Here is a 144,179-nt window from a genome sequence, read left to right as displayed (position 1 = left end):
GGTCTGGAGTAGAGAGGCGCATTTTGGGAGCCGCCTTCGGCATGGCGTTCGTAGCTGAGGCACGGGAGCACGTGGTCTCCGCGGGGTGTGTCTGTGTGGGTGTGTGCACGCGCATGCAGCAAGGAGAGAGCCAGGGCAAGGAGGGAAGCAGTGAGAGACCCAGACGCAGTCGAAAGCATAGGGTCTTTCAGAGGAAGAGGAGTCAGGGTGTAGCAGGAGGGGAAACTCCAAAAGAGTGGATGTCCCAGAAAGTGTGGAAGGTGAGCTCCAAGAAGAGATGACAGGCAGGGACTCCCATCCAGCCAGTGGCCCCCCAGAGCAGCCCAGCCTCTCCCATCAGTCCCCAAGTCCCAGCGCCTGCCTCTCTCATCCAAGCACCCCCCTTCCCTATAGAACCCAGGGAAGGACAAGAACTCCCTGGGCCATGCTTGGGGACCCTGCGGGAGGGGGGTGAGCAGGAAGGACATCAGGTGACCAAGAGGAGGAAGACACACCTCCCAGGTCAAAGTCCCAAGCTTTAGAGCAAAACAAGTTGTTCCGGAAAAGGGGGGTGTGGGTGGACACTTGGCTTTGAGGCTGGTCCTTTCTCTCTAGGTGTCCTCATCCAGCTGAGGGGAGGGGGGGTCATCTCCCCAGCTATATGGACACAGCCCTGGGTCCCCATGGTAACAAGTTGGAGCCCCTGCTGGTCTGGCTTGGGTCCAAGATCTGGACTCAGGCCTCAGCAGCCCCAGAGGGCTGGACCCCGTGTCCTCATCTCTGAGCCACTGTTCCATCAACGCTCAGTTCCTCCCTCCTGTTCCCAGCCCAGCTCTGCCACCCCGTGTCATCAGGCCCCCTTATGCCCTCCACACAGCAAGGTCTTGTGTGATTACCCTTCAGAAAAGCCAAAGTGGGCCTCACTGCTTCTAGGTAGGGGTCCCCTTTCTCCGCACCCCATCCAGACTGCCATTCCACTTGTTGCCAGCAGGTGGCAGAGTCTAGCCCCGATCCCAGACTAGTTGGGGAGGGGATAGAGGGGAGCCAGTTTGCAGCGGAAGGTTCTGCAACTTCCTCTCTCCAGCGCCCCACTTCCGACCCCTTGCAGGGGTAGTTTGAAGGAAGGGAGGGTGGACGCTGACAACTAAACAGTCAGTGATGCTGTGAACAGCGCACCTGGCATGCTCAGGGCTATGCTCTAGGGAAGCACTACAGCTAAATCGTTAGGGATGGCGTCCTGGCGGGGCTGATGCTAGGAAAAGTTTAGCTGAATTGTTGGAACTAGCAGAGAGACAGCTTGGGGGAAGGCATCCAGGCAGAGAGCTCAGCCTGAGGAAAAGCACGGAGGCACGTTCTCGTTGGGGCTTAGAGCACAGAAGTAAAATGTTTTTAATTCGTTCTTATATTTCATCTTGCTAATGTCTTTGCTGCAAGCCCAAGAGCTCCTGGAGACCTTGTTTTATTTATTCAAACAGATCCTACTTAAACCCCTTCAGGGCTGCCAGCTACTCTTCAGATGATACGCAGTCTTCTTAGCATCGGCTTGAAGACCCCACCACCTGCCCTTACCCTCCTCTCCAGCTTCATCTGGCCCCAGGGCCTTTGTCACTTCCTAACAGCAGCCAAGCTCTCTCCTGCATCAGGGCCTCCTCCACAATTGCTCTTCCCCTCTGTTTGCCTGGCGGATTCTAACCACTCCTCTAAGTCTTGCATTAGGTGTCACTTTCTCCAAAGGGCTTTCTTTGATCTCCCTTCTCCCCCATCTGAAGTCACTCCTTCTATGAGTCCCCTGCTCATCTCTTCACAGCTGTTATCACAAATTGCAATGACATGTTGATATGTGTGTTTACTCATTTAGTCTCTGTCTCCCTGGAGAGAAGGCATCGTGTCCATTTCAGCCCCAGCACACTAGTACTGAGCACACACGCAACAAATGTAAGTTTCAGTATATCCAGCGCCTACCTCTGGCCTGGCAGAGAGCAGCTCAGAGAATGCTTGTTGAATGAGTAAGGTATTTTAGCTCTAGTCAGGACCTTATCTTTCTCTGTCCTCTAGCTGTGGGCACAGAGCATGGATCTGCTTCATCCCTGGGTGAGAGGAGACAGGGTCACGGCTGTTCAGAGAAGCTGGACCTGGCCAGCCCGGGATGAGCATAAGTTCCCATCCCTAGAGGTGCACAAGCCAAGGCTGGGAAGCAGGTCCCCCAGTGGGGGCAACTACAGAAGGGGTTCTGGCCCTTCCATCTCTGGAAGCCTGTGATTCTGTGACTCTGTTAAAAGACTATGGTAGATTTTTGTATTTTAATCAGGTTCTGAGGAAGTGGGCTGGTTAGGGGTGAGTCTCTCTCCTCTCAGACTCAGCATTTGGTTCCCCCAGCTCACTTCACTTAGCACTCCCTCCACAAGAGCCCATGGGCAGTACTCGATTCACGAACTTGCATGGGAAAAACATTACATCTGTATCTCACTAACCTCTAACTGAAATTCACCATATTCTGCCATTGGGAATGAAGGCATCAAACCACAGTCCCTCTGCGACCTTCTCCTGTCACCATAAAATTGTTGCAGATATCTGGATGGATTATTTCTGCTCATCAGTATGGAAATATAACAGTCATTGGGACTAGACTTCCACTAGGTCTTATCATAAAGTACATATAGTTACTATATTGCAAACTTGTATTTTTAATATTTTAATAACTGTATTTCAATGTAATTGGTTTCCTGGCAATGCCACGCATTTTATTTTATGCATTTTAGAACATTACTGGGCTTTCCTGGTGGCTCAGTGGTTAAGAATCCACCTGCCAGGGACTTCCGTGGTGGCACAGTGGTTAAGACTCCGCCTGCCAATGCTGGGGATACAGGTTCGAGCCCTGGTCCGGGAGGATCCCACATGCCACGGAGCAACTAGGCTCGTGCACCACAACTACTGAGCCTGAGTGCCACAACTACTGAGCCCACATGCTTGGAGCCCGTGCTGCACAACAAGAGAGGCCACCATAGTGAGAGGCCCACGCACCACAACGAGGAGTGGCCCCTGCTCGCCACAGCTAGTGAAAGCCCGCGTACAGCAACAAAGACCCAACGCAACCAAAATTAAATAAATAAATTTATTTAAAAAAAAAGAATCCGCCTGCCAATGCAGGGGACACGGGTTCGAGCCCTGATCCAGGAAGATCCCACATGCTGCGGAGCAACTAAGCCCGTGCATCACAACTACTGAACCTGCGCTCTAGAGCCTGCGAGCCACAACTACTGAAGCCCACATGCCACAACTACTGAAGCCCGTGCACCTAGAGCCCATGCTCCACAAGAGAAGCCATTGCAATGAGAAGCCCGTGCACCACAACGAAGTGTAGCCCCCGCTCACCGCAACTAGAGAAAGCCCGTGCCCAGCAACGAAGACCCAACGCAGGCAAAAATAAATAAATAATTAAATAAATAAAATCTCAAAACTAAATAAATAAAATCTATTCAAAACTAACTAAATAAAAGCATTACTCTGAGAAGGGGTCCATAGACCGCCCAAGGTTTCCATGGCACAAAGAGTTAGGAAGTCCTGACACAGGGAGCCTGGGGCAGGTCTGCTCAAAGCAAAGCCACACGATCTCAAGGTCAGACCTGAAGAAAGATTGGCACTTTCTGGACAGAGGCTTTCTGGGGCTCAGAGCTGGGGGCTACAGTTAGATTGCCCATAGAGGGCCCCAGTGCCCCGGGGGGCTGGAAGGAGCAGAAAGCAGAAAGGAATGTACTGGCTGGACTCCTGGGTCCTAGGCGACCCCACTGGGCTGGTGAGATTTAGGGCCAGGACCCCCTAGTGGGGGAAGATCAATCACCTCCTGCTGCCCACTCACTGTGCCAAGAAACTAAAGGGCTGGCCCTGGGCCAGGAGCCCAGCCTGCCAGCAGAGGTCCCAAGACCAAATTTTTGCCCAGTGGTTCCAGCACAGCCCTGCTCCCCTGCCCCAGGCTGTAGGTCAGCAGTGGAACCACATGGTGGGTGTGGTTTCTAGAATCACGGTCTCTCCTGGCTTAAAGGCTCCTCCTGAGTAGCGTGATCTTGCCCCTCATTTTTCAGCTGGGGAAATTGTGACCCAGGAAGAGACAGTCACTAACTGGAGGTCAGACTGTAAGTTATCAATAGTAGGCAAGACAGGGCTAAACCCCAAGCATCCCTATGTCTAGCCCAGTCCCACTGTGAAGCACCTACTTGTTGGTCAGTTTCCCAAACAGCAATCGGCTTGCTTTCATTCATTCACTCAGCACACATGTACTGTCTCCCATGGGACTGGAGACACAGTAGTGAACAAGGTAGAGCTTCCATTATACTATTATCTAATTACCGTCGCACCTAATATTTCAAAGGAGATGGAAGGGCATGAAGAGTATATAAATGGGTATGCCCTCTAGTTTACGAAATCAAGAAAAGGTAGTATTAAGTCTAAAATTCACTTCTTCATTCATTCCGCAAATGTTTACTGAATGCCTTCTGTGGACCAGGCACTCTTCGAGACGCCAGGGATACAGCAGTGAACAAAACAAAGTCCCTGCCCTCACAGAGCTTATATTCTAGAGATGTTAGCCAGGAAGCAAACAAATAAACAGATAAAATAGGTCACATGGCAGTAGGGGAAAGGCCAGATGGGATCAGGAAGATGGGGTCCTGGCAGGGAGGGGTGTGCTGCTTTACACAGACACTTCAGGGAAGGCTCCTCTAGAGGTGACATTTGAGGAGAGCTGAAAGTGGGGAAACAAGGTATTCAGCTGTCAGAGAGGAGAGGATTGCAGGCAAGGAGAGCAAATAGCACGTACAAAGGCCCTGGGAAGGAGCACGGAGGGAGGTGTCCTTGTGGCTGAGGGAAGTGAGCACAGGGACAGGGCAGGAGAGGAGGGTTGAAAGGCTGCAAGAGGCCACTCCTCTGGGGCCTGTGGGTGCCAGAAGGACTTCAGCTTTTAGTCAGACTGAGACGAGAAGCTCTTCGAGGACTCTGAGCACAGAAGACGTGATCTGGCTGCTGTGTTGAGAAAAGGCCATGGGAGCAAGAGGACCAGAAGCAGGGAGGCCAGTTAGGAGGCTACTGAACTCTCCAGGCAAGAGGTGCCAGTGGCTTAGGTCAAGGGCAGCCACGAGCTGGGGATAACGCGATCTGAATCTAGGCGTCTTTTGAGGGTAAAGCGACATGACTTGGAATGTGAGGGAAAGAGGATGGCATCAAGGTTTTGAGTCTGCTCAGCGCGCTGGGCTGCGATGGGGAAGGTTCAGGAACACCGGCCATTCTTGCTCAGAAGGGGCAGGATTTGCGAGTTTGGTTTGGAGACGGGTACGTGCATCTGGAGTTAAGAGGCAAGGTCCAGGCTGGACATGTACATTTGGGAGATGTGGGGCAGCGATGTCAGGCTCCCCTGGGTCCCAGCGAGAGAAGATCTGAAGTGCTGGGCTTGGGCAGTGGTAGGGAGGAGCCCTTCCAGGCTGGGTAAAAGCCTATGGAAAGGAGCCCCAGCAGGAGGAACTGATGGGGGATGGGCTTGGCCGGAGAGCAGAGGGTGGTTGGGAAAGGGGTCTTGAGGGCCTTGCAGGACCTGTTTTACAGAGGATACTGAGCCATTATGGGGTTTTAGGCGAGGAAGTGCCATAGGCAGTCTTGCATTTGAGCAAGATCTCTCCAACCACAGCTTGAAGAATGGGTTAGATAAGGCAGGAAGCTGTAAGCAGGCTGTGTATGGGGGTAGGGGAGTAGGGGGGCGGGAATCCAGGAGAGAGATGGTGTGGCAAGGCTTAGAGCAGTGCGTGGAGAAAAGTGGGAGGATCAAAGATCAATTGAAGGGGTACAACTGGCAGGCTGCGGTGACCGCATGGATGCAGGGAGGAAGGGCCTCCAAAGAGAAGAGTCAAGGCGGCACCCGTGTCCCCACCTTGGACAATGCTTGGATGTTGGTGCTGGTTTTTAAACCGGAGAATACTGGAAGAGCAGCAGTTTAGGAGTGAGGAGAGAGCATGTGTTCCTTCATTTAACAAAACACTCAAAGTGTCTGTTCTGTGCCAAGCACTGTTCTAGGCACTACAGCTACGCAGCCCTGCCCTGGGGGAACCCACGCGTTAGTGGATAAGACAAGCGAGGAGCAGTGAAGCATGTCCGGGCTCCTAGTGCGGACGGGCTGAGTTCGCAGGGCCTGGGGGACATCTCAGGGTGCAGCTAGGGGTGTCGGTCTGGCGTTCCTGAGAGACATCTGAGCTGGAATTAGAGGTTTAGAATTTAGCAGCTCGTGAGTGGTGGCTGAGGCCTTAGGCAGTGATGACATGGCCATGATAGGGAAGGATGAGACATCAGGCTGGGACCCAGCCTTAAGAAATGCCCTAATTAATATGGGGACGCGTGCGTGCATATGGCTGATTCGCTTTGCTGTGCAACAGAAACTAACACGATATCGTGAAGCAATTATACTCCAATAAAGAACTAGTAAACAAACTAACTAATTAATTAATTAATTTTTAAAAAAAGAAAGAAATGCCCTACTTAAATGGATGGAGCGTGGGTCTCCACCTGAACTGAAGGGAAGATAAGCCGCACATACGGCCTTTATACCCGTACGATCTACAAGCATCAGGCATGCCTCACATTTCAGGGCCTTTGGAGTCATGTAACTGATCTTATTTCATCCTAGCTAAAACTGTTTTCTTCCCTTGTTACTAATTTTGCCATTGGTCTATTAAATATTTGGAGAAGCTGAGCTCTCAGCCTGAAAAGGAGCAGCCTCAGAGGGCTGTGTCTCCAGATCAGAGAGCGAAATTGTGCTCTGTGCCCTCTGAGCGCCGAGCTGGGGATGATGAGAGGAGTCACACAGAGGCTGGGTTTGGTTCAGTGAGAGGAAGGCTTGTCTAACAGAGCTGTCTAGTGATAGCAGAGATGACTCTGAAAGGTGCTCAGCTCCCCGTCACTAGAGGTGTGCAAGCAGGAGCTGTGAGCTTGCAGGGGGGAGGTAGAGCACAGCAAGGGGCAGGGGAGGGATGAATAGACTCAATGCCTAGTCCCTGGGGACCAGGAAGTGTGAGCTGAGGGTCAAGGCTATCACCCACCAGTAGTTGTGTGATCTGAACAAGGCTCTTCATTTCTCTGAGCCTTCGTCTCCCAGCAGTGCTGCCCAGATTGGTTGGAGGGTAATGCATCTGAATACCTTGTAGCTTTAGATACTTGATCAATGTTAGGAGCCCCCAGATCTGAACAAGGTGTCAAGTGTTTGAGCTGTACTGCTCTGTCCCAAGCCGCTCCTTTTTCAGAACGGAGGCACCAGCAGGGTGGAGAGGGGTACATTCTGCTGGCCACATATTCACCACCTCTAACTCGGTCTAGAAGGAACCACACCCAAACCATCGGGCCACTTCACGCTTGGAGCTTTTATCTGAAAGGTCAGACTTTGACCTTCAATATGAAAATAACTTTCAAAGGCTGCACGCAAAAGTTAAACAAAATGCAATTGCAATTTCACAGTTGGGAAAAGAAAAACATGGGGGTTTTTTTTGGGGGGGATGCGGTTTAAGGGAGGAAATACATGAAAACATTCATTGGTGACCTGGGCTGAGTTTGTGTTTGTTTGTTTGTTTGTTTTTTAATATTTTTTTTATTTATTTAATTTGGTTGCACCGGGTCTTGTTTGTGGCAGGCGGGCTCCTTAGTTGTGGCATGAAAACTCTTAGTTGCGGCATGCATGTGGGATCTAGTTCCCCGACCAGGGATCAAACCCAGGGCCCTGCATTGGGAGCTTGCAGTTTAACCACTGTACCACCAGGGAAGTCCCTCTCTTCCTGTTCCTTCCAGATTTTCTATAATAAGGAATGTTTGTTTGGGGTGGAGGGTAGGGGGCAGTGGCGAGAGATCTTGTAGTTTAAAAATAAAATAAAATGTGCATTAAAAAGGCAAAATCAAGTTACTTTTCCAGATTTTTACTGATGCCCTTAAATAGCCCAAAAGTTAACCCAGAGTCTTTCTTTGCCATCCCTGGCCAGGCAGGGCCACTAGAGTTCTGTGGAAGAGCCCAGTCCGTATGGCTAACTGGAGGCTTCCCCCACCATACTCTTCTACAGGGGCCGCTCAGGTGCCAGGACACACACAGGAAGCACCTGGGTCCTGCCATCCAGCTCAGTCCATGGTGACAGAGAGGCATGTCCCATCAGTGATGCTGCCACTTCTGGAAGGAATGCTTACTGTGGGCCAGGGCTCTGTACCAGGCGCCTCAGATCCATTGCTCATCTAATCCTCACAACAGTATGAGGGGAGTGCTATATCTCCATTTTACTGACAAGAACACTGAGGTTCAGAGAAGTTAAACTCGTTAAGTAAATGGATCCAGAACTTGAATCCACATCTATTTGATTCTAAAGCTCTTAAGCATACATTACAATGCCTCCTCACATAAACAAGACAAAACCAAACAATACTAAAAAGCAATGAGTTCTGTGAAGAAGGTATACAATTAGAACCCCAAAGAAGGAGCCATTAAACACCCCTGGGAAAAGGAAGAATCAGGGAAGACTTCCAAGAAGAGGTGACATTTGACTTGGGCTTTGAAAGATGAATAGGAATTTACCAGAATGGCATAGCACACAACCAGACAGAATGGATGTTCAGTAGATATTAATTTAATCAACTAATAGAGATTTTAACTGAATTTACAGATGAAATAACATGATGTCTGGGATTTGATTCATAATAATCCTTTTCAAGGACAGGGAGTGTGGGGAGGGATGAAGGTATAAATGAGAGAAGATTACCCATGTGGACAATTGTTGAAGTTGGTGATGGATTCCTGTCATTTATTATATGATCCTCTCTATTTTCATGTATATTTGAAAATGCCCACAATAAAATGATGGTAATGATCCATTTGTGCCCACTCACCCCAAGGATCTGATGAAATAACTCAGTAAACATTTACTGAGCACCTGTGTACCCCCCACACACACTGGGCCTGACGGAGGCACCAGTGACACACTGTCCCAGCAATGACCAGCTCACAAACAAATAGGGAGATGAGGCCAGGATTCAAACATGGGCAGATGGCAGGCAGCACCCAGATCTGGTTCAAGGGTCTCTGTGAGTTCAGAAATAGGAGAGACCCCGGTCCGGGGCGGGGCGGGGGGTGGACCAGCAGATGCAGCCTCAGATAAAGTTTAACACACAGAAGTGTTACTGGTGGTGGGAGTCTACAGAGAGGGCATCTCGGGTTTATACAAAGGCTTAGAGGAGGGAAAGTAAGGATGGATGTGGAACACTTGGGGAGCTCAACAGGCCCTTAAGAGAGTTTGGAGGAGAGAGAATGGGGCCACATTTTTCGCTCAGCTCTTAAACTAGCCTATTTTTTAGGATACTCCCTGGAAAACACAGCGGGGGGCGGGCACAGGACCATACTTGCTCCCCCTTCCCTCCCCAAAACTCTGTCCACACCCCCAGAGCACGGGGAGCCATCAAAGTGAGTGACAGCAGGCTAATCACGGCCACTTGGGTGTGAGGAGGGTCCCTTGTCTCTCTCTGAGGACCCCAGCATGGACAAGTGCGAGACAAAAGCGGTGCCTCCCCCTCCTCGCCTGCCACTGCCTTCATTAGCATCAGACAGAAAGCCTGCCAGCCAGGCTCCCCGCTTAGCCGCAGCCAGGCAACTGGACCGGCAGCCCAGCTTTGGCCGAGCCCCAACCGAGCAGATGTGAACCCTGAAGGGGCCTGTGGCCAACCCTGGCCCCCCTCCTCAAAATATAACCAAGCCAGGCGATCCCCACCCGGCTCTGCCCACCCCATAAGCCTCTCCTTGCATTGCCCCACCGAACCTGCTGCGGCCGCCAAAAAGCCAAAGGGAGTCCAGTAAGCGTATGATCCCTGAATGACAACTCCTAGGGCGATGGAACCTGAGGATCGTAGAGACATCAACATCTACCTGTCATTAGACTCATGGAGTCGAATCTTAGCTCAGTTCAGGGTCATCACAGCATGTCGCCCCTTGTTTGGACCGCTGCTCTAGAATGCGTCATTGCTCAACAACAGAATTGCAGCCTCAGGACCTAGAGTCTTGAGCATGGAAGGCAGGTAGCAGGCATCATAGCTGCGAGGTCCCAGGAGGTCCTGGGAGAGATTGCCTGGGGGCTTGGGGCTGGGAGTGCCAGTGTCTGTCTGGATCCCACCTATTCAGGGGTAGTGGGGAAGGGGCGTGAGAGTGATGAGGAAGCCTGATAGCCCATTGAAGGCGGCAGCTCGCGGGGGACTGATGGAGAAGGGGCGGAGCGCTGAGAGAAGGAACTGGGGCTGCCGGTGTGGGAACGGCCAGAGGGCAGAAGGCCTGGCCCCCGCCCCCCGCCCCCCGCCGAGATCCCACAGAGCCTGGGACCCGGGAGCACCACAGGTCCCAGGCTGCTGGGGGTGAGCTGGGGAGGGCTGAGGACCCTGGGCTCCCGGGTCTCAGCTGGCTGGGCTGTCACCAGACATGGGGTGGGAAAAGGTTTTCTACCCTGGTCCCGTAACTCCACTGGGTCTCAGAAACGTAAGGGTCTTGCAGGGGGCAGGGGGTGGTGGCAGTTATGGGATAAGAAGGGGGTGGGGGCCTATTGGGGGAGGGGGTGTTATCTTCAGATCACCATCTGCAGAACTGAGGCTGAGTCAGGAGAGATTGTGTCTCCCCCATAACAGGGACTCACAAAATAACATAAAACAAAACCTCCCCCCAACAATGTATGGGGGGCAGCCCTCCTCTGATGGCTCCTCTGAGTAGGCTTACACTAATAGCCAGGGACTGGGTGGTGCCCCTCTCAGTAATCCCGGCAGTATTCAGGGGCTCATCTGCATTGGGGTGAGGGAACAGGTTCCCCAAACAGCCCGGATCAGAATCCCAGCTGGGCTTCTCTCTCAGCCACTCGACCTTGGCCAAGTCGCTTAACCTCTCTGACCTCGGAATTTCCTCATCTGGGGAATGGCAGTGACTGTCCCCTCACACCGGGTTCTTGGGAGGAGTCAGTGAGACGGCAGAGCTGAAAGCACAGCCCTTCGGTATAAACTGCAGACACTGAGCACAGGTGAGGCTAACCTTGGTGACCAACATCTTCTTCCCAAGCTCCCCAGGTCTGGGGCCAGGGGACCCTTGGCCTCGCTCTACCAAAACCGGCTCTTCCCTGAGGGGATGGTAGTTTAACAGGTCTACATCAAGGTTAATTCAAATTAAACAAAATTAAAAATTCAGTTACGCACAAGCCACATTTCAAGTGCCGGAGAGCTGCAACGCTCTGATCGAGAGGCCTCCATACTGGACAGGGCAGATAGAACGTGCTCATCACCACGGAGTTCTGTTGGACCGCACTGGCCTAAGGGGCTGAGGCAGCTCCAGGTTGCGGGTCAGGACAGCTGGGTTCTAGCTCCAGCTTAGCTCCTAGTTCATGCTGAGTTTAGACATTCCCCTTGCCTCTCGGAGCCTCAGTTTCCCCGTATGGCGGCCTATCCCACACTCTGTGCAAGGCAGAGCAGAGTCAGTGCTTGATGAGGACCTCTTGGTTGACCCTATCGGCCCGCTGCCTTGGATCAGGCCCACGTGGAAACAGGCGGTGGGTGAAGCCCTGCTCATGGATGCTGAGGGAACCACCTGCCCACCCACAGGCTCTGGCAACTCCAGAAAACACCCTGGAGTCCCGAGCTTGTCAGGCCAGGCTCCCTGAGTCTCAGCGTCTCAGGCAGGCCAGCAAAGCCAGAGCCAGGAGGCAGGCCATGCAGAGGGCCAGTGTGTATCTCTCCGTGGGCTTACACAGGCCTGAGTCAAGCCTGAAGACCCCAAACTCATCCCTCCCAACGCAGAGAGAGGCCCAGGCAGGCAGGGCCTTGGACAGCAGGCGGCCTCAGGGGCTGGTCCAAAGGGGAGGGGAGGGGAGGCACGGAGAGCGGAGAGTCAGAACCTCGCTATCAGCACTGCCCGTCCTCCCCACTTCCTCTCTTCGAACGGATCACATCCTGTTATTGTGTGGACAGAGAAGGCCAGGAGCTGGGGAGGGAGGCAGGGCTCGGACCAAGTGAGTGGGGAGAGAAAGGAGGAGCCAGAGGGAATGTCCTGGTGGGCATGGATAGCTCCAGCAGCCCAGCCCCGCCCCAGGTGGCTTGGACAAGAGTAGGGCCTCCAGGACGGAGGACCAGCATCCCTGGAGCAGCTTGCCTCTGCCATTGAGAGAAGATGCTGGGGCTCAGGACAGGCTGTGCGAACCTGCAGAGGCACCTAGAAGAATGGAAATGACACCGTCTCTAGGAAGCCTTCCCCAGCCTCCTCCCAGGCGCCTTCAATTCAGCAAACATTTACTCTGGGCCTCCACTGCCAGAGCCAGGTCTCCCACACCCACTGGGCCTCTCTCTCACAGCACTTGCCTCCAGGGTTGTCATGCTCTGGACCTCTTCCCCTACATCTCACTTCCACCCAGCCTGCAAGCCCCCTGAGGACAGGGACAAGGAAGATCCCTTGCTGGCTCCCCAGCCTTGCCCAGCATGGGGCAGGTCCAGAGGAATTCCTGCTGCTGTGAATGATCAATGTCCCCACTTCCCCTCTGTCCTCTTTCTCTCTTCTGCCATTCCAAATACAGCCCTATCCCAAACCCATTTCCAGCGAGAGTAATGGTTCTTTCTACAAGACACAAGCACTTACATATATTACTGAAGTCCCATGACAGTCCTGTAAGATACGTGTTAATAACTTCATTTAACAGATGAGGAAACTGAGACTAAGAGAGATTAAGTGATTTACCTAAAGTCACACAGCAGGCACAAGAAGCGGCAGCCCTGGAACTTAACCCCAAAGGCCAGGCTCTTTCTGTGGCCCTGCTGCCTTTCCTGCTCAGTCCCATTCCTGTCCTGGCCTCTCCCTCCCTGAGCTGACACCACATCAGCTGTCCTCACTGCCCGCGAGCCTGTCCTCAAGCCGAGCCTGTAGCTATCGGCAAGCTCTCCAGCGCCCACACTGATTGCTCATGGTCCTGGGCAGATTGCTGGACACACCGAGCTGCTATCTGCCCCCAGCCTAGCACAGGCCCACCTGCTCTAAAAGCACTAACTACCTGTTGGCCATTTCTTCTTCCTCTCCTGAGGGGCCCTGAGCACTGGCTCTGGATCAGACCTGAATTCAAATCCTGTGTAACCTTGGTGAAGCGCATACCCTCTCTGGGCCTCATTTCCTCCTCTGGACGATAGAGAGGGTGCCTGGGTGATCTTGACTGACTCCTGTCCTTACAGTCATGATGGCTGAGCCTCTACTGCTGGACACTGTGCCCAGCACCAGGGCCCGTCCCCAGCAGTCTGGTCACACAGCCAGAGGGGGAGAGCTGGTTGCTGGGGAACACTTCGTTGTTTTGCAAGCTGGGGAAAGGGGAGTGGGCAGCATGGGGAGGTAAGGCTGCTATGAGCAGACCAGATCATCAGCCTCCTGACCTTCATTATACCCACCTCACCCCAACCCGGATCCAGTATGAGAAGCAGGCTGGGGGGCCCGACCCAAGAAAATACATACCCCACCTTCCTATCCACCAACCAAAGCAGCCCAAGGTCCTCTACCAGCCCAAAGGGGCAGAGCTGTCCGTCTGCCCCTGACCAGCCCAGGACCACGGTTTTAGGCGGAGGGCATCTTTGCAGTAATGACCCAGCCTCCCACCCATCCATCCCTCTACCCTTTCATTCCACACTGGCCTCAACACCGAGCTGAGAGATTCCATGCAGGGGAACCTCTTCATTCAGCAAATGTTGAAAGGGCCCCATACCGGGTCTGACACAGGGCGCTGGAGGCGAACAGACAAATCAGGCACGGCCTCACCTTCAAGGAGCTCGTGTTTTAGTGGGAAAGCAGATAAGTGGACAAGCAGACAGAGAGCGAAGGAAGGCCTGTGGGGACACAAAGGAGGCAGCTGACCCCAGTGAGTCAGGACAGTCTCCTGATGCTGAAGGCAACTTACCTAGATGAAAGGAGGGTGGGAACAGACGATGGATAGAAACCAAAAGTGCAAAAACTGGACAGTTAAAAAAAATAGTAGCAGGAGCAGAAAGGCTAGTGAAATACGAGCAGAGAGAACGAAGGGTGGAGTGGTGAGAAATGAGGCTGGAGAGACCATTTGGGCGAGGCCCGTGGCCGCCCCTCCCCACCACAGGCACAGCCTGGGGGGGTGGGGGAGGGGTGGGGCAGGAGGCCCGGCCATGCCCCGATTGCCACTGTCCAAGGGATGTGTGGCCCTGGGAAGATTCCTCTCCTCTCTGGCCTCAGTCTCCCCATCTGGAGATGGGGCACCAGCCAGCCTGGGCAGTCGATGGCCTCGTAGTCTCTGCCTGATGGCCACAGAGCTGATGGGCTCTTCCTGAGCTCTCTGGACATGGACTGCCTCGCTCTCTCCTGAGAAAGGTCCTCCTGGAAATGGGTGCTCCTCCCTTCCGATTCTGTGTCCGCGACAGTCAGACTGTTGCCTCCACCCCTCCCCTGCTGCTGTTCTCACCAATGCCACCAGCGACTTCCCCGTTGCCAGATCCAGCCAGCACTCTCAGACCTTTTCTTGCTTGCCCTCTCGGCTGCCTTGGGCTTGGCTAACCACTTCCCCAAACACCCTTTGGCCTTAGCCTCTGACACCCCACACTCACACGCTGCCAGTAGTTCTCCTGCTCCTCTGACCACCCTGCCCTGTCTCTCTCTCATGTCCCTTCACCATGCTGCTCCCACCACCAGCGCCAAGACCTGCAACCCACTCCCCCTGGTGTCCCCATCCCATGACTGAGTTTCACCATCTCTCTGCCCAGGGACCTCCTTGCTCTGGGCTGGCGAGAGGCACACTTGGCGTCTTTCAGAAGCCGAGGAGCTTCCCTACAGGCCAGAGCAGTGTCCCCATGCCCTGTTGTGCCTTTGCCCTTCTAGCAACGGTCGGAAGCACCCCCGGAAAAGGGGCGGCCAAGATCAGAGCCTGGCAGGATGAGCAAGGCTCACCCCAAAAGAGCCAAAGTTATCTGTGGGCCCCTTGAGCTCCCCCCTTGGCACATCTTCTTCCCTTAATACTAACCACCTTCTAACCTACTATACAATCAACATACTCATATGGCTGTGTGTGTCTGTGGGTTACCGTCTCCCTCCTAGAATTTAAGCGACACAGAAATAGGGATCTTGGTTTTCTTCACTGCTAGATCCTAGTAACCTAGAACAATACCTGGCCCAATAGGGGCTCAATAAATATTTGCTAAATGGACAAAAGAAAGAAGGATTGGTACTTCGTTGGAAGTGCCTACCTGACCTACTGAGGCTCCCGAAGATCCAACAGTCTGCATGCAGAGGCCTCACCGGCATCCACAGTCCCTGCCTCCAAACGGCGGCTCTCTGCCTGAGCCTCCACTCACTGCTCCCAAAGCCTCAGCCTCTGTCGCTGAGCCCCACGTAAGACCCGCACCCCCAATCCTCAAGAGCAGCCTCCATTGAGTCACTGGGGAGCCTGGGACCATTCTCCGGTGAGAACTTAATCTGTCCTGAACCTATGATAAAAGCCACTGCCCCAGCCACGGAGCTGAACCCGACACGCAGAGAAGACTCTCTGGCCCGAGGCACCGTGCCCGAAGTGTGCGTGCACAGCACTGAGAAGAGGCCCCCTCTGTCAGGCCTGGCAGAGGGAAAAGAACAGAAACCCTAAGGGGGGAGCCTCAGGGTAGAAGGTGGGAGCCCACCCCGGGAGAACCCATTTCAGGGGAGACAGGTTTGTGCCACGCCTTTCCTTTAATGTCCCAGCTCTCAGTCCTAGGGGTGCAACATGCAAGCACAGAGTCTAGGCCCCTTTGTAAAGCTTTTATTTAGAAATCTTCCCAATATATCCTTATATATATACACACATCATCACCACATGGGTTTTGTCGCTAAAGAGTCACACGCCCACAGTGTTGGCCTCTGGGCTGTACAAAGGTCAAGGTACCTGGAGCGGTTACTCCTCTTCTGCAGAAAAATGCAGAGACCAACGCAATGCATCACATACAGTACAACATTGACGGAAAGTGCTGGGCCCGCCCGCAGGAACGATGCGCTATGTACATGGGCTGGGGGGCAAGCCTTCGGCGGGGGCCACGTACCATTGACATCACAAGTACGACACGACCACCCCCAAAGGCCGAGACAGTTGTCGGCTGACTACCGATGCTGTGCCCTTTGTTTTGCTTTCAGAAAAGGATAAAGGTTGTACCATCTTGTCGTTTGCCACTACAAATAAAAGAAAACGAATTTGTCTTAAAAGACGTGATTCCCTCCAGTCATTAACAATCATCTTTGTCCTCCTCATGTTTTTTTACATTTTTTCCTTTTTGTACAGATATTATTCTTGGATGGAGAATGTTCATGGGTGAAGAGGAGGCAGAGGAAGGAGAAGAGTATGGTGGGGGCAGGTGCTGGAAAGGAAAGTGAAAATTATGGATCTTTTCTAGTACTTAACAAAGACACGAAGCTTTGCCCACCCCTACCCAGGCCTGTCTCGGGTAGCTGTAGTACTTTTTACATATTCTGCCTCTGTTCCCATCTCTCTTTTCTAGTCTCCCTCCTGTGCCTTGCTTTGGAATGAGACTGAAATGAGGTCAATCTGGAGAGATAAGGATAACCTAGATAACTCAGGATAAAGTGGTTTAGAACCTAAATTACCCAAATGCTATGCAGACAGGCAGACTGGCCCACTGCCTAGGTCCCGGACTCAGGGTGGGAAACCCCACTGCAGGAATGATAGTGGGGGACAGAGTTCTGTACGGTCTCAAAATGCTTCTACTTTCACGATTCCATTCAGTCCACACCACAGCCCTAGGAGACAGGCCAAGCTAGCGTATTTATGAGAAATTGACTTTCAGAGAGAGAACTTTTCCAGGTCACACTGCAAGTCTGAGAGAAGAGGAAGCCAGTAGCTGGAGTTCCTCAAAGAATGTGTGATCCATCTCCTAAAACCCATCCACCTATGCTCACTGTGGCCACTTTTCACTCCCAGGTCAAATTAACCCACCGGAAGCAAACACAGCCTTAGGACCTAGAACAGGTGCTCCATCTTTAGACAGATGGGATTTTTCACAGGAGCTTCCAAGTATCAGAAAGGAACGAATCCTAATGTTCATCAAAATATGATTGGGGGGGTGCGCTGAAATGGGACAGAGAGAGTGCTACAAGGGTTAACCATGTTGCTCCCACCCCCACAAACTGGACCTCTCCTCTCACAACTTAAAAGGAAGGGGAGGAGAGCAGGGATCATTCCCCATGGGCATGTGGCTGTCCCCAAGGTCCTGCCATGGTGAAGGCGAGCCACTAGGCTGGAGCCCATAAGGTGTGAGGGCCTTTCCTGACAGCCGCAGCGATGGTTCCTCCACGTTTGCTATGGACGGGGCAAAGTCAGAGCATTGTTTCCCCTGTGACCTCAAAGGCAGAGCCTGGTCAGAGCCAGCTGGGGTGACTTGAGGGCACAATGACAGGTATGTAGGACTCGTGTGCAGTTTGTTCCAGGGGCTTGGGATGTGGGTCACAGGCAGGCGTCGCCTTAAGGAAACCATGTCCCACCATCTGGATCGACACGGGAGATCAATGAGGGGGCAGCAGTCCACTCTACAAAAGGATTCTCCACTTTACCAAGGGACTCGTGGCAGTATTTCTTTAAAAGGTGAAGATAAGGATTTGATTTACAAAAATATCATGTACAGCTTCTGGAGGGGAGCACTCCTACTGCGTCACGCCAGCCTCCCATACACACCCTGGATGACCAAAATTTGTGCGCTCAGGGATGCCGAAGGTTCTGCTAAGTGAATGTCAATGTGTTTGGGTCTCCGCCAGGGCCTGGACTCTCACTGGGCTCCCCAGGCCCTAGAAGTGGGGCTAGATCCTGGGTCATATCAAGACCTAGAGATCCCACAAATACCTGAAGTCAAGCAAAATCCCAAATACCAGGAATTCATAGGACAGAGTTTGTTGTCGATTCAGTTTCAGGACACAGACCAGATCATCAGCAAACAGACATCCTGCAGCAGGGAGGCCCCTCTGAGGAGCTAGGAGAACGCGAGATGGGGCCACACGTCTACTCTCAGCACCGACACACACCGATCAGCACATTGGCATCTGCTCCCTGCATGAACAGCGACGTGTCGCTGAGGACGCAGGCAGGTAGCTCTGAGGCACCACCACGATTTGAAGCCCACTTGCCCCAGATAGCTCTTGCTCAATTTCACTCTCATCATTTCTCCTTTGTCTGCCTTCGAACAAAGCTCACAGGGCACGCTCACAGCCGCAGACTCAGTCCCCACAGCCACAAGGACGAGGAAGGCAAGTCTCAGTGGGGAGAAAGCAGAGCTTCGATCCCCAGGGCAAGGAGTAAGGGCTTCTGGGTTTCTGACCCTCTGGCCCAGCTAGTCGAGAGCAGGCTGTCCACTGGCTGTCTTCTTCAGCCAGGCCCTGAAGAAGGCACCTCGAGGCTTGTGACTCTCTGCAGCACTGGCAAGCTGGACGGACCAACAGGGGCCTGGGTGAAGATGGGGCTCAAGAAATGGGCAGCTATTGGGTACCTGTATATGTGGACAGCGTGGCCACAAAAGCCACCCCAGCGAGCTTGGGAGGGGCTAAAGGCGAGGCAGAGGCTGCCGGACACAGGAGAGAGCTGACAACCCCAGGTCTCGGCCAAGACAGGGCTCCATTGCGCCAGGCCAAAAGCAACGCCACTCCAGCCTCTTACTTGAGAAGTCTTAGGGATATGGAAAAGGGGGAAGACCGTGCCATCTTCATAAAAAGTACCTACGACTTTGCTCCATTTTTCTGTTCTCCTACTGAGGCAGGAAACAGGAAAGCCAGCCCCAGAGGCAGCTGGGACTTCCCACAGCTCAGACATCAAGGAAAGCTCATCAAAAGTCCATGCCCTGCTTCAGAGCTGCCCAATCCTCACCCCACCTGCCCTAAAGCCCGTGGTGCCCGTGGCCTGAGGGCACCCTCCCGGCTGGTCCTGGGTGGCCCCAGACCCATCACCGAGGGCCGGCTCCATCCGCGGCGGGTAGCATGGCAGGATGGAGGCTGCGGGCCATGTGCTTGGGTGCCGGCTCTTCCGTGTAGCTGTCCGGGCTGGCTGCCCCGTCCAGGGAGCTGCCACAGCTGGAGTTCGGGGACAGCACGTCCTGCAGGAGGTCATCTGGAGGTGCAGCGCCCCCTCCGCCACCACCCCCTCCACCAGCCCCCACCGCAGGGTCCTTGCCAGGTTTGGCCCGCTGGCTGCCCTCCTCCTCCTGGTCATTGAGCAGCTTGGCCAGGAAGTTGATGTACTTCATGGCCAGGCGGAGGATCTCATTCTTGCTGAGCTTCTTGTCTGGGGGATGCGTGGGGATCAGCTTGCGGAGCTCAGCGAAGGCCCCGTTTACATTCTGCTGCCGCCATCGCTCCCGGCTGTTGGTGAAGATGCGCCGCACGACTTTGGTGTGGGGACCTGGAGGTAGGAGGACAAGGGTTAGGACAGTGGGCCGGGGATGCCCCAGGGCGTCTTCCCCCAAGGGGAAGCGGAGAAGCCATTCACCTGGAAACTTGGGAAACCTAGAATGCCCTCTTTCCTTTTACTCAGAAAACTCTTTACTTGTCCTTCAAAACCCTGTTTATCTGTTTCCTCCTCTCTGAGAACTGCCCTCAACCCCTCCAGACAGATCTAACCAACCACCATGGCCCTATAATCCTGTAATCTCCATCACTCTCGATCATCACTGTATGTTTCTATGCTTGTCCCCCTCTCTGAGCTGTGAGACATTTGAGGACAGGAACCATATATTATTCATTCATTCACTTGTGCTAAGAGGCCATATGGCACTAGTTAGAAAGATTAAACTCTGGAGCCAGACGTTCCAGGTTCAACTCCTGACTATTACTCCCTAGATAGTAACTCTGGGCAAATTACCTGAACTCTCTGTGCCTCATCACCTGTACAGTGGAGATAACACTAGTAACTCAAGTCATAAGATTGTCTTGTGAATCTAACAACTAATACAGTTAAAGTACTTAAGATAATACCTGGCTCTGACGAAACATTCAATAAATGTTAGCTATTATTATCCATTCATCAGTTATTTCCTGACAACCGGCACCGTGCTCGGCATTGAGGAATAAAGGTGCACAGAGTCCCTGCCCGCGTGGAGCTTGCATGTTAACGGGGATGACAGATGATGGACAATCAGCAAACAAACACCAAACGGGAAGCTGAATGGAAACGGAAGATGGAAAGGAGAGGCCATGTTTACCGGAGGTGGCTGGGGACAGCCTTTTGGAGGAGGTGACATCTATAAGGGAAGAACTTAAGGCCGAAGAAGAGCCAGCCAGACACAGGAAGGGAAGTTGGAAGGGCATGTGCACATGCCCTGAGCTGGAAAATGGCTGAAGCCAGCCCGGAGAGATTAGTGTGGGTAAGATCAGAGTAGCCTGAGTCCAGATCCCATAGGGCCCTGCGGTAAGATGTAGGGATTTTATTCTAAGGGTGATGGAAGCACAGAGTAGGTAGGAGCTCAATAAATATTTGCTGGCCAACTGATCATGCTGGCAGGTACGGAATGGAGGAGAGAGCAGAGAGTGGTGGGGAAATGACTTACACTGCAGGCTCTCTCCCCCAGGAGAGGAGTGGAGAGACAGCCACGCACAGGCATGGCCTGAGGCTCTAGGCAGGCGTTGGAGGGCTGCCTCCGCCTCCCCGTGTCTGCAGTGCACTGATCACAGACTAGAACAGTATTCACTAGCGCTCATGTACTGAGACTTGCAGAGCAGGGGCAGACACCAGTGTGCATGTATCGAGCATCTACGGTATACAAAGCACTGCACTAAATGTCCAAGCGTGACCTGGGATTCCCAAAGCCAGGAAAGGCAGAGGAGCGCCCCACTAGTGCTCCCAGGCTCCTGGGCTGAGGCGGCCGCTTCCTTCCACAACCCTGAGGCACAGAGCCAGCTCCTGGCAGTCCTCAGGAAGCTCTGAGCACTGAAGGAACTGCCAGTACTGGGATGGTTGCTTGCCCTCTTCTGATGACCCTGGAACCGGATCTCAGAACGTGGAAAGCTGGGTAGGAGAGAAGACATCACCTAAGACCCATTGCTCATTTCACAGCTAGGGAGACGGCGGCCAGGACGGAGGCAGACCTTGCCTCTGCAACCCAGCTCATCCGCGCCGACACTTCCCGCTTAATCATCTCTTACCCATACACACACCAGTCTTACACACACACAGACACACACACACCATGTTTCCCCCAGGGAGAATCACTCATCCTCTGCCCACAGTGCCTCAGAAGCTATCTTTCCAAACCCCAGCAGGCCCCAGCCCAGCTGACGCTTTGCCAAAGGCCAGACCCAGGCTGGGAAAAACACAGCACACCTGCTGGGCAGTCCTACCCTGGGCGCCTCAGAGGAAATAACTTGCTGTTCTCCGGCCTCCAGGACAGACAGAGGGGAGCCCCTCAGCTGTGCCACCAGGAGGACCACTGCTCTGTGGCTGAAGCTGGCTGATCTTGAGGGAGCTCCTAGGTGGGGAGAGAGGCATTATGGCCGCTGTCACAACTAGAGCTACACAGACTCCAGAAGCCGTGCCTACCCCAAGCCAGGCCCTAAAAGCACTTTACCCCACTGCGCTCCTTCAACAACCTGTGAGGAAGCTATTATTCTCCCTACGTTACAAATGAGAAAACGGAGGCCCAGAAAAGTTCAGCAACAGGAATGCACGTTGAGTCCTGGCTTTAGACCTTGTGTTAGCTCCATTTTTATGGACTCTTTTTGGTTAAATCTCTGATTTCAAAATCCTGTGGGCATATCCTGCACCCCTCCACCCTTCCCTTCACCTCCATTTCTGTCTGTTCCTCTCTGGTCCTTTCCAGAGAACCACCCACCTCTCCACACCTTCCTCTTTCCTGAGTCTGTACCTCCCTCCATGTCCTCTGTCTCACGCTGGCAGGGCACAGAGTAGGTGTTTGGTATATATTGGCATCATTCATGGGTAATCGCCTCTCTACACTCCTGCACTCCCCCCAAACCCTCACCCCTTGCCCCTTCCTCTGTGCCTGATTTCTGTCGTCTCTGACCTTCGTAGAAAATGCCTCTTCCCTGGGGAACTTCAGGGCTGGTCTTGCCTACTTCCTGTTTGGTACACCCACCTCCTGTCTCTAACCTAGCAGCACTGACACTCCAACACCCTTCCCTCCCGGCCCTACACCCCTGTGCCCCAGGCTGGCTGGGTCTCTTGAGATCTGTTCCTTATCCAGATGCTAGCTTGCCTCCTCTCCAGAACACCACAGTGGGATCCCCTCCAGAAGCCCCAGCTCAATATACATCCCTCCCACCAGCAACTTGCAGAAATCCCAGTCTGGCTCCAAGGCCACTGGTGTGCACCAGGAGCTCCAGGAAGTCCCTCGGCTCTGAAGAGCCTGCTCTCCTGCCCCCTGGTGCTGGGCCCCTTCTACTACATCTAGTCAACCCTGGGAAGAGGGAGGGGATCCTCCAAATTTCCCACTCATCCAACTCCTTCCCCCAAGTTCGGGGCCAAAGACTACTCAGGTAGTTCACATTAAAAATGCTGAGGCCTTTGGGGTTGGGGGGAGGGAGGGAGCAGGGTAGAATCTATGATGTCAGGAAGGGAACTCCGAGTCTCAGCTCAGAGTATGGAAAAGGGGACAAGAGGGCCCCACTCTGCAGGGACCTGGGACAAGACCCTTAAAGGTGCAATTCCAGGCAGGGAGAAGACTTCAGATTCCAAAGAGGACTTGGGAGGAGATACAGAGAATCCCTGGAGGTTGGTGCTTAGAAACACTGTGTGTTTCTGCTCTCCCGGGGGATCCTTACCAACTGTAGGAATGGAGCTAGAGTGGGGACTACAATTGGCCGTGGAGGTTTGGGCTAAGCGCCACAGTGTGTCCTCACTCCCATGCACTCTCTTCCCAGGACCGTGGTAAACCCCCAGCCCCACCCATGGCCTCCCCTAGTCCCAGGTCAATAGGGCGAGGACTTCAACAGCTTCTCTTGGCTCCAAGAAAGCTGCCCATCTATGTGAGACACCTAGGGAGAAGTCCCCGATGATCCCTCCTTCAGGGTTCTAACACCTTGAGGGGGTGAGTACACAAGTGGGGCGGGGGGGGGGGGTTGACTCACCATCGGTAATCTCCATCTCATAAGGGGAGGGTCTCCTCTTCACTCGGTTGTTGGTGGCAAACATAGGGAACGCATCTGGCTCCCCAAAGAACCCACTGTGGGAGGGAGCAGGCAGATCACAAGATCACATGTGGGTGGAGGGGAGAGAGGGGCCCCATACAGATCCTCCCCGCATGTTCTTGAGCCCCCGCCCCAAAAAAACAAGGGCAACCCTGGTCCCTTCACATCGGAACTGGGGATAGAAGAAGCATGAAACACACACACACACACACACACACATACACACACACACACACACACACACAACACCCCCAGCCTCTCTCTGTGGTGAGACAAACAAGGGGAGGGTGGTCACACACCCCTACACACACACACTCAGACACACACAAACACACATACACAGAATTAATGGTGAACACAGGAAGCAAACACAAAAATGAACATACACCCCCCACATACAAGCACACAATCCATAGGCACCTCCACTCCCAAACAGGTGCTCACACAGGCAGACACGGCCTTCACACCTGGCAGTGTGCAATTCCTGCACCACATAAGGGCACCCTGTCCCTTACCCCCAACTTCACCCCACCTTCACGCCAGCTCCATGGGACCCAAGGACAGACAACAGACAGGAAACCCTGACTCAGCCCCACTGACATGCCCCCCCCATTACCCACTCGACTCTCCGTAGCTTCTTCCTCCAGTGTCCCACAGACTCACCGACTGCCCCCCACTGTCTCTCCCTGCCTCATCTTCCTGTCCCCACCCCAACCGTGTCTCCTGCTCTCCACCACCTCAGTGGCCCCAGCAGGGAAATGGATACCCTCACACCAAAGGGAGCACAGGTCCTGGCCAGAGATCGCAGCTAGGGGCAGAGGAGCTCAGGAGAGGAGAGAGGGATCTATTCCCCAGGCGGGCCCTGGCAGGGAGTTTCAGAGGAGGGAGCCCTCTTGCAAGCACCCTCAGATGCACATCTCTTACCTGTCCACCGAGGGCTGCAGCTTCCAGAAGAATTTCACAGCGGAGCGCATTCAGACACATTCCTTCCTGGTACTCACACTCAGACTCCTCCTGTCCACCCCACCACCACCACCAGGCAGCGCCCCGCGCTTCTGCTCACAGCCAGCCGCATGCCGGTACTCCCCCTCTTCGGCTTCCAAGCTCCCAGCACGCCGCGTTAACAAGACACCTGCACACCGCCCCCCGCGTGCGCACACATACACACACACACTAGCAGAGGGCTCGTTCCTCACTTGCACGGGGGCTCCAGCCAAGACTTTTCCAACCCCGGGTGTAAAACGTCCCCCTCTCCCCCTCTCTTCGTGCGCTCAGCCGCACTGCCCCGCCGGGAGGAGGGCAGCCGGATCCCGACGTGCGGAAGAGGAGCCCCGGCGCCCACGCCTCCTGCCCACCCGCCCCTCCCGCCGGCCCTGACCTGCCGAGAGAAGCCAGCGGCTGGCTGAGGCTGTAGAGCAGCGCGCGGCCGGGGGCGGCGGGGGCCGCCAGCGCGGGCGGGCTCAACTGCACCATGCGGCCGTCGCCGGGCAGCTCTGCGGGGGCCGAGGCGGGCGCGGGCCCAGGAGGTCTGCACAGCTCGGTGGTGGGTACCCGATGGCGCGCTTCGGCAGCCGCCGCGTCGCGGCCCTTTAAGTCTCGCGCGGCGCCGCCCCCACCGGCGGGGCCGCCCCCCGGGCCGCCGCCGCGCGCGCCCAGCTCGATGACCGGGGGCTCCGCCGGGGCCGCGCGGCTCGTCTCCTTGGCGACGCCGTTCAGCAGGACCAGGTGCGGGGGGGGCCATGCGGGCCTCGGCCGCGTCCCGTCCGTCTAGCGGGGGGTCACTGCGTGCCGCCTCGCTCGGCGGCCGCTCCGTCATCCTGCGGGCAGACAGACAAGCGGACACCCGCTCTGACCACCGCCCCCAGCCCATCCACGTGGGGTGGAATCGGAGCGGGGGGTGCGGGAGGGGGTAAAAGGCAGAGAGAAACTCACGCACCGAAACGTGAGAAGAGACGGACAAACCTAGCGCCACGTGGACACACACCCGCCCGCAGTGCTGGGGCAGGAGGGAAAGGGGGCCTCTGGTTTGGGAGAAGAGAAGAGGGTGCCCGGGAGACAGAGACTGAGGGCCAAAAGGACAGAGGTGGAGAAGGACGACAAAGACATTGGAAGAAAAGGAATACAACCAGCGAAAGAAAAACAGAGGCGGGGGGGGGGGGGGGGAGGAGGAAGGAAATGTAGAAAGAGGCGAGAAAGAAATATCACCCCGTGCCCCTTCTCAGGCCGCAAGGGAAGAGGAGGGAACAAATCCCCGACCGTGTTCTTCCCGCCCCCCTTTTGGTTTTGGCGGGGAACCTGTCGCGCGGAGGTGGGGTGCTTTTCGAACCTCCCTTGCCTTTCAGCAATACCTGCCCCCAGCCTACCACCACACACATACACCCAGAAACCTGGTGGGGGTGTGTGTGCAAGAGGGATCAGAGCTGGCAGAGAATTATCCGGAGGAGCCAGCTCTCCCTTTCAACACATATTCACCCCTGCGGGGGCGGCGTCCGTCTACACTCCGCAAATCCAACTGTATTCTGTGTAGCCGCCAGAAACCCCAGTGGCCCTTTACTTTTACTCCTCCCGGGACTGGAGATGGGACATAAGGAAGGGAAGAAGATGATCCCGGCCATGCCTCCCCGCACACTATATATACCCGCTTCTGCTCAGCTGAACTCAAAAGTGAGGTGGGGTCTTGAAGGGAAGCCTGCCTGAGGCAGTGTGAAGCCCCGACGTTCAAAGGGTGCTCCTGAGGCCACTGGGGTCTGGACTCCCATCCAGGAGTGTGGGGCGAAGGGGTGTCATGATGGCTGCTGAACTCCTCCAGCACTCCCCCATCCCCCTCTCCTACCTCGGTGTTGTCCTCTGGGAAATGGGAGGTGTACCTCATATATGCATTTAAAAGCACTGTGCAAATGCTCAAGTAAACATTATTATAGACTGGGAGACTGGGCCGGCAAGGAGACTACCTTGCCCAGGGTCACACTCGCCTGTTTGCCACAGAGCAGGACTCGAACTCCAGTCTCTGTCTTTGTTATCCTCCCATATACACCCTCTCATATATCCTGCCCGCCCCCCTCCAGCCAAGGACAGTCCTCTCCTCCTCAACCATACTCCTGGGTGACTGCAGGCAGAGGCTCCACTCCCCACTACCGCTCCCCCCAGTTCTTCCAAAACCCGCCACACACACACACCCCACCCCCGCCAAGAATGAAAACAGAAAAACTATGAGACTCTGGGTCCAGAGTGGGGAAATGCTTGTGAGTTTTAATAAAACAATAAAAATATAATCAACTCAACAGGCTTCATAAGATGTTCAAAATAAGATTTCTGCCGTTGGAATTATATAATTGGCGTATTTTGTAGCAGAAAACAAATACACAAAAATCCAACTCAGCACCAAGCAGAGTCCATCTGATCATTCCTGGCAGCCATTCTGCCCCTGCACCACTCTGGACTGGAGTCGGCCTGGGAACCATCCTCCCACCCCAGAAGAGAGACCCGACCTTCTGAAACCTCCTCAGGAGCTCAGCTCAATGGCCACCGGACACACAGCTGATGGAGAATCACCATTCAGATTAAGCTCCTGCCCTAGCTCTGCCAGCCCCATGGGCAGCACCCCAAAATGACAAAATTCCCCCAGACCTGGTGCACCCTGGCTGCAAAGGCAGTAGGTCTACAACACTTCATTGGAAACGAGTTTATGTTCATGGTGGAAACAATAGGTCTGTCTGTATCCACAGAATGGGACCGACCGTCAAGACACTGCGGCCACTAGAAACGCACCAGAGGTATACCACTGGAGACTTCCTGGCTCCCCTGCAACAGTGAAACGCATTAGAAATATACCGTCCTCTGGCAAAGCGTACAAGCCCCAAGGAGCTGGCTCCCTACCTTACTGTCCCCAGGCACCGTTGTGCACCCAGTGACACGTGCTTAAGTCCCAGCTCCTAACCGAGTGACAAAGCGTTCACTCAGCAATTGGCAGAATGAGCTCAAGCTCTCCATATGACACATTTGTACCTTCTGATTAATTCCGAGACTCTGAGTAGGAGCAGATCCCAGAGGGGCAGGGGGAGCACGTATCTCAGATGAGCTGACTCTGGCCCCAAATGCCCTCTCCAGATGCCTATAAATATCTATATCTCTGAGCCCCCCCCCAAAACCTATGATTGGTCCTCAGGGGTCTGTGGTCAACCTCTCCCCGCCCCTCCCAGGACCTCAGGAAAACCCTGCCGGTTCATCTGCAACCAGGATCACCCAGGCCAGAGGGCCAGGCTCTCGAGGAAGCTGCCAGAGAACTCACAAGCACTTTCGGTGGTCGGTGACTAAATCCCATCACTTGGCTTTGGTTAAGATTATTAAAAGGAAAGCCTGAGTGATGTTTATTTATTTTTATTAGGGAAAATGAAGAAGGGGGTGAGAAGGTTTCAGATTTCGAACCGAACAGCACTAGACTACTGGACCATTACAACTCCTCTTTGTGCAACCAAGACCCAGCTCGAAGCCCCCTACACCGGCTCATCTCCTGCAGCCAGACAGCCAGCCGCATAACTTCCATGTGTGTCTGAACACGACAGGGGAACCCGAGAGCTCCTGGGGGACAGGCACCTGGTCTCCGGCAGCTCCCAATTCCCAGCAAGGAAAATTTCTTATGTGAAAACAGCCTCCGCCATGCCCCGGCTAGAGCCGCCGCCTTAAACACAGCCTCTGTTCCCTGATACTGCATCCACACCCGCATGACCCACTGGGGGAGCCCCAAGCCTGCACGCAAACCAAAATCACCCATGAACAGAACCACTTTCCCGCTGCTACTGGAGTGGAGGGGTGTTTGAACGCAGCCCCACCCTAGGCCTTAGGCCCCAGCCTGGGCCCACCCGAGTTGGGACTGCGTTAGCCAGGATGGCTGCGGCCTTCTTCCTGCCAGAGCCCCGGGAGCACACAGCCTGCGCTATCCGGATATAGCCGCCCCAAAGTTATGAGCCCTGTGAAACGTCCACGGAACCAGGACAGAGGGGGACCTTGGGTGAGGGGGGACTAAACCCAACTAGCGGTTTTCAGCCAGGGCCAGGAAACGGCCCTGCTGGAAGCCACAGTGGCACAGAGGCCACAGTCAGTGGCAGAGTCAGATCCCGGATTCCCAGCTCTGGGTTTGTCCTCCCCTCCTCCTCCCCAATCTGAAACTGGACTGTCCTCTGTCCCAAGCTTTCCCCACCTCAGGTCAGATCCCAAGGCCTTCCTGGGGACTGTTTCCACCAGTACTATTCCCCCAAAAACTCACCTGGGGCATATTTAGAGAGAGCGGCCCCTCTGCATAGGATCTCCACTGCTCCTCCGGCGGGAGAGGGGCAGGAGCCGAGGTCCAGGTTGTGGAAGGGGTCTTTGCTTTCCCCCTCTCTCACTGAGAGACCGGCAGTTAGGCCGCGGTGCGGTCCTGGGCGGTCTGCCGCGCCCAAAGCGAGTTTCCAGGAAAGATGGGGGTGGAGAGAAAGAGGGAGGGCGAGAGGGAGGGAGAGAGAGAAATGGGGGTCAATGGCTGGGAATTACCTCATGTCCTCGCCAACCCGCCCCGGGAATCGCCAGCAGCTTTCCGCCCCCAACCTGCAGGTGTTTGAAGCCTCCCCCCGCACCCCCATAAAAAAGAACCCTACACCTGACCAATCAGGAATAACTATCTAGTCCAACAACAACAACCCAGCCGCAGACTGCCCGGAACATTATCGGACCCTCCAACCGGGATGTCTGGTTCAGTGTGGCCATTTGTTTTCTAAGCAGACTCGTCTACGCCGTTGGCTCGGGAACCGAAGTCAGGCCGGAGCTGTGGCCACAGCGCGGAGTCGTCCGCAGCCTGGCATGGGTGGGTAGGGGGATGTGTGTCCGAAAAGGGGAATCCAATCTTCAGACCCTGGTCGGTGGGACAGAACCTCTGAGGACCCCATTCTCTCCATGACTCTCACCTGCCCACCTCCAACCCAAAGCGAAACCAGAACCCAATTCCAAAGGCTACTTTCCCGAAGAGATACAGTCTGAACGGCGCAGATCCCAGAGAAAGGGGTGGGTGGGGGGATATCTGATGTATCCCAGTCCCGTTTTTTCTTCCTACAGATTAAGGGGGGGCGGGAAGAAGAGGGAGAGGAGGAAAAGAAAGAAAGGAAAAGAAAAGAAAGGGAAAAAGAAAGGAAAGGACCTCGCCTTTCCCTCAACAATCCCTACACAAGCTTTTCGATTTATCGGTGTTCAGATCGTCAGAGAAGGGGAGAATTTTAGTAATTCTTTTCAGCAATAAACAAGGAAAGGACGGAGGGTAAAAATAAATCCAGTACTGCTTCCCAGGGTGTAGCGGTAGTGAAATTTAGTTCACCTTTTTTTCCCTCCCTCCGGAAGGTTTGTTTAATTTGTTTTGCCTAAATTGTCCAGTTTATGGTCACACATCGAAGTCTTGGATTAATTGCTAAGGCCACCTCCTTTTTGCCCCGGCTTTAGTGGAAATACAGTAATAATTATTCCCTGCGGTTTCAGTCCAATGCAGGAGATTTTCTTTCTCCTCTTCTAATCCAAATGAGGGGGGAGGTGTGGGAACAAGAAGGAATCCAGTCACGCCCGGTGTCTGAGGTCGGGTTTAATTTCTGCTTTAGGACGGAGTCTCTGTGTTCGTCCCTCTCTCCATTTTCTCTCTCTACCACAAACCCAGCAGTTTAAAAAGCAGCGCTGGTGGGAGGAAACCCGCGCTGCTTTGTTATCGCCCCGAAGAAGCTAAAAGGGACACGCCGCTTCGCTCCTGGACGATTATTTTAATTAAAATACGATGATGATGGTGGTGGTGGTGGTGGTGATGACATTAGCAACCACAGTAACTGGCAAAACAAAATCCTTTCTTTCGGAGCTAGGGCAGCACTGACCCCGTCCCTCCATGAAGCCCGGTCCCGGTCATCGATGTGACGGGTACCTGACCCACGCGGGAATGTCGCTCACCCGGGGAGGGGGTAGAAAAATGTTCCTTGGAGATGATCCCGAAGGTCCCCACCCGAGGCGCGAGGCCTGGAGAATGCGCCCATTGTCTTTTCCGGGCCTCTCCCGCAGACCCCGGCGGCCGTACCCGCGAAACTGACCAGAAATGGACGAAGCCTGAATGCGGCGAGAACCGAAGCCGGCGGCTACCGGCCTGAAGGCGCTGGCCTCCGCGAGCGCTGCTCAGCTTCCAGCCTGGAAGAGCCTCCCACTCACTAACAACCCCTCCAACACCGAGGCACAGAGTGGCCTCTGGGCTGCTCATCCAAGCCAACACTGGCTTCCGAATACATCATAATTTGGAATAAAACGTGAAATCCCTCTCCCCGCCCCCATGCCGCCTCCTCAACTTGCGCATCCATCTCTCGCTCGCTCGCCCTCCCCTCCACCCCCCCAGCGATTTACAAACGCACTTCCAAAGGACACCAGCACACAGGCACACAACCCGGTGCGGACAGGGCCACACGCGGTCCAGCTCCATAGAAGGGAAGCGAAGTAAGCACAACCCAACACTGCCCCACAAGCCGACTCGGTCAGGCCCAAACATCGTCCAGCACGACACAACGAAATCGATCAAACGCAATCGCTCAGGGACGCACAACCCAACGTAGTCAGGCTCACACACGCCCGACACAACAACGAGACCATACAAACACAATCGCAAAGGCCAAGCAACCCAACACACATGTCGAGAAGGCAAACGAGCATAATTATATACAACGATGAAAACGCAGAAGGGCCTCGGAGAACTCAAATCTACACCCTAAAGAGGGCAAACACCATCACACTTGGACACACAACCTATCGCCTAGAAGACCACACTCAGAAGAAGTCAACACTGCCCACAGCTCACACACTCCCTCTCACAATCCCACCGCATGCACACAACCACTAAGGAGAAATGAAAACCAACCACCGCCTCGCGCATTTCTGTATATTGCGTAAGGAAAAGGGGAAGGAAGGAAGAGAGTCTCCGAGGCGGGAGGGGCGGCGGCGGCGAGCTCAAGGGCGTCGGTGGAAAATGCCCCCCATCGAAAGAAACCGAGGGAAAAGGAGCGAAACCTCTTCTGCGAGCGGGCAAAAGAGGGAGGAACTGGATGGGGATTCCGTGGGAGGTTGCAGGTTGCCTGCACCTAGAAAAAGGCCAGAATGCTCACGTTTTGCCGCTAAGGGGGTACGCGTGTGGCCATTTTGAGGCCTGGTCCTTAGTGCCGAGCCCTCCCCCAGACCCCCCCCCCTCCAGTCCCCCGCTTCCGCGCCGCGGCGCGCCCGGCTCCTCCACCGCCGCGCTCTAATCCCGCTCACGTTCTAGGCCTCGTTAGCATGGGCCGAGGCGCGCGGGGGCCGTGTGTGCCGCGGAGATAAGGCACTGCCGCGGGTCCGCTCGCCCCCGATAAGCGCCTCGGCCATTACGGGCCAAATGATTCATTTTAATTTGGCAATTTCACCGGAGGGAGTGGGGACTGGTTGCGCGGCTCTGGGACCGTCTCCGTAATGCACCACGGAGAGAGTTGGGCGGGCGCTCTGTCTAGGACCCGCCGGGTCCAGCCTCATTACTGATCCCGAGGCCTCTCGGGAACCCGGGCTCCCCACAACCTCAGTCCCTCGGCCTTCCAGACACATTTCTCCAACGACTCGCACCCCAGCAAGACCACAACACCAAAACGATCACATCCAACCCTTCCTTCCCTGACATTCATTCATACCAGTGTCCTGGATACTCGGATTTCAATGGGCAGTTGAATACTGGATACTCTTATCCCAGAAAGCTTCCCAGTTCCCCCCGACTCTCACCCGCTTCAACCCTGGCTCTTTTCTGTTCTAAAATGGAGCCTGCTTGCCTGAATGTTGGGACTGAGGTCACACCCAAGAGGCTCTATGGGGGCAGAACTGGTGTCAACGAAGAGTTTAAAATATCCATTATACCGAGTTTCAGGCTGAGCCCAGAGCTGGGAAACATCCCTCCCCTCATAATTTAACATTTTAATCTCGATACTGAAGCAGTCTTCTGAGCAGGGTACAAATATTAACTCATTTAGTTCTCATAAACAGTCCTAAGAGGTTGGTGCAATTATTCAGTTTACAGATGAGGAAACTGAGGCAGAGTGAAAGTAACTTCCCCAGTGTCACGTATCTAGTGAGTGGTAGAACCTGGGTTTGACGGAAATCTGGCACCAGAGTCCTCTTGAGCCCAGCTAGAGCCTAGGCTTGGAGGAGGGATCTGGGCTCAACTCACTGCAGGAGCTGAGATCTGTACTGTGTCCTAGAAATCTGGGTTCAGTGAGGGGCAGGCAATGGGCTCAGCCCATGGAGGGTATCTGGGTTCATTCTTTTAGGGTGGAGTCCCAAAGTCACTTAGGGACTTCCCTGGTGGAACAGTGGTTAAGAATCCGCCTGCCAATGCAGAGGACACGGGTTCGATCCCTGGTCTGGGAAGATCCCACATGCCACGGAGCAACTAAGCCCGTGCGCCACAACTACTGAGCCTGTGCTCTAGAGCCGGCGAGCCACGACTACTGAAGCCCACGTGCCTAGAGCCCATGCTCCGCAACAAGACAGGCCACTGCAAGGAGAAGCCCGTGCTGCTCGCCACAACTAGAGAAAGCCCCCGCACAGCAACAAAGACCCAACGCAGCCAAAACTAAATAAGTAAATAAATAGAAGTCACTTAGTTTCAAACCTCAGTTTCACCTCAGAGAGCTGTTATGAGGATTATATAAGATGATCTTTAAAAGGTGGTGAGGGCAATAATCTGTGGAAACTTACCAGCCTGGAGCCCAGCATGACATCATGTGCACTTGCACACAGGAGTTCTGGTCTATCCTTATAGGGAAGGAAATTAGGTCATGAGGAGATGTGACTTGACCAAAGCTTACAGTGACCTAGCGGAAAAGCCAAGACCCAAACTCAGTTATCCAGTTCCCAGTCCACAGCTCTACCCAACATGCCAGGCTGCTTTGCCCTTCTAGCATCTCCGGTTTTGAGCTCCTTCTGGCGCCTGAGAATTCACAGGCTGAGTGCCAGTAGAGGACTGAGCCCAGAGTGTGGCTGCAGTCTGAGTCTGGCCCCTCCTTGGCCACCAGGCAACTCTCCGTGAAGATACAGTTAATCCAGTGCAGCCTGTTCCCTCTGTTCCTGTCATGCTCTCTGGCGGAAGTCAGGATGCCATGTGGATACAGGTAACTTTTACAGAATCCCATGGGAGAAGGGCTACCCATGTCCTGAGGAAAAGAGTCTAATTCCTGGACTTGCCACAAGGCCTCCCCTGGCCCAGCCACACCAACTGCTCAGCAGGGACTCAGGGGACCGACCTCTGTGGTTTGCTCAGCCCCATCTCATACTCTCTCCCCGCGGCTCTAGCCACACATCACCCACTGCTATCAAATTCAACTCACCCTCCATTATGTGTCAGCCTCTGCTTTACCGCACCCTCTCCTCTCACATCCATCCTTCAAGACTCAGTCTTTCTGCTCCATCCTTCTTGAAGCCTCTCTGCAACGGGGGTTGGTTTTCATCTCTCCCTCCCCTGGTCCCTGTTGTCTTTGCTTGGTTGCATCACTAAATATAATTCTGAATTCAAAGCCCAGTGCTGCCACCCTTGGGCTGTGGCACCACTGGGCCAGTCATTTCACATCTTTGAGCCCCTCCAAAAAAAGGAGAGCCCATCCAGGGAATGCTTCTCTGAAAACTGATGCCTGGACTGAGATCGGAGAGTGGGTTCTGAGGGTAGGTAGAGGAGTGAGCATTGGGAACCTTCCAGGTAAGCCAAGGGCTGGAACCGAAGGGCTTGATGTTCATGAAAGGCATAGAGAAGAGTCCAGTACTGGCTGGAGCAAGGCTGTGGACAATTCAAAGAATTTGGAGGGGGGCACCATTTTGTTCATTAGGTTAGAGGGGGTGCGTAATGTCCTATAAAAGATCAGCTTTGCGTTTCTAGAAAGCTCTTTGGCTGCACGGTGGAGAAGGGGTATGTGGGGGAGCGTGGACTAGGGTGTCGCCAGGAGAGATGGCAAGAGGCAGATGCAGATGACATGTATTTAGGATACAAAATCGGGTTTATAAGAATTGGGTTTGAGGGATGAGGGGGAAGGAGAAATCCAGGAACCCTCTGGGTTTCTGGCTGTATTTGCCTAGATGGGAGTGTTATTCCAGGTGATGGGGGCTTGGAAGCCAAGGGAAACGGAGAGGGATTCTGCATTTGGTTTTAAATTTCTTGAGTTTAGGTGCCTTCGAGGCACCTACAGGCTGTTGGACAAGCAAGGCTTTTGTCAGCCCTGCCTAGCGGGGAGAGAGAGAGACGCGAGGGGAGGTGATGTTCCCCATCCCCCTCTATTCTCGAAGCTCCAGATTCTGACAGTCTGGCAGCCATCCTGACCTGTCCCCCAACTCCCTGCCTGGGGTTGGGGGCTCGTGACGTCTACACCCTCCCCCCTTTCCCCGTTTCCGACGGTCGATGGAAAAACGGAAACTGCGCGTTGAGCCGAGAGCCGCCCGAAATAGCGTCTGGTGCCTGTCGATCAGCGCGCTGTCCGAGTGTCCGGGAGCGAGTGACGCTGCCCACGGCCCCGCCAGGAAATGCCACCCCTCCTCCGCCTGCCCCAAGCAGGGGCCTCGGACGGGCAGGAAACCCGGAGCTCCTGGGCTGGGGATGTCGAGGGGGAGGGGACGTGGGGACCCAGACTTGTGCGTCCGGAGTCTGGTCCTGGAGGGAGCAGCCTGGAGAGAACAGCCTAGCCCGGCTCTGGGGCTTTGGGCCTGAGGGCGTCGTCGCCACTCTCCGACCTGTCCCCTACCCCCACCAAAGGCCGGATTCTCCCCCAGATTCGAGGCTTTAAATTTTTTTCAAGTGTTTTCTGCCTACCCTGTCTCTGCGTCCTAGGCAATCTCTGAGCTTTCTCCCCAGAGCTTGTCCCCTGGAGGGATGCAGTGTGTGTGCACCGCTGTGGTCAGCCAGGTTTGTTTTCAGTACACGTATATGGTGGTACTATGTGCCAGGTGCTGTCCTAAACACCTCATAAATATCAATTTCAGTTAATCCTCACAACAACCCAGTGACTAGGGACTACCGTTACCTCCATTATTGTAGGTAGCCAGTTGAGGCACAGAGAAGTTGAGCAACTTGCAGAGAACGCCCAGCTGGTAGGTGGTGGGGTCAGACTGCACACCTAGGGCAGCAGAATTACAATAGTCAGGCAGTCCTGAGTTCCCACCCTGCTCCCCAACTTGCCTGCTGTATGTTTCCAGGAAAGTTACTTAATCTCTGAGTTTCACTTTCCTCATCTCTACAAGGGAGTTGATAATTGTCTATACATCATACTGTTCTTAGGATTATTTTTAACAGTAAAAACTCTGATTTGAGATGTCATTGTTTCCCCCTTCTACCTCCATATGACCACTGTCTCCATTACTTGCCCTGGAAGAACCTCGCCTCCTCAGTAAGCACATCTGAGCCCAGAATTCCAAGCTTGAGATGTGAGGAGAGTCATCTCTGTGCTGCCAAACCCAGCGCTGCCATCACAATGCTCAGGGATGGAAAGGACTTCACTCTAATTCAGTTGTTCTCAAAGGGGACCATCACCATCACCTGGGAACTTGTTAGAAAAGCAAATTCTCGGGCCTCACCCCAAGCCTGCTAAATCAGAAACTCTGGGAGTGAGGCCCAGAAATCTGTGTTCCAACAGGACAACCAGGTGATTTCTGATGAGCACAAAACTGTGAGAACCACTGCTCTGGTTTACAACCCTCGTGTCGCAAAGACCAATGTAAAAGAATTGAATGTATTTAGAAAGCACTGTGCTTCCCAATGTTTTGAAGCCATTTCCCTTTCCCTAACCCATGCTTCGTACAGGAGCATCCAGAAGACCAGAGCTGCTCCCCAGACTTATAGAGCCGATAGTACCTAAGTGGGTCTGTCCTCACAAGGCGAGAACCCCACACAGCTCTGCCATAAATGATTTTGCTCCCAGAACTGTCAGAAAAGGACAGAAGAACATGTGTGCAGCCACCAGCCCTCTGGCCAGCAAATAGCTGTTACTGGTCACCCAGATGGGGCCCTGGCCCTTGTGTAATGTAAATACTTGTGGGTGGGATCAATGAGGGGGACTATATGTGCTGAGCACCTGCTGTGTGTGCCTGCGTTGCTCCTCTATCTGCCTCTGTTGGTTACTTCATCCTCCACAATAACCCTGCTGGGCTGCTAATGTGACCCCAACTTAAGAGGTGAGGAAACAACTTACCCAAGGTGATTCAGCCAGTCACACCCATGTCAGCTTGGACCCAAAGACCTTTCCATTCCTGCTGGCTATAAGGAAATATTTGCTACATTGGGAGAACTACTTAAAAATCTTGTGGTATGTCCTGGTTTAAATCCCTTGTGACCCTAAAGAAGATAAACAAATAGCCAAAATGTCATGGGAAGATGTGCAAACTTGCATTTGGGAAATGCAAATTAAAACTACAATGAGATACCATGATACATTCACTAAAATGGTTAAAATTTAAAAGGCTGACAATCCCAAGTACTGGTGAGGATGTGGAGCAACTGGAATTCTCAGACGTTGTTGAAGGGAGTGCAGAAATGACTCAACCACTTTGGTGGGTCTTTAGCAGTTCCTTATAGACATGCAGTTGACTTGGGAGAATTGAAAAACATATCCACAGGACCTCTTGTACATAAATCTTCATAGCAGCCTTATGCATAATAGCTAAAATCTGGAAACAATCCAAATGCCCAGCAACAGGTGAATGGATAAACTGTGGTACATTCATGCAATAGAATACCACACAGCAATGAAAAAAGAACCAAACTACGATACATGCAAGCATATGGAATCTCAAAAACATTATGCTCGGTGAACGAGGCCAGACACAAAAGAGCGTGTTAGTGTCTGATTCCACCTATAGGGAACTCCGGAAAAGGCAAAGCTAATCTATAATATGACAGAGCTCAGATCGGGGTGGTGGTAGAGGGAAGATGGCAGCAAAATGCACAAGGGAACTTTCTGGGTAATGAACATATTCTATATCCTGATTGTGGTGGTGATTATATGAGTGTATGCATGTCAAAACTCAACAAACTGTACACTCAAACTGGATGTGTTTTATTGTACATAAATCATGCCTCAATAAAGTCATTTATAAACCTTTTTTTGTGGCCCAGTTTCAATCGTATCTTGTCCAAGGGAGCCTTCCCTGGTCAATCCTGCGTGGATATTTCCTCTTACCTCTTGCTCTTCTGATGAGCATCCCCCTGAACCCTCCACTACAGTCCAACTCGTGCTGCTCAGGGCCAGCACAGCAGGCATTCGTACGTATCTGGGGACACGAGAGGAACTAAATGAATGGTGTTTAGAAAAGTGACAGAGACATCTGCCAGGAAGTAGTGTCATTCCCTCTGACCCTCAGTTTCCTCATCTGTAATAGGGAATGTAAGGGGTGAGGGGACCACAGGATCCCTCTCTCCCTTTTATCTCTTATCATTTCTTTCACTCTGCCTCTCATCTCTGCCACCTCTATCTCAAGCTTGCGCTCTCTGTCTCTGTCTCTGTTTCTCTCCCTGGGTCTGCTCTTTTTCCTGCCTCTGGTCCTCACTCTCTGTCTCTGTCTTAATCTACTTCTCATCTTTGCCTCCTTCCTCTTTTTTCGGTCTCTGCTCCGACTCTCACTGAGAACTCCAGTTCCCCCACAGGTACCCGTACCAACAGACATCTCGGTTCCCTTGTCATATTTCTAACAAGTCAGACCAGACAGAGAGTTATAAGCTGGTCTGTCAGTTGTTCTGGGCCAGGGTGAGGGGGTGGGTGATGGAAAGGAAGGTGGAAAGGGAAGGGGAGAGTTTATAAAGTCACCATTTAAAGAGACACACGGGCCTACTGGACTCTGTCACCAGCTCTGAGTCACCAGGAAAACACTGCAGCAGGAGCCCTCTTGTCCACATGGCCTGGGTCCTGTGCATCCAGCCCGGAACCCTCCCACAGGGCAGAGCCTAATGGTGTGGTTAAGTATATGTTACTGATTGTTAGGCCAACCTAGGCTAGAGTTCCTCCTTGGCTACTCAGTAGGTGGTGTCCCTATGCAAGTTACATCACTTTTCTGTGACTCGGTTTCCTCATCTCTAAAGTGGGGGTAAAAATAACATATGATTCACAGGATTGTTGCAAAGATTATGAGACATATAGAAAGAACTTAGCACAGAGCCTAGCACCATCTGATACATAGAAGCCCTTATTTTTTATGAGGAGCCTCTACTTTGCACCAGCTCTGTATTTAGACCTAGGGGTCCTAAGATGGAGGAGACAGACACACAAGCAAAGAATTATAGTGCAGCTTAATCAGTATGCTACTAGGGCGGAGTGTGCAAAGTGTGCTGGGAACCCAGGAGAGACTGTGTGTGTGTGTGTGTGTGTGTGTGTTTATTCTGCCAGGAAGGATAAGACCGGACTTTACAGAACTGGTGTCATCTGTCTTGCACTGTGAGGAACAGGGGCAGATGACAGGGAAGAGTAATAGCAAGTACAAAGGCCCAGTGGTGGGAAGTGAAGGGCACAGATGGGGACAGCAAGCAGCTCAGTGTGACTGTGGCTCAAGTGATCCGCAGGGACTCCGTGGTAGATGCAGCGAGAATGGGGGGCCAGGGCTCTCCACATCGCATGCCACCCAGCTCCATTCGTTCATTTTATTCCACATTTGCTAAGCATCTAGTTCGTGTCAGACAACATCTTAGGTGCCTGGGTGACAGAGACAAATAAGACATGCTCCCCTTTCTTAGACAGCGTGCCCTGCCCTAGGGTAAGAAACCTGGGCTCCTTCTCATTCTGTTACTAAAAGTTGTGGTGGGGGCGCAATCTCCTGTCCTGTCTGGAATTCAGTTCCCTCATCTGCACAGTGAGCACAGCCCCTGCCCGTTTGTCCATTTTAAGCTAACACTTTTGGAGCGGTAGTTCTGGACCCCGTGCTGGCTGCGGGGGATGGGAGAGGATGCAGGGCCCAGCTGGGCTGCCCTCAAGGAGCCAAGGCGCACCTTTAGGAGAACGGAGAGGAGTCGAATGAAATCATGTCCATGATCTAGGGCCTTTGGCAGCACACAGTTGGGTACCTTGCTTCTCCTGGATTAGTCCCAACACTGTCTTGTTTTCCCAGGACCGTGCGCTGGGGCCCTGCTGCACAGGGGAGGCAGGAGGAGGCGGGGACAAGGGTGAACACCAGGTGAATCTCCTGGAGGAAGACAGAGGGAGCCAGGGGCTCTGGTTGGCCTGGGACTTCCAGCAGAGCAGGAGTTCCTGCCTCCAGCTCCTTCTCCTGTGGCCCTTAAACCTCCCTCCATCGTGGTGCCAACCACACGCGACGGGTTTCTGTGTACCCCAATGGGGGCCTCGGAGACAGGGACCGTGTCTGGTTTGTCCACGTCCCAGCCTATCACAGAGACAGAGCAGGAGCACCACAAATGTATTTTGAAGAAATAAGAGCGACAGAGACAGAACTGGAGAAAGAAATTGCGGGAGAGCGACACCACCCAGCAGGAACCTGGGCCATGAACTTAGAGGAAACAGAACTGGTCAGCCCTCCGGCTTCTAGAAAACAGCCCCAGAGAACGTGCAAGTGCGTCCTGTCTGGCCCTTGTAGGAGAGAGAAATGGTTCCGCGATTACACAGGCTGTGAGTCGCAGCCCCTTCCTGGGTGGCCCAGGGAATGCAGGACTTCACGGGGGTGGGGCGCTGGACTCTCCCTGGCTCGGTGGTACTCTCCGTGCTGGGGGTGGGGGAGGGGAAGGAGGCGAGAGTCACAGCGCACCCCCTGGGGGTGATTCTGGGCGTTTGGAGCAAGTTATTCACCAGGATTGACTCAGCTGTGGTGAAGCCAGCATGTATGACCTGGTATCACCTTATCAAGGTAGGAACAGGATCTTTAGGGAATGGAAACACATGCTTCCCTCAACCCTCTGCTCTGAGGGAGGAGGAGAAAAAGGAGAAGAGAAGCCAGACAGGCCTATATTCAAATCCTGGCTTCCACCGTGTGCCCCTTGGGCACAGCACTTTATCACTGAGTGTCCATTTCCTCTCAGGGATAGTCCCCATAGAATGCTCGAGTGAAGAGCGAGGGCTCTGGAGCGAGATTGCCGGGGTTTGAAACCTGGTTCTTCACATTGGCTGTGTGACCTTGGGGAAAATTATGTAACCCCCCTGTTCCTGTTTCCTACTCCCTAAAATGGGGGATAATAAGAGTATCTACCTCATATTTTTGTGAGGAATAAGTAAGCTAACAATGTAAGGGGCTTAGTACATAGCAGATGTAGTCAGTAAATGTTAACTATTGTTCTTAAGTCACTGAGTTGTTATGGTGATTAGATGAGAGAACAAACGTAATTGTGCTTTCCTCTGTGACCTGAATGATCCGCAAGGCAGTAAGCAAACTGTACTGACTCTGTAACAGGCAGTTTCTGATCTTCAGAAAGATCTCTAAGAATAATCTTGTCTTCCTTTCCGCCATCACATGCTCCTACCACAGCCCTCAACCAGGGTCTTGCCTCTCGCTGCAGGTCTTTTCCTCTGCTTTTGTTCCAGTTTTCTGTGGTCGTGAGTACCTCTGTGACTGCATGAGAAACTGCACATTTGCTGCTGTTACCTCCCAGGACTGGGTGAGGTCTAACGAGACTGAGATAAGTGTTCGATGAGTGGGATTCTGCACCTATGTCCATGCATGCATAGATGCATCTTTACAGTGGCAGGTGTCTACCAGAAACCTTCTCTTTCTTGGTTTTGCTCCCAAGGGTCTAGCACAAGGTCCCAGACATAATGGGGACATTCAACAGACCTTGTCCCTGTGACTCTTCATTGGACAAGGCGATCAGACATGGTCCCTGCCCTCAAGAAGCTCCCAGCTTGGGCACTCACAGCCAACATACAAGCTGGCTGTAATCATCTGGAAGAGGACAAAAGGAGGACCGGAGGGAGGGTAATGAGAAGTCAGGAGAGGAAAAAATCACTCCCACAAGAAGATTCTGGGAAGGCTTCCTGCAGGGTGGGGAGGAGTCGTGGAGTGGGGAAGCATCTAACCTGAGCTTTGAGCCCATGGATGGTGTGGAGGCAAAGGGAGCATTTGGAGTGTGTGTGTGTGTGTGTGTGTGTGTGTGTACTGCCCGCATGCACACATAGCCTTTTCATTCCTTTATGGTAGAAGGGCAAATGGGGGGCGGGGGAGGCAAGGCTAGGTTTGATGCTTGGTACCTGACTTACTGACTCAAATACCATGGCATATGACAGCATGCTCTGAGAGGCTGGAGTCCTGAGTTCCAGCCTGAGCTCTGTGCTTACTGAGCTGTGTGAATTTGAGCAAGTCCCTTTTCTTGGGGCCCTAATGTCCTCATTTGTACAGTGAGGACCAAGTGATTTCTGAGGGCCCTGCAGCTCTGAATACCTGACATCGCCTTTTCCATTGTGTTTTTAATTAGTTCCTCTTGTCCTCCTGGTCCCAGACCTCCCGTGAAGAGGCAGGACACAGGGCTCTCCCCAAATCCATCCTTTTCCTGGAGTTCAGCCTCTTACCAGGAGGTGGGAAAGCAGGATTTCCTGTGAGGATGTTTTCTGTGATCCAAACAGTTCCCGTTTGGGGAGCGGAGAGGAGATAGGGAACATCACCCAGGCCTGCAAACCCTTAAGCCCATTTCTGTGGGTTTGATGTTTTCTTCCACACTGGCGTTTGAGCTCCTTAAAGTCAGGGAATGTATTAATTCAGAGCTGGAGAAAGAGATGTTGGTACCTCTTTGAACAGATATTATTACTCAACATTTTGGTGGTGAAAACGGAATTCTTTTTCTTTTTAAAGTGTTAAATAATTAGGTATTATTAAAAGTAAGGAAATCTTTTCCTCATCGATGACTGTGGAAATCCTTCAAAATGCTTCAAGGCCCAATTCCAATGCTATCTCTTGCAGAAGCCTTTCCCTCCTCTGGACTTATAAATCACTCCTCACAACCTATTTCTGTGTTAACATTTCATACAATCACAGAATGTTAGAGATACCTAAAAAACTGGGAAATAAACCTAGTGATATGACGTGACTTGCCCAACGTTATGGAATTTTGAGCAGAGGGACAAGTGGAACCCAAATGTTGCTGACTCCTAACTCAGTGTTCTTTCTAGATGTGTCTTTTTTCCCTTCCTATCTTTGGTTTCCTGCCCCAAACCCCCTCCTCCAATGCTATACCTATTCAGATCTCCATGCTTTCCAACAAGCTGTTCCCTCTATCAGAAATATCACATCTTCCCCTTCTCTTCCATATTGCTCCTGTAAGATTTTGGAAAAACCTGGAGCATTCGCAAAATAACCGTCCTCTTAATATATCCTCACGTCATATAGTTTTATCATAAGCCCTGACCTCACTGTATTGCTAATGTTTGCATGTGTCTCCCCCATTAGATCGAGATCCTACAGGACAAGTTGTCTTGTGCATCACGGTATGCTCAGCATCCCAGCCCAGAGCCCAGCAGAATCAACATTAGACACCTGCTGAATGACTAGGGGTATAAAAGGTGCCGGTGGGGAGAGGAAGAATGGAGGGAATGGCTACTGCTGGGCTGGATGCTATGAAGGACTAGGTTGTTAACTATAAATGTGTGACCTTGGCCCACCTTATACCTTATTTGTGTCTGTAGAAAGAGGTTGAGGACGTCTGCCATACATACTTCAGTTGGGTTTTTGTTGTGACGATTATATGAGGAAATGTGTGGGAAAGCACTTTGAAGAGTGTGAAGCAGTCTGCAAATCTAAGACATTATCATTAAATTTATTTTGCAGGCATAAAGGTCTCTGTTAATCTAGGAGCTAGGAAAGGTTCTGCCCTCAAGAGTAATGTCTAGGGGCTTCCCTAGTGGCACAGTAGCTAAGAATCCACCTGCCAATGCAGGGGACACAGGTTCGAGCCCTGGTCCAGGAAGATCTCACATGCCACAGAACAACTAAGCCCGTGCGCCACAACTACTGAGCCTGCGCTCTAGAGCCCACGAGCCACAACTACTGGAGCCCGCGTGCCACAACTACTGAAGCCTGTGCGCCTAGAGCCCGTGCTCTGCAACAAGAGAAACCACCGCAATGAGAAGCCCGCGCACCACAACAAAGAGTAGCCCCTGCTCACCGCAACTAGAGAAAGCCTGCTCACAGCAACGAAGACCCAATGCAGCCAATAAATAAATATACTAATCTTAAAAAAAAAAAAAAAAAAGAGAAATGTCTAGAAAACAAGGGCACAGAAAACTCTTTTGCTCCACTAACTTCCTGGAGCCGTTACAGTACTCAGTAGAGGATACCACGATGTAAAATCATTGATGTGAACTCTTTAATATTAACAGAGCTGGGGTTCCCTTCTTTAGGACTATTGACTAAAAAACCAGTAGTTTCTGGTCTTGGCTAAAGGGCAGGGGGACTTCTTGGCAGAAAATAAGGCCGGCAGCTTGGAGGACAGCACATACCTGAAATAGCACTGACTGTAGTATTCAAAATCATTCATTCAGCTCAAGATCTGTGTCTCGTAGGCATGTGAAGTGCTCTGCACAGCGCCCTGTGAGCATGTAGTTAAGTCTTAAAAGATGGAAGCTATCGTGATTACACTGTTGTGGCTCCTCATAGTCCGAATCACTCGTTTTGGCTTTTCATCATACACTGTCTCATACGGTTGTGCCACTGTTTCCAGTGTGTATGTTTTCCCTAGAGCCTTTACAGCTGGCAAAGGCAAGACTTAAGTCTAACATGTCTACATCCACTTCTCTGGAGCTTATTTAGCACAGGCAGGGTAAGGCAGAGGACAAGTGAGCATAGAGTAATTAACCATCAAGGGGCTCAGAGGTTGAGTGAAGGGACATTTGATGAAGGTTGTGTGGAGGTGCCCACTGGCCAGGACCTAGACTAACAGGTTTCTTTCCCAGGTAATAGAAGCTCCATCATTTCCTTATTCCATTTGACGTAGCACCCACATATCTATAAACAGTATTCTGTGGGACTGGATGAAAGAAAGAAATTCAGACAAACGTCACTTGAGAGGCAATCATCTCCAAAGTCTTTTCATCCAACTTTTCCCGTATTAATGCTGTTTCCAAAGATGCCGAAAAGCTATTGTAGATACTAATTTGTCAGATAACTTCCAGAGTGAGTTATCTTCTTAGATAACTTCTAGAGAGGATTCAGTGATGGTCCCTCTTCTCTGGATGTTAGTAGGAGACATGTTTTGTTGAATTAATCTACAGTCTAAATTCAGTCTCCAAAACTGCTTAAGTGTCTTATCAGAGGCCTTGAATTAGATGTGCTAACAGCAGTGATGGAATTAAAAGCCTTGGGTTCAGTTTGTATTGCTAAAAAAAAAAGCCTAAAAAGCCTTGGGTTCAGTTTTTATTGCTCAGATAGAGAGCTTCTTGTTTGGTGTGAAAATTACAGGATTCCCAGAGATAATGGTATAGTTAATGAGGCTGTCAGTGAATCAGGATTCTCTCAGTTTTTTAAATAATATGCAATATAAATTGTACTTACACTGACTTCTTGGGTGAAACACTGAGGGCTAAAGTTAAACAGAACACACTTGAAGTAGCGATGACAATTCCATTACTTAAAAATTTACTCCAATGAAAGCTATAAGTGGATTTTAAAAATATTTATTAAAATAACCGAAGCCCCAGACGTTGCCAATGGGAACAAAGGTAAACACAGAGAATCACCATCAGTGACACTTCTATGTCTTGATTTTAACCTGAAAGGGTAATGTAACAGGGAAGTGTACACTAACTGGTGCCTAGCTCCAGTGGGGAACAGCAGAGAGCATCATGTTGCCATACTTTGGCTGGCTAAGTATAAATTGTTTCATCAGATTATTACCTTAGAAGGCCCCAGCTGGGTATTTAGAGACCCAAAGTCCATTTCTCTCCAGTTTACATCTCAAATTTTGATATAAGGCAACGACGTCTTAATTTAACTTCAGCAGAAGAGCTTTCTCTCTCAAGTGAATGAGGACTTTTTCATTTACATTCAGAAATAACAATTTAAAACTTATTTTTTAAGAAGGTGAGGAAAGGAAGCAACTACTGATGCACTAAACAAGTTGGATGGATCTCAAGGATATTATGCTGAGTGAAAACCAATTTCAAGAAATTACACACTATGATTCCATTTATATTAGCATTCTCAAAATGACAAAACTTCAGTGATAGAGAACAGATCATTGGTTGTCAGGAGTTAGTGTTGGAGGGAGGCTGTATTTTAAAGGAGTAGAACTAGGGAGTTTCTTTGTGATGATGGGACAGTTCTGTACGCTGATTGTGGTGGTGGTTATGCAAATCTATAAGTGATAAATTTTCATAGTTATACACCAAAAAGTAAATAAATGAGCGCAGCAACTTGCGAAACCTGAAGTCTGTGGTTTAGTTACTAATATTGTACCCAATGTCAATTGCTTGGTTTTGATCATTTACTATGGTTATATAAGATATTATCATTGGGGGTTGCTGGATAAAGGGTACACCCGAACTCTCTGTATCATTTTTGTAATTTTTGGGGAGTCTAAAAAGTTTTTTTTTTTAAAGTGGAGAAGGATATGCTACAGCAGAGGACAAAGGAAAGTAGTCAATCTAGACATTTTTATTAAGTTCCATTAAAAAATATTAAAACATCTGAAAAACTCACAAAGTTTATAAAACACGCTCATACTCAGTAATTTTCTTATTATGTGATAGCTAGCGCTATATGTTGAAAATGTTACATTAACATCAACCCACAAGAGTGCAAAAGTTTTACTTCCACAGTATTTAACAAATATGCATCTTAAGACAACATCTATACTCCTTGTATAAAAGATCTTAAGTTACTTTTAAAAATAAAACTTTCCCCTTAAATTCAATAAGGGTTGATTTAGCTAATTTACTCAGGGTCATGATAATTTTATATTCTTTTGGTGATACTGGGTAGATGCAAAATGCTAGGAAAACAGACTCACTTTTCAAAATGTACAGTATAAAAGAGCAGTTCAGATTCATAGTTGGATAGCATCTGCTTATCTAAATTTGTTGAAATAACTGATCTTAGGATTTGTTTAAAAAAAAAAAATCCAGTGATGCTGAACACCACTATTTGAACAAAGGGCATTTAGCCCTCCTAATAGCCAGCCATCTCATAGACAATCAGGTCACTTGTTCAGCTCTTTGCCATCAGCTGCTACCAAGAAAGAGTGATCCCTAGAATGACTAGGAATTCCAAAACTATCAAAAGGCTCTGGCTTCCATAAGTATCTTCAGGAGACATCCCATCCTCGTATCAGGAGGGCGGGGGAATTAAAAGTTTAAAATAATTTTGGCAACTGTCTGAGACGCTTCACATCTAAGAAGGTGCCTACTGAATTCATACTATTCATTTGCTTTAAAGTGTCAGAAGGTTTCAAACTTTCAGGAAAAATCGGACTGTCCCTTACATTTTCTTTCTCAGGATGTTGGGTGAACTCTGCTTTTCCAGTTCGGAGTTTCACTGCAGGACTTGATTTAAGGTTCTTTAACAAGAAATCTGGGTTTTCATTCAACTGTGGTGTTGCTTTTGGCTGAACAACTTCATTTGTAATATTTCTCAATGCTGGCATATCTGTGTGGGTGCCCATGGAGTCACAGTTACAACAAGTAGTTATCTCACAAGCATTGCTAGAAGGCTCTTTCTGACAATCAAGTTGTTCAGCTATGCATGTAAGGTTTTGATTCACTAAGTGTTCACTCTTGGTATCTGTATTGTTTGGAGGCTCCTCTTCATCTTCACTATTGTCACTGCTTTGAATCAGTCCATATCTCTTCATGTATTTTTTGGTTGCAAATGACATGTTGTTTGGTGAAATTAAACTAAGGCCCACTGTGTTTCTGTCTGTATTAATATGTAGAAGACTAAAAGATGAGTCACAGTTATTTTGGTTTGATCGAGTGAGAGACAGTTGTGACAGCTGATTTTCATTTAAATATTTCAGAGCTATAGCATTTGCCTCCATGCTCAAATCCACACCGTTGGGGCTTAAGCCACTCATGCCAACATTAGCAAATGACATGCAGTTTAATCCAGAGATCACTGCTTCAGGGCTGATGCATGCCAACACACTGAAAGACAGAACAGAGCAGGCCATCATTTATCTTATTTTGAGTACTAAACAGTGTAATTGTAAATATGTTCCATTCTATGACGGTAACAGTTAAGTCTTCAGCTTTAAGCTTGATGGTGCTTTTTATCTGAGAGCTCAGACATCTAAGTCTTGATGATCCAGATACATTCAAGGGGTAACTATGATAACCTAGAAGGTAATGCATGATGCAAAGACTGAAAGTGGAACACAAATTAATTTTCCTAAATTTATATCAGTTATGGTTTTAAGACCAAATATAAGACCCCAAAATGTAAAGCTTTTTAATATTGGTAAAATAAAAATAAATAAAATCAAACAGAAAACACATCTGATAATATAGCATTACAAGATTTGGTGAGTAGCTCAGAATGTTACATTGTTCATAGTTGAAGAGATTCCATTTGTAATGAATGAAAAATATCAACCAGTCTCTGGATATGGACATGTGTGCGTGTGTGTGTGTATACACCAATTTTCTTTTGTTAGATATAATCCTCACTCACTTTGGTTGGTTTATCTCATTAACAGTAATCAACTGACTTGCCTTTTCCTGTATATCACATATACAATAATAGCTGCTAATTTTTATTGATGCCTTATTATGTGCCAGGCACTCTGCTAAACATTCAGTGCCTTATTTAATTCTTGCAGAAACCTTTCTCTGGGAGGTTGTCCCTATCATGTATTTCAACCTTATTCTCCATTACAACAATTCACATTTCTCTTCCCCTACTTTTCTGTTTTCTCCTCGGCACTTATGGCTACCTATATATTTAACTCACAGTTCTTATTTATAGTCTAGCTCCCTCATGAAAATCCATGAGGGCAAGGGATTTTTTGTCTCTTTCCCCCACCACTGCAGTATCCTTGGTGCCTGGAACAGTGCCTCGCACAGGGTAGGCATTCAATAAATATTTACTGAATGAATAGGTATTATTATCTTTATTTTACAGTTGAGAAAACAAAGGAATAGAGATTTTAACTAATTTCCCTAAGTTGAACAGCTAGTAACTGGCAAGCTGAGCCCAGGTCTGCCTTACTCTCTGGGACTCTATAGCCACTGTTTCACTACACTGTATTCAGCAATTTGTATTTTGCTATCAGAGTTTTTCTATTCCCTAAAAATCAGAGTCCTCTGTGTACTATTATATTATATATATAATATATATATAATATACAATATATTATATTATTATTATATTCCAGTCAAACAATATGCTATGACTTTCCATACCATCCAAGGAAGAAATTCAGCTGTTTTATACATGCCAGCCACTGCCTGCATCCCTACCCTCACAAAACCCAAATAACTATCAAGTATTTTTATTCTCAAAAGTACCTGAAATTCTGAAGAGACTATTTTCAACCATCAATATCCCCTAAAACCAGTGATGTCATTACCAAACAATGGAAGAATGTGCTTAATAATGCTGTTCTTTATAACTACCTTGGAATTCTTCCTCAACCTTCTTGGTATTTACTGCTTTGGAGACTGTCTTAATAAGATGGAAGAGATAGTACCAATCTATCTAGATATTATTCTTTTATGATATATTCATAGTGCTAATATCTTCTGAATATAAAGTCATTTTTCTACTTTCTTTGCCTATTTCCTCAAAATTATAAGCAATTTGCATATTAAATCAGACTTGTACATATTAAAAATATATATCTATAGATAATATTAATGTAAATAATATGAAGGCAAATAAAAACTTCTAATTCAAAATGTTAAACATTAAGAAAAAGTAGATCTAATTTGAATTAGATCTTTTTTTTAAAAGCCATTTTTAAAAATTGAAGTATAGCTAATTTACAATGTTGTGTTAGTTTCAGGTGTACAGCAAAGTGATTCAGTTATTTATATATATATTCTTTTTCAGAGTCTTTTCCATTATAGGTTATCATAAGATATTGAATATAGTTCCCTGAGCTGTACAGTAGGTCCTTGTTGTTTATCTATTTTATATGCAGTAATATGTATACGTTAATCCCAAACTCCTAAACTCCTAATTTATCTCCTCCCCCCAACCCCTTTGGTAACCATAAGTTTATTTTCTATGTCTGTGAGTCTATTTCTGTTTTATAAGTAAGTTCATTTCTATCATTTTTTTTAGATTCCACATATAGGTGATATCATACGACGTTTGTTTTTCTGTCTTACTTCACTTAATATGATAACCTCTAAGTCCATCCATGTTGCTACAAATGGCATTATTTCATTCTTTTTTTATGGCTGAGTAATAATAGATCTTTTATAGAACAGTTAAAAGATCCATATAAATCCATGAAAACAATCAATATCAGTTCAAAAGGTTCTTCAAGTTTCATTGTCTGACACAACTAGCTAGTTTCGATTTGGGGTCTGGAGGAAACACCATTACTTTGAAAACAAAACAAATCAATAATACTCAGGACAAATGCATATAAACACTAGGGTAATTAAGATGAAAAGCAAAAGTAGGCCATCCCACTGATCAAATCCTAAAAGCCTTGATCACAGATATACTATATTAGAATCTCATTAGATATACAGTCACAAAAGGATGATGAGAGTCCATTTATGTTTAAATATGAGAGTCACATGCCAACAATTAAGGGAATTATTCCAGCTTACTTAAAGATGAAAACCAACCCTGACTACTGTCCTGTTTGAATCCCAATTAGTTACCTCCTATTTATCCTACATAGGGTTTTCAACTAGAGAAAACATACCATTTTCAAGTAGAGAGCAAGGAAATAACTAGAGAGACTGCTAAGGATCTGTTTTGAATTCAAAAGGTCACTCCAATTGGGAATATGCCTGTAGAGACTGCTGCCAGTCCTCCATCTTCCCTACAATTTCTAGGTATGTCTGGGACCTTCTTTCATTGTTTTCCTGTTTTTGGACCTTCTTAATCTGCAGTGTTACGGAACAGGAAAACAGAAAGGAAATCTTCCTTCCCCTGTCTCAGCTACTCTTCTGGCTAGAAGATATGCTCCTGCAGTCCAGAACTGGAATGTGAAATAAGTTTTCACATAGGTACAATGACAAAGGTAGCTGGTTTATAGAACTAGGACAACAACAGGCATTACAAGGATTACAAAGATTACTTTTCTGGAATACCAAACTACAATTTATACACTATTTCTATAGGAAAAATGTGTCTTAAATTCTAAACAACTGCCTTATGAACTTTCAGCACACCAACTATATTATACCAATATCTGTTAAAAGATAACAACACAAGGCCATAAATACTGACAATAAGTATTACAGAGGAACTTATAAAAATAAGGCATTCATTGTAAACTTCAGTGATGAACCGAGTAGTTTGGATTTCCTTCCTTTATCAATCCATGAAGACCCACCAAATGTGGGAGAGGCAATGAGGATTCACAGATAGATAAAACACAATCTTGCTGGAAAGGCTATCACAAGAACATGCTATATAATTTATTAGAAACAAGGTACTCTGAGAGTACAAAACATCAATATTCTGGTGAGAGGTCCCAGAAACATTGACAAAGGAGGTGACGTCTGAGTTCAGCTTTGAAGGATAAGGATTCTGGCAAGCAGAAAGATAAAAAAGAGCATCCCAGGTAAAACTAACAGCAAGGAACTTTGCAAATGCCAAAGATGGGTAAACTGGAATTTGGTAGTAGAGAGTGGTAGGAGATTATACTAAAAGAACTAAGTTCAAGACAAACTGTGAAACAACGTGAATTAATTAGGTAGGCTTTAGATAGTCTTATGCTTGGAATCTCCTCTCAGCCTAAGACTACTGACAACAAAATATGACTTATATGTGTTAGAGAAATAGTTTCAGTGCAGTTTCATTTTTAATCACAATAATATAGAGAATCCATTAATAATGCATAAAATATAAATTAAAGATAATTTAAGAATTTTTGGTCTAATTTAGCACAGATCTTTAAAATGGTCAATTTTAATATAGGGTAATTATAATACAGTATGAAAATATGCTAGGTACCTCTCCTATGTGCTTCCATGATATACTATATCCTTCCTTTTCATAGCAGGTATCAGAGTATTTTATAATTGACTATTTATTTGTGCATCTTCTCCACTGAACTATAAGATCTATGAGGGGAAAGATGTCTTTCCTAGGTTATCTTGTATACCATGATATTTCTCATAGCTGGCTCACAGTAGCAGCTCATTATATATTTATTGAAGTAAAATGAGTAAAAGTATTGGTGAACTACTAACACATATAGCTGGTAGGAAGGTAAAAATCTTACCCTTTCAGAAAGCAATGTAGTGACGGCCTTAAAATTTTCCTACCATTTGACTTAGTCTTTCTACTTCTGAGACTCTAGTCTAAGGAAATAATCCTAAACCTAAAAAATGCAATCTTGGCAAAAGGATGTTTATCATAGCAATATTTAAAATAGTAAGACATTGAAAACAATTTGACTCAGTTCTGACAAGAGGGGAAGGGTTAAGTAAACAAATACTATGCCCTACTTACTGGTTTATTAGTTCCCCACTAAAGATGATGCTTAGAAGATGTTACAACAACTTTGAAAACGGGATTATTTTCCAGTGTAAAACCAAAAACACTTTTTTGGGAGGGTATATACAGTATGGTCAAAACACAAAGCAGCAAAATATATACCACCGTTAAGACCCCACCAAAAAATTAAACAAGCAATAAGCATAGAGCAAAATAGTAAAAAAAACAAAACAAAACAAAAAAACTATGGACTTTGGAGTTAGAAGAGTAAGTTTAAAATTACAGGTGTGGGGTCTTGAGTAAATTGGTACTTAATTTCCTCATCTATAACACATGTATAATAATAGTATCTATCACATAGATTATTGCAAGGATTAACTGAAATAATGTTGCATAAAACTTCAGCACAGTTCCTCATACATTATGAGCACTCAATAAATGGTTGCTGTTAAAATTATTTTAGAAAAATAAAAGGAAATACAAAAGCAAAATTTTTAATAATAAATGAAGTTGGTTGGTATGAATATGTTTTGTTTTGTTTTTTTTGGCCTCGCGGCTTGTGGGATCTTAGTTCCCCGACCAGGGATCGAACCCAGGTCCTCAGCAGGGAAAGCACATAGTATTAACCACTGGACCACCAGGGAATTCCCCTGAATATGAGTTTTCCTTGTCTACCTTTCTAAATTTTCCAAGGTTTCCAAAATAAACATATTACTTTGACAATGGAAACAAAACAAATATCAAACTCTATTTCCAAAGCTCTACAATATTTTACACAATTTATAACATAAAATAAAGCTTTTTAAAAAAAGTTTTCATCTGAAGATATAGCTATATCATTGTAAAATTTTAGCCAGTTTACCCGTCTATGGAAATGATTAATTTAATATATTGTTTTGAACTGAAAACAATTTTTTTCACATCAGCTTTTACTTCCTTGAGAAAATCATCTTACATGAAACTAAAATCCTATCTATGAATGTATATCTATGGATTTTTCAACTCATATAGGTAATTGAATATTAAAAATGGGAATAGCCCACAATATTAAATGAAAATGTCTATTTTGTAATGGTAAGTAAAGAAAAATAAACAAAATTATATATATAGTAAAACAGCAACTTTGTTTCCTAATTTTCTTTGGGTGTTATTAGTTCAGATGACATTTTCTTCACTTTGTAAAATTCCAACCCCGAGCATGTACTATTTTTATAGCATAAATTTATAATATAAACTGTCATTTAAATAAAGAGAAGAATGTGACTACTCCACACTGATACATCAAAAAGGCTTTACTTTCCATTTCATTATAGGCATTTAAAAACAGAATCAAGTTCATTATATACTGAAAATTTATTCATTTCAATGTTTCACACTTAAGAGATTAAAACAGGGTGGCCACTATGAAGAAATACATTACTTAGAAACTATTCCCGGGCTTCCCTGGTGGCGCAGTTGTTGAGAGTCCACCTGCCGATACAGGGGACACGGGTTCGTGCCCCGGTCCAGGAAGATCCCACATGCCGCGGAGCAGCTGGGCCTGTGAGCCATGGCCGCTGAGCCTGCGCGTCCGGAGCCTGTGCTCCACAACGGGAGAGGCCATGACAGTGAGAGGCCCGTATACGGCAAAAACAAACAAACAAACAAAAAAACTATTCCCTACAGGCAGCCATACCAAAACGTAAGGGCTCCACACAGATAACAGGGTGATTTATGCATTTTAACAGATGTATATAGCCTCTATCCCAAGAGTATTGAAATAAAACCTTCAAAAATGCTAGACTCATTCCTACACTGGTGGTAGGCATACAAACTAGTAAAACTATTTTGGTGGGCAATGGCAACATCTACCAAAACTTCAGATGCACATATCCTTTGATCCTGCCTATTTCCAGGAATTTATCCTACAAAGACACTTGTACAAGTATATGTAGAATGATGTTCACTTAGCATTGTTTGAGATAAGAAATAAGAGATTCAGCCTCAAAGTCCATTAATAGAGAACTTGGGTTCACTATATTATAGTACATGGGCACAACAGAATATTATCCAGCTGTTTAAATGCATGAGAAAGAACTGCATATACCTATAAAGAAAAGTACCTAAGATATAACGTTAAGCAAAAACCCCAAATTGCAACACTTATCACACAGATACATACTTGAACATGCCTAGAGCATTTCTAGAAGAATACCAAAGAAACAGTTAAGAGAAATAACCTAGGAGGAGTCAGACTGAGGAGTCTGGGATGTGGGGGCTTTTGCATTCTATCTGATATTCTTGCATGTTATTTGATATTTTTTTTAATCATGAAATTGTATTATTTTTATAACTAGAAAATGACATCAAAAATAATTAATAGAAAGCACACTAGCCTTAATAACATAATTTCCAGATTTTATCCTCTTTAAAACAAGTATGTGTTGAGGTGATCTTTGATGAAGAGGAATCTAAACAGAGGAACATGGCCAGTTGGAACTGGTGAGCAATAAGTAAGGTTCATATAACTATATTCTTCAAAACATATTTCTACAAAAAGGAATTTTTTTTAAAGGACATAATCTTTTTTTAAACTTTATTTATTTTTGGCTGCGTTGGGTCTTCGTTGCTACGTGCAGGCTTTCTCTCTAGTTGCGGCGAGAGGGGGCTACTCTGTGTTGTGGTGCGTGGGCTTCTCATTGCAGTGGCTTCTCTTGTTGCAGAGCATGGGCTCTAGGCGTGCAGGCTTCGGTAGTTGTAGCACACAGGCTCAGTAGTTGTGGCTCGTGGGCTCTAGAGCGCAGGCTCAGTAGTTGTGGTGCACGGGCTTAGCTGCTCCGCGGCATGTGGGATCTTCCCGGTCCAGGGCTCGAAGCTGTGTCCCCTGCATTGGCAGGCGGATTCTTAACCACTGCGCCACCAGGGGAGTCGCACAAAAAGGAATGTTTTTGCCTTTTAGATGGCACAACTGCATTAACTGTACATCCAGTAGCTGGCGCAGACTCCATCACCTCCAGGAAAACTTTTCCAGACATCAAAAATGAGCAAAAGCTCATTTCTCTTTCTATAAGATTCCCAGAGCATATTGTTGGCCAATATCCCTCAAATTACTTAGGTATATAACCTTCTCCTCTACTAGAAAAATCTAAAGGGTAGAAACAATCTCTTATATTCATCATATAGTAGACCCTGAAAAAAGGATAAGCCAATTGAATTGAGTGGCAAGCTTATACCTTTTTTCATGAGACAGCTGCAATACATTTAAATTTTTCTTTATCTTTTAAAACAAATTTTAAAGTTACCTGGCATGATCCACTTTATGTACATTTTTCTTCATTTTAGTAGGAGAATCAATTTTTACTCCAAGGCTTCTTAGTTGCTTAAGGGTTGCATTAAGAACACAATCTTTGTCCACTGGTTCTGAATCATGGTTTTTTTTTTTAGTATGGTAAACATTCTGCATTCTGGTGCATTCGTGACTGATAATTACTGCTTTGGTAGATGGCTGCTCAGTTTCCTTGTGGTAGTTATTCAATAGGTGGTTCCCTTGACCCTGATGAAAAAAGAAAAAGGACATATTTGAAAAATCACTATTAACAGTCTTAGGAAACAAAAATGCAAATAATAGTGGTAAGTAATGCCAGAGAAGAGCAAAATATTATCCTGCTAAATTCTACAAAATATCAAATACATTTGCCAAGTTTTATGGAGTTTTTATAAAAGAAGCCCATCTTAATGAATGAACGATTTCATCAGATCCTACAGAAAACTTAGAATGTTTGTTCAGAATTTGTTCATTTTAAAACCAAAAGATTTAAAATCATTTGAGTAATATTTCAAGTATTTTTAAGGATTTATAGTAAATTCTTTACAAACAAAAGTTTAAAATCATGCCTTCATTTGAAAAATGATAATGTTTCAGAGTTATAAGTTTGATCTTTATGTTACTTTGAGAATTTGACTCCTCTCTTTTCTCGCTTTGAATGAGAATGACCTGTGATCCTATCTCTGCCTTCCTGACATTAAATCATATTTCATTCCCTTGAGCACACGGCTGCTAGCACCAGTCTAGGACCTAGCAGGCAAATAACAAATATGTGTTAACTCATGAATACTTAGGGCCCTATGACGTATGTTTAATTAGCCTTCAATTATAAATGGAGAAATCAAATGTTCCAAAGTCTACAATTGGTAAGTGACAGCCACGGTCATTCGACCTTCAAGTCCCAGTTTACATTCTAGCTTTTCCAAGATGACTATTTCCTCCAACCAGAATTACCCCTTTTTATTGTGTATTGCCTTTGCTTACAGCACTTCTCAGCCTGTCCTATAGTTATTTGTTACTGGTATCCATGGGCTATTTCCCATAGGTTTTCAAAGGCAGAGACGGTCATATTCATCTGTATATTATCCACTTAGTTCATTTTCTTACACTAAGCTAAGTATTCAATAAAAATCTGCTTATCTGAACTAAAGTCAGTAAATATTATCATAAATATTCTACTACTTTCCAATTTTCAAGTTTCCTGCAAACTCTTGCTTATTTTTCTGGTACTAACGTTAGTTTGAATTTGGCATAATGTCAACATATTTTTAAAATAAGACATTTTTTTCCTGGCTATCTAAGTATCTGATGACTGGCATGCTTACAATGAGTTACTGAATTTAGGTTATCATAATTTATGAAAAGCTAAAAGAAATAAGTGACATATCATTAATTTGGGGAAAAACTTTTTATATCAAGGTCCCAATCAGTTTAAGGATAGGAAAGGCTTAACTCACATACCCCAGACTAAATAACCATCACACAAAAGATGAAATGCTTTACATTTTCTTACCAACACATCCTGGAATCGTTTCTGGTTATCAGATGGTTGATGAGGCAAGGGTTGCATTACTTGCTCAGTTTTGGGTTCCCCTGATGTTACAGAGCTGTTAGTGGCACCCTCTGTTGGTCCACTTTGGAAGCACATGCTTACACTCTCCGCCAGCAGAGGATTTGGAAAGAATACAGGCACATCAGGTTCTTTTCTCACAAGTGGAGAAGAGCTGCTTGAAAGGACATACATATATAAAGTAAGTGTTAGTTATCAAGGTATCTTTAATGTATATTTGAAGTGCAGTAACTTTGGGAGAACGGGGTAAGACTCGGCAGCATTCTGGTTTGTACTGTCAGCTCTTAGTGGTACTAGATAAGCATTTCATCTTGATTGGCTGTATATAAATGGTTAAGATGGTAAATTCTATGTTATTTTGTTTTACAACAACAACAAAAAAAACAAGCAAAAACCTTAAAAGGTTTATTAAAACAAACACAATTCCTTATACTGTCAGTCAAAGCTCTCTGAAATTTGGTAGTCAACTTGGCTTTTCAGCCAATCTCTTTCCATGCCTGTTTTATTTTATATTCTGAACAAACTGGATTACTAACAGTACTCTGAATTCTGCCCATAAATTTTGTCTACAACAGAACAGTTCTCAATCTTGGCTACACATCAATATCACTTGTAAAGTTTTAAAAAATACAACTGTTTGGACTTCTCCCTTCAGAGATTCTGAATTGGTGAAGGGCCCAAATTTACCTGTATTTTCAAGTGCCACTCAGCCAAGACTTACTGTTCTAATGCCTTTAAATTGGCACACTCTCATCAAAATCCTATCTACTGCTCGAGGGACATTTTAAAACTTTGCTTCCTCTATGATGTTCTAAAACCTTAACTGGGTATGTCCTCTTGCTTCTTTCAACCCCCATTAGCACTTCCTTTTATCTCTTAGGTCACATATATTCTCATTTATAATATAGTTTGTTCATTGTGTCTGGGGCAAATTTCTTAATCTCTCTGGGCCTCAGTTTCCTCATTCATCAAATGCGAAAAATGATATCCACCTCCCTGGGTTGAAAAACATGAGACAGGATTAAAGGAGATACAAAGTACCTAGCATAGTACCAGATAAACATAGTGGGTGGTCCATAACTGCTAGTTCTCTTCATCTCCTGCTGCTATCCCCTTGCTTCCTAAATATCACATTGAACCTTTATCTTCAACCATGTTAACTAATTTCACTTTAGTGAAAATACCAAAACTCAAATGTAGAAGCAGAAATCCAGCCTTTAGAGATTTTATGGCTTTTTGGGAAAGTACTTGTACTGAGCAGGATTTTTATCATGCAAACATTTGCAAAAGCACTTTATAAGGAGAGTCCATGTCAGTTACTGAGTTTGCCTTATTCTACCTTTAGCTAAATGATGACAATAATTAGGTACTAATTCTGGTACTATTCTATGTGTTTTAAATACATTAACTCATCTAATCTTTACAACAATGCTGATAGGTACTACTTTCACCGTCTCCATTTATAGACAGGAAAACAGAGTCATCCAGACATTATGAGACCTGCCCATGGTCACACTGCTGTGATTCAAATCCAGGCAGTTTGGCACCATGCTCTTAATCACTCTACTATATTGCATTTTCAAGAATTTAAAAATATGTGTCTTGGTGTCTAACCTACCAAACAAAAATAAAAGCTAAAAAAGAAGACAAGAACCAAAACATTAAAGATTTCAAATTTAAAAGAATTGTTTAAAGATGATTCTAATATGGCAAGTATTAGTAGGTATGTCCAAAGCACGACTTCTTAAAAAAAAAAAAAGCAAGCTTGTGTCAAAAGAAATATCATCTACCACTCTCCCCTGGGAAAAAGCAACCAATTACCATATATGCTGCAAGCCAAAAAATTTATCTTTCACAAACTGCTTTAACATTAGACTGATTCAGCAAGACATCCAAAGAGGGCAGGGAACCCAGGTGGCCAGGTGCCATGTATGAATACTTAGCACTGGGAACCACAGCATGAATCAGACCAGATGTTTGGGAAGAATCTCCTAAAGAAGCACCCAAACCACCACATACAACACTGGAGATACTATTTAATCCAAGTCATATATTATGCTGAACAAAGATCAGATTTACATCTGTTATATGTTGGAATCAACAGAGTTAGTTAATTGCCCTGAAAAAGCAATTAACTGCATTCTATCAATGAACTCAGATCTGTTTCTGAAGTTAAAAACCACAATGGCTTGGAGATTTTTTTTTTTGATGTGGATCATTTTTAAAGTCTTTGTTGAATTTGTTACAACATTGCTTCTGTTTTATGTTTTGTTTTTTTGTCCAAGAGGCATGTGGGCTCTTAGCTCCCCAACCAGGGATCAAACCCACACTCCCTACACTGGAAGGCAAAGTCTTAACAAAGTGGACTGTCAGGGAAGTCCCTGGATTGGAGACTTTTTAAAGTTCTGACTTAAAAACTATTTCAGGGGTAAAACCTCCTAATTCCTGATAGTCTACAGTTTACAGAAGTTAGGGAGAATATATAAGGATAACCACAGTTCATGCCTCTTTGTTCTCAGTTTCTATAATTATTCCAAATAAAATGTGGACTTATTTTGGGGCTCACCCCAAATTGCTCTTCCTATCACTGAACGTTTATGAAGGAGCTAACATGGGGAACCAGACACTGGGTCAAGTCCTAAAGATATAGAAATGAGTAGGATCCCTATCCTGTAGGAATTCAGTCTAGTCGGGGAGACACATATACAGATCTTTTTAATACACTTGTGGTACATACTATGAGTACTTAATTGAATTGTAAGGTTAAGACATATACTCTACTGAGCAAAGCAGATAAATATTTCTAGTTTTCTGGAGGGGTGTATTTATTGTTTTAATCATTATTGTAACCAGAATAATTAAAAATGTCAAATATTATCAAAAGGCTTATAATTTTAAAAAGTAATCAACTGCCTGCCCCATGCCCCCCCCCACCACTGAATTCACCTCTTTTAAAACTGTTTCATGTGATATTACCCTGTAGTGTTTTAACTTACATTATTGCTCTACCTTTAACATTTATTCTACACCTGATCCCTTCCACCACAGTCAATTCCAAGGCACCTTCACCTCACTTGGTCTTTAGTCTATTAACGAGTCTCCCTACTTCCACTCTTAATCCTCATCAGTTCACTTGCCACACAACAGCTAGAATGGCCTTTAAAAAATGAAAATCAGATCATACCAGCCCATTATTTAAAATCCTCCCTGGTTCTAACGAACACAAAATAAATTCAGAACTCCTTTTTACAACCTACAAAGCCCTACATAATTTGGTTCCTGCCTGTTATCTCTGACCATATTTCCTGTGCTCTCTCAGTCACTAAGTTCAGCCACAATGGCTTTCCTGCTTGTTTCTGGAACTCTCAAGCTCAGGCACACCTCAGGATCTACACTTGCCATTTCCTCCACCTGGAACACTCTTTGCCAGATATTGTCATGGTTGGCTTCTTCTCATCATTCAAGCCACTGCTCAAATGTTACCCCCTCAGGGAAGGCTTCTTTCACCACCCTACTTAATAATGCCCCCTCACTCCCATGCCACTATCCCAGTTACACTCCACTTGGTCACCCTGGTTTATTTTCTTCAGGCAGTTGTCATTATATGATTTCCTGCCGATGTGGTTACTGTTTGTCTCTACAACTCATGGAAATTCCATGATGTCAGGAGCTTTGTCTGACCTACCGCTCAATCTCTAGGGCCTAGTTCTGTGGCAGCACATACCAGAAACTCAAAGAATATTTGTTGAATTTATTTCCAAATTTGCTAAGGATCTAAATTACTTCACAATCCTTATCTTTTTTTAATGAAAATTTCATAATGAAAAATTTCAGACACAAGAGGGAATAGTTTAACAAATCACTATGTACCATCACTTTTTAAAATTACCTACTCAGTCTACCTTACTTCAATTATACCCCTAGCCATTTCATCCCCACCAGCTTATTCTGAAGTATATCTCAGGTAACAGGTTGTATCTCTCAGAAATAAAGACTTAGCTATACATATATAATTGCAATATGGTACATCTTTAAAAATTTACAAAATTCAGGACCCCAGCTCCAACTGGGATCTAGTGTTATCAGAATCTCTACAGTGAGGCCTGAGCATACATATTTTTGAAATTTTCTTCAAATGTTCTGATTCAGCCAGACTGTTTTACACATCCAATGAGCGACATCTGGGAATGGTTCTAGAAGGCTCAGAATTATCTGTTACAGGGAATTCCCTGATGGTCCAGTGGTTAGGACTCCTCGATTCCACTGAAGGGGACACAGGTTCAATCCCTGGTCAGGGAACTAAGATCCCGCATGCCACGCAATGCGGCCAAAAAAGAAAATTCAAAAAAAAGAGAAAAGAATTGTCTGTTACATAGGAATCACATTAGGAAAGACACCAATGAAAATACTTTTAGAAAACAAACAGTTTCTGAGTTAGAGTACCAGAAGAATATTAGAATTTAAAAAGAAAAAAAGAGGTAAGATGAATACTGAATCAAAGAGATCTTACTTGGATATAGAAAGTTGCTGATTAAATTCTTCCACAGCAGTGTTGCTCTCTTCAAAACTGGGAATATCAACAGCTTTTAATGAAGATGCACTACCAGGAGTACTTGTGACTTCATTATTAATATCGACAGAAAAATTCATGTCCTCACTGGAAATCTTGGTATCATCTTGTCTCAGCTGAGATTCAGGCTCTTGATCATCACCTGCCGCATTCCAAAACAAGCTGGCACCTGGACATCAGATGATTTAACAGATACTGAAACAAACATCCACGTATAAAAATAATTCTCTGACAAACCTTTGTTAAGTAACACTAGCTATATTAGTTTAACACAATTACCCAGAACTGTTTTCAGATTATATTTTCTCAGAAATGCCATGAAGAGGTAAGTGAAAGGTGAAAAGAGAGAAAACTGGGGTACAAAGGGAAAGAGGACATTCTGGGCCCTACCTCTTCAAGAGGTGTGGCTCTCAAATGATGTGTTTTACCTATCAAGGTTCTCAATATGATTTGGGGTGTATATGTGTTTTGAAAACTGCTGTTCTGAAAAACAGGAGAAAATATATAAAATGCAAATCCCTAGGCTCTCTGATTTTGATTCTTAAATACAATATTTATGATACTATATTAGAGATGTATCAGACATACATAATATCAGGCGAGTATTTAAAAATCAAATGTCGGGACTTCCCTGGTGGCACAGTGGTTAAGAATCCACCTGCCAATGTAGGGGACACGGGTTTAAGCCCTGGTCCCGGAAGATCCCACATGATGCGGAGCAACTAAGCCTGTGCGCCACAACTACTGATCCTGCGTGCCACAACTACTGAAGCTCGCGCGCCTAGAGCCCGAGCTCCACAACAAGAGAAACCACCGCAATGAGAAGCCTGCACACCGCAATGAAGAGTAGCCCCCACTCGCCGAAGCTAGAGAAAGCCTGCGTGCTGCAACAAAGACCCAACACAGCCAAAAATAAATTTAAAAAAAAAAGGCCTTTTATTTTGCTTACCAAATGAAGTAGACATGGCTTTGTGAAATATGCAGTAAAGCCTCTCCATGACATAGTAATGTGTAGAGTACTAGACAACTCAGGACACTGTGTTTTCCCACTGAGCCCTATTTTCTCTACCATCTGTTCTGCCATCTCTCAATTCCACCAACTAAGATTCTACATTCCCTTCAAAGCCCAGAATCAATAACACTGCATAGATGAAACCTTCCCTGATCCCTCAAAACCACAGATGACTTCTCTCATTAGAACTGGGGGTTCATCTTGAGAAAGCAGCAAAAACAAACAATATATTTATTATGTTATATGGTTTCCAATCTGTTTTCAGGTATAGTTTTCAGAAAGAGTAAAATTACACAAAGACTTAAGTTATACTCTCATCACCTTGGTTTTGACATTATGTGTACCATGTACAAATTTAAAAAATGAAATTACCTGTGCTTACAGCAATGCTTACACTTTTTCTCATGTGCAAAGCAGGGGGAGACTGTGCTTCCATGGAAACCAACTCCATTTGTCTGGCAGCTTGCACTGTGTCTTCAACAGTGGTTGTCTTAGGGGAACAGGGCTGCAGAGACTGTGCTTCCAACAAACGCTGAATCTGTATCAATTAAAAACATACTTTACACTGACAGTGAAGTAATCAACCAAACTGGCATAAGAGTTTAAAAATGAATTACAAAGTGCCCCCGTTATAAATAACTGACTTTTAACTATATTTTCTCACATTTCAACTACATTATACCATAAAACTTACTCAATGTCGAAAATCATTGTCATTAGTTATTAAGAACTTAAGTGGGCTATCTATAAATTTAAAAATAAAAACATACAGGTGTTTAGATTAGCATTCATAAATTGACACTCACATAGAAAAGCCTTAATGTTAACACTTCAAACATTTTATTCCTATTTCACTTACAAACCAAAAGTAAGATAGGAGGCATACTCTAACTCCATATACCAAATTTGAACAATTTTTTACACAAGATTCATCTTATAAAAGTTAACCAGAATTGCCCGCATTTGGTCATGCTGAAACTGGAAATATTAATAACAGTCTCTAACACTGAGTGCTTCCTGTTTACAAGACACTACAATAAGAGCTCTTATGTATGATTTTTACAATGACCCCATGAAGAATGTACTACTATTAAGCACACAGAAAAAAACTTGAGGCACTAAAAATAAAGTTACTTGCCCAGATCATATAACTAACAAGTAGCAAAGCTGAAGTTCAAACACCAAAAGCTTCCCCTCCTCCTTTTAAAATTGAGATGTGATTCACATACAATAAAACTTATCCCTTTGAAGTATACAGTTCCATGCTTTTTAGGATATTCACAAAGTCTGCATCCATCACCACCATCTAACTCTACAATATTTTCATCAACCCCCGAAAAATCTCTGTACCCACTAGCTGTCACTCTCCATGGCCCCAGAACCTAGCCTTTGGCAACAACTAATCTACTTTCTGTCTCTGTAGATTTGCCTATTCTGGACATTTGATATAAATGAAACCAAACAATATGTGGCCTTACATCTTGCTTCTTTCACTTAGCATAACGTTTTCAAAGTTCATCTGTGCTGTAGTACCTATCAGTACTTCACTCCTTTTGATGACTGAAATATTCCATTGTATAGATAATGTCACACTGTGTTCATCTATTCATCAGTTGATGGACTTTGGATTATTTCATCCTTGGCTATTATAAATAATGTTGCTATGAACATGTGTATACAAGTTTTTGTGTGAACATATTTTTTCATTTCCCCTGGATATACACCTAGGAGTGGAAAAGCCTCCCTTTTTAAACACTGTAATTTTCTATTTCCCTGTAAGTTATACTGCTGTGTTCAACTCATTAACTTTAGTAGATTAACTTTATTAATATAGGAAAATAAGTATTATCAATAATTGTTGAGATCAATAGAAATACGACCTGCACTAATAATACAAAGTGGCATATGTACTTATAGTGGTTTGGAGCATGGGCTTTAGTGTCATGAGGATATAAGTTTAAATCCTACTCTGCTACATTTTGGAAAAGCTATTTAGCTACTATGAGCTTCAACATTACCTAAAACTAAGGTTGTTGTGAGGACTAAGAGATAAACAAAATAACTGTAATTTGTTGAGTGTTTACTATAGCCTCATCCTACAGTAAGCATTTTATCTAGACAGACAGGTGTGTGTGTGTGTGAATATATATACATATACATATAAATTCATTTAACCATCAAATCTACATATAATACCAATCACTGCCCTCAATTTACAGCTGAGAAAAGTGAGGTTTAGAGAGACTGCCTAGGAAGTACTCGATAAGAGATTTATTATAAAGCTATAGAGATTAAACTGAATGGTAATAGTGCTGGAATAGACAGGCAGATCAATGGGGAACACAGTACAGAAACAGATACAAACACATGATACTTTAATTATACAATAAAAAATGCATTTCTAAATCATTAACAAAAAGATGTATTATTCAGTAAATATATGGAGTCAGTCATCTAAGGATTAAAAATAAAAAAATCTTTTATCTCATATACCAAAATAAAGCAACAAATATAATCCTGGGGGCGTGGTGGTAATGAAGACTAAATTTTTTATGATCTCAAAGGGAAGAGGCTCTTCTAAACATAATACAAAACCCAAAAAGAAAATGACTGATAAATCTAATTATGTCTAAGCTGGAATATTCCGTACAAATGATTAAAACACAAAACACTTAAGACAAACTGTAAGAAATACCACATACAGATGATAAAGAACCAATTTCCTTAATATACAATAAGCTCTTATAAATTGATTAGAAAAGGACTTAATAGAAAAATGGGTAAATAGCAGAGACTTTATAGAAAGAAAATACAAATGGCCAATAAACAATAAAATGATCACTCATAATAATACAATGCAAATCAAAAGTTTCTATTAATAAAGACTGATAACAATTTAAGAGTAGATATGTCCAGTATTAGAGACATGGGAAAATTTTTGAAGTATTAAATTGGTATAGCCTTTCTGGTGGCCTTTTTCACTCATTCAAGTTACAAAATATGTATTAAACAACTGTTTGTTTTTTTTTGCAGTACGCGGGCCTCTCACTGTTGTGGCCTCTCCCATTGCGGAGCACAGGCTCTGGACACGCAGGGTCAGTGGCCATTGCTCACGGGCCTAGTCGCTCTGCGGCATGTGGGATCTTCCCGGACCGGGGCACGAACCCGTGTCCCCTGCATCGGCAGGCGGACTCTCAACCACTGCGCCACCAGGGAAGCCCTAAACAACTGTTTTAAGTGAAGTATTATTCAAGGTGCTAAAGAATACAGTGATGAATCTTTTAAAGAATACAGTGATGAAGCTCCCTGCCTAGAGCTCCCTAGAGACAAAAAACTAACACATGTAATTAAGGCCTGACTGAATGATGAGAAAGAGCTAGCCATTAGTAGAATTAGAAGAATGTTTCAGGCAAAGGGGACTAGAAGCTTAAGCACATAAAGTGGAAAGATGTTTGTGTTTTTGAAGAACAAAAAGCATACCACTGCAGCTGAAGTGTAGTCAACATGGAAGACAGTGGCAAGAGATGAGCGAGGAGAGGGAGACAGAAGATGAACCCAAAGGGTTTTGAGGGTCAAGGTAAGAAATTTTGATTTTACTTTAATTGCAATGGAAAACCATTGTGTTTTAAGCAGGATCCCTATGATCTGACTTGGGCTTTAAAAAGATGGCTCTCATGTTTCCAACTGCAGGAAAACATGAGGGAACAGTACTGGAAGCAGCATGTATGGAGAAGAGAAAATGATGGTTTGAATTAGAGTGGTAGCAGGAAAGATGGTAAAGAATAGTTAAGTTCAGGATACAGCTAGAAAAGTAAAAGCCTTGGTTTTTATGCATAGGATTTTGGCCTGAGCAGCAGGATGAGAAGTGATGCCATTAACTGAGATAATAACGATAATGAAAATAATAATAATAGTTAACATTTACTGAGCACTATATGCCAGGCACTATTCTTGGCCCCTACCCAGTAACTCATTCAGCCCTTAGAACTCCATACACTTATGTATATTCCTCTTTTGTGGATGAGAAAACTTAAGTCAGACACATAAAGTAACTTGCCCAAGATTGTATAACTTATGTCACACCAAAATTGGATTAGAACCCAAGGAGCCCACTCTCTTTAACCACTACACCAAAATAAGACTTTGAATATTAGAAGAGGAGCAAGTTTGGGTACCTTTGAACATTTAAATGTGTGTTCCCTTTGACTTCAAAATTTTACTTCTAGAGATCTATGCCACAGTGGTACATGCATATATACAGAAGATACAAGTATAAGGGTGTTCACTGCTGTACTGTTTGCAAAAGCAGAAACTTCAAGCTGCTGAAATAATTGATAAGAGACCAATTAGACGGTTTCTTGTACACAACAAGGGAAGCCTATGCAGAATAAGATAGTTCTATAGAAACGTATATAGAAAATGTTATGATACTCTCAAAAAATTTAAATAGGGACTTCCCTGGCAGTCCAGTGGTTAAGACTTTGCCTTCCAATGTAGGGAGTGCAGGTTTGATCCCTGGTCAGGGAGCTAAGATTCCACATGCCTCGTGGCCAAAAAACCAAAACATAAAACAGAAGCAATACTGTAAGAAATTCAATAAAGACTTTAAAAATTGTCCACATCAAAAACATCTTAAAAAAAAAAGTTAAAAAAAAAAGTTAAATGTTACCTGAAAAAAGTTTTAAAAAATATGTTAGCAAAATACTATGTGAATTTATCATAGAAGCATTTTCTACATCATCTTTTGTGTTCTCCAAGTATGACTCATAATCTACACCAGAGCCAGTAGTCTATAATTTACATTTTAAGTATATAAATCCCAAGTACTAAGATTTCTAAATAGCTTAGAAGACCTTTTTAGCCGCTATTATCTTTTTTAAAAAAACAAGATCAAGGGCTTCCCTGGTGGCGCAGTGGTTGAGAGTCCGCCTGCTGATGCAGGGGACGTGGGTTCGTGCCCCGGTCCAGGAAGATCCCACATGCCGTGGAGCGGCTGGGCCCGTGAGCCATGGCCGCTGAGCCTGCACGTCGAGAGCCTGTGCTCCGCAACGGGAGAGGCCACAAAGGTGAGAGGCCCGCGTACCGCAAAAAAAAAAGACCAGAAAGAAAGAAAAATTTCTTTTCAATGTGAAATATTTAGCCACATTAAAAATTCTGCCAAATGTTTATAATCTTTTGTTACATTTTACAATTTCAGAGGATATACCTGGGTTCAAAAAAACAGCAAAGCTGAATTTTTCTTGGGTGTCTTAATCTAAAGCATTTTAAAGCAGAATTTGAAAAATGTCATTATCTTGTTTTTGCAAAATGCGAACACTATGACCCCAATTTTATAAAAGACTTTTTAAAAAAAAAATCACACATGTATATATGTCCATTTTACATATATTAGTATAGTTATAGGGTCATGGAAAAAACTATGAAAGTATCTACTTCAGGTTGTTTCCATTGGTACCGGGGGAAAGGAAGGAGTGGGGGGTTTGCGGTAGGTATGTGGAAGAAGGGTGTCAGTTAGCAAAGAAAGAAAAAGACACAATACAATAAAGACTAAACTGTGCAAGGATATAATTAAAAGACTAAGAACTCTGTCATAAAGGCCTGAAGAAAGGAAGCATTTCAGAATAAAATGAGTAGAACAAGCCTAGTATAGATACACAGAGGAGGCACTACATGTACTCTGTAAGGGTACACTGGCTAAAGGTTAGTTTACACACTATAGGGTTGACAAACTACAGAGTATCAGAACCTACTGTGCAGGCTTTATATTTAGTTGTATATAAAGTTTAGTAAATTATACAGACTTCTCATTAGAGGCAAAAAGTGAAAGAAAAATACAATTATGTTGTAGGTTAGGATATGCACAAGACAGAGAAGAGAGGACTTGCTTTCTAGGCCTAGTTCTACTCCTAACTAGCAATGTGTCATTGGGTAAATTATTCTTTCTCTCTAATCCTCACTTTACTTACCTGTAAAACAACAGGGACTAGAATTCAGTTTCCAAGGTCTCTTCTAGTTCTGACATTCTACAATTCTACTCCATAAACTATAATTACTGAAGAGTTGCCAGTTATTTTTTCAAAACCCTATTAATACCAAGAATTTAACAGAAGAAAGCTAGCAAACCTGTGCCTGAAGTAGTCGCAGCTGTCTGTCTTGCTCTGTGACGAACCTGTACGCATCCGGAGATAGTCCCATCATTCCATTATCTGACCCAGTCTTGGGTGTGTGCACGCATACTGCACAAGGCCATGGGTTACATGAGTCCACGTGTGGAGGTAGTCTTGCCACAGGCGATGGTTCTACATTGCTGTGGGAAGAACAACCCCCCATGTTTCCCTGAGGTCTCAAGGCTACAGGACTACTTGAGGAACAGAATGCATTATGATACTGCGCTGGACATCCACTTGGATGAAATAATGAATGTTTTTGAAGGGCTTCAGACTGGAGGTCTTGAGTGGATCCTACTGTATTCATTCCTTGCCAAGAATTTATTGGACTATATTGAATACGGCCATGATGCTGAAAACAATTGCAAACACTTGTGGAATAGTAAGATGGTGGTGGGGGAGTAGGTATCTGAAATTCCATTGGTCTTCCTGAATTATGGGGTGAAAAAACAAAATTGTGTGGGTGGGGCTGTGGGGCAAAGGAAGACTGCCTGGAATTAAATGTGGAGGATCTTACAGGATACTCTTCTTTGTGTACATTTCCAGCAGAAACTGTTTGAAGCTTTTCAGATGCCTCAGGAGATGGTCCATTAAAAGAAGATGGTTTAACACTGCTCCTGGTATGGGGGTTCCCTTTCTTACAGGTAGATGGCCGTCTTACTTTGCAGTGTCTCAAAGGAGCAGTGTCCTGGTTTAATTGATTTGGTAGCCCTCTCAAGGAAGGCTCTCCAGCTTCAACTTCTGGGCTGTGTTTCTCATCATAAAGCTGCGGCTGCAATGGCTCAAAGTGTTCAGAATGGTTAATCAACAAAGGAGGATTTTCATTATTCACCATTTCCAATGGGTTAGGCACAGGGTTTGATTCTATGAAGTTGCCATCCAATACAAGTGAAAGTTCAGGAACTGATGGCTGGATCTTAGAAACCTGTAAGTGGGAAAGAAATTAAAGAGGAAAAAGTACCTTTTAGGATAATGATATATGCTTCATTTTCCTTTGATTAGTATTTTCCAAATTACATCCAGTTATTTATTAAAAAGTGTTTATTCTTTATTTAGACAGTTAACAAATATTTTCTGGGCATCCATGTGCTAGTACTAGAAATGCAACTGTGAACAAAATAAATAAGGTCCTTGCCCTCACAAACTTATTTAACAATGAAACTCCTTTCACTGGAACACTGATTAATGTTGCTTAGATCACAGAACACAATATGGGAAACTATGTTATAACAGACTTCTTTTTACCCTCTCTGAAAAAAAAATTATCAGACCTGATGCTTCAACACATCTAGTAAAGAATAATGTTTCTGCATCTTAAATAAGGGTCTTCCAATAAGTATTCAGAATATTCTACTAAGTGAAATTATTCACTGCTATTCTTTTTACTGATACCAACTAAAAGAGTTGGAAGAGAGCCAAAAAGAATAAACAAAATACTAGCTGTGGCGAATTTGGTTATAATTTAATATTAATTTTAAAAAGCCTTTCTCATTCCTTTTTCTTCTAATAAGTAATTAAGACACAACAATTCTAAAATAACCCACTAGTTGGCCTCAATAAAAAAATTATGGCAGGTTATTAGCAATCTCCAAAAGGAAATAGAATGTTTTCTCAGAATATGGTAATAAGAAACGATGTTGAGCTCTGGTTAATGTACAGAATGTTGAGTCTATATGGGTTAAAAGCACCAGATTCTGAAACTAAACCTCCTAAATCACTAGGTTTACCAAATCCCAAACTTCCTGAATTCCAGCTTTACTACTTAATAGTTATATAATCCTAGGCAGGTAACTTAACCAATCTGTTCCTCAGTTTTCTCTGGGAATAATAATTATATATACTTATTACAATATGTGTACATATTCATATATATTATTACATATAATAATTATATGTACCTGTGAGGAATATATATATATCTCTTTATATACAGTCAAAGCCATATACATATAGATAGCTATAGATATCTTAGAATGAACTTAAGGAAGTTTTAGGTAATATTATTGAGTGCTTTAACATGAAGAGACTTTTAGGTTTCTAATCACAAAGGTGAGTTCTAAGATCAGTGATACCTTCTGACTCACTGGATGAGGACTAGGAATTGGTCTTGGAGAAACATCTTCATCTTCAACACCAGAGTCATGATCACTTATTGGCATTTTCCCTGGAGGTAACTTTTGAGAAGACCTAAAGAACAGAGGGGAGAAAATATAAATCTTCAGTAATTTAGTTTTCATTTGTTCTTTCTTTCTGAAGCTGAATAAAGTCCTTTAATAAGCCACAATAGTATCTGGATCATTTAATTTAGTATCTGACAACCAAAAATTATTTTATTTTTTCAGGCCAGTGCCAGATGATCAGGAAAGCTGAGCCAGTCAGACTCATGCTTAATAATCTACCCTCTTCTCCTGATCATGGCAAGTTTAACCCAGTTATTCTTTTTTTTAAATTTATTTTTAATTGAAGTATAGTTGAATTACAATGTTGTTAATTACTGCTGTACATCAAAGTGACTCAGTTATCTATCTATCTATCTATCTATCTATACACACACACACACACACGCACATGCAGGCACACATACATTCTTTTCCATATTCTTTTCCATTATAGTTTATCACAGGATACTGAATGTATTTCCCTGTGCTATACACAGTAGGATCTTGTTGTTTATCCATTCTATATATACCAGTTTGCACTGATAATCCCAAACTCCTAACCCAACCTTCTCCTGCCCCCCTCCCCCTTGGCAACAAGAAGTCTGTTCTCTACGTCCCTGATTTTGTTTCTGTTTCACAGATAGGTTCATTTGTGTCATATTTTAGATTCCACATATAAGTGGCATCATACGGTATTTGTCTTTCTCTTTCTGACTTACTTCACTTAGTATGATTATCTCTAGTTGCATCCATAACCCAGTTAATCTTAATGTCATAATAAAGCAATAGTTACTGAGCATTTTCTGATTAACCACTTAGGGGAGTATAGAAATTAATAAGATACAGAGCTTGCCATCAAAAATTTATTATGTGATAAGAGAGATGTATACTCACTGTATTAAACATACTGCATTAAACTCTGTGTTAGAAAGAAAAATCAAGTAAGGAATTACATTTTCCTATGTAATTATATCTGCGATGGTAAAAAACTGAGACATTAATTGAAATACCTCCTTCCATTTAGTCAGTTGAAGTTATTGTGTCACAGGTGCCATGTCCCAATAGAACACAGAAAAATTTTAAGTGCTGGTACTGAGTTTCAAAAGCTGAAATTAGAGTTTAAGACTAAAATTTGAAAGACTATACGCATCCAGTTTTTTTCCATCCTAAACTAAATAAAATCTCAGTAGCTGAGGTAAGGAAGACAAAAGAAAACCCAGAAGGAAGCTAAGAGAGCTTAGACATCAATGGAACTCCTAAGAAAGGGTCCTGTCTCCTTAGCAGGAGAACAACAGAAACCCCCAAGTAGATATGGAAGATTTGACAGCAGAATAGACCTTAGTCCCAAACCCTGATAGTCTGTAGAGGCAAACACAGAGTTCTTTCTGTGCCAAGGTGCTGCAATGAAACAATCTCACAAAGCTCTCCTCCCACACCCAAGAAGGACATGGAGAATACAGAATGATATTCCATATGCCTCAGTGCAGCATGGGCATGACCCAGAGAGCCAGTGACCTGAATAGGGTAAGGAGGTCGCAGCAGGATCCTGCACAAACCAACTGCCAAAAACCAGATGCAAATGAAAACACCTCAGGGACTTCCCTGGTGGCGCAGTGGTAAGACTCCACGCTCCCAATGCAGGGGCCCTGGGTTCGATCCCTGGTCAGGGAACTAGATCCCACATATATGCCTCAACTAAGGAGCCAGCAAGCAGCAACTAAAGAGCCCGCAAGCCAGAACTAAGGAGTCTGCCTGCTGCAACTAAGACCTGGTGCAACCAAAGAAAGAAAGAAAGAAAAAGAAAGAAAGAAAGAAAACACCTCAGCAGATGGCTGAGTGGTGTGGATGGATGATAATCATGTCACCCCACATCACCAGTAGTGGCAGAGCATTAGTCCCCTCTAAATTACATATAATCTCAGAAGAAACAGACCTTGAATTAACTGAAATTTGGCTTCTATAACTGAGCAAAATGAATAGGAGCTCAAAATAGAAATTAATTTCAATTACTTTTTTTTTTTGGCTGTGGCACCGCGCGGCTTGTGGGATCTTAGTTCTCCAACCAGGGATCAAACCCAGGCCCCAGCAGTGAAAGCACGCTGTCCTAACCACTGGACCGCCAGGGAATTCCCTCAATTACTTTTAAAAAGAAAAAAAGTAGGGGACTTCTCTGGTGGTCGACTGGTTAAGACTCTGCACTTCCGATGCCGGGGAATCGGGCTCGATCCCTGGTTGGGGAACTAAGATCCCACATGCTGCACCAAAAAAGAGAAAAGAATAAAAACAAAAAAAGTTACATTTTGGGTACACCTGAGTTTGTGGCAAGGAATTAATATTTGCTACATACTTACTTATGATAAACATATACAAATATACACATAGATACACACATATAAAATTTCCCAACGCTGAGCAATAAAATCCATTTCTGAGGGACTTCCCTGGCCATCCAGTGGTTAAGACTGCGCTTTCACTATAAGGGGTGCAGGTTCAATCCCTGGTCAGGGAACTAAGATCCCACATGATGCATGGCACAGCCAAAAAAACACAAAAAACAAAAAATATTCATTTCTGAGCTTTTTTAGCACCCAAGACAAAAAGAAAAAAATGTTGTATAATTTTAATACCAGTTATCTAGGTAAGATAAACATTTTATTAAAATTAAAATCTAAAAATAAGTGATCCTTGGGGCTTCTCTGGTGGCGCAGTGGTTGAGAGTCCGCCTGCCGATGCAGGGGACACGGGTTCGTGCCCCGGTCCGGGAAGATCCCACATGCCGCAGAGCGGCTGGGTCCAGGAGCCATGGCTGCTGAACCTGCGTGTCCGGAGCCTGTGCTCCGCAACGGGAGAGGCCACAACAGTGAGAGGCCCGCGTACCGCAAAAAAAAAAAAAAAGTAAAAATAACTGATCCTTATCAAAGCTTTGGTCAGAGTTGAAAATAGACACGGCCGGACTTCCCTGGTGGTGCAGTGGTTAAGAATCCACCTGCCAATGCAGGGGACACAGGTTCGAGCCCTGGTCCCAGAAGATCCCACATGCCGCGGAGCAACTAAGCCTGTGCACCACAACTACTAAGCCTGTGCTCTAGAGCCCAAGAGCCACAACTACTGAGTCCATGTGCTACAACTACTGAAGCCCGTGGGCCTAGAGCCTGTGCTTGACCACAACAGAGGCCACCGCAATGAAGAGCAACCCCCGCTCGCTGCAACTAGAGAAAGCCCATGCACAGCAACGAAGACTCAATGCAGCCAAACATAAATAAATTAATAAATTAAAAAAAAGAAAATAGACACGGTTTTTCAACAATGTTAAAGAAATTCCAAGTGTCCCCTTAATTTGGCTTTTTCTTCCATAAACATTCAATAAAAGCTTGAATAAAACCTTAAACCTTAAGACAATGAAGGTGGTCCTGCAAGTCTGTAAGAATATAGTTTTCTGCTGATCTAACCCGCTTCAAGAATAACTTAAGGGCTTCCCTGGTGGCGCAGTGGTTGAGAATCTGCCTGCTAATGCAGGGGACACGGGTTCGAGCCCTGGTCTGGGAAGATCCCACATGCCGCGGAGCAACTAGGCCCATGAGCCCCAACTACTGAGCCCGCGCGTCTGGAGCCTGTGCTCCGCAACAAGAGAGGCCGCGATAGTGAGAGGCCCGCGCACCGCGATGAAGAGTGGCCCCCACTTGCCGCAACTAGAGAAAGCCCTCGCAGAGAAACGAAGACCCAACACAGCAAAAATAAATAAATAAATAAACTCCTACCCTCAACATCTTCTTAAAAAAAAAAAAAAATAACTTAAAATGCCCAAAGATAGCGTATACCTCAGACATCTTTCTAATCCCCAGAACCTGTGAATATGTTAGTGTAAAAGGAAAAAGGGAGTTTGCAGATATGATTAAGTATCTTGAGATGTGGAGGCTCAATGTAATCACAATGGTCCTTATAAGATGGAGGCAAGATGGTCAGGCAGAGAAGGAGATATGAGGAGGATAGAAGTCAGAGAGAGATTTGAAGATGCTATGCTGCTAGCTTTGAAGATGGAGTAAGACAAGGAATGCAGGTGGCCTCTAGAAGCTGGAAAAGGGAATATGGATTCACCACTAAAGCTTCCAAAAGGAATGCAGCCCTACCATCACTTTGATTTTAGCCCCAAAGATCCATTTTGGACTCCTGACCCCCAGAACTAGAAGATAATAACTTTGTATTGTTTGAAGTCACTTAAGTTTGTGGTACTTCGTTAGAATAGCAATAGGAAACCAATATGGATATAGTCATAATTCCCATTTTACAGATGGGATAGTGATGTTTACAACCAAGACTTGAACACATATATGTCTTATACCATAACCTGAACTCACAACTATTATGTTATGTAGCCTCTATAAATAGTTGGCATAGCTGGCACTTATTTTAAAACTGTATCATAGTTAACTTCCACCTACAGAATCAAGTGTTAAGGACAGATGAATGAATGCTATTTAAAAAAGGTCAAGGGGCTTCCCTGCTGGCACAGTGGTTGAGAGTCCGCCTGCCGATGCGGGGGACACGGGTTCGTGCCCCGGTCCGGGAAGATCCCACATGCCGCGGAGCGGCTGGGCCCGTGAGCCATGGCCACTGAGCCTGCGCGTCCGGAGCCTGTGCTCCGCAACGGGAGAGGTCACAACAGTGAGAGGCCCGCGTACCGCAAAAAAAAAAAAAAAAAAAGGTCAAGCTAGGGACTTCCCTGGTGGTCCAGTGGTTAAGACTCAGTGCTCCCAATGCAGGGGGTACGGGTCTGATCGCTGTTCGGGGAATTAAGATCTTGCGTGACAGGCGGCACGGCCAAAAAAAAAAAGGTGAAGCTATTTTCTCAATAATTGCAATAATCTATAATGAACCTTATACCTGCTTGTTTCTCATACAAGATACTAAACAGATAGTATTAAAGAGGCCCAAAGATAGGTTAAGGTTATAATCAAAAAGTTGAGAAAAGGACAAATCAGTTGTAAGTGCAAGTTAAAAATAACAATAGTTTCTGAGCTACAGAATCAAAGAATAAACCAGCATTCCAAAGTAACTTTTAAATGAGGTTATTAAATACTTGGCAAATATTAATTTAATGGACGTCTCAAATAATACAGAGAATTCAACACTCCATTACTGAACTATAAATTCCATGAGGAAAGGGATCGTGTCTGCATCTGTTTTTAATACCACTATATCCCCAGCTCTTAGCACATTATCAGGCACATAGTAAAATAAATGAGAAAGCTAGAATAGGGATATGAAGGGTTAATTTTATGTGTCAACTTGGCTAGGCCACAGTAGCCAGATTTTTGGTCATACATTATTCTAGATGTTTCTGTAAAGGCGTTTTTAAGATGAGATTAACATTTAAATCGGTAGACTCTGAGTAAAGCATATAATCCCCCATAATGTGGGTGGGTCTCATCCAATCAGCTGAATGCCTTAATAGAACAAAGACTGACCTCCCCAAGAGGAGGGAATTCTGCCAGGTGACCACCTTTGGACTCTAACTGCAACTTGTCTCAGGCTGCCAGCCTACCCTGCAGATTTTGGCCCTGACAAGCCTTCCCAACTGCACAAATCAATTCCTTAAAACGAATCTATGTATATATATCCTGTCGCTTCTGTTTCTCTGGAGAACCCTAATACAAAGGAAATATCTACTTTACCATAAAAGGTATATATGGACCCAAAAATTCACAACCATTATTTAATATTCTCCAAGTGCATTTGCTTTAAAAGTTTTCTTTTTTAGGTAGAGGAGTTATTTTTTATAGTAGTTTATCAGATAGGCCTAGGTTTAATACTACAAGGAAGGGAAGAAGAGAAGGCAAACTAAACAAAAACAGGATGCTTCTTCTTAAACAAGATAATGTCTCGACAAATACTTCTGTTCCCCTATGTAATAAATCAACTCAAATGAGAACCATATTAGAGTTGTCACTTCATTAAAATTATCATCCAACTTCTATGAAGCAATGCATTTAAAGCAAGGATACCTATGGTAAAAGATTTACAAATAGTTTCCTCAGAAATATTTAGGGAGTTACTTTAATTACTCACCAGAAAACTAATAAAATTAATTTAAAAAGTACACATGACAATAAATATCTTTTACCTCTTAATTGAAAGATTCTTGGAAACTTTGTTAAAAAACTCTCTTTCTGCATTCTGGCCTTCAGCACTCAGTTCAAAATAGACTGGGTTTTTGTCAGAAGGTTCAACATTCTGAAATAAAGTACGTCATACTTTGAGATGTGACTTACATAAACACCAGAGAATTCTATTTAGATGACAAGTAGCTCTGAAACACTGGGGGGAAGGCGACTTCTGATTTCTGAAACTATAATCTTTTTAAAAAAAATCATTCTTTCAACTGAGATATAATTGACATATGACATAATACTTTCAGGTGAACAACATAATGATTCAATATTTGAATATACTGTGAAACACACACTACAATAAATCTAGTTAACCATCCATCACCATGCAGAATGATAAATATTTTCTTATAAGAACTTTCAAGGACTTCCCTGGTGGCGCAGTAGTTGGGAATCCATCTGCCAATGCAGGGGACACGGGTTCGACCCGTGGTCCTGGGGGTATCCCACATGCCGCAGAGCAACTGGGCTCATGCGCCACAGCTACTGAGCCTGTGCTCTGAAGCCCACGAGCCACAGCTTCTTGGCCCCTGTGCCACAACTGCTGGAGCCCGTGCGCTGGGAGCCTGAGCTCTGCAACGGCAGAGGCCACCACAATGAGAGGCCTGCACACCACAACGAGGGGTGGCCCCTGCTCGCTGCAACTAGAGAGCCTGCGCACAGCAACGAATACCCAACGCATCCAAAAAGTAAATAAAATAAATTTTAAAAAAAGAGAACTTTCAAAATACAATATAGCATTATTAACTATACTCACCATGCTGTATATTACATCTTCATTACTTATTTACTTTATAACTGGAAGTTTGTACCTTTTGACCACCTTTGGCCATTTTGGCCACCCTCAAACACCGCCCCCCCCAACCTCTTGCAAACCACCAATCTGTTCTCTGTGTCTGTGAGTTCAATGAAATGTTTTGTTGTTGTTGTTTAAATACTGCACATATAAGTGACATACGGTATTTGTCTTTCTGTTTTATTTATTTCACTTAGCACAATGCCCTCAAGGTCCATGTATATTGTCACAAATGGCAGGACTTCCTTCCTTTTTTTACAGCTGAATATTTTCTCATTATACTAATATAATATGATATAATGTAATATAATATAAGATAAATTACATTTTCTTTATCCATTCACCCATCCATGGACACTTAGGTTGCTTTATTATCTTGGCTATTGTAAATAATGCTGCAATTAACATGGTGGTACACATATCTTTTTGAATTAGTGTTCTTGTTTCCTTTGGATAAATACCCAGAAGTGGAATTGCTGAATCATATGGTTCTATTTTTATGCAATCTTTTTAAAAAACTATCCATCTCCCTACTACATAAATGAAAGTAAAAACCTAATTATCTTTACTATGTAACTTAATAACCAGGGATTCAGTTAAAATAGTAACTTTAAACTGAACATACAATCTGAAGAATAAAATGAGTGATATATATGTGAGATATGTCTCTAAAATGGAAATAGACCTCATTTAAGAAGATTATGTTTATAATTTAAATACAAAAACTTGACTCATGAATCAATACAACCTATAAATGAAATTAAAGGCACAAAATAAGATCTGAGTGGTAACACATGGTTATTTAGGGCTAGTAAAATTTTTTTTTAATTTTATTTATTTATTTTTGGCTGCGTTGGGTCTTCGTTGCTGTGCGTGGTCTTTCGCTAGTTGCAGCGAGCGGGGGCTACTCTTTGTTGCAGTGCACGGGCTTCTCATTGCGATGGCTTCTCTTGTTGTGGAGCACGGGCTCTAGGCACGTGGGCTTCAGTAGCTGCGTCACATGGGCTCAGTAGTTGTGGCTCACGGTGTCTAGAGCACAGGCTCAGCAGTTGTGCAACACGGGCTTAGTTGCTCCACAGCATGTGTGATCTTCTGGGACCAGGGCTTGAACCCGTGTCCCCTGCATTGGCAAGTAGATTCTTAACCAATGAGCCACCAGGGAAGCCCGGGATAGTCAATATTTTTGTAAAAAAAAAAAAGCATAATTATTGTTCATTTTTGGCCTTAGAATATTTTTACATAATGACATTTACGGTTTCAAAGATCTACTTTTTCTGCGACCATCACCTAAATGTATTGGGTTGGCCAAAAAGTTCTTTCAGGTTTTTCCATAAGATCTTACAGAAAAACCCAAACGAATATTTTTGCCAGTCATATTAATCTATTCTGATTCCTAGGGTTATATATTATAGACACTGACTTTTAAGTATGAGAAACCATTTGTTATACCCATACATTTAAAAATTAACAATCAGGACAAAGAAAACACTAAGATCACAAATTAACTCTCAATATCATAAAATGATACAACATATACATTAAATTCTTGATATAGTCTTCAAAGGTTTTAGGAAAACATGGGAAAGTTACTCTGTAGATAACGTTTGATCCTGCATTAGAATTTGGTTCTGGAGGTATGGCCTAAAATTTACAAAACAAAATTAACCATAATGAATAAAGTTAATATTTAGTAAGATTGATTATAAATAAAGCCTAATAATTTGAGTACAACCCTGAATAGTCATAAGTGTGCTAGGAAATCAAATCACTTACTTTGAAAAGATGTAATGTTTCCTTACTAGTTAGTAGCTGGAATCGAAGGTCAGGTAACCTGCCATCACAAGGGAGGCATTCATAAAACTCAGGATCCTTATGTGTCACAGAATAGAGAACTATAATGAAATTTCCAGATTCTGAAAAAACCCTGGATAAAAAAATGCCATTTAATTAAAATTTACTGAGAATAACAAGAATACACTCAAAGAATTCTATGTGAGTCCCTCAATCTAGTTAATAGACTAACTAAACAGTCCAATTTTTGGAAGAAAACTGAGGGGCAAATTTATGCTTACTTTTTCCCTGACCAGGGATCGAACCCATGCTCCCTTTAATGGAAGTGTGGAGCCTAACCACTGGACCACCAGGGAATTCCCTATGCTTACTTTTTAATGTTACTAATTTTTAATTTTTAAAATACATTTATTATAGAATACATATTCCTTGTAAATACTTTAAACAAAAACAGGAATGTATAAAATAGAAAATGAAAACATCCCATTCCACTCTCCAGTTTACAGTATTTACTTTCAGAATTTTCCCCTAGGCATATGCAAACATTTTATACAATTTAACAAAAACAAGGTACTATACACACTATTTGCATTTGTTCCTTTTTTTTTTTTTTGAGGGAAAAGAGAAATAACATTTAATTAAAAGCACACAACATGATTACTAGGGTATTTCTAAACCACATATTCAATAGGTCTGTGATACAGTTTTTTTTTTAATTATTTTTTATTGGAGTATAGTTGCTTTACAATGTTGTGTTAGTTTCTGCTGTACAGCAGAGTGAATCAGTTATACGTATACATATATCCCCTTTTTTTAGATTTCCTACCCATTTAGGTCACCACAAAGCACTGAGTAGAATTCCCTGTGCTCTACAGTAGGTTCTCATTAGTTATCTATTTTATACATAGTAGTGTATACATGTTGATCCCAATCTCCCAATTCATCCCATCCTCTCCTTCCCCCCTTGGTATCTTTAAGTTTGTTCTCTACAACCGTGTCTCTATTTCTGCTTTGCAAATAAGTTCATCTGTACCATTTTTCTAGATTCCACATATAAGCAATATTATACAATATTTGTTTTTCTTTTTCTGACTTACTTCACTCTGTATGACAGCTTCCAGGTCCATCCACGTCTCTGCAAATGGCACTATTTTGTTCCTTTTTATGGCTGAGTAATAGTCCATTGTATATATGTACCACATCTTCTTTATCCATTCATCTGTCAATGGACATTTAGGTTGCTTCCACGTCCTGGCTATTGTAAATACTGCTGCAATGAACACTGGGGTGTATGTATCTTTTTGAATTATGACTTTCTTCAGGTATATGCCCAGGAATGGGATTGCTGGGTCATATGGTAGTTCTATTTTTAGTTTTTTAAGGAACCTCCATACTGTTCTCCATAGTGGCTCTACCAATTTACATTCCCACCAATAGTGTAGGAGGGTTCCCTTTTCTCCACACCGTCTCCAGCATTTATTGTTGTAGATTTTTTGATGATGGCCATTCTGACTGGTGTGAGGTGATACCTCATGGTAGTTGTGATTTGCATTTCTCTAATAATTAGTGATGTTGAGCATCTTTTCATGTGCCTCTTGGCCATCTGTATGTCTTCTTTGGAGAGATGTCTACTTAGGTCTTCTGCCCATTTTCTGATTGTTTGGGTTTTTTTTGTTATTGAGCTGCATGAGCTGTTTGTATATTTTGGAGATTAATCCCTTGTCAGTTGCTTCATTTGCAAATATTTTCTCCCATTCTGAGGGTTGTCTTTTCATATTGTTTATGGTTTCCTTTGCTGTGCAAAAGCTTTAAAGTTTCATTAGGTCCCATTTATTTTTGTTTTTATTTTTATCACTCTAGCAGGTGGGTCAAAAAAGATCTTGCTGTGATTTATGTCAAGGAGTGTTCTGCTTATGTTTTTTCCTCTAACAGTTTAATAGTGTCCGTCCTTACACTTAGGTCTTTAATCCATTTTGAGTTTGTTTTTGTATATGGTTTTAGGAAGTGTTCTAATTTCATTCCTTTACATGTAGCTGTCCAGTTTTCCCAGCACAACTTATTGAAAAGACTGTCTTTTCTCCATTATATATTCTTGCCTTCTTTGTCACAGATTAGGTGACCACAGGTGCATGGGTTTATCTCTGGGCTTTCTATCCTGTTCCATTGATCTATATTTCTGTTTTTGTGCCACTACCATACTGTCTTGATTACTGTAGCTTTGATGTATAGTCTGAAGTCAGGGAGCCTGATTTCTCAAGCTGTTTTTCTTTCTCAAGATTGCCTTGGCTATTCAGGGTCTTTTGTTTCCATACCAATTGTACAATTTTTTGTTCTAATTCTGTGAAAAATGCCATTGGTAATTTGATAGGGATTGTACTGAATCTAGATTGTTGTGGGTAGTATAGCCATCTTCACAATATTGATTCTTCCAGTCCAAGAACATGGTATATATCTCTCCATCTGTTTCAACTTTGATTTCTTTCATCAGCAACTTATAGTTTTCTGAGTACAGGTTTTTTACCTCCTTAGGTAGGTTTATTCCTAGGTATTTTATTCTTTTTGTTGCAATGGTAAATGGGATTGTTTCCTTAATTGCATTTTCTATTTATTATTTGACAATCTTGGATTTCTTTCCATGTCACTGTTCTATATTATACCTTAGACCTCCCTATTCTTTTTTAGTGACTATCCAGTATTACAATTTATAGATGTGCTATTATTGATTCACCTAGACTTTTAAAAGTGGATATTTAAATTATTCACAATAGTTCACTACTATAAACACTGATAAAATGAACATTCATTTTATTATTCACTACATGACCCAACAAATATCTGTAAAGTAATCAAGAGTCCTTAAAATACACACCAAAACCCACTATTTAAAAATGCTTTTAGGGCTTCCCTGGTGGCGCAGTGGTTGAGAGTCCGCCTGCCGATGCAGGGGACACGGGTTCGTGCCCCGGTCCAGAAAGATCCCACATGCCGTGGAGCGGCTAGGCCCGTGAGCCATGGCCGCTGAGTCTGCGCGTCCGGAGCCTGTGCTCCGCAACGGGAGAGGCCACAACAGTGAGAGGCCCGTGAACCCAAAAAAAAAAAAAAAACTTTTAGTAGTTGTCTCTACTTTGTAAAATGTTGAATGAAAGATAATTTGGGGATATATTACACTATTAACAAAACAAAGCAGTGAGGGTTTAGGAGGCAGGATGCCTATTCTGCTCAATTCCTCTCTCTAGGGTCAGACAAGACCACTGATCAGAATGCTGTAAAGTACTAACCTAAGCTATGCCAAGCAGTGCTGATACCTCCCTGGTTAAAGGCCGGCAGTAATTAAAGAGTCCAGGTATCAAAGAAATTCCCTAACGCTTCATTTTAACAGAGAGAGCTTCAAAACTAACTTCACCAAGCATTTACTATCAATAAATAATTAAAGCAAGACCAGTCACTGATAATAAAACTTAATATTACTAATACGTTAAAATGAATATTTAATTTCTCTTTTATTGCAAATAAAACTATATTATATAATTAAAATAAAATGTAAAAAGTAGAACTGTAGCTTCTGGAGAAAAAACAAGAGATTTTCATTTCAATAAAAATCCTTTCTAAGCAAAATAGAAAAAAAAAAGATGGATAAATCGGACTTTAAAAAAAGTCTGGGGGCTTCCCTGGTGGCGCAGCAGTTGAGAGTCTGCCTGCTAATGCAGGGGACACGGGTTCGAGCCCTGGTCTGGGAAGGTCCCACATGCTGTGGAGCGACTGGGCCCGTGAGTCACAACTACTGAGCCTGTGCGTCTGGAGCCTATGCTCCGCAATGGGAGAGGCCGTGATAGTGAGAGGCCCACGCACCTCGATGAAGAGTGGCCGCCGCTTGCCACAACTAGAGAAAGCACTCGCACAGAAACGAAGACCCAACACAGCAAAAATAAATAAATAAATAAATTGATACACACGTATTCACACAAACACAATGGGATATTGGCTTAGAATGTATTGAACATATAATTAAAAGAAAAAAAAAGTCTGGGAAAAAATATTAACCAAAGTGAAATGAAATGACAATCTGGGGGAAATAAATTTTTGCCACATATCTATACCAATACAAATACATATATGTATGTACACACGCACATTTTTATAACATATTTATATACACATATATAAAATCTTTGCAGCATGTAACACATATTTTAAGAAATATATACTTTACATATTATATAAATGTATATATACAGAGAGTGAAAAAGAAAAAGAGAGCTTTTACAAAGCAATGTGAAAAAGATACACAACCCAACAGAATAATGGCAAGAGACATGATTAGGAGGTTCCCAGAAGATGAGATTATAAAACATCAGATTTGCAAAGATCAAAAGTCTAATAATGGGGGCATCCCTGATGGCGCAGTGGTTAAGGATCTGCCTGCCAGTGCAGGGGGCAAGGGTTCGATCCCTGGTCCAGGGAGATCCCACATGCCATGGAGCAACTAAGCCTGTGCGCCACAATTACTAAGCCTGCACTCTAGAGCCTGCGAGCCACAACTACTGAGCTCACACGCCACAACTACTGAAGCCTGCGCACCTAGAGCCCATGCTCTGCAATAAGAGAAGCCACTGCAATGAGAAGCCTGAGCACCACAATGAAGAGTAGCCCCGGCTCCCCGCAACTAGAGGAAGCCCACGCCCCAACAAAGACCCAACGCAGACAAAAAAAAAAAAAAAAAAAAAAAAGTCTAATAATGGCCTTCCAGTTACTTCTCTGAGGTCTTGTTATTTTTCCCTTCCCTCACTCCTCTCCAGCCACGCTACTTCCTTGCTGTTCCTTGAAGATGCAAGGTGATCTTTCACCCACAGCTTTGTACGCATCATCCTGTGATACTGCCCCAGACAGCCACATGGCTTACTCCCCCATCTCAAGTCTTTGCCTGCCTGACTGCCCTATTTAAAACTGCAACCCTACCTGCCACTACCATAGACACAACATCCACCTCCCCTGCTTATTTCTCCACAGCACTCATCACCTTGTAAAATACTATTTATTTTACTTATTTTTTCTGTTTACTGCCTACCTCTGCAGGGTCTTTATTTTGTTTACTGTTTATTGCCAATATCATGAATAGTGCTTGGTACATAGTAGGTGCTCAACAAATACTTGTTCCACAGTGTTAGTGAGGGGATGGAGAAAACAGGCACTCTCAAACACTGTTGGAAAGATTATAAACTGATAGTCTTTGAAGCACAAATTGGCAATATCTACCAAAATTTAAAGTGATATACTATTTGACCCAGAAAAACCACTTTTAGGAATTTATTCCACAAATATACTAGTATATACACACAAAGATGTATACACAAAGTTGTCCGCAAGCAAAAGGAGTAGTTTTTAAAATATAGTATATATTATTTACTATTCAGTTGTAAAATATGTGTATTAAATCTGTATGTGCCAAGATTTAGTAATGATTTCCAAGGTATAATGATATAAAGAAAAAAGCAACAGAGAAAAGGTAGAACGGTTTGATCCCATTTGTGATTTAACTTTTACAGACCAGGGAAGGGTGTTATTTGTCTATACATTGGTATTTCAAGAAGGAAGCACAAGATACTCCTTTAACAGTGATTGTCTCTGGGGATAGGATCTGGGGAAATATGATGGAAGAGACATTTTTATTATGTATCTTTATATATATCTGATTTATTGCCATGTACTTATACTGCCTTTTCATTAAAGTTTTTTTAAAAAAGTGTATTATAGCCACCAAAGCAGACAGAAACAGACTCTGGAATTTTCATTTAATAGATGAAGAAAGTAAGAGGCAAATAATGGCAACATGTACAAAATAACAAAATTAAATGAGGAGTTGAGGTTAGAAATAAAGTTTCCCTATTAGTTCCAATGCTTGTGCTTTAGTTCCAAGAACATTAAACTTCATCCCAAGTGTTTCTTAAGGTACTATCAGCAGCACAGGGTAACAATAAAACACTTGAAACAAATTCAAACTCATTTTCAGTCACTTCCATGAAAATTAATCTTTTTTATAAAATAGGATGCTAGAGTAGATGATCCCTAGGGTTTTTTTTCCACTCATAAAAAGTATGTCTTTTGTGTTACAGTACTGTCATTAGGCAAGTGAATTCCTTCACATTTCCAAGTATAGCACAATGTCACCTTTTTTGTCTGGTTTTATTCCCATTTAATATAATGTATGACTTCCTTAGTGTGCCTGTTCTTCTGGTTTATAAGTATTATAAAAGGTTAAGGCATTGCATGAACTTTAAATAACACCAGTAAAACATGAATGGAGGTAAAGATCAAAATAAAACCCTACAGAAAAAAATATCACTTACCTTTCTTGAATAGAAGAACTGAACATGTATCGCAAGCAGCAAGCCCACACCTGAGGACTATAGATATGTATAATTCCAGACAGCCAGCTAAAACAAAAAATAGAATTAAAAACTATAGTCATTTTACAAATTAGTACTTAACATCCTTTAGATTATGCTCTTCTCAAGGTAATGTGGCAGAAATTCTTGGCATTCATCAGGAACAGATTAAAGGGCTCATAAATAAGAAATCTATGAACATTAAACCATGCTGATAATTAAGAGGGAGACTATAGACATACATATAACCATAGACAGATTCAGAGACAGAGCACTACTTTCTGTCCTCTTCCACTGAAATGATGGTAAAACTGTGGGAAAGAAAATGGTTAACAATGGAGGTGAAAGCAGAAATCAATTAGAATCAATTAGCCTGCACTAGAAAGAATAGGCTGAATTAGGGGAGAAAGAAGTTAGCAGCCTAAAACCATAGAGTTATTGAGAGGATTTAAGTCTATAATTATACAGGTAGGCTGAAAAACAGAAAACCCTTTTAAAAAAAATTTTTTTTATTATTTTCTTAAGTATTTATTCATTTATTTTGGCTGCACTGGCTCTTAGTTGCAGCATGCAAACTCTTAGTTGTGGCATGCATGCAGAATCTAGCTTCCCGACCAGGGATTGAACCCCGTCCCCTGCATTGGGAGCACGGGGTCTTACTCACTGGACCGCCAGGGAAGTCTCAGAAAACTCTTAATAGATATTCACTTAGCAGCAATAACACACAGCCACTACCAGGACCAGAGCAAAAAGACTGTAAGGAGATTTCGTGGTCCACAGAACATTTCTGTCCTCTCATTTTTTGTCTGCACATACCATTCCCACATATGGGTTCCCTTCCCAGTCAATTCTCTCTTCTATTATCTATACACTTAAAGGTCCAGCTCAAGTTTGCCTTCTCTAAGAAAATGTCCCCTATCATCTCTCTTGCAAACAGTAATAGTGCTCACTGTCTAAATTGTTTATTTCATAGTAAATCATATACTTTCTTATTATTTATCTTTCTATGTGGGAATATTTGAATATTTTATCGCCTCACCTTTAATTATTAATTCCTTGAGGAGCTTTAAATCCCAACACAGTATGAAACATAATACTATTTATAGGGTAAGCACTCATTAAATACTGAATTAGTATAAATTTCTGACTGAATAATCTATCTAAATGTCATTAACCACCAACTCGAAAAGAGATCGCCATAAACACTAAAGAGAATTTCTGCAAAATTGCCTGGCAGTGAATTTTAAACAGTGTTATCCTGAGTCCTGAGTTCTTCAAGATGCCTTAAGGACAGGGGTAGTGAATAAGGTTAAAGAAACAGGGCTCTAAGGCTTCAACTTCAACCAGAAGAATTCAGTTTTGTTTTATATACTGGAATTCTTCCTAAGATTGGGCAAAAATCTTGTTTTAACTGATTCAGCTGTTAAAATAAGAAAGCTTAAGCATCATTAGCATTTATGGTTTTATAAGGTGATCCAAATATTAATGACATATTCATAGTACAAATGATTCACATGCTTATAATATACATTTGAATACATATATGGCTGAAAAGGTTTTCATAAGTAATGCAATACTTACATTCCCACTAATGGGAGAGAAAAAATCTTGGGATCAGATTCCAGCAAAAGTAACAATTTGCGTGTCTCATCCATGGTAAGATATCTAAACAGAAGACATTCATGGAAAAACAATTGGAAATACGCACTTTTACCTAAAAGAGATAATCTGAGTGCTGAAGAAGTATATTTTAGGCAGAGGAGAGGATTCAAATGAATAATTTCTTTTACATACACATGCACACAAAGAAAACAGTTCAAAGTGTAGAAAAATATTCTACTAATTATGAGGATGACATGGAAGAGATTTAATATCTTAAAATTTCTATGTATTAAAATGGTCATTGAAGATTACATACCTTTTGAAAAAGTTTGCTCTAAAAAGTATCAAATTTTAAATCAAAAGTATTAAAATCAAGGCTAACAAGTGCAGAACCAAATAGGTTTCCCTGGGAGAAATGAATTTCCTGTTGCTGGAAGTATTCAAGCATGCAGGTGACTTGACAAGATTGCAACAGATGTGACTTCTCACTGAAGAAGGCTGAATTAGGTGAGGGATATTCAATCTTCCATGTACTATATTCCCCCAACCGCTATCAAAGAATTTTGCAACCATCATGATAGAACCCCAAAGCTCACTTTTCCCTAAAAGGACATTATACTACATTTATACTTTGTTAATATAATATACTTATTACTGACAATAAGTTTTAAGAATTTGATAAGTACAGTACAACTGTCAAGAGTTTACTGTTATGGCTTTAAAACACAAAAGTAAAAACAATGCCATTTGTGATATAAAGTCTTAATAGTATCACTGAGGATACATTTTATTGCTATAATAACCCTAAAACACAAAGATGATGAATTTATCAAGCCATGTGACAATATGATTAAGCCTGAGTTGGCACGAGATTTATGTATCAACAATGACCCTTACACCTGCTTTGAGAGCTCTTCTGCCTTGACAACCTGATAAACCAGCTTAGGCTTTCCATGATTTTCCCAGGCAATTTGGACACACCTTCCTGCTTTCCCTGCACTATATATAAAACCCTATTACGTTTATCCACATCGTGTTTACATGATAATATGCTTAGTGGACAGTAAGTACGGTTTTTTTATATATTTAATGCCAGTGTATAACACAATACTATTCCACAATGGATCCTAATAAATATTAGGGTAAACAAGTGAATGGGGTCAAAGAAAAAGGCAAACGTCATAAATAATTCTAGGTAGAAAGGGGCAAGAGGAATAGGTGATTAGATAGAATACTGAACATCCTGGGTTACTACTGGCATGCCAAGGGGTCACAAAGGAATAATTCAAAGAAAGGTAAATTCATGCTTCACTAGATGGACTCAGGTACTAAGGAAAATAAATTAATTTTTTGGTTAATTTTAACACAAATTTCTATGTACCAATTGAGAAGTATTTTATTACTCCAAGAGAACTAAATGTTCACTTTAATTCAAACACTTTTTAATCACTATCACCTTTGACCATTCCATGATTTTGGAATATAGCAACGCTTTTTCTTTTGTGCCACCCCAACCAGAAAGGTGCTCTGATCAGCATGTGGGAACTTTCTTGCTGTTCCAGGGACACTCTGAAAAGAAAATCCTTTTTCTTATCCTCTTTTGAAGAGGCATATTTGGTAGACAAGACTTGAAGTTGAGTTTACTTTGCCAAACATTTCGAGCTCTAGAGACCTAACAGGAACTAGGGTGGAGTCAGTGGGAAAGGAAGCCAGAAGTGAACTGCTTAGACTTTAAAGCAGTTGGTGCTTACATTGTCTGACTTAGCTCAGTAGACAATGGATAAAGAAAGTGGATGAGGATTCAGGGAAGCAGCCCTGCTGAGGATCAGAAGGCAAGCAATTTGGCTTACATTTCCTAAGAAACTAAGAGTGTTAATAGGAAGCTAGAGAGGATGCTGCTTCAGCTATGTGAGGAAACTCCACCCTCAAGTGGTTGACAATTTGGTAAGCAAGAGTATCATACATTATAATTTAATAATCTCCTTTATCTGCAGTGCTCATTATTCACAATTAAAACTGCATATTATAGGACTTCCCTGGTGGTGCAGTGGTTGAGAATCTGCCTGCCAATGCAAGGGACACGGGTTCGAGCTCTGTCCCAGGAAGATCCCACATGCCGCGGAGCAACTAAGCCCGTGCACCATACTACTGAGCCTGAGCTCTAGAGCCTGCAAGCCACAACTACTGAGCCCACGTGCCACAACTACTGAAGCCTGCGTGCCTGGAACCCGTGCTCCGCAACGAGAAGCCACGACAATGAGAAGCCCGCGTACCGCAACAAAGAGTAGCCCCCGCTCACTGCAACTAGAGAAAGCCCGTGCACAGCAATGAAGACCCAACACAGCCAATAAATAAATAAATTAATTAATAATTTTAAAACCCCTGCATATTATAAATAATTCTCCAGCCTCCATTAGGCTCATTATCAGAAAACTATATTCAGCAAAAATTAACAATTTTTTCACCTTCCTTGGTTATTTATCTAGCTGCCACAGATCTCAGGCATGTAAACTGACCAAACAATTATTTCATATTACGTGAATAACATGAAAATATACTAATGTGACAAATATTTAAAATTTTGGATGAATAGGTCTTTTACTTACCCATATTTATAGGTACCTTGAACTTGAGAAATATTCAGATTACTGCTCAAGTTTCTTGCCAGAGCTGTTGGAATAATGGGGATGGGCTTCACAGGTGTGCATTTAAAGGTATTTGCTAGAGTTACTGCTGCCCAATCCAAGTCAAAATCCACAGTGTCCAAACTCTCCCTGGAAGTGATATGAGCTCTTAGGGAAAGCAGTTTACCACAATCCAAGGAATCTTTGCTACACACATGATGCTGCAGAGCCTGAGGAATCAATATTATACAATTATTTTAAAGCTTTGAAATTTGTCCTTATCTCTGAAGGTTTTGTTTCATATATCTTATATTAATACAATTAAACAATTTCTGATTTGCAACATTTCAATTCTCTTATTTCTTCCATGTGACCAAAAGGTTACATGAATCATTATGTTAAAGCAAAAAAGATTTATATACCAAGCTCCATCATATATTTCCAACCTATATGTCCCAGCAGCATTTTAAACTCTTACTGGAGAATGTCGCTTTCAATAAATATTTATTATGTGGGTAAAAATGGACATAAATTAACTTTGACTCAGTCTCAGAGAATCTAAGGTCCATTCCTCTCCGATTCTTTTCTATTACTCCAAATTGTCAAGTTAGTTCTTCCTCTGTAGTTGCTCATTCAGACTGTGCCCTTTCTGGTCTCACTGCCACCACTCTGCTATAAGCTAATACACCCCCCTCTAATACACACCTGACTACTGCAATGGCCTAACTATTCTGACTTCAGTCAGCCCTCCCTATCACATTAACCATCCCTGATTTAACAGTATTTCCTCTTTTCAGAAATTTTCAATGAAAAACATGGCCCATTAGATAAAGTTCAAATTCCGTAGCCTGGCAGACAAGGCTCTCTATGATCTAAACAAACTAATATTCAAGTCTGAGTGCCCACAAATCCAGCAAAAATCTCCACCCTCAATGTTACCCTGAGCACATGTTGCACTTTGCTATCTTGGTCATGTTGCTTCCTCTTCTGGAATGCTACCCATATTACCTACCTAGGATTTCTGTCCTCAGAAACCATATCTAATTGCATTTTAGGTCAACATCATTTAGTGAGAAATTAAATGAATACCTATTAAATATGGGTTTATTAAAATATAACACAGTACACATAGTTTGATTCTTGTGTTGGATAAGGAATAATCACATATCAACAAATCTCACCTTAAAAGCTGAATTGAAGTCATCTGCATTGTGCACTATTATTTCTCTTGAACAAAGTCCTTGAGTATGAATTGTGCATGGGATCACAAAGTCCCCAGGAAGAGAAGCAGTAGGGGTTCTTTCTAAGCATTCAGGTACCTCTCGACCAGGATCAAAACGATCTATTGTCAATGTCACACTTTCTTCATCTGAAGAACAAAAATAGCAGTTATTATATAGCATGCCAATTATGAAATGTGAAATTAACGAAGCAAGCCTAGATTACAGGAAAGTATTTTGTTCATACTAAGAGTACATTAAACTTTCATTAAAAAAAAATGACTTACATATATATTTATCCACCTGACCAAACTGTAAAGTCTATGATGAGTAGTGTCAACTTTTACTCATCTTCATAACATTGGTATACAGTAAAGAAAATTAGCCAAAGTACATTACAGTAATTGACTGAAACAGTAAACATAAAATCTATTATACTCATAAAAATAATTTTTCAAAGTATATTACCTTCATCTACTGTGAGAGAACCAAGTAAAAAGCATGGCAAGTTTTCTTTATTCTGCTTAGCATGACGACAAGCAAGTCGGATGGTCTTTTCAGTTACCACAAGCTTTGGATTTCTGAAAAATAACAAATGTCTTTTACGAATGTGGTGGATCTGACAGCTTAAAAAACCTTCCTGCCATGAAATGTTGCCTAAGATATAATACACATCTTTTAAAATGTACAGAAAGATCACTGTTGGGAAATCCTAGGGTCAAAGGCAGAGGGTAAGGAGGGCTACCTGGAAAGCAGAATTGCAATAAGCAGACACTGAAGTTATAGTTGTTCTCCAGGCATTCATAAAATTCTTAATTTTATGAATTTTAGGATCAAGAACCTATGAGGCCTCCTGTTTTTGTAAACAAAGTTTGATTGAAATAGTCACATCCATTTGTTTACATATGATCTATGGACTTCAGATACTAGCATTACTGAATACAGAATATAAATACAATTCACATGTTTAAAGAAATATAAAAAGGACTCTAAAATATGAGTAAGGAACAAGATACTATGAAAAAAGACCAGACAAATTTATTATTCTATAAACTGTGTGTATATATTATAAATAATCTTTCACATATATAGCATACTCCCACATTTAAAAACCTAAATGAGGGCTTCCCTGGTGGCACAGTGGTTGAGAATCTGCCTGCCAATGCAGGGGACACAGGTTCAAGCCCTGGTCTGGGAAGATCCCACATGCCACGGAGCAGCTGGGCCCGTGAGCCACAACTACTGAGCCTGCGCGTCTGGAGCCTGTGCTCCACAACAAGAGATGCTGTGACAGTGAGAGGCCCACGCACTGCGATGAAGAGTGGCCCCCGCTCGCCGCAAGTAGAGAAAGCCCTCACACAGAAACGAAGACCCAACACACCCAAAAATAAAAATAAACCCAACCAAATATTTTTTAAAAATCAAATTAAGGTATATGTTCTAAACTACCCCAGGGGAAAATAAAAAAACCTAAATGAACACATTAGATGGCAACTAAGCACAGCTAAAGATAAAATTAGAAGAGCTGAAGAGCAAAAGAAATTACTCAAAATGAAGTAGAGAAAGATGGCAATAGAAAATATAGGTTAACAGACATGTAGAAAATGAACAAGTCTGACAAATATTTAAACTTCCACAAGACACTCTCTGTTTTTGTCAATGATACCACCATTCTCTGAGAACTTAAATACTTTTTTTTTTTTTAATTTATTTTTGGCTGTATTGGGTCTTCGTTGCTGCGCGCGGGCTTGCCTCTAGCTGTGGTGAGTGGGGGCTACTCTTCGTTGAGGAGCACAGGCTTCTCGTTGCGGTGGCTTCTCTTGTTGTGGAGCACGGGCTCTAGGCATACAGGCTCAGTAGTTGTGGCACGAAGTCTCAGTAGTTGTGGCTTGCAGGCTCTAGAGCGCAGGCTCAGTAGTTGTGGCGTATGGGCGTAGTTGCTCCGTGGCATGTGGGATCTTCCTGTACCAGGGCTTGAGCCTGTGTCCCCTGCATTGGTAGGCGGATTCTTAACCACTGCACCATGAGGGAGGCCCTTAAATACTTTTTGACTTGTAATTTTCCTTTAGTTCCTCTATTCAGTTGATCATCAAATGCTATACATTTCTTCAAAACACCTTGTTTCATTCTTTCCTCTTGGTCTCAACACTGCTACACTGCTCTAAACCCTTATAAGAGCTAGCATTTATTGACTACCTCCTATGTCCAGGCACTGTGCCAACTGCTGCTTTACAGCCTGTCTCATTTAATCCTTACAAAAGTACTATGAAACAAGTGTCATATCCCCATTTTATAAATAAGGAAACTGATCCTTGGCTACTTTACTGAGGTCACTTAAATAAGAAAGGGTAAAATCAGGATTTGACCCTCCAGGAAGTCTGACTCCAGTTACACCACCTTAAACCACTACAGAATAAATCTACGTTCCTTGGATTACAGAAAACCATCTTGCATTAGGCTGACTCTAGGGTCTCCCCACTATGATCCATCCTTCTTAGATGGATCCTTCTGCTTTTAGCAAGTAACTTTCTTAAATATAAAATCTCAGTGGATCTCTATTTTCTATTACTTGAAGACTAAGCTTCTATGTCTTTCTTTCACAATCCTGGCCATAACCAAAATATTTTATGTTCCTTCTAATATGGTCTATTCAACTCAAAATCAATCTTCTCAGTGTTCTTCAAAGACACCATGTGGAAACATGACGAAAAACTCAGTTTTTATTATATTTTGTCTCTTTTGAATTCCTATAATACTTAGAACTTTAGATTTGCAGAATATTTTAACTGTGAAATTAAGATTACTTCTCAAAAGCACAAGGAACAGATTTAAGAAGCAGCAGAAAGAATACTTTGTATGAGGGGAGCTCCTGAATAGAAAAGTTTAAAAAAAAAATGGGGTCACTGTAATCACTGCCTTACATATTCTTTTGACTCCTGTTTAACCTGGTTTGATTTGGAAAGAGAAATGTTTTATACCTGTGGTAATTGAGATGTAAGTAGATATAATCTCCAATTGGCATTGGGTTCCAAAGTGCACATTTTGATGGAGGAAAATAGAAAGGCACCATCCTGCTTGAAGAAAACCTTAAAAAAAATTTTTTTTTTAAATCAAAGCACAATGAAAAACAGTAGAAATTTTACAAGAAACAGTTTAACTGTAAATGATAGGGTTTTCAGATTACTTTTGTAATTTTAGAAGACTTGAAAAATATTTTTAAAAAGTAAAAAGGAAAGAAAAATCACTTGTAACTCTACTATCAAGAGAATAAGCACTCAAAATTTAGGTATGACTTTCTGTCCTTTTTATCCTATCCATATATATATTTATATACACGCGAGTCTTTTTAAAAAGAACTGGGAATATCAATTCTATATAATCTTCTTTAAGTAACTGAAAAATGAATATAAACCATGTATTTACATTTAAATTTAAAATTAATATCCATCCTTCTGAACTGATTTCTAGATAACACTTAAAAAATCATGAAAAGCACAAAAACTTTTCAGGGTTTTCAAATTTGGTATCTTGGGCCCTATCACATGAGTTTTTTATGTTATTGTTCTGTGTTTTTTGGGGTTTTTTTTGGCAGTGCCACGTGGCATCAGGCACCAGGGATCGAACCTGTGCCCCCTGCAGTGTAAGCGTGGAGTCTCAACCACTGGATGGACAGGGAAGTCCCACACATAAGTTTAATTAGTGAAGCATCAAAAGGACATCATTAATAATCCCTCCACAAAGATCACGCAAGCAATGTAAAGAAAGGTTTCAATGTTAAATCATATAGGATATCATCACAGAGTTTTTAATCACATGTAATTAAAGCAAGAAAGCTCTGACAGTGAGCTACCTACAAAAGTGCATTTGCATGGTAGTAGATTATGAAATAGTTGAACTGAAAAAATATTTATCATATCATGCACTAAGAATATCTTGTTCTAGATCTTACTTTCATGTTTCATCTGATAAAACTTCTCAACTAAAATATTAGCCCCAGGGACTTTCCTAATGGTCCAGTGGTTAAGAATCCGCCTTCCGATGCAGGGGATGCAGGTTCGATCTCTGGGTTGGGGAACTAAGATCCCCCATGCCTCGGGGCAACTAAGCTCCCATGCCCTCAACTAATGAGCACTCGGGCCACAACTAGAGAGAAGCCCATGCACTGCAGCGGAGGATCCCGCGTGCCGCAACTAAGACCCAGCGCAGCCAAATAAATAAATAAATAAATAATTTTTTTTTTTTAAAAAAAGAAGTCAATTGCAGTAAAAAATATACATATATTAGCCCATTTACTGATCACCTACTATGTACCAGGCATCCTACTGGCCACTTTACATATACAATATTTCTCACCAAAACTGTTCCAGAAACACTTTATTGTCCACTTTATAGATAACAAACTGTAGCTTTTATAACTTGATACAGCAACTAAGTAGCAGAGCTGGAATTTGAATCTAAGTGTGGCTGATTTCAAAGCTTATACTAGTAGAAACTGAATGATGTAGTGCTTTATCCACCACATTCTTAGCTATTTGCTTTCAAATCTTTGTCTGATTTGAGCTCATAATATCTATAAGGATTTTTAATCTCCCTTTTTTGAAATGAGGACACAGTCTGAAATTAAGAAATTTGTTCAAGGTCACAAAGGTAGTAAGTGACCAACTGTCAAGTTATCTATGCCTCTATATCTAATATATTTATTATTTACCAATTGGTGAGAGGCGGTATGATATAAGGGTTAAAAGCAAAGCCTGGAAATCAGCTGCTTAGGTCTGAAACCTGGCTTCAAAATTTGCTGGCTGTGTGACCTTGATCAAGTTATTTAATGTCTCCGTGCCTCAGTTTCCTCAGCTGTTAAACAGAATAACATCAGTATCTCCTGGTAGAGTTATACTGAATATGAGTCAATATATGTAAAATGCTTAGAAAAATTCCTGGCTTATTTTAAGTGCTCAATGTTAGCTATTTCTTTTTGCTCTAAGTAGTCCATTGTACCTTTAAAGCCCAACCTACACTACTTCAGGTTTACTTCCTTGCAGTACAGAGTAGAAATCATTTCAGGTTTAAATATTGGCTATACCATTTACCAACTATATAACTTTGGGTTGGTTCATCTCTCTATGCTAGTTTCCTCATTTAAAAAAAAAAAGAGGGGGATAATAATAGTACCTACTCCTCATGGGTTTGTTGTGAAGATTAAATAAAAATAATGTATGCAAAGTGCTTAGCACAAAACCTGGCAGAGCAAGATTTTAATAAATGCCATTATAGTCTTTTTCTTAATCTAAGGTATACAGGTAGACTTCAGAGGCAAGAGAGACACAAATGCCCTGAAATTGGGTGCAAAATGTTGCATGTATGTATAAAAGTATTTTTCCTTATAGGGAATGAGATTCATGGCTATCAGATATTCAAAGGGGTCTGTAACCAAAAATAATTCAAAACTGCTGCCCTAAAGCCCACAGATTACTGAAAACCAGAGTTCAATAAATGAATTAAAAAACTAGAGTTGAATATACCAGGAATAATCAGTTTAAATCACACGAGTATATTAACTTCCCTAGAATGTAAGGAATGGATTTGACCCAATAATAAAATTAAAGAGAAGAACAGAGGTTGACAAATTTTCAAAGAATAAGAGGTAGCAACAGGACAGAACAGAAGGGCCAAAATTAAGCAAAAAGAATATGATAGCCTCTTTGGGTCATGCTTCCCATTGTCTTCATCAAGAACATCTGGCACAAAGAAAAATAATACAGAAAATAAAGGTAACTCATGGATGCAATTCTAGTTTAGAAGAAAAAAATTCACACGTCAGCATTAATTGTTCTTCTCTGGGGGAGAAAAGAACAATAAATGATCCAAAGAGCCAAATAACACAAGCCAATTTGCCTGGTCCTCACAGTAATGACAAATTGAGAAAATCAGGAGACAGCTGGCAAGCTCCTCCTTCCTACACCACTTGAGTGGGCAAAGGCTTAGGGACATGTAGGAAACTTGATACATCCAATGTGAAATTTTTCCCATCAAGGAATTAGGGTTTAGAAGAAGGAACTCAACCACTTTCCCATTTGTCTAGGATGTAAATAAATATGTATGTGATCTTTAGCCTCAAAAGTTCAGGTACTATTTCATCAATAAAAAGACCCTCTGTGAAACTAAAATAAGGGAAGAAGAAATAAGACTAATATTTACTGAGTGCCTACTATGTCTCAGGTCCTTTAGTTTAGTAATCTTATTTAACCCTTCACAATTATCTTCTGTTAGAGATTACTGTCCCCAATTTACAGATGAGGAAACTGAGGCTTAGAGAAGTTAAATAACTTGAACACGGTCATCCACCTAATAAGGGGTAGAGCTGGGATATGGACCCAGATTTTCCTGGTTCTAAAGATTATTTTTTCCCTTCTATTCCAACCCAAGTTATATGAGCAGCTGTGAATGAAAACATTTTGTAAAAATATTTCTATACCTGGTATTCATCTGGGTCCCTGTGAGAGGATACATAGGCTCCATGATAGTTGGTGAATGATTTACTCAATTTCACATGCTCAGGATCCTAAAGAAGTAAAAAGAATATTACTAATGAGTGACAAAAACGAAAAACAAAAGGAAACATGATTTAACCACATATTAAGAAAATAACAGACAAAGTTAGGTTACTTAAGTGAAGTATCTTCATCCATAATTAATAAGATGAAGTGCCTGTGGATTCTGATGATTTTCATACTTTACAGTATTCAGTATAATTAATGTTAATATTTATTCTAGGCAGCAAAACCCACCAATATATCTATTCATTAAAGAAAGTACAGATTCTGCCCCAAGATCCTTGTATGAATTTAGTGAGCTGGGTAGGGCAGTCGTATTTTGGGCATGAGATTTTGACCAAAAGCCTCGTAATATTCAGAAAACCACAAAGAAGCAAATAGGAACAATTTGGGCCAGATGTTTATTAGGTCTATAATAAAGTCAATGAATCTTCAGTCTTGTGGAGATGGGAGGCAAATGCTGCATACCCACAAACTAACTTGTATCAGTGCCAAGTCAGTGGTGTTTCTTTGGCTCCACATACCTTCTCTGGGTAATCTCATCCACTCTCAATTGTTTCCACACCTATCTGTATATACCAAACTTTCGGCTTCTGCCTCTCTTTTGAGTTTCAAGCCCATATTTCTAATTGCCCACTGGATATCTAAATCTAGATATTATCTAAGCAAAATACAAACCTCAAAGTCCTTTCTTTACAGTTCATTATTTACTATGTCTTTTTATTAAATCTTAGAGTTAATCTTTAGGCCCTGTACATTCTACTTCAATTATAGCAAAAATGAATTGTTTAAAGCAAGATAAGGAAGGAGAGAGTTATTCATGCTGGTGCAGAAGTCATTTAGAAGAATTTTTTAGTTAAAGTCAGAAGTTGGAAATATTTACAAGAACAAAATCCTATTGAAAGTGCCCTTGTAAGGTTGATAAAAAAAGTCCCTCTTAGAGGTATCTGGACGTCACACAGCTTCCAGGCAATGCATGTTTTAAACTCTAAAGTCCTTCTATGCTACTTGGTTGTCATGGATAACAATATTCAGATTGATAGTTGTAACTCTAGGAAGTAATAAAGTGCCGTTTTTCTTCATTAAACAAAAGAGTCTTAAAACTCCATATTTGTCTGCTCTTCCTTTATGCATTAGGGTAAAAAGATAATGTTGACCTACTTCTCATTGTAAAAAAACACACGAGACAGTTTATTCTGACAGTAACACACAAGCAATTAAAGCTAGTGAAACATAACACATATACCTAGCAAAACATATTCTCCCTGGATAATAGAAAGCATCAAGTCATCCTTACCTCTTCCTTCCTCCCTCTTCCCTGATGTAAATTCTGTCTTTCCATCTCTGCTACCTGAGTTCCTGACTTCATCAGCTCTCACCAGATTTACTGAAATGTCCCCACAGTGCTGCTAGAAGGGTTATTTCTATATAAATCTGATCAAGTTATTCTGCTTGAAGAGTTGATGGCTCTTCTTTATGTACAGAATAAAGGACCTTCAAAATCTGGCCCCATCCTATTATTCCAAACTTAACCCCTATTCACTCCTCCAACAACACAATCAAAGTGAACTACTTGCAGTTCGCGAGTATCTTTGCATACAGGCTGTCCCCTTTACTTGGAAAGTTCTGGTAAACCCCCAGCATCCTTCACAATCCAATCCGAATGTCAACTCCTCTGTGAAACCATTTCCTAGGCACCATGGTGGTGTTACTACCGCCTGTGTTCACATACACAGCATTTTCACGCTTTGTTGTTTATACATTACTTCCAGTAGACCACGAACTTCAAACGTTAACTGATTCCTTACTATGTAGCTGTCCGAGCACACAGGGCTTTAGTCAAGAAATTTTCACAGTAAAAACTTTAAACGGCACGTTATCGATTCCAAACCACGTTCACACACCTACGTACAAACGATTCCCAAGGAATTCATGGTCCGCTTAATCTGTTTCTCCTACTAGCTTCCCTTCACTTCATTAGTCCAGGCTCCTGGAGGCCTGAACCCACCACTGGGCCCTGAGTGTTGCCCACCCTCCTTCCTCCCGTCCTGCTGCCGCTCCTCAGGGGAACCGAAGCACATATCCCCACTCACCTCAACCTCCGCCGAGTCGAGGTTTGTTTGTTGGGCCGGAACAGAGGTCGGCCCCAAAGAGCGCCTCCGCCGACTCCGCCCCTTCTCTGGGACGTTGAGGTCGCGGGAACCCGGGCGGCAAACAGAAGCTCGCGAAACCGAAGTCCGCGCCGCGCCTGCTGACTGGTCAGAAGCCCAACCCGTCAGGGAGCAAGGGCGGTGCCGAAGGCCTCACGCACGGTCGCCGCGACACCCTGGCGCTCCAGCCAATCAGCGCCCCGCACCGGTCCCATGCCGACCAATCCCAAGCTTCCGTGGAGAAAGGAGGGCGCCACCCGCGATCCAGGATTAGATTCCGGAGGATTTAAACACTTCAATTTCGTCAACTGTTAAGTTCCGGGGTGGGGCGGGCTTTGCGCACGCGCAGTGAAAAGCCCAGCCTGGCGGATGAGAAGATGGCAGAGGAAACCGGAAGTGCTCGTTGCCCTGGTCCTCGCTCGGCGTCTAGAAGCGTACCAAATCCCTTGATTGGACAAAAAGAGAGGGGAAGTTAGATTTCTTCCAGTTTCTTTCCTAAGAATCGTCCCTTCCTCTCAATAACATAAAAAAATTTTAGTTCCTTCCTGTTTGAGCAGAAAGGAACGTGACAAATTTATAAGCCATTTATACTTATCTCCACAACGAAAACTGGTATTATGTATGATGTATGGTATTGGTATTATATATAGTATTGGTATTATATATATAGCATATGGTATTAGTATTAGTGTGATGATTTATAGTTATCTCCACAAGTATCGTTGGTAATTGAGCCTTCTCCATTATCGTATTTGACTGTCCTAACAGTCAACGTAGGTATTACTATGCCTATTCAACAAGGGATCACACAGCTAGTTATTGCAGAGTCCAGATTCGAAATGTCAAATGTCACTTACGTTTCTCTAGACTTTTGTTAGTTTCTTGAGCAATGTGGGAGTGTCTTGAAGTCTGCGCTGCATTTGTAGGCTGTCTTGTTCTGAATATGCATCCACCCTTTTGACAGAGTGAAAACACCATCCTGAAAAATGTATCAAACGAGCCAAGAAATACATGCTCCATAGAGTGTCATTCTCTGCTTTCCTGGAAAAATTCCTAGAATCTAGGGCACACATTTTAAGAGAAATGCTGGTGAGTTCTTCAGCTCTGGTGTGAGAACAGGAAGAGCCTTAGCCAGTGATGCACGTCTGACAAAGTTGGCTGACCCAGTGGGGAACTCCGGAGCAAATATTGCCCATTGGAGGAGTCCCACATTAGGCAGAAATGACGAGAACCCTTGCTGTGCTCAGTCATTGCCTGGAGCTTCCCATAAAGAGCAAGCACAAAATTAAGGCAGATCCAGAAGACCATAACAAGAGGCTGTCAGCTAAGTGTACTCTGTGCAGCTAATTGTCAAGTTCTTTCTAGAGAGAGATACAGGTGGCACACTTTGATGGCTGCCATGCTTTACATTAAGTGCAAAGGCCCTGGGGTGAGAGTTTCCTGGCATCTTCAAGGAAGAGCAGGAGGCCAGTATGTGCTGAGCAAAGTGGGTTAGAAGAGTATCAACAGCTGAAGAGGGAGGAGGTGTTGGTAGATCAAATAAGGCATTATAAGGACTTACCTGCACTCTTCAGTTAGACTGGAAGCCAATGGAAGATTTTAAATAGGAGAATGACAAGATCTGATTTTAGGTTTTAAAAGCATTACTATGGTTGCCACATAGAGAATAAACTGTAGGGAGCAAAGGCAGAAGCAAGAAGGCCTGTCAGAAGGTTGCTGCAATAATGTAAGGGAGAGATTGATGGCTTGAACCGCAATGGAGGTGGTGAGAGGTTGCTGGATTCTGTGTATATTTTGAAGGTAAAGTCAACAGAATTTGATTACAGAGTGAATTTAGGATGTAAAAGAAAAAAACTTTGTGTGGGCCCCTCATGATTTATGTTTTCTTTTAAGAACTACTTTAAAATATCTGAAAGAGAAATTGTAAGATGATATGAATTAGACAAAAAGGAAGAGGCAAGCATAACACACAACTCTCTACTCCTTAGGTGTAGGCTGGGCATATTGACATCTTTCCAAGGTGTACAGTATGTAAAGGAGTGGGGAAAAGAGTAACTTTACAGTGGAGAAACCTGACCATCAGTATTTCAGCCAGGTGATCAAGGCCAATAGTATGTATACTTGATATGCTGTGATGAAAACAGCACTTTACCTCTGTGGTCTTCCTTCCAATAATCTATAAATCCAGACTTATCCTGAGAAAAACATCAGACAAATTCCAACAGTGGGGAATCCTATTAAGTATCTGAACTGTACTTCTCAAAACTGTAAAGGTTATCAAAACAAGGAGAGTCTGAGAAACTAGCTAAGAGGAGCCTAAAGAGATAACTAAATGTAATGGGCTATCATGGAACAGAAAAATAAGACTGGGTTAAAAACTAAGAAAATGTAAATAAACTATGGATCTTAATAATAGTGACCAATATTGGATAGTTAATTGTAACAATGTACCATACTAAATATAAGATGTTAATAATAGGGGAAACTGGGTGGCGGTGGGGGGTGGTATGAGGAGACTCTACTATATTCTCAATTTTCCTGTTAGTGTAAAACTGTTCTTAAAAATAAACTCTGTTTAAAAAAAAAGAAAGGAGGGGGCAAGAGGAGAGTTGAAGTATATGCTAATTTTTTGAACAACAGCAATAAAATAAGATAAATGCCTTCTTGTTTGCTTAATAATAACTCAAAAAGACTTCAATTAAACATTTTATTACCACCGGACTTCTAAGCAGGATATACGTTAAATGCTATGGATAGAGTAGGTATTTTTTGAATTGAATGAAAAGTAATTACTGACTTCATTTTTGGATTGGAATGACTCAGCCTCATATTTAGGACAACGTGGAGGAGTCCAAAGGGCTTATTCCTTAGGTATTGAAAATTTTTTTTTGAAATATGGTATGATGTAACAAGCATTGGCTTTGGGCATCTGGCTCCAATTCTGCCATTTAAACTCTCTAAGATTGATTTTCCTCATTTGTATATTGTACATTATCATAAAAGAGTTAATTCATAATAAGTGTGAAAGTTAATTAAAAGGCTGCCCATATATTATTAGTCCAGGTATACTGACAACTGCCAGTGTTAATAAATGAGCAACACATTGCTGTACATACATAGAGATTAAGGGAATTGATTTGTTAAATTAGAGAATAAGCTTAGTGAAATAAACTCTACAAATTTTCTACCAAGGATCTACTACACATTAAGCTTTGTGCTAGATGGCATGGGGAATTGGAAGGACATGACAAGCAAAGAACAAGGAAGGCACAATTTTATGGGGGGGTAATAAGAGGTAATTATCCAAACCAAATATGAATTATTGTTAGATTACAGGCCAGTTTAAATAGACTGAATATATACTGTGCTATTCTTTGATCCTTGCTTATATATATTTATGTCATTTTAGGACACCATGGAATTGCTATGGCTATTGGCCCCTACAGAGAAAAGCTACCGGTATTATTTTTCAAATTTCTAAGCACTTTAATTTGCTTCACAGAGAACCATTTCCAGTATGTCATACTTTGTTTTTGTTTTTTTTTTGCGGTACGTGGGCCTCTCAGTATGTCATACTTTTAAAAAAATGTATGAATTTGTCGCATAAGCAATGCTACAAAGAAAAAAATGTAAAGAGAAAAATTAATCCAAAATTCTACATTCTAACATATCAATTGTTTTCATTTTTCCTTATTCCCTTTCAGTCCCTGACCACGTGACATGCTCTTTATGATAAGACCTGGTAAATGTTCAGTGTTATAAACCCTGATGTGCCTGCTAATAGGCTAGTCGTGGGATTTAAAGAGCTATTGTTTTCACCAGGAACAGGGAAGTTGGAATCAGTTACTGGTTCTGCCCTTATTTACTAAATTTCTCCAAACACCCAACTTTCCCTTTCTGTATTTACACTTCTGAGCTAAGCTGGACTGCTGCTTTTTCAAAACAACTACAGCTTTGCTTTTAAGCAACATCATATTTTTAAGGGGGACTGTTAATCTGTTAATTTATGCACAATTCCTTGAGACTCAAACCTCTTGGGAGAGGTAGTAATAATAATTTATGTGTCAAGTCATGTGACTTATTTTACTTATTTTTTAGAGCTTGGATTGTTTGGAATAAAGACTAGAATGAGCAAATAACACACATCGGTAAATTCTCTGTAAGTATTGGCCACACTGATTTTTTTTACCATCATCCTGATTTTGCAGACAAAGACACTGTAGGCATAACCAAACTACCTAGGCTTGCAAAGTTAACAGGCAAAAACACTGTAAGACCTGCCAAAGACAATCTCCCTTCACTGGTCAGGCTGCCATTCTGCAGTATGGACTGAGCTTAGCCGACAGTCACTCCCAGGAGGGTAGGCATATTGTCTGTTGCCAGATTTGGCACATCAGCTTTTAAAAGACCATGTTTCTTTTAACCAATGCTCTCAGAATCTTTGATAAAAGCTCCTTTGATAAAGCATTACAGCAATAACCGTGCAAATCTGAATAAAGTGAATCTTCATTGTAGAACCTCCGTTAAGCATCAGGCTGTGTAATGGGCTAAGCATCCCTCCAGGAAATAGATCACAATATAACAGATGGCTGTGAAGTCCTGAATGCAAAGCATATGGCCTGCCACCCACCCACCTGTGCCACACACATGCCCTATCTTTGCTCCATCACCCAGACTGATCCTAGAAACCAGTTCCTAGGTATACTCAAGAAAGGTATTTCTGGAATTACAAGGAAGTAGTTGCCAAAGACCATTGTAGATAGAACTTGAGTGGCAGCAACCAAGATATATATTCTGAATCTTCCAAGAACCTTGGAGTTCCCTTAAGAGAGCAAATCACGTTGTAACAGTAAGACATTGTTATGTTGTAGAAAGAGTAATCAGACATAGTCTCTTCCTTCAAGGAGCTCTAAATCTAGTATGGAGATACACAATACGCCACAGTGTTAGGCCAGAAGTAAGCAAGGAACGGAGTAAGTGTGGTGGTGGTGGTAGTGGGTGTAGAAACAAAAGAGGGGCACCTAACCCAGTCTTGGGAATTTAGAGAGCTTCCCGGAAGAAGTAAAATCTGAGCTGAATCCTGAAAAATGAACAGCACATACCAGCAAACAGGTGTGGTCAAGAGTGGGAAAATGCAAGTATGGGAACAGATATCTAAAGGACAATTATGATAAACAGGACATAAATGGTGACAAGGCCCTACTTCTCAAGACCCTCAAGAGTTCACTAGGAACATAGCTATACTCTGGGAACAGTATGCATACACTGAATATATGCCCCAAAGACCTAACGTACCTGATAAATAAACTCATATGGGTAGGAGTGGGTTTTGAGGATAGCTCTTGTTATAAATCTTTCTGAGATCAGTCTTCTCATCTGTAACAGAACTTACTTGGAAGGGATTTTGTGAGTATGGAACTTTTTATCTCATAAAGGGTCAGTAATGTATAGAAAGAACGCATATTTTGAAGCTGTACACGCTAAGTTTGAGTTTGACTTTGCTATCTACTGCCTCTGTGGCCTTGAACAAAGTACTTCCACTTCCTGGTTCTCTTTTTCAATCTGCAAAATGACAGTACTAACTTCATAGCATTACGAGCATTTTATAAGGCAAGGCTTGATGTTTAGCCAACAGACAACTGGTGAGATTGTGTTGGTGGTTAAAAGTGAATTATTTCCATATGAGTTAGATATAGCTTCTCTCCTGAGAACTTTGAATGCCCTCTTCCCCTCTCCTGGGACACCTAGGACCTCCTTAAGACCCCACAATTAGAGGACTGATGCCTGGCACAGAAATCTCTATAAATATTCTGATTGTACTGATTATTTAAAAGTTTGAATATCATCCAAAAACTAAGTAATATAAGTGAAATCCTTGGCACATAGTGGATATTCAATAGATATTAATCAAATTTATGTAATCTATGGATTCAATCTATGGATTTAGGTAGGAAATGGCCCTCTACCATTTACAGGTGACAGCCATTTACTCAATATATTCTTATTGAGACATTTTCTTATCGAGGGTCTGATTGTTTGCATCTAGGTGGAACTCATTGCTTCTCTGCCACCTCCAAGGAGTAGAAGCACTGATATAAGGCTAAGGCAAAATGAATTCTTTGGGGACAAATGAGGACCAAGGCGCTGAGAGTTAGACCTTTCACTCTAGACAAGCAGAGGGGTTAAATGTTCGAGCATCAGAGTAGCACCGTGTCGTTTACGGATCATAGCCTCCTTGGCTTGGCTCCATGGGACTGCCTGGTGTGGTAAACAGGTGTCTTGGAAAGACACTCCCATGTGTCTCCTCTCTCTACCCACAGCACTACTCAAACCGAACACTTCTGGTCACCAAATGTGTGTGACGTTTGGGCTGGGGGTGGTGTTCCCACGCCAAGCATTTCTTGTTGTTGTAATCCACTAAGGTTTGCTACGTAAGAACAGATAACCAGAATAGGCCCAAAGAGCCAACAAATAATAAACTGTCCTTTTGGCCTAGTCTTGTTCTTCCTGGAAATAACTTCCTGGAAAAACCTTGGCGGATGTGGGTATCTAGGTTTCACTTTTTTTTATATCTTTCTTCTTTAGTATTTTCCTCAGTTGCCTAGCATGGTTGGCAGGAGATGGGCAAGGTGGAGGATACTAAGGACTTAGCCTACTGTAGTCAAGTTCTCCAGGGAGTCAAAGAGAGAAAAGTCACTACATATTGCTCTAAGTATACAATGAAGTTTTGAACCCAGACTCATATGTGGAATCATTAGTACTGGTGGATTCTATCATGGGAGCCAGAAAGACTATCTTTTTGTTTCTCTCCTAACGCATGTGAAAATGGCACAAGGCTTTCACTAAAAGCCAAAGAATAGCTTCCTAGACCCTTTTCCACAGACCCCCATCCCCTTAACATCTTTCAAATCTGGCAATTATGCCATAAGAGATACAGAAAAGTCACTTAAGAGAACATGCACAATGGAAAAGAGGCATATTTGCTTCAATATGGCCTTTTTTTTTGTACTCCTACTACCTCTTTATAACATGACCAGTCATTCTTACTTTCAGCTGACATGTCCTAGGTCCTCCTCCCTGGCAGGTGGAGGATTTGGAGCGTTCCTCTAAGCTTGGATTGGACTTCTAACACCAGGCATTCTGCTACGCCAGGGGGCAGCAACTATAGCCTGTGGGCACCTGTTTTGGTATAGACTTACAAGCTAACAATGTTTTTTGCATTTTTAAATGGGGGCTACCATATTAGACAGCATGGCCCCTATCGCCCATCCTAAATGAACTTGGCCTTGACCCTTATTCTCAGTATTGTTTTCATTTACTCATCTCCTATCCACTCCTTTTTCAATCGGGATTCAAATTAGATATAGTGTATGATTTGCTTTGGGCAGAACTGTAGAGTTCATAAGTTTCCCTGCTGCCAAATCCAATTTATCTGTACTCATTTGTTTTTAACAGTGTTCACTACTACACCACCACAATCCCACCCCAAACACTCTCTTTGCTGGAACACCACATTCTCCTGGTTTTCCTCTTACCTTTCTGGCTCTGCCTTCTCAGGTTCCTCCTTCTCTCTCCAACTTTTAAAGGTCTGTTCACTAAGACTCATTCCTTGGACTCCTTTTGTTCTCAAGGTTTTTCCCTAATGCAAGGGGAAGGGAAATGGAGTTATAGTTAAAAGGGCTTCCTGCTGCAACTAGAATATAATCCAAACTCCTTTCCTTAACCAAAGGGCCTGACTGATCTGCCGTCGGCCAAACTCTCCCACCTTTCATTCCCTCCTTCGTTTCACACAACTCTGATCTCACTGGCCTTTCAATTGCTCTAACAGTTGAAAGTTTTAGGTTTTTTTGCACTCGCCTTTTCTCTCTTTGTGGGACACTCTATCCCAGTCTTTGCCTAGTTTTGCTCTTTGCTATCCTTATGCCTTGGCTTCTATGTCACCTCTTCAGAGGTCTGACTACCTTACCCAAATTACATTCATCTCTTGTTATTCCTCCTTTTGGTTCCTTCAAAGCCGATATTGCTATTTGCATTTATTTACTCGTGTGTTGACTTGTTCAGGTCGGCTGCCTGGCCCCTGGAATTTAAACTTGCGAGCAGGGACAATGGGCTTTGCTCTCCCGTGGGTCACATCCCTTACGCCAGCACAGGCCCGACACCAGGAGGCTCAGGATAAAAGACCCGCGGACCGAAAGAATCAATGAGCCAGCAGAGGGGCGGGGAGGACGCGAGCGCGGCCCCGAGTGGAGGACGTAGGGGCGCGGCTAACGAGAGAGCAGCGGAAGCCCGCCTCTTCCGGCCGCGGCGCGGACGCCTCGGCAGCCACGGCGGCTGGACCGCGGCTGGCGCCGGCTCGGCCCGCCCCCTTTTCCGTGCCCCGCTCCCGCTCCAACGCCTGACCGGCCGCTGTCAGCTGCATCAGCGTCCTACCGAGCCACGGTGCATGCTTCGCCGTTGCGGCCGCCGGCTGCTGTACGTCCTAGGCCTTAGCTTCCCGCTGCTGACCGGCCGGCCGCTTTTCCTCTGCCCGCACCGCCTCATGAGGCCGCAGGTCGTGTTCGTCCTCGGCGGTCCCGGCGCCGGCAAGGGGACCCAGTGCGCCCGCATCGTCGAGGTGAGGCCCGGGCAGCCGGCGGCGCCCTGTGCTTGACCGGACGCCGGGCCGGCCAGTCCCGCAGCGCGCGTCTGTCCGCGCCTCCCCCACGCGCCCCCCCCCCCCACAGCCCCGGAGCCGCGGACTACGAGTCCCGGCGACCGGCGCACGGTCGGCGTGGCGGTGGTTCGAGGGTCCGCCGGCGCGCGGCATGTCGGAACTGGTAGTCCACGTCCGCCCGCCTCGGGGGGACCCAGAAAGGAGGGGGACCGCTTGGGATTGCTTTGTTCCTGCGCCCCTCTTTTCTTACATTTTGGGGACCAAGTTCGTCTCGAGAGTGGGCTGGGAGAGGGATCCCGGGAGGGTCCGCTTCCGGGGCCCCCAGCGCGCAGAGGTCAGTGTGTCGCTGGTTGTGGGGCGGCCGGAGGCGGCAGCAGCGTCGATTTGGGTTAGAGGCTGGGTGAGCCCACCGCTGCCTGAAGGGGAGACCGGTTTTTCCACCACGCCCATTCCTGCAGGCCCGCTAAACTCTGAACCGTCTACTAATTGGTCTTTATCCTAGAAAGGAGACCCGGGCGACAGGGCGTTACTTTAGGTGTTCTGAACCCGTCCAAGTCAGTACCAGCCCTGAGGCTCAGCCCGGGTTGGTGTGGTTGGAAAAAGCCGTGGAGTATGAGATCAAACTTCAACCTCTGGCCCGGCTGCCAACTTACACTGAGTCCATGGCCAAGTCACTTCCTCTTTCCGAGTCTCGGTTGCCCCCACTAGAACAGCAGAGGCTGTGCACACAGATTTAAACTCAGTATGAAATGCCTCCCAAGTCTAAAATGGTGTTACTTTTTCCCCCCAAAGCGTGGTAAGGTTAATGCTTCAATTCCGTTAACAGTTTTCGAACAGATACGTGGTTAGCTGCAGTGTGGGTGAAAGGCTTATTGGAGAATCTGGGGGATGCTTGGGAGAGAAGGAAAAAGAAGATATCTAGAAACAGAAGAGCAGACCAGTAGTGCTGTAAAACACCAAAGAATCCTTGTGAAACTCGGTGACCAGCAAAAGTTTTGACCCAGAACTTCTAAAATAGTTTCCTCCTCTTTTCCAGGATATGGCTTTTATTAGCTTTGGGATTTTACTCCTCTCCCAGGTTCATACAACCCACTCCTGTCCTATATTTTATTCTCTAAAGAGCATCCAGAAAAAGTCGGATGGTAAAATCTTCATTATGTGTTTTACAGCTGTATTTATAATTGTTGATCATTTGTAAGACTATAAGTGGAGCTAATTCAACCAAAAGATACGTAAATATTTTTCTCCTTATTTTTGTTCGTTCTTTTCACTTTTTAAAAGGCATGACAATTGGATGGTTTCAAGTTTTTGTTGTATATATGAAACCTCTTACATGTAAATAGCATAGTAGGGGAAGGAGAAAAGACTTTATTTTTGTTTGTTTTTTATTTTTATTGAAGTATAGTTGATTTACAATGTTGTATCGGTTTCAGGTGTACAGCAAAGTGAATAAGTTATACATATACGTATATCCACTCTATTTTAGATTCTTTTCCCATATAGGCCATCACAGAGTATTGAGTAAAGTTCCTTGTACTATACAGTAGGTCCCTATTAGTTATCTTTTCTATACACAGTAGTGTGTAAATGTCAATCCCAATATCCCAATTTATCCCTCCCCCTCCCTTCCCCCCCCGTAACCATAAGCTTGTTTTCTACATCTGTGACTCTATTTGTGTTTTACAGATAAGTCCATTGTACCATTTTATAGATTCCACATGTAAGAGATATATGATACTTGTCTTTCTCTGTCTGACTTTCTTTACTCATGATGACAATCTCTAGGTCCATCCATGTTGCTACAAATGGCATAATTTCGTTCTTTGTTATGGCTGAGTAATATTCTGTTGTATATATAAACCACGTCTTCTTTATCCATTCCTCTGTCAAGGACATTTAGGTTGCTCCCATGTCCTGGCTATTGTAAATAGCACTGCAATGAACGTTGGGGTGCATGTATCTTTTTGAATCATGGTTATCTCTAGATACATGCCCAGGAGTGGGATTGCTAGATCACATGGTAGCTCTGTTTTTAGTTTTTTAAGGAACCTTCATACTGTTCTCCATAGCTGCTGTACCAATTTACATTCCCACCAACAGTGTGGGAGGGTCCCCTTTTCTCCATACCTTCTCCAGCCTTTATTGTTTGTGGATTTTTTTTTTGTGGTACGCGGGCCTCTCACTGTTGTGGCCTCTCCCATTGCAGAGCACAGGCTCTGGACGCGCAGGCTCAGCGGACATGGCTCACGGGCCCAGCTGCTCCACAGCATGTGGGATCTTCCCGGACCGGGGCACAAACCCGTGGCAGGCGGACTCTCAACCACTGCGCCACCAGGGAAGCCCTGTTTGTGGATTTTTTGATGATGGCCATTCTGATGTGTGTGAGGTGATACCTCACTGTAGTTTTATTTGGCATTTTTCTAATAATTAGCAATGATGTAATGATGCTTTTTAGCCATCTGTATGTCTTCTTCGGAGAAATGTCTATTTAGATCATCCGCCCATTTTTTGATTGGGTTGTTTGTTTTTTTAATATTGAGCTGCAGGAGCTGTTTGTATATTTTGGAGATGAATCTGTTGTCGGTCACTAATATTTTCTCCCATTCTGAGGGGGAAAAGACTTTACTAGAGTCAAACAGATATGGGTTCAAACCCTAACTGTTCCATTTACTATCTCTTTAGTCCCAGAGAAGTTGTTGTTTTACCTTGGGTTCCTCTGTAAGAAGGAAGAAATAACACCTGTCTGGTATGGTATTTATGAATATGAAATAAGGTAAAATATCTGGCATGCATAGATGCAAATAATTTTTTCCTCTGTTTTAGAGTTCCTGTTCTTAATTTATGAGGTTGGTTGTTTTTACTTTGAAGTGCACTGTAGTTTTACTTTTTAAAAATTGGTTTATGGGGCTTCCCTGGTGGCGCAGTGGTTGGGGGTCCGCCTGCCGATGCAGGGGACACGGGTTCGTGCCCCGGTCCGGGAGGATCCCACATGCCGCAGAGTGGCTGGGCCCGTGAGCCGTGGCTGCTGGGCCTGCGCTTCCGGAGCCTGTGCTCCGCAACGGGAGAGGCCGCAGCCCACGTACTGCAAAATAAATAAATAAATAAATAAATTGGTTTATGACTGATGTATTGGAATGTATTTAAATATTTTGTTTTTGAATCATAATGTGACTTTTAAGTGTTCACACCCAAACTGATAATACCCATATTACTCCAATGGGTTAAAAATAATCTCCACATTCTGTAATTAGTATTTATTCTTTACTCTGTTTGATAATGGTGGATAATATTTTAAACCTGTTAATTAAGAATTATAAGGTTTCCATGATGAGATATGTTCTATAATGTATTATCTTATTCTTTAAGATTTCAACACTTATATGAGCTTAAATTCAACTGTTTTCTTACAATTCCAAATAGCTTATAATTCAGCACTTGCTGTCTTCTAGTGGATTAAACAATGGAATGTCTATGGTCAGTTAAGTCAGAGGATTTTTTGTTTTGTTTCTTTTGTGAGTCTCTTGCATTTTTACTCAGTGTTTTATTATACAGGCAAATGTAAGCTGAATCCCAAACGATTGTAATTTTTGGAGCTAATTTTTTTCTGTAGGGGAAATGTTATATAAATCAAGGTTAAATTCCCCAACTATCATGCCATTACTAATTTAGCTAACAGGGTACCTGAAATGTGGCTGAAACAGAATTGTTTCTTTGGGAAGATTACATTAATTTCCAACTCAGGCCACCAGAAGTACATCTTTGGACCCCTGCTACAGAACCTGAGAATATCTGGCCCTCTAATATCCTGGGACATTGCAGTTATGGTTGAGGGTGTCACCACAGGGAAGCTGTTGCTTGTTTTTTTTTTTTTTTTCTAGCTGTGAATTCTACCTGTACTACTTGCTCTCCCAGACCTTGAGGAAGAAAAGGCAAATCTGATGCAGCATCTTCTGAAAGTGTTGTGAACTGGAAAGGAAAGGTTTGAGGGAGGCTTTGAGATTGAATTTTGCCCATTTAGTTGAACTGATCTTTTTCAGTTTTGTTTTATTTTCTAACTAATTTTTAAGTCTGTCTTCTCACACTCAAATTTGTTTTTGAAAATTAGCCATTTTCTAAAGCAGTGCGATCAGGAGTCAAGTGCTCAGAGTGGAGTTATTATTGTGGAATAACTTGTGACTAAAAAATCATGATGGAAGATACTGTGTCATTTTTGAATTTTTTAAATTAAGCTTTATTTGTATTGTTTTGGCCCAAGAAAAATTATAGTGCCATAACCTAAACTTGTCTGAAAATAACAACCACAGTTTTGCATGTGTTAGCTGGGATATTTAAACCTACTCTCTTTTAAAGATGGTGAACATTCTCCTTAAATGAACAATTATGCTAAATTTTATATCCATTCCAAATTGCTTTCGGTAGCACCCCAGAAGCATTTTTATCATCTTGTGTTTTAACTTCCTCCAGGACCTGTATGGGCAACTTAGACATTGTACCCTACCTGCTATGCTTAGAAAGTTTTGGGTGATACTGACTTTAAGTATGTAGAAATCAGAAATTTGATTTTATTTATCTTTTTGTCTCTAGTGTTGAACATTGTGCCTGACGTATAGGTGCTTAATAAATATTCTTTGAATGAATATATAGCACACCAGTTTGTCCTGAAGATGTAAAAAAATTTAAAATTCGGTCTCCAGGGGGCGCCCAAGGAGCAGTTAGTACTCTCAATTTCAGGACCAGAAGTATTTGAATGAAACCTCTGTCTTACTCTGATTTCTCATGTAACACTTCAGTTTACTCTCAGTGAATAAATGGCATAGTTGTAAAAATCTGATGAGCATTCTAAAACTTTTAAGCTCCTGATTACAAATCCCTAAAGCAGACTACCACTCATTAAAGAAATGAGATAGGAAGATCCACTGGACATTAAGCTTGCTTCAGAACAGGCCTTTCTCCTTTTGGTGGGATGGGCTGGAGTAATAGATAGGTTTTTTGGGCTTTTTTGTTTTTTTTAAAGGAAAGTTTAAATTATCTGTAAAAGAGAGTCCACAGAATCCTCGACTCTCCTGAAGCACCACCCTTTCATTAAGGTAATGATAATGTGGGATTTTTGTTGTTGTTAAGAATTTGGAGGAGGGGAGAATATGTTCAGATTATTTACTATTCTTACTTTTGAAAACTTCATTTTTTTTCTTTCCATTTTAAGTTACAGTAGTAATACATATTTGTTGGTGACCTCTAACCCTGAGGTCACCAGTATTAACTGTCTGGTATTAACTCTTTCTCAATATTTTTACAAATAAAAGTGCATATAGTTACCTTTTTCACCTCCAAATGGGACTATTCTGGTTTTTTTACTGAATGTATCATGGCCCTCTCAGGCCTCTACACATAGACTTAACTTATTTTTATTAGTAGCTGCAGAATAGTCCATAATATGGATGTTACCATAGCACAGTTGTACCATTCCCCCCATTGATGGACATCCAGGGTAGTTTTCAGGAAATTATTCTGCTATTGCAAACAGCGCTTCAATAAATTTCCTTGTAAATATAATATTGCATATGGATGCTTTTATTTTTGCAAGCAAAATTCCTAAAAGTGGGATTGCTAAGTCAGAAGATAAGTGCATTTTTAATTTTAATTGTTTGATTACTTTTCAAAAGCATTATACTTACATTTCTATCAGCAGTTGTATGTTTTTTTTACTAGCACTGGATGATTATCAATCATTTTAATTTTTTAAAATCTGTTAATCTCCTCTTCAAAGTTTTTCTGAGTAAATTACTCATTTTTTCCAAGAAGTCCATTAAGGTGAAAGGCATAATTAGACTTAAAAAAAAATTTCCCTTTACTTGTCATTTATTCAGAAAACATTCTTTGAGAGCTAGGCACTGTGATAGTTGCTAAGGTGAATAAGACACAGACCCTACTGTCAAAAGTTTACAGTGAGCTGTGAGATATAGAAGTTAAACAGTGACTGTGACAGGACGGAGTGATAAGTTCTATGACAGAAATATACACACAGACCATTTAGATAAGGGACATTTAAGTTACAGCTCAGTGGGTCAGGGAAGGCTTCCTGGGGGGCAGTGATATGTATGAGCTGAATTTAGAAGGACAGTAGGAAAGAAGCAGCCAGGAGATGTGGGGGAGTGGAGAACACTTAAAGCAGAGTGACCCTTGCATAGGGTAGTTGGAGGTTTCAATTCTGAGAAAAGGCTAAGGAGAGTAAACGGACGCAAGTGAGATTGACCCAGAAAACACTTCCTAAATGCAAACTATTTGCTCTGTGTTGGGGGGTACTGCCTTCTAGAGGTTCTCAATTTAGAGTAGAGATAAGACACATACTTAATAGAATTTCATGAGAAAAGATATGAAAGATTTTTGCAAATATTAAAGTTTAACATTAAATTGTTTTAAAATTGTTTATCAGGAGTTCCCTGGTGGCCTAGTGGTTAGGATTCTGGGCTTTCACTGCCATGGCCTGGGTTCAGTCCCTGGTCAGGGAACTGAGATCCCTCAAGCCGTGCAACGTGGCCAAAACAAAACAAAACAAAACTGTTTATGTTTTAGATTTGCCTCCCTAACTAGATTGTAATGTCTTCAAGGATGGGGAGCCTGTCTTTTGCTCCTGTTCATTCTACTGCATGGTGTTTGAGGTGCCTACTTATCCTTAAGATCTTAGCTTAATACAGAGATTCCCAAACATTCTCAGTTCATGGTCCCCTTAGTGTGTCAGTATTTTTTTTCACAAACACTTTAGTCCAAAATAAGTATCTAACAGTTGTATTTATTGAGTAACTGGATCCAAACAATACTTTATAAGTATTTTCTAACAACTTAGTAGCTGTTTGAAGAAACAGTACATATACATTAAAGGAAGAAGTAGCAACTTTATTTCATTCTTATGTAACCCCAATCAGTTCTAATTGGATGTAAATGCCTGTTGGCACTGCCCAGTTTCTCATAACCTTGGAATCAGGTTAGACGCTTCCATACTCATTTTATTTTCCACATTAATTTTCACGTGGTACTTATTTTTATCACAGCAACTGCCCACCAAAAAGTCAGCATCACAAAGATGTGTCTTCGAAAAGAATGTGCGTGATCTAAAGTTGAAATTGTGAACTACCCTGAGCTGATAGTTCACGTGATATCTAACAGTGTTGCTCTGTTTCCCTTAAAAATGTAAACCCAGGGCACTCTTGTGAATTCGCTGCAGCGCTCCAGGGTACTTTGGCATTCAGTTTGGGAACCATGAGCTAAAAATGATTTCCTCAGTGAAACTGGCCCTCACATTTTTAGACTAGGTCAGATTTCTCTATTATGTGATCTCAAAGCACTTCAAAACATCTGTCAGTTTGTTATTCTTTTGTCCTTTCAGTTTTTAATTCTGTTGTCCTTTATAACATTTATGTTTGTAGTTCACGTTTAATTTCATGGTTATTGGATTGTCTCCCTCATTATACCGTAAGCTCCATAAGGATAAGAACCTTAGATTTCTAAATTTACTCTTATATCTTCAGTGTCTCGTACAATGTCTGGCATAAATTGATGCTGAATAAACATTTGGTAAGTAGATTTTGAAGCCAGTCATACCTGGATTTCTGCCATTTAGTGAGTTATTTAAATTTTGGCTCTTTGGTTTTCTCCCCTGAAAATTTGGGATATTAATCTACTTTACAGGGTGATTATGAGGATTAGCCAAGAGAATCCATGTAATAAAATGTCTGGCACAGTGCCTACTTTGTGTTTGCCACTTCATATACGTTAGCATCTCCTTGCCTATTCTGTGCTTATCTATAAATAGTCAATGAAAGAAATATCTTGAGCAGCATCAGTAGCTACACTTCGGCAGTCATTCTTAGTCAGTAGACTGAAGAAAAATTGATTTGCAAGGATATGAACAAATGTCAAAGTGTCATACCAGTGTATTGTCTACTAGGCAGTATGTAGAGTTCAGACTCCGGAGTTAGACTGTCTGGGTTTGAATCTTATCGTAACACCTACTATGTGTGAGATCTTAGCAAAGGTTTAGTTTCTCTATGCCTCAATTTCCTCATCTGTAAAATGGGAACAATAATACATAGTATCTAACTCAGAGGGGTGTTGTGAGGACTAAATGAGCTAATGTATGTAAAGTACTTAGAGCAGTGCCTGGCATGTGATAATTCCTATATAAATGTTAACTATTATTTTTATTATTATCATCATCGTACTTTTTCTGTGTTAGTTTTGCCTGCCCTTTTGACTTGCTGAAGATTTTTTTCCTTCCTGATTTATTCCTTCGTACTTTGGAAGCTGTACGATCTGTTTTTAGTGGTTACCCTAGAAATTTTAAGCACACATATTATTTAACTTAAGTCTAATATTAATATTTTTACTCTCCCCCAAACAATACAAATACCTTAGGACACAACTCTATTTTCCGTCCTATTCTTTTTTTTAGGATTTTAATTCTATATTGACTTTTTTTTAATCCCCGCAAATGACCTGTTAATGTTTTATAACAAATGTTTGTTTAGAATAACTTACATACATACCATTTTCTTTACTGACCATTTATTTTTGCACCTCAGATCTTCCTTCTGAGATCATTTTCTTTCTTGAAGTATATCCTTCAGAAGGTTCTTTAATCAGTATGGGCTTGTGGTTAGGAAATTTTGCTGTAGTCTTTACATGGTAGGTTCTTTTTTCCTAGTTCAAGCACCTAGGGTATCATCCTTGAGAGGTCCTGACTTTATGTGGAGCTCATTGATCTGACCTCCAATCCTATTTAGGTCTCAGTCTTTGTCTCCTTTCCCCTCTCTGTGGCTGATTAAATCCTGGGCTCTAGCCACCTGTGATTTGGGGATGGGGAAAGTCCCCAGGGCAGCCATAGCTCCAGCACTCTCTCGCTCTTCTGGATTTGTGCTTTCTTGATTTATCTGAATTTGAGTTACTCCTTTAATTTTTGGCCAGCTCAGTCATACATTAAAAAATAATAAAATTATATATTAATAAATATACAAATATTAGAGATTATATATATGTATCCAACTACATGCGTGTGCTGTGCTGGGAGGGGTTCCTCTCTTTTTTTTTAGTACGTTTTATTTATTTATTTATTTATGGCTCTGTTGGGTCTTCGGCGCGAAGGCTTTCTCCAGTTGCGGCAAGCGGGAGCTGCTCTTCATTGTGGTGTGTGGGCTTCTCATTTCGGTGGTTTCTCTTGTTGCAGAGCACGGGCTCTAGGCTCACAGGCTTCAGTAGTTGTGGCGCACGGGCTTAGTTGCTCCGTGGCATGTGGGATCTTACCGGACCAGGGCTCGAACCCGTGTCCCCTGCATTGGCAGGGGAATTCTTAACCACTGCACCACCAGGGAAGTCCTGGGAGGAGTTTCCCTGAATGAATGTATATTTTCTACCCCCATCAAAATTAGACACCTCTACCTAAGTCTGCCCTAGCTCAGAACACCTCTTCAATATCAGTTCTTCCCCTTATCCTTACTCCCATTGAAATCTACTTGATTTACATCCTTTGGATTAAAGTTTTAGTGATGGTAATCGATTAAACACCACATCCTAGTTAAGATGCTAATAGGAGAGGACTGTAGTCACGTGAGGAAAGTCACATAGGAGTACAGTATTTTAATGGTTGTCCTTCTGAATTGAAATTGAGAGCATTTCAGAGAAACCACTCTAGTAGTGGGACTTTCAGACTAGATAAGAGAGAAAAGGTGGAGGCGGGATAATCATCCTACTCTTTGTGTCATGTTAGCTTGATCACACGGACTCTTGCTAACCTTAAAGCTAGTACTTTTAGCCCAGTTGGCATATGAGAATGTATTTATTCTAACATTTCAGTTAAATTAAGGACATTTTTATAGACTGAACATGTGATAAGAGCATTTAGAACTTAGTAGAGAACAGGTGTGACTGAATATACTGTTTGCTGACAGTTTCCTGCTGCTGGTGAACAAAGCTAACCAAACAGCACTTTGGTAAAGGAAGAAGCCCCAGTTATTACGTACCATTCTTAGAAACTTTCACTTTGAGGAACTGGATCCCAAAAAAACCACATGTTGCATGCTTGGTTTCCATCAGTTATCTCCAGAAGACCGGTAAGTTGGTTCCATTTATCATTAGGGTATATTCTATACCAACAATCAATTGAATATGCTTAGTTTGGGGCTCTACAAAAGACTGCTTCTTTGCTCACTTTGTGTTTGGAATTTCCATGATGTATTAGTCATTGATGTTTGCCACTGAAAAGTTCTATGTGTTTAACGTATAAGACTTTAAGTATAATTAGGTAGATAATAACATGAATTTCTGTTTTCTTGGTGTCTACTGGGAGTAAAGAGACAGTCCAGAAGATGTTTTATTGATATTATGTAATTGGGAATTGACTTGATGGTTAATTTAGGTTTTTAAACTGGAAATTTTTATTTGCTACTTATTTAATGATTGTTGGGTGAGGCAAGTGGAAATGGAAATGGTGTCACAAGTGGAGAAAGGCAAGAACGAAGCAAACGAAGGATGGTCAGAATCTGGCTGAATGGTGGGTCAGATATGCCTGGCTCTGTGTGTGGATAAAGTTCCTGACCTTCTCTCCATGCTAGGATACAACAAAATGATAAAGTCCATGAACTTGGAGTCTCCTTTTTAATTTCCACCAGCAGATTCTGTCATGAGAAGGCCATAGTAGCTTGATGGCAAGACTCTGTATTTCCATGTCTGTCACCTAGGAATTACCTCAGAGGCCCACTGTGGGATAATCGTCACTGAGAGTCAGGAGACCTGAGTGCCAGTTTCCTGTCTGCTAACTAGCAAGTCAGCTTATCTCAGTTTCCCCTTTCATAAAATGAAAGGTATGGAAATAGGTGGTCTTGCCAGCCCTACAACAGCTCTGTATACTGAGACTTCATTGTTAGATAGTGTTGTAATCCTGTGTAGTCACATTCAAGAGGCACGTTATCCAATCATTATGAATATGTGTATCTTCTTTGCCATTCTATGCTGTATGAATGGGAGCACCAAGGAATTGTATTTAATAAATTCCCACTGTATTTCATGTTTACATAGAACTTCAGAGTGATAACAAAGAATGTGTAAAGGCAGGAAAAGGAGTAGTTTTTTGAAGTAGAACAATTGTGTGTGAATTTTTTTTGATTAAAAATATTTAAGAAATGGGACATTGGAGCCAACTTTCTTACAATATAGCATAGTAGTAGAAGCAATGTAGACTTTGAAGTCAGTTGTTGGTTCACATCTCAGTCTAACACCTGTGGCTGTGTTGCTTAACTTTTCTGATTCTGTTATCTTCATTTGTAAACTGATGATAATAATGACAACTTCACTAGATTATTATAAAGATGAAACAGCATAATGCTTCTACAATGTTCAGCGCAGTACATGGCACTCAGTAAATTTGTAAAGGCTAGCATTATTTTAGAAAAGATCTACAGTGAAGAGATCAAAGAGTAATTTAGATTAAAGTAGTTTTGGGGAGCATTGCATTCCCATTGTTTACTACAGCATAAGGAAATGACTACCCACACTAATCAGTTTACAGATTTTTAAAAACCCAGGATGGTATTTTAGAGTCTATCAAATACGAAAGGTTTTTCTACTTAGAGAAAATGTTTGGAGTTAACTTAGATTTAAAAATCCTAGAAAGGGCAAGTGGATTTAAGGAAAAGTTTATAGTATACATGCTCTTTATATTCAAAATAGGTTACTAGTTGCCAGATGGAGCTAATGACCTAATGATTGGATACGTTTCATAAGTTAAGCCTGAATATGTACCTTAACTGTCCTGTTATTAAAAATATGCATACTTTTACTTTTGGTTACTTTTTTAAAAAAATATTTATTTATTTGGTTGCACCGGGTCTTAGTGCGGCTCATGGGCTCCTTAGTTGTGGCATGTGAACTCTTGGTTACGACATGCATGTAGGATCCAGTTCCGTCACCAGGGATTGAACCTGGGCCCCCTGCATTGGGAGTGCAGAGTCTTAACCACTGCACCACCAGGGAAGTCCCACTTTTGGTTACTTTTTAATTATATAAGTAGTACACATACATTATAGAAAAATTAGAAAACACAGATGAGTAAAAAGAAGGGTGTAAAAATTATCAGTAATCTTACCATCCAGAGAAAACCACCATTAATCAATATTTCGGGACATATTTTTCCAGAGATTTTTTTTTTTTTTTTAGTAGGCTCATACTCTGGAAACCTGCTTTTCACTTATAATATCACAAACATATCACCATGTTAATAAATGCACTTTTACTACATAATCTATATGATATTGTACTCTGTAGATTACATACATTATTTAATTAATTGATTCCTTGTTTTGGAAATTTTGTTTCTGACTTTTCAGAAGTTGTATTCTGTGTTTTTTAAAAAATACTTGGAGATATAATTTATATACCATACAACTCATCCATTTAAAGTGTAGAATTCGGGACTTCGCTGGTGGCACAGTGGTTAGGAATCTGCCTGCCAATGCAGGGGACACGGGCTCGAGCCCTGATCTCGGAAGATCCTACATGCTGCAGAGCAACTAAGCCTGTGCACCACAGCTACTGAGCCTGAGCTCTAGAGCCCGTGAGCCACAACTACTGAAGCCCATGAGCCACAACTACTGAAACCCGTGTGCCGCAACTACTGAAGCCCACGTGCCTAGAGCCCATGCTCCACAACAGGAGAAGCCACCAGTGCGTGAGAAGCCCACGCACTGCAATGAAGAGTAGCCCCCACTTGCCACACTACAGGAAGCCCGCACTCAACAATGAAGACCCAACACAGCCAAAAATTAATAAATAAAATTATTAAAAAGAAATAAAATTTAAAAAGCATAGAATTCAGTGTTTTTGGTATATTATGTTATTAATTTTTTAAATTTTGGTAAAATATATCATGAAATTTACCATTTTAACCACTTTAAGTGTACAGTTCAGTGGCATTAATTGCATTTACAGCGTTGTGCGACCATCACCACGATTTCTAAAACGTTTTCATCACCCCAAACAAAAACTCTGTTAGGCAATAATTTCCCATTCTTCCCTTCCCCCAGCTCCTAGTAACCTCTAATCTACTTTTTGCCTCTGAATTGCCTATTTTAGGTACTTCATGTAAGTGGAATCATACATTTGTCCTTTTTTTTTAATGGCTTATTTCACTTAGCGTAATGTTTTCAGGTTTCATCCATGTTAGCGTGTATCAGAACTTCATTCCTTTTTATGGCTGAATGATGTTTCATTGTATGTATTTATTACATTTTGTTTATCCATTCACCTGTTGTTGGATAAGGGCTGCTTCCACCTTTCCGCTATTGAGTAATGCTGCAGTGAACACTGGCATACAAGGATCTGTTTGAGTCTTTTGGGTATAGAGCTGGGAGTGAAATTGCTGGATCATATAATAATTCTGACTTGTTGAGGAGCTGCCAAACTGTTTTCCACAGCAGCTGTACCATTTTACATTTCTGCCCGTGATATGTGGTTTCTTTATCCTCACCAACACTTATCATTTTATGTCTGTTTGTTTGATTATAACCACCCTACTAGGTGTGCAGTGGTATCGCATTGTGGTTTTGATTTGCGTTTCCTTAATGACTAATGCTGTGAGCATCTTTCTTGTCTCACATGTCCTTTTTTTTTTTTAAATAACCATCCTGAAGGGTGCACTGGCACCTCATTATGGTTTTGATTTGCATTTCCCTGATGACTAACGAGGAACTTTCCCATACTGGCCATCTGAATATCTTCTTTGGAGAAATGTCTGTTTGAATCCTTTGTCCTTTTTTTTCCCCCCCAGAATATTGCATTTAAAAAATTGTCTTTTGCAATTTTAAAAATTGGGTTATTTATCTTTTTATTGCTAAGTTGTAAAGTTTTAAAAATATATTTTTGGTACAAGTCCCTTATCCAGATACATGATTTGTAAATATTTTCTCCCATCTTGTGGCTTGTCTTTTTATTTTCTTGGTAGTGTCCTTGGAAGCACAGAAGTTTTAAATTTTGGTGAGGTCTCATATCTTGCACTTTAGAACATACAGTATGCTTTCTATTGCCTGTGGTGCAGAGATTAAAAGATTGATAAAGTGAGGCCAGAACTGTAAAAGGTATAACTGGTAAGTGTATTGTGCCTGGGACTGAGAGTTGAGGGTGGAAGAGAGAGGAGATAGTGGTAGATGGAAAGGAAGAGTGGGAGCAACAGATTCTTGATACTTCCTTGACTGATTCCAGGGCATAATTGGGTCCAAGTTAAGTCAGGCTAGAGAGGTGGGAGAGGTTGTCCATTTTGCAAAATGGTTTTCAGCATTCTTCCTGTTGTGTAGTCGTGGCAGGAAAGAAAGCTTTCCATAAAAATTTCCCATAAGCTTACCACTTTTTAGGACATTTCCTTTGTGTGAAGAAGTTAGATTCTAATCAAGAACCAGTAATCCCTTATATCCTGTTCTACATTATATAAATGGGTACAGTTGTCTATGGTCAACATTGAATCCCAGGCTGGGCTAGGATGTGATGGCTATACCATCAAAAAAGTATATTCTTAGACTGACTTTAATTTTAGATTGAGAAAAATGTAATCATGAAGGTAAATTTTACACCAAAAAAGTTTGGAAACATATACTATTTTTTAAAGCCAAATATTGATTTTCCTCACACTTTCTCCTATTAGCACAGGTTGATGGACTAAAAATGAAGATGATTCTTTGTTGTCTAAGCGAGATTAATTTTCTCTTTTTAAAAAAAAGTCAGTTGAGAGTGGTTGGCACAATAAAGTTCTGAAAGTGCTCCAAGGGGTCATTCTGGAGACTAGAAGTAGTGTGGGTACATTGTCTGTCATGGAGGTGTCATTTCCAGAACATCTTGCTTATAATTTTGAACTCTAGTGTCTAGAGTAAGGCTTCACTGAAATATGTTTCCTTTTAAACTTCTGCTGCTGTGCCTTTTGGATCCTCTCAACTGAGTATGTCTCTAAATTTCCATCTGTTTTTAGGCTATAAAACTGGACTGTTTTCTCTCTCTTTCTATAACTCTTGACTTCATGCCCATGCAGTGTGTTTCAGTGTTGCTATATTATACTTTTGTTTCTCCTTTGTTTAAGGAATGGATCACTTTCCAGAGAAATTTTTATCTAAACATTTGACTTGATTTTTGCTGCTATTCTCTACAGTGATTTAGTTTTAAATTTTAAATAAGTTTGTGATTGTACAGGTACTGTTTTTCTTTTTTCTTGAACTTAGATAATTTTTTTTTTACAGCATTCCATTACACACATTATTGATGGAGTATATTCTTTTATTTATTTATTTATTTATGGCTGTGTTGGGTCTTCGTTACTGTGCGCAGGCTTTTTCTAGTTGCAGTGAGTGGGGGCTACTCTTTGTTGTGGTGTGCAGGCTTCTCATTGCGGTGGCTTCTCGTTGCAGAGCACGGGTTCTAGGCACGCAGGCTTCAGTAGTTGTGGATCGCAGGCTCAGTAGTTGTGGCTCACGGGCTCTAGAGCGCAGGCTCCGTAGTTGTGGCACACGGGCTTAGTTGCTCCGCGGCATGTGGGATCTTCCTGGACCAGGGCTCGAACCCGTGTCCCCTGCATTGGCAGGCAGCTTCTTAACCACTGCACCATCAGGGAAGCCCTTAGACAATGTTTTTTATGTAGGGATTTTTATTCCTAATGTGAGGCAGTTCATTTTGCTGTTCTCTTAGGATTTGATATTAATAAAACACTTAAATCAACAATCTTACTTTGTGATGCTGTATAAAAAATAAATTAATTAATTAAATTAAAATTTAAAAAAACCCAGTCTTTGTGGTATTTGCCATTTAGAGATGTGTGGATAGAATATATGCTTTTTTTAAATTAAAAATTTAGTAAGTTTATATACATGTACATTGAGATTCAAACAATTCAAAAGTACGTAAGGTGAAAGTTCTCCTTAACCTTAGCCTACTCTTTTTTTTTTTTTTTTTTTTGGTTGCTTTGGGTCTTCATTGCTGCGCACGGGCTTTCTCTAGTTGCGGTGAGCAGGGGCTACTCTTCGTTGCGGTGCGCAGGCTTCTCATTGCAGTGGCTTCTCTTGTTGTGGAGCATGGGCTCTAGGCGCACGGGTTTCAGGAGTTGTGGCACACAGGCTCAGTAGTTGTAGATCGCGAGCTCTACAGCACAAGCTCTGTAGTGGCGCACGGGCTTAGTTGCTCTGCTGCATGTGGGATCTTCCCGGACCAGGGATGGAACCCGTGTCCCCTGCGCCGCCGGGGAAGTCCCAGACTACTCTCCTTATGTAATCACCTACCAACGTTTTTGTGTGTGGCTTTCTGGTCCTCTTTTGATGTATTTATACACAGATAAAAATGCACGCACACAAACGTTGTCTATTGTTATTTTTTTGCTTAACAGTGTATCTTGGATAGCTTTCCATTTCAGAACATGCAGATAGCTCAACTCCATTCATAATATATACAATAATCTATTTAACTATTCATATATTTGTGGACATTTAGATTTTCTGTTTACAGATGATGCTGACATAAACATTCATTACATATGTCTTTGTGCACATGTGCAACTATTTCAGTAGCACAGCTCCTAGAAATGGAATTACTGAGCCAAAGGGTATGCAAACTTAAATTTTGTTAGACTCTGCCAAATTGCCCTCTAAAAAGGCTGAACGAATTTACACTCCCACGAACTGTCAGGATGCTGGTTCTTCCCCACCCCCACCCTTGCCATAGCCAGATATGTCTTTATTTTAACCAATCTGATGGGTGAAAAATGAAATCACGTTGCTTTAATGTGCATTTTCATGGTTATCAGTAAGGTTGAGCATCTGTTGTTTTCTCTGAATTGTTTTTTCTTTGCCCATTTTTGTATTGAGCTATTTTCTTTGTTAGTAGGATCTCTTTGTATACAACGTATATTACCCTATCACCTTTGTATGGTGAAAATATTTTCTCCCAAGCTATTGCTTGTCATTTGGTTATATCTGTGATAAGTTTTTATTGTTCACGTGGTCAAACATAAATCTTAGCTGTTTTGGTTCTTGTTTTGGAGTGTCTTTCTCTAGCTCAAGATTATCTTCCCCTGGTACTATCCTAGGGTTGTTTTGTTTTTGTTTTTGTTTTTTGCTTATATTACATTGTTTTAGAACTCTAATTTACCTGGAATTTAGTTTTGTATATGATATGATGCAAGTCTAATTTTTTTTCAGATGGGTAGCCAGTTGCATAGTATCATTTATTAAATAGTTCATCTTTTCCCCATTGATTTTTAGATGATGACTCTATCACTTATTGAATTCCCATTTATACTTGGGTCTGTTTCTGGACTCTGTTGAATTTCATTTTTCCGTTTGTCTATTTTTATACCAGTATCATGCTGTTTTAATTACTGTAGCTTTATAATATTTTATGCCACCTGGTAGGACACGTTCCCATTTGTAGTTGTTAATATTATTTTCGAATTTGGTCATTCTCTCACATTTACCCTTCCTGATAAACTTGAGAATCAACTCATCAGGTTTCATTAAAAAATAAATAATCCCAGGTGAAGTTTGATTGCGGATGCCATCAATTTATAGATTAATTTGTGGAAAATTTAAATATTTACAGTATCGAATGTTTCTATCCAGGAACATAGAATGCCTTCTTTTTATGATACTGATTTTAAGTGTTTCTAGTTTCTTCTTATAATTCTTATATACTAGTTTCAGATTTATCCCTAAATTTAAGTTTTTAGTACTGTTTTGTATAGGAATTTTTAAATTGAGGTACAGTTGACTCGAATAGGATCTTTTAAAATGTATATTTTCTAATTAGCCATTGCTTATTGGTTGGAAGGCTATTGATCTGTTTGTTTATAAGAAGATAGTAAGCATTCTTGTTCTCATAAGATTTTTAATGTACTCAAATACATCAGTGATGCCAGTTTTTGGAGCCTGTGTGTTTGAGGGTATTTTCATAGTGAATTGCATTTTCATGTATCATATTTTCCTTGTTCTATAGTTATTCTTTGACTTCACTCCTTTATTGCTATGTAATTAGTAGTTTAGCCACTGATTATCTTGGACTTTGCTCCAGGAATTGCCTATATGAGTTAGTCTAACTCCTCCCTGACCCGTCTGAGTGCTCTCATAGTAGGTCTTGAATCTAGTAGCGTAGACCATGTTTTTAGGAGTATGTTCTTCATACTCCTAGTTTTAACAGCTAATAATGATATTTGGCTGTGGCTGTTAGTGTAATGTAGTATAGATATGATTTCTGGTAGTATAGATATTATTTCTGTTTTACAAATGAAGAAACTGAAGTCTAAAAAAGGTTAAATAAATTTCCTAGAGTCACACTGGATTGTGACAGAGTTTAGTTATAAAACCTTATCTCGGGCTTCCCTGGTGGCGCAGTGGTTGAGAGTCCGCCTGCCGATGCAGGGGACACGGGTTTGTGCCCTGGTCCGGGAAAATCCCACATGCCGCGTAGTGGCTGGGCCCATGAGCCATGGCTGCTGAGCTTGCGCGTCCGGAGCCTGTGCTCCGCAACGGGTGAGGCCACAACAGTGAGAGGCCCGTGTACCGCAAAAAAAAAAAAACAAAAAAAACCCTTATCTCACATTATTAGTTCGGTGTTCTAAGTATGTGACTTCATGCACAGTTCTTACGTTCTTCTGATCCTTGCTGAAGCCTCTGTGTTTCTCTAAATGCATTTCTCCATTTGTTTGATAATGTTGCAAGTGCTCAAATTTTATGTTTGCATATATTACTGAATTCAGTGTTTGGTATCCTTGGCACATTTTTCTCAAGTGTTGATTGGTAAATCCAAATAAATTCTAGTTCTTAAAGAGAACCCAAGCTGTTAAAATGTTGTGGTTATTTTGTAGTGAGGCTCTTTACAAATTGTATTCCCAAGTAGTTATATTTCTTAGGGTGACTTTCTTACTTTTGGTATTCCCTGGGTAAATGATATTCTCATTTTAATGTTACTTACCTTTTTTTAAAAAAATAAGTACAGTTGGTACTGTACTGCTTAGTGTTTAAGAAACCTCTCTTTCATAAAGTGAATAGAGGCTAGAGATTCATTTGAGTGGTTTGATGTATATCCTCTGAGTGTTCTCACAGGAATTGAATTAACTGTGAATTCTAGGCTCTTAGACCACCTGCAACAGCGTTTGTGTTGTAGTGATATGAGTGTGTTGCTTGTAGGCTCTGCAGTGACTATAAGAATTGATTATTTAGGGCTTCCCTGGTGGCACAGTGGTTGAGAGTCCGCCTGCCAATGCAGGGGACACGGATTCGTGCCCTGGTCCGGGAAGATCCCACATGCCATGGAGCGCCTGGGCCCGTGAGCCATGGCCACTGAGCCTGCGCGTCCAGAGCCTGTGCTCTGCAACGGGAGAGGCCACAACAGTGAGAGGCCCGCGTATCGCAAAAAAAAAAAAAAAAGAACTGATTATTTAATTAACAAGATGAGATGAGTGTTTCTTAAGATTAACAAGACCTCTGTACCTATCCATTAATGTTGGAAATTTTCAAATTATTGCCTGTGAGCTCCTGGAATCCCTGGAGGCTTCTGGGCCTCATCTTCATCTTTGACTGTTTTCCATCCCTTTCTGTTATAGGGAATGTGGATTGATTCAGAATGGCTGAGATGAATTAAAAGAAGTAAAAATACTGGAAATGACCAACTGGAATGAAATTGGAGTGTGAAAATTCCAATTCACAGTTGCTATAGGGTCCATTTGGTATGTAGAACAGATGCCAAACCCTCAATATTCTGAGAAGTCTTCTGCAAAATGTCAGAGGGACATTGAGGCCTTACACAAATGAGAAAACAGTCTATTTCATGGCTTCTAAATCACCCTTTCTTTAAGTTTTATTTATTGTTCTACCTTCTTGTCATTGCCTCTGAAGAATCACCTCTTCCCCAAGCAGACAGTGCTGGTAAAGACTGAATCCTTAGGAAAAGTTAATGCAAATATGAAAAATTGACTTTATTAATTAATAGTAGGGCTCAAGTCACTGTAAATATGTAAGTCATTATTTCATCCTTTGTGAATATAACCTATTTATTTCCCCAAATTAGCACATTGCCTGGCACTTTATAGAGACTTAATAAATATTTACGGATTTAAAATAAGTTCCATGTATTGCCTGAATTAAGGTTTTCTTACATGAAGAGCAAAACATTGAGGAAAATAAAATAGTGCTGTAATTGTCTGCAGTTGAATGGATTATATCCCTCCTCTTTTCTCCTTTGCAGGATATAAGCTTTTAAACTATCACTCTTTAATTAGAGAAAGAAATATGCTTCATGTTAATTTGGAGTGTGTCTGCTAAAGATTTTGCCTAAGAAAAGATTTAGCTTGGTTTATAACTTTCATAGTTTATAGTTAATATGTAGATTTGTAATTAAATAGGCATGGTCAAACGTGATGTACACATTTGGAAATACAATGAGGGTGGACTAAAAATGAGATTGGAAATCAGCTAGCAATTTAAGTCAGATATTATATTTAACCCCTCTCCCACTGTCTTCTTTCCTTCCTATGCCTCCTTTCCTCCTTCCTTCCTCTTTTCCCTACCCCTTCCCTTTCTCTCTCTGTATCCACTCCCATTCCTCCCTCCTTCCCTCCCTCCCTTCCTCTTTCTTTCTTTCTAACCTCTGTAAATTGGTGATTATAAGAAAAATCCTTTTTCTAACCCTCTGTGGGTAAAACTGGAAGGAACCCTAAACAGTTCACCAATTTTAAGCATCTGGGCACTGTACAGCAGTTCTTACAGTCAAAAGTAAGTTCTCCAAGACTGGCAGGTAATGTTACTGGAAAGTGCTTATCAGACATCTCAAAGTAATCAGAAAAAGTTCTGTTGGAAATGCCTTTTGAAATAAATGATAGCCTTACGTGAAGTGTTGCTGGGATGCTGTAAGCTCTAAAGACATTGTTTGCAACAGTGCCCAACTGGTGAGTCTGGATGGCTCCGGATAGCATTTCCAGGTGTTATGCTGAAGGTGCCTTGTTCACAGTACATAATCAGAATTAGATTTTTAAGGTTCACTAATCTTACAGGGAATGAAAAGTAACTTAGTCTTAGATGCTTCATAGATGTGTCAGCTATTTAAAGGACACCAGTAGTTTTAATTCAGTTGCTTTAAAAATATATTTGTATGTGCTATCTCTGCTGTGTTCCCTCTATGTAGCTCAAGGCTCAGTAGCAGTCCAATGGCACTTTCTAATTGCCATAGTCACAGGAGGAGGTGCCTGGCATGTGGATCTCCTCTGCCCCCAAGGACTTGCCATTTACGCATCATTTGTACCTTGAACTCTTTTTTTTGCTATTGTTTTGGTTTTGATTCTTTTTGTTGTTGTTTCTATTCACATAGAACGACATTACCTAAATTTAGAAAGGAGGAAAGAGAATTGCTAAGAAGGGAGAGAAGTTATCGAGATGATTTGAGATTTGATACCGTAAAATTGTCAACATTTGCTTAGTTGTAGTAACAGAGTGCTGTTCTGTACTTGTTGAGAATATGGTGCATTTCTCCTCCCTCCAAATCTTAGTGTCTAATTCACAGAAGTTATTGAGTTGTTTTTCAACTTCTTAAAGGAGAAAATGAAAGTAAAAAAATTTAGACGTTTAAATGAATTGAATTTATACATTTGTCACTAGAAAACTATTTTTAGCTGAATAGTGGCTTGTAATTGTAGCTATTATAGTTTATAGTGTTTATAATTTGCTGTGGTTTAAATGTTGGTCTTAAGACTGTAATTAGTGACCCACTAGATTTTAATTGCTAGGAAATTTCAGAGAATGTGAAAAAGTTTGGGTTAAGCCTGGGAAATATCCATTCTTGCTTTCCTCAAAATTGGCATCAGTGACTACTTAATGACAGCAGAATGCTTTGAAAACATGCTCTTTAAAGTCTAGCTATAATTAAATACCATAATAACTAGTGTGTAAGTGATAGTTGCTTTTTTGTTGTAGAAACTCTGTGGTAAGTGGAAAGCTTCAGCAAAATCCTTAAGAAAAATATAGTATAAAAAAGTAACTGGTAAATAGAGGATTTTAAAAAATGGAATGCGGATGAGAAATAGACATATATAGATTTGACATGATTATATTTATTTAAATTCCTTATCTCCTTGGACTTTGCAGATAAGGTTGTTTTCTGTGTAATTTTTTAAAAACATATCATTTGTACACTTCTACAATTTACAACTAGTCTCTCTTTTTAAAAAGTGATATGCCAAAACCCATTGTAATGTAATGTAAGCTTGCAGATTTGAGCTCTTCAATGTCAGGAAACAAACAGTGTGTGTACTAATTTCTAAATTACTAGCTGGGTTTCTAAATGTATATGTTGTTCATACAGCCAAGGCAATCTGTACAGAGCAATCTGTATTGTTGGTGTTTCACTGAGCGTTTGCCATTGTTTAGCACTGTTTGTCTCTGCATTTATTCAATATTACCATATGCTATAATCTCTAGACCAGATGAGAGCATCCAGCAAGCATAGACTTCCAAGCAGGAGCCAGAGTAAGCAGTGGAAAATGAAGCTGCTGTAAAATTTTGTGGACAGCCGTTGCAAAATGCTTTCTGAAAATTGTACATAGTAAATGGGAAAGTAGGTCACATCTCGTTTTTTATAAAGTCTTTTCCATATCCATACCCGTCTTTCAAAAATTTATACTTGGTGATAAAAGTAGGCATTTAAAAATGGTGTGGTGTGAAAATAATTTTAAAATAACAGTTTAAATAATTAAGTACTTTTGTTATTTATTTCCATTTTCTGTAAATGATGGGAGTGTTTTTAAAAGCCTATTTACAACAACTAAATACACTTTTGATCATTTCTTTTCATGCAAGGAGCTGTATGCCTAAGAGAGACATGAGTGATACTGTGGTTTTTGTTTATTCTCCTCAAACTTTATATCCAATTTTAGTCAGCAAATAAACTATTTAGTTTGTTTTTCTTTGCTGACTACCTTATTGTTGGCTTACTTTAGTAATAAACAAGAACAAGTTTAGCCAGCAATAGAGATAGAAAAGGAGTAAAGAATGGCTTCTGCAATCTTAAAAAAAAGAGAGAGAGAGAGAGAAAACTCACTGTAGCCTCAGTAATTGAGAGAGTTAAGTTTTGTAAAATGTGCAATTGAAACATTCTATTCTGGAAGGAGGGGTGGGAGTGTGAGCTGCCTCAAATTTTAACATTGAAATTAAAGATAAAATTTAAGTTATCAAATATTTATGGTACACTTACTATGAATGAGATAAAATCCCATTTAGGGAATCTTAAAAATTTGGGACTAGATGATTGCTGTAATTGAACATTGAATATAGATCTCAGTATTCTGATATTTGAGAGTAAAAATAATCTTATTTTATTATTATGAAAATTATTATTATGAAAATAGATTTTATAGTTCTTTTGATTTAATAAAAGGGAACATGCTAGTTCATGTGGAGGAAGAAGCTTTTCAGCATTCATAATTGTCTCTTAGATCTGTATTGTTTTCTCATTCCAACCATGGGGAAATGGCAGAATAACACTATAGCATCTTATGTGACTTAGTTCAACTATTATCCTATTCCCTGACCTAATACATCATTTGTAAATCCTTAATAATGACCATCACAATTGTAATACTACTATACTCCTGACCTTTCACAGTGTATTCATATCTTTTATCTCACTTAAGTCCTTTGATTGGTCTCTCTGTCAAAACCTTTAAAGCCGGACTTCCCTGGTGGCACAGTGGTCAAGAATCCGCCTGCCAACGCAGGGGACACGAGTTCGAGCCCTGATCCGGGAAGATCCCACGTGCTGCGGAGCAACTAAGCCCATGCACCGCAACTGCTGAGCCTGTGCTCTAGAGCCCATGAGCCACAACTACTGAGCCTGCGTGCCACAACTACTTAAGCCTGTGCACTCTGGGGCCCGTGCTCTGCAGCAGAGAGAAGCCACTGCAGTGAGAAGCCCACACACTGCAACAAAGAGTAGCCCCCACTCGTCACAACTAGAGAAAGCCCGCGCACAGCCATGAAGACTCAGCACAGCCAAAAATAAATAAATAAATTTATTTTTAAAAAAACCCAAAAACCTTTAAAGTGAATACATATATATACACACATGCACACACACGCGTGTATGTAATAATATAAAAATGCTGTGTATATATAATATAAAAATGCTTCCAGGTTATTTAAGATAAGTATCTTCATGATGGCAAGGAGGTAATTGATGGCTTTTATCTCCTGCTACTTGTCAGGCTCTTTGGTAGGCATTTTATGTAAGTACATTATCTCATTTAATCATCACCACTGAATTATAAAATAGGTATCTATATTCCCATTTTACAGATGAGACCTCTCTAGTCACAACTAGAGAGGTGGGAAATGGACTTTTGAGAGTGGTAAAGAAGATACTGGCTTAGATGGAGAGACAGTGATATTCTAAGACACTATCTGATTATGTGTCCACTCTCCAGAGTGGTCAGGAAAGCGAATTTCATGGAGAGGTAGGACTTGTACTGTTTACTGAGAAAGGGAACAAAACAGAAGAATGGGGTTTGTGTAAGTGCTGATGAGTTCAATTTAAATGTGTTGAGTTTAAGGGAGGGAGGATCTTATAGAAGGTGGGTACAGCCAACTGTGGTAAGATTTTGGGGGTTTTGCCTTGAATTATATAGATTTTTGTTAGACATTTCTTTGAACATTATTAATAACATTTAAACTTTGTGTTTGTGAAAGAATATGATGAGCTGTTAATGCCTTGAATGGTTAAATAAGTTTCGGGTTGATTGCATGATTTGTGAACATTATAGCTACCATATGCTACATAGGTTAAGGATATTTTTTAAGCAAACTGGATTGTATGAAATCTCTCTTCAGTTTTTCTTTATTATTTATTTATTATATAAGCAAAGCTTGTTTATTATAGAAAAATTAGAATATAAAAGTTACCATGAAGGGAAACAAACAGTAGTCCTAACCCTGGGTTGAATGTATTTTGATCTTTTTCCTACGTGTTTGTTCTTTCAGAAATATGGCTACACACACCTTTCTGCAGGAGAGCTTCTTCGTGATGAAAGGAAGAACCCAGATTCACAGTATGGTGAACTCATTGAAAAGTACATTAAAGATGGAAAGATTGTGCCAGTTGAGATAACCATCAGTTTGTTGAGGAGGGTAAGGAGTGTGAATGCCAACCAGTTAAAACCAACAAGGAACTGAGAAATTAAATCTGCCTTCCCTTTGAGTAATGAAAGAAATCAGAGTATTGAATTTCTTGATTGTGGAGGGTGGTCATGGTGTTTGAGAATGGCAGAACTGGAAGTTCCACTTTCATCTGGGAAGAAATTGGACAGTAGGAAACATTCTCTACGTTGGTCTAGGATCAGCTACAACTGAACATTCATATGTGTACACTTGACCCTTCCCAGCGTGCAGACAATCCATCCTCCTTCCATTTCTATTTCTTTTTCTTCCTTTCCCTTTTCCGTTTTCTTCCAGACTTTGTCCCTCCCTCCCTCTTTCTTTCCCTCCCTCTTTCTTTCCCTCCCTCTCTCCCTCCCATGACCCTCCCGTTGTTGCCATTCTCTCAGTCTTGATGTTTCTTTTTCTGGTGCATGCATCACAGTCTTCAGTGTGAAATGCTGAGACTAACAGCTATCAAATGAAAATAGGTCCAACCTAAAAACATACCTTGCATTTACATGATATCTCTCCACTATAGATTCTCAAGATTATAGTCATTAATAGATATTTTCACATACAAGAAACGTGAAGGAGAAATGGAAGAGTGGGCACAGCAAGAAATAGTTGAAGCCCAATGGAAAAGAGATACGTGAGCTTCTGATTGGAACCAGAGAAACTTGAAGAGTGGCGCATTCACACACATTCTTAACTCTTGTTTCAGAGATTGGAATGCTTCCATTCAGAGTAACTAAATTCTCTCTCCTTGTTCTCTGGATTTAATGCCCTTTCTCCACTTTTATGCTTAATTGTGAAAGAATAGTCTACATTTTTTACTTTTTCATTTTCTACTCTTCAGCTCTTTGCACTAAGACTCTATTTCCATCTTCATTGAAACTATTCTTGCTGATGTTACCAGTGATCTCTATCAAATCTAGGGGATATTTTCAGTCATTTTTCTTGTAGCCTTTAACTTCCTGTCTTTTTGAAACTCGTTCCTCCTTTGTTCTCTGTGACACCATTTCTCTTGATTCTCTTCCTCCTTCGGTGACTGCTATTTCTTAAATCTCCTTTGATAACTCTTCTTCTGCAAGTTTCTTAAACCATGATGCTTCTCGGGGTTTCGTCCTTGGTCCTCCTCTTATTTTATACATTTCTTGCTGGATGTTGTTAGCCATGTCCAAGGTTTACACTGTGCTAATGATCCCAGAATCTATCTCTAACTCTAGCACAAATCTCTTTTTCTGAACTCCAGACCTATATTTCTTTTTTTTTTTTGGCTGCACTCCGCCTCTTGGAGGATCTTGGTTCCCTGACCAAGGATCGAACCTGCACCACCAGCAGTGAAAGCACGGAGTCCTAACCACTGGACTGCCAGGGAATTCCCCAGACCTATATTTCTAACTAACTATTAGGCATCCATCTGAATGTCTCACAAGTATCTCAAAATCAACATGTCCGAGTCTGACTGTATCATCTAAAATGTGATCACCCTTTATTTCCTATCCTGGTTAATGGTTCTACCATCTACCGAGCTGCCCAAGCCAGAAATCTGGGAGCCATCCTGTATTTTCCACCTCTTCCTCAATTTCCCAAATCCACTCAGTGAGCAGATCCTTTCAATTATCTTTCTCTTTATCCTCTTCTATTTATTGATAGTTTTTTTCTCCTCTATTAGTACTATCATCTTAGTTCAGATCCTCTTTTTGTCTTTTTTTTTTTTTTAATAATATTGGGAAGAATGCAGACATTATGTTGGGAAATCAATCACTGAAATATATTTTTCATTTTTTACTTATTTATATTTTGGCTGCATTGACTCTTCGTTGCTGTGTGCGGGCTTTCTCTAGTTGCGGCGAGCGGGGGCTGCTCTTCGTTGTGGTGTGCGGGCTTCCCGTTGCAAGCCCGTGCCCTTGTTGTGGAGCACGGGCTCTAGGCATGCGGGCTTCAGTAGTTGTGGCTCGCAGGCTCAGTAGTTGTGGTGCATGGGCTTAGTTGCTCAGCGGTATGTGAGATCTTCCTGGACTGGGGATCGAACCCGTGTCCCCTGCATTGGCAGGTGGATCCTTAACCACTGCACCACCAGGGAAGTCCCAAGATCCTCTTTTTTTCTTATTTGGACCATCACTAGAGCCTTATCATTAGCCTTTTGCCTTTAATCCATCTTTGTCCCCTTCTAATCCATCCTTCATGGATGATTTTTTTTTCTAAAGGTGATGGGAGCATGTTTTTCTACTGCTTAAAATTTCTCAGTGATCCTGTATTGCTTGCAGAATAAAAACCAAATCCTTAGTGTGGTATAACAAGTTTTTCATTAATTTTGGCCCTACCTACATTAAATTCGGCCCTACCTGCTTTCTAGTCATTTCCCCTTCCACTCTCTACATGCATCCTAAGGTTCACCTCTACCTCTACTATTTCAGATTCATCAAAGCTGTTATGCTTCTTCATTTCTGAGCCTTTAACATCCAGTTGACACCATCTGGAGTACCTTGATCCCTGTCTGCCTGCCATTTCATTATTCAGAATTCAGCTCCTCTGCCACCTCTTTGGTAAAGCTCTTCCTGGCAGTTTCCCAGGTAGTTTGTGCTTGCTTCTTCGTTTTATCACAGCATCCTTGCATACCTCAGTATAGAACTTAGCGCATTTACTTACACATATTTGTTACGCACTGGACTGTGAGCCCGCCAGGGGCCATGACCTTGCTCTTCATGTTCCCTGATGGTAGGCCTTGAATGAGTGTATGTTGAGTGAGTAGAATATTGATGTACCCCTTCAGATATCTTCTACTACCATAATTGGGATAGAAATGCTATAGCAGGAGTCCAAAAGCATTCTGAAATTTTGTGGATATTGGAGAAGCTAGATGCTGGGTTAAAGCCAACCCTCAGATAAAGGAATTAGGGGTCCTGACAGCCATTGTTCTTCTTGAACCAGGAAAGTTTGAGCACTGAGGGAACTGGATGTCGGTTTGCTTTAGAGTAGAGGCTCCTCTGGAGTTTGTCAAAGGCATGCATCTGTGCTTATCTCATGGTGATTGATAGTGGTAAGGATTTGGAGATTCGAGATCTGCATCTCCCAGTCACATATTTCCACATTCTACCTAAATTCAGACTTTGGAAGAGGATGGTGAAACGTGCAATTCTTGCTGTCTTTCTGAATGTATTGTTTCCTTTGCTACCTGTGTTTTGGTGTGGCCAGTGGCATTTAGGTTTAAATTAGCTTCAGTTTAAAAAAAAAGAGTATTGACTCCTACACTAATAATTAATGCTAGCAATCTCTTTATATATCCAAAGCTTTTTGCAGTTGGACTTGAATTATTGCAGAGAATCTGAGTACCTATAGAAGCAGCATACTTCCTACCATAGCAAAATGACCTGGGATGAGGAAAGGGAAGGCAAGATAAGGGTCTCTATTGACTGGAGCAAAGATACTGGTTAATGCTTATTTTTCTCTTTTTGCTGTTTATAACTTCGTGAAAATAATATATGCTTAACTGTAGAAAATTTTAAAACTACAGAAAAAAAATTGTGTGTGTATGTGTATAAAATGGGGGATACATAACCATAACTCTACCAGGTTGAGGCAAACATGTTATTTCCTTTAAGTCTTTTTTTTCCTATGCACCCTCCATGCTTATGATTTAAAGAATAATAATAAAACACACCCATATAGCTACCACTCTGCTTAAGAAATTGCATTAATATAGTGTTGAACTTAAATCTTCCCTTTTTCATTAGGAAATGGATCAGACGATGGCGGCCAATGCTCAGAAGAATAAATTCTTGATTGATGGGTTTCCAAGAAATCAAGACAACCTTCAAGGTTGGAACAAGACCATGGATGGGAAGGCTGATGTATCTTTCGTTTTGTTTTTTGACTGTAATAATGAGGTAATGAAAATCTTTATCTGCCTATATGGGCTTTAAACAGCTGATGGTCAACTATTAGAGAAAAAGAAAGTGATTGGTCTCACTTATATTTACATTTTATATCGACAGCAGTATTTTTTGAATTGGTAAGTTGGATGCACAGAACAGCACTATCTTAAGATATTTGGCATCAGCAATATTGTGGGCCTAAAACTTGCTTTATTTTCAAAATAACAAGAATTTGTGTTTTGCGTTAAGAATTGACTCATACCATGTTAGGTAATGAAGCTGCATTGTTACTTCTTGAGTAGGCACTGTTATCAGAGAGTATCTTGCCTTAGGATGTCGTTTACTGGAAAGGAAACACACATTTCTGGGAAGTTGGGAAAACTTTCTACTTTAAAGAAACATGTATGATAGCCTGATTTGTCTTCTAAGAGTGAAATGAAAGAAAGCAGGAAAGCAGTCTTTTTCTTTCTGGTACTTCTAATAACATACCCAGACATACTTTTGAATAACTAAATGAATTTCTCGGTATCTTTTTTTTTTTTTCCCCCGGAATCATTTAATTAAAAGGCCTGACTCTGTATGACAGCTGTAATATAAACTTTATTAAATTAATGCCAACGGCCTGAAAGAATAAGAATCAGCAGTACTGCCTTGAAGGAAGTTGACTATTCTTAGGTTGAATTGCAAATGTGCCTGTGGTGGAGAGACTTGCTGCAGCCTTTGAGTTGTTTTAAAATGTAACTCTTTTTCCAACCCCCAAAAATATGTTTTCACTTATTCTTCAGAGTTAATTTTAGAATGTTACCACAGCTTTATAACTAAGGAATGTTTATTCACGATTAACAAGGGATACTTTATTCAAATGCAAATATGTTAACTCTTAAATATTTGGATATTTATGGAATTATCAAAAAGTAAGCAAAAATGGAACAAAGTTTGACGCATGTAATTCATACCTAATAAGTTAATAATAGATGGAACCATACACATAGAGATCATCTCTTTATTGCGGTTTGAAAAAAAATACACAGGAAAAACTGAGTCATGAATGAATTCTTCTTATGCTCTGTACTTATTTAACCTAGTTTATGTAAATTGAACCACATGTTTCAACTTTGCATGTTGATTAATGAATTAAACACATTGGGTTTTGTTGGTAATCTCTTTGAACTTCTCTTTTCAGGTTTAAAAGACTGGCAAATTCATATCTTTTTAAAAATAACTTTTTATATATTTCTCTTTTTAGATCTGTATTGAACGATGTCTTGAGAGGGGAAAGAGTAGTGGTAGAAGTGATGACAACAGAGAGAGCTTGGAAAAGAGGTACTTTGCAGTTTTTACACATTGCCACCACGTCTCAGTTTGGAACTTGAGTAACAGATTAAACACGTGCCCCATTTTGGACCAGAAAAAGAAAATGTCATGCTTAAATATGTAGAATGGCTTGTCCAAAAAGCTGATAAGGGAGGGAGCCAACTGGGTTTTATTCTGTATTGTCCCCCGATCTGTCCTAAACAGGGGAGAGAAGTATGCTTAGAACTTCGCAATATTTGCTTCTGTTGCAGAATTCAAACCTATCTTCAGTCAACAAAGCCAATTATTGACTTATATGAAGAAATGGGGAAAGTCAAGAAAATAGATGCTTCTAAATCTGTTGATGAAGTGAGTATCCCTAGCCTGCCTGGTAGTAAAGTAACAATGTGATTTGGGGCAGGGAGGGGAGCAATATGCAGGAGAAAAAGAAACACCGTAACAGATTAGTTTGCTTTTCAAAACACTGGAGACTGAATGAAAAGCTAGGCTTTTTCTTCTTTTTTTAAATTAAAGTATGTATATTTTATCAATTTACAATATTGTGTTAGTTTCAGGTGTACTTCTTTTTGAATAGAGTCTAAAATGGGTTTTACAATTTCAGACTTGTTCTTTGTAAAAAGTGGGTGGTGTATTAATTCCAAACCTCTTTTCTCAAGCACTGGAAAATTCGCATTTTGGACCATGATCATTTTTTTTAAATCTGTAACATGAATAGCAAATCATCTAGCTGAAGAGTCCCCGGTTTCTTTCATCTCTTGCGTCACAGAGCATGTAGCTCCAGAGGTACAGGGTTTCCACGACCCAATGCTTGCCTCTTCCTTCATGAATCTTGGGTCTCTGTACTGTGGTTTGTGGACTCTCAGTGCCCAGCCGCTACTAGTGTCTCTTAAATTCACCTGATCTTTCCCTGATTCCCTGAATCATCTTCCCCTGGACCTTTTTTTATCATATAGTCATTTTTGGTTTTTTATCCATGGTCCCTTCCTGTAGAGGTGAGGTAATACAGAAGACTTAGTGTTTTAGAATCAGAACTAGGAAGATAAGCCACTTCAGTTTACTTTTACTTTTTATAATATTGGTAGCCTATCAAGAAGCTTGTTTTGTCCTAAAAGCACTAGTAAAATTGAAGCAACATGTTCATAATTTTATATTGAAGCAACAGGTTCATAATTATTTACGGTATTGTACTACTGTCTAAAGTAAAAGAGATGAAACTAAGAAATTATAATGTGTTTTTTTTTAATAATCCATTTTGAAAATTCATGTAAAATTGACTTTTAACAGGAACTTAGCCATATGGTGTTTTAACAATATTTGCCTTTTAAATTATTATTATTATCCTTTTCCTTTACAGGTTTTTGATGAAGTTGTGAAGATTTTTGACAAAGAAGGCTAACTCTAAACCTGAAAGCGTCCTTGAAATCAGGCTTGAATATTGCTTTGATAGCTGCTATCACAACCCCTTTTTAAGGCAATTTTAATCTTTCATAATTACATCTCAATTAATGGCTGGAAAGTATGTAGTAAGACAGATTTTTTATCTTCATTTTTTTTTTTTTGGTCACAGGAGTAGACAGTGAATTCGAGTCTAACTTCATCTTAGCTATGGTGCTCACAAAACAAAGAAGGGTGTTAGCTAGTTTTTTGTTTTTATTCAAAAAGAATATCCCTTTTATAGTTTGTGCCTTCTGTGAGCAAAACTTTTTAGTATGTGCGTATATCCCTTAAGTAATTACAACGTGTTTGGATTAGGGATTCCCCACGTCTTCTTTCTCTTGCAGGATTTAAATTTCCAACCTGTTAAGTGAATTTATGGACCAAATTCTAAGGAACTTTTTGTGTAGTGAGTTCTTGGACAATGTGTTTGGTAAACAAAGTCATGAAATGAATTCCTAGAAGTATTTTAGTATTTATCAAATAGCTGACCATTTCCTATAGAAAGGTAAGAAAACTTAAGCTTTGCTTTACTACAGTTTGTACAGAGTTGTTTGCAGGGCATAGTCTTTGCTTCCAGGGGTTGGGATGGGGGCACTGGGGGTTCAGAGCCTGGTGGAATTGTCAGTTTTATTCTGACATAAATCTGAGGGTAAGGGGCAAGGATCACATCTAATGACATGTGTTCCTTTTGCTCTATTATATAATGTTATTAATGATTAAACTGATCTTAACAAAATTCCTAGTAGTGGAACCTTGAAATGCATGTACTTAGTAGATTTATGGTAAAATGATTTGGTTAGTGTTTTAGTAAGACTTCAAAGCTTTTTTTGTTTGTTTTCTAGACTAAGCATAGGGTTAGCACAAAGCAGAAGAAATCTAATGGTTAAATTTCCCATTTGTATTTTATTTTCTTGAATACTTTTTTTCGTAGTTGTTTAAGAAGATTTAAAAATTGCACTTTGGTCAGAAAAATAATAAATTTATCTTACAAATGTTTGATTCCCTTCCTGGCTACTTTTATTCAGTAAATTCTTTTCTTGGCATCATGTTGAAGTATTAAAAGGTACAGAATTCTTAAAAAAGTATAGAGTCCAAAGGAATTTTCTCTTACATTCATTCTTCCTTTAAAAATCTCTGGAAAATTTTTCTCCTTACCTTTTTCTGCCATCACTAATGCAAAGTGGTATCCAAGGTTCTTAATGTGAGATTTATTAAAATTTTTCTCATTTTCAGCACTTATACTGTTTGGTATACAGGGTTAAACTGGGCAAGGAATTTTGATTTTGTATAATTACATTTTATATTTAAATCATTGGGAATAGTGAGGACAATTTATGGATGTTCTTAAATTGTAATAGATTTATTTATTTCTGTGTGTGTTATGAAATTCACTTATTAGTGATGAATTTTCAACATACTTGCCATAGAAAACAAAGTATCCATAAGTACTGTAACATATTAGCCACTAAAATCTGTGTTAAGATTATCTTGGTTTCTTGGAAGAGATTGTAATGAATTCTTATCTGGTGATTTAATCTAGCCAATACTGAGGGATTTTACTGGTAGTGGTAGTTCAATCAAACAGCTGTAGTATGAAGCAAGAGTAAAGACTAAGATTTTGAGAACATTCCTGCTCACATAAGTGAAGAAATCCATTGGATGGGGATCTAAATATTTATATTTATATTGTGAAAGCAAACTTAAGGTTTTTAAGAAGACTGCTGAGACTAGGTGCTTTGCTTCCTTTCATCACATATCTTTCTGTGGCATTTGAGAGCAAAAACCCAGAAACATAGTAATTGCTAAATTATGAGGCTTTCCTTTTTGTTTGCTTTTTAAGTAGAAAAACATGTTGGCAATATTGAGTTTGAGAGTTGATTGAGTTACATCTGACTTCACTAGTTTTGGTCATTTCATTTATTAAATATACAGTCATCAGTGAGTTTTTGACTTTAAAGACCCCAATGGAAGGCTTGCTGTTTTTAAAAAATTAACTAACATTATTTTTATTCGATGATGTTGGATGTGTATGCATTATCAATATTTAGTGAGTAATCCCAATAAATTCTGTGCTGTGGGCTTTGCTGCTTGCTGGTTCAGATTTCTATTCTCTCAAGCATACCAAAGATCAAGAAGTATCATATTTAACATGTGGGTCCTCACAGGGCAAAAGCAGAGTTCAGGATCCAAGAGAATTTTCCACTCTGTGTATGATGCTTATACGTCTTGAATTAAGCAGAAAGCATGACTTTATCCTGTTCCTTCAAGAAGTAATCCAGATTGAGGCACAAGTAGCCCAATTCATTACTGGCCTGCAGCATTAATTGCTTGTCTCTTTGAGGGGGAAATTGGCAGCAGGCAATGTGTATCAGGATGCGGGGTTTTTTGTGGCCTTGTAGCTTTGTCCATGTAATTTAAGTGGTTGCCTGACATTCCAGTGGTCCCTGGAGATAATAGTGGTTGACAGTCTTGGCCAGACAAGGTCAGCATCTTTTCCCTGGAGGTTTGGTCCTTCATCTGCAGACATATACTAATTGCACAAGCCACAGTGCTACAAACACATACTCTGCCTTCCGAGAGTTTTCTATCTAAAACTAACAGTCTGACGTGGACAGACCTTCAGATGTCTTCTGTTGGCTAACTTCAGTCATTTTTATATAGCTTATTGCAATTCTCCCTAGCCTTCTTGCATACTTCAGCTTAATTAAGTACTCCTTTATTCTAAGCAATTTTTTTAAATGAAAGGAAGTTCATATATTGTGTACCAAAGGAAAAGGTAAAAATGGTCCTAATCACTCATCCCTTTATTTCTTCATCTCTGACTTCAGTGTAAGTACTCTCTTGGATTCAAGTCTGCTTTCCTTTGAAGGGGTGTGGTTATTTTGATTGTGATGTTAATTCTGGACTTTAGCTAAATTCTGCAGGTCATCATCTTTCCTGTTCTGGGGAGAGCTGAAGGACTAAGTTGAATTTCTGGCTACCACCCTATGCCCTATGTCAGCCATACCAGCTCCAGGCTATCCCCAGGGCTCAGACTTCTGTGGGATCTCTGCCATCCCATTCATTCTTCAAAGAGGCTTTTGTTTCATGACTTTGTCCTTCTAAGACTCAGGCATAAGAGAAGCGGGCTTAATTATTTTGTACTGTTCAGTGAGACAGAGGTAATAAATCAGCATTTCTCTAGGTGGTGAAGTTCTTGCAGCCACAGAAAATTGTTTTTTTAATTTTGTGATACATTTTGAAGTAACTTTATGCAACTTCTTAGCACTGGTCTTTGATGCCCTAACCAACCAGAGGAAAAGCATCTGCAGAGGTGGGTTACTACATCCCAACCCTAATGGTAGATAACCCTAAGAAATATTAAGAGCTGTCTTCCACACAGTGAAATCAAGCAGTTAGGCAGCGTACTACAGAATAGCAGATGTATTCTTGTTTGGTTGAGTAACCACATTTAAAAAGAGAATGTAAAATTTTTAAAAAGCCATGTATGTGAACTTTGGGAACACACATATAGTTCCCTTTAGAAGGCTCCCTGGAAGAAATATACTTTCGGTGGCAGTGTCTATGAAATTAAGGGGAAAAAATTGCTACAGTGGACTCAGGATGGACTTCCAAGAAAACTCCTGAATTGGATAAGTTTCCCTGCTAGTTGGTAAATACTTGCAGCCCTTTGAGGACTGCGGGTGGAACTGGCTGTCTCACAGCCACCTGGCTCCAAGGGCTTCCTGAGCCAGAGGGGAAAGATGTTGAATCGGTCCAGCAGTTAGTACTGAAAAGCACAAAGCTCTTGTACGTGGCTCACCCTAGATTGTTTATTAGTTTTATGAAGAAGCATTTTATAAGTGGCTCCAAAGCAGCTGCCAGAACTTGGCCAGAGTACCTATGAGCATTGCAAGGCTGCATCAAAGTGG

General features: G+C 42.4%; 3 protein-coding genes across 5 annotated transcripts; 1 reads left to right on the top strand and 2 right to left on the bottom strand.

The window, feature by feature from the left end:
* Nucleotides 1-18,950: 18,950 nt before the first annotated feature.
* TAL1 (TAL bHLH transcription factor 1, erythroid differentiation factor) lies at nt 18,951-24,974 on the bottom strand. The gene is given in 4 exon segments (XM_029231182.1): nt 18,951-19,418; nt 23,099-23,193; nt 24,537-24,892; nt 24,894-24,974. Coding segments are annotated over 4 exon segments (987 nt in total). The 3' UTR covers nt 18,951-18,963.
* Nucleotides 24,975-45,780: 20,806 nt separating this feature from the next.
* On the bottom strand, nt 45,781-99,801 carry STIL (STIL centriolar assembly protein). 3 transcript variants are annotated; one of them, XR_003794474.1, is made up of 18 exons: nt 99,029-99,123; nt 97,571-97,657; nt 94,077-94,184; nt 91,567-91,679; nt 91,060-91,247; nt 90,066-90,108; nt 89,861-89,924; nt 87,234-87,317; nt 85,614-85,700; nt 79,252-79,402; nt 76,637-76,746; nt 70,429-70,543; nt 68,313-69,281; nt 62,562-62,727; nt 61,118-61,346; nt 56,551-56,764; nt 55,015-55,265; nt 45,781-47,250 (listed from the first exon to the last, which is right to left on the bottom strand). XR_003794474.1 is itself a non-coding variant. In XM_029228990.1 (18 exons), exons 2-18 carry the CDS (start codon nt 97,612-97,614, stop codon nt 46,461-46,463), a joined length of 3,672 nt encoding a protein of 1,223 aa, XP_029084823.1. In that variant the 5' UTR covers nt 97,615-97,657; nt 99,743-99,801; the 3' UTR covers nt 45,781-46,460. The 3 variants fall into 3 exon arrangements, 2 of the variants coding, with proteins under 2 accessions (XP_029084823.1, XP_029084822.1); XM_029228990.1 differs by lacking the exon at nt 99,029-99,123 and adding an exon at nt 99,743-99,801 and having other exon boundaries at nt 56,551-56,714; nt 61,122-61,346; XM_029228989.1 differs by having other exon boundaries at nt 56,551-56,761; nt 89,861-90,108.
* Nucleotides 99,802-108,097: 8,296 nt separating this feature from the next.
* Nucleotides 108,098-142,354, top strand: CMPK1 (cytidine/uridine monophosphate kinase 1). Its single transcript, XM_029230241.1, has 6 exons — nt 108,098-108,413; nt 133,484-133,630; nt 137,377-137,529; nt 138,764-138,840; nt 139,083-139,179; nt 140,186-142,354. Exons 1-6 carry the CDS (start codon nt 108,243-108,245, stop codon nt 140,225-140,227), a joined length of 687 nt encoding a protein of 228 aa, XP_029086074.1. The 5' UTR covers nt 108,098-108,242; the 3' UTR covers nt 140,228-142,354.
* The last annotated feature ends 1,825 nt before the right edge of the window (nt 142,355-144,179 follow it).

The sequence above is a fragment of the Monodon monoceros genome, unplaced genomic scaffold (assembly GCF_005190385.1).
Source record: "Monodon monoceros isolate NGI ecotype Baffin Bay Population unplaced genomic scaffold, NGI_Narwhal_1 Super_Scaffold_18, whole genome shotgun sequence".
NCBI lineage: Eukaryota > Metazoa > Chordata > Mammalia > Artiodactyla > Monodontidae > Monodon > Monodon monoceros.
The sequence above is the reverse complement of the archived record's forward strand: the minus strand, read 5'-3'. Positions and strand labels throughout refer to the sequence as shown.

Excerpts from the sequence above, each read along its gene's own strand:
- STIL (XM_029228989.1), bottom strand. The coding sequence starts at position 97,614 with ATGGAGCCTATGTATCCTCTCACAGGGACCCAGATGAATACCAG. Across the intron at positions 70,544-76,636 it reads AAGAATCTTTCAATTAAGAG|GTCTTCTCAAAAGTTACCTC; the intron begins GTAAAAGATATT and ends TCTGTTCTTTAG. Across the intron at positions 61,347-62,561 it reads AAGCATTGCTGTAAGCACAG|GTGCCAGCTTGTTTTGGAAT; the intron begins GTAATTTCATTT and ends TCTGATGTCCAG.
- CMPK1 (XM_029230241.1), top strand. The coding sequence starts at position 108,243 with ATGCTTCGCCGTTGCGGCCGCCGGCTGCTGTACGTCCTAGGCCTTAGC. Across the intron at positions 108,414-133,483 it reads AGTGCGCCCGCATCGTCGAG|AAATATGGCTACACACACCT; the intron begins GTGAGGCCCGGG and ends TTGTTCTTTCAG. Across the intron at positions 137,530-138,763 it reads TTTTTGACTGTAATAATGAG|ATCTGTATTGAACGATGTCT; the intron begins GTAATGAAAATC and ends TTCTCTTTTTAG.